Source organism: Argopecten irradians, chromosome 12 (assembly GCF_041381155.1).
Source record: "Argopecten irradians isolate NY chromosome 12, Ai_NY, whole genome shotgun sequence".
NCBI classification, from domain to species: Eukaryota; Metazoa; Mollusca; class Bivalvia; order Pectinida; family Pectinidae; genus Argopecten; species Argopecten irradians.
Window position 1 is genome coordinate 27,367,292 of NC_091145.1, and position 144,179 is coordinate 27,511,470.

The 144,179-nt window shown below is 35.0% G+C and overlaps 5 protein-coding genes and 2 long non-coding RNA genes across 8 annotated transcripts; 2 read left to right on the forward strand and 5 right to left on the reverse strand.

Moving 5' to 3' along the window:
• Window positions 1-2,226: 2,226 nt before the first annotated feature.
• On the forward strand, window positions 2,227-14,695 carry LOC138336734 (uncharacterized). The gene is made up of 10 exons (XM_069286287.1): window positions 2,227-2,392; window positions 4,122-4,158; window positions 7,213-7,323; window positions 7,479-7,570; window positions 8,957-9,038; window positions 9,234-9,403; window positions 9,927-9,974; window positions 10,295-10,430; window positions 11,277-11,396; window positions 12,216-14,695. Exons 1-10 carry the CDS (start codon window positions 2,300-2,302, stop codon window positions 13,082-13,084), a joined length of 1,758 nt encoding a protein of 585 aa, XP_069142388.1. The 5' UTR covers window positions 2,227-2,299; the 3' UTR covers window positions 13,085-14,695.
• Window positions 14,696-15,723: 1,028 nt separating this feature from the next.
• Window positions 15,724-41,151, reverse strand: LOC138336733 (RNA helicase Mov10l1-like). 2 transcript variants are annotated; one of them, XM_069286285.1, is made up of 20 exons: window positions 41,053-41,151; window positions 38,142-38,967; window positions 37,589-37,921; window positions 36,302-36,511; window positions 26,657-26,777; window positions 26,168-26,266; window positions 25,620-25,766; window positions 24,670-24,761; window positions 24,271-24,329; window positions 23,577-23,798; window positions 23,124-23,233; window positions 22,517-22,594; window positions 21,642-21,797; window positions 20,009-20,074; window positions 19,427-19,591; window positions 18,581-18,754; window positions 17,910-18,059; window positions 17,197-17,304; window positions 16,529-16,669; window positions 15,724-16,393 (listed from the first exon to the last, which is right to left on the reverse strand). In XM_069286285.1, exons 2-20 carry the CDS (start codon window positions 38,936-38,938, stop codon window positions 16,238-16,240), a joined length of 3,384 nt encoding a protein of 1,127 aa, XP_069142386.1. In that variant the 5' UTR covers window positions 38,939-38,967; window positions 41,053-41,151; the 3' UTR covers window positions 15,724-16,237. The 2 variants fall into 2 exon arrangements, with proteins under 2 accessions (XP_069142386.1, XP_069142387.1); XM_069286286.1 differs by lacking the exons at window positions 37,589-37,921; window positions 38,142-38,967; window positions 41,053-41,151 and adding an exon at window positions 37,299-37,374.
• LOC138336736 (uncharacterized) lies at window positions 30,120-32,047 on the reverse strand. Its single transcript, XR_011210454.1, has 2 exons — window positions 30,711-32,047; window positions 30,120-30,390 (listed from the first exon to the last, which is right to left on the reverse strand). It is a non-coding gene; the product is annotated as an uncharacterized lncRNA (long non-coding RNA).
• Window positions 41,152-41,188: 37 nt separating the features above from the next.
• LOC138336735 (potential E3 ubiquitin-protein ligase ariadne-2-like) lies at window positions 41,189-57,930 on the forward strand. The gene is made up of 15 exons (XM_069286288.1): window positions 41,189-41,313; window positions 42,957-43,237; window positions 44,117-44,184; window positions 44,826-44,889; window positions 45,330-45,480; window positions 46,151-46,272; window positions 46,606-46,715; window positions 47,088-47,205; window positions 47,663-47,713; window positions 48,089-48,134; window positions 48,515-48,642; window positions 49,271-49,414; window positions 49,941-50,009; window positions 50,173-50,256; window positions 51,401-57,930. The coding sequence occupies exons 2-15, from the start codon at window positions 42,998-43,000 to the stop codon at window positions 51,470-51,472; spliced, it is 1,467 nt and encodes a 488-aa protein (XP_069142389.1). The 5' UTR covers window positions 41,189-41,313; window positions 42,957-42,997; the 3' UTR covers window positions 51,473-57,930.
• A 782-nt stretch (window positions 57,931-58,712) lies between these two features.
• On the reverse strand, window positions 58,713-83,010 carry LOC138305021 (uncharacterized). Its single transcript, XM_069245433.1, has 13 exons — window positions 82,798-83,010; window positions 72,477-72,539; window positions 69,603-69,716; window positions 69,171-69,434; window positions 68,399-68,506; window positions 67,505-67,594; window positions 66,776-66,895; window positions 64,626-65,465; window positions 63,706-63,831; window positions 61,760-61,864; window positions 61,309-61,416; window positions 60,584-60,676; window positions 58,713-60,040 (listed from the first exon to the last, which is right to left on the reverse strand). The coding sequence occupies exons 1-13, from the start codon at window positions 82,913-82,915 to the stop codon at window positions 59,898-59,900; spliced, it is 2,292 nt and encodes a 763-aa protein (XP_069101534.1). The 5' UTR covers window positions 82,916-83,010; the 3' UTR covers window positions 58,713-59,897.
• Window positions 83,011-86,903: 3,893 nt separating this feature from the next.
• LOC138336737 (uncharacterized) lies at window positions 86,904-92,506 on the reverse strand. The gene is made up of 5 exons (XM_069286289.1): window positions 92,318-92,506; window positions 91,344-91,524; window positions 89,805-90,014; window positions 88,990-89,216; window positions 86,904-88,442 (listed from the first exon to the last, which is right to left on the reverse strand). Exons 1-5 carry the CDS (start codon window positions 92,462-92,464, stop codon window positions 87,732-87,734), a joined length of 1,476 nt encoding a protein of 491 aa, XP_069142390.1. The 5' UTR covers window positions 92,465-92,506; the 3' UTR covers window positions 86,904-87,731.
• Window positions 92,507-133,754: 41,248 nt separating this feature from the next.
• LOC138336739 (uncharacterized) lies at window positions 133,755-134,910 on the reverse strand. The gene is made up of 2 exons (XR_011210456.1): window positions 134,352-134,910; window positions 133,755-134,243 (listed from the first exon to the last, which is right to left on the reverse strand). It is a non-coding gene; the product is annotated as an uncharacterized lncRNA (long non-coding RNA).
• Window positions 134,911-144,179: the final 9,269 nt, after the last annotated feature.

Sequence of the window (144,179 nt, forward strand, 5' to 3'; positions counted from 1 at the left end):
TCAAGATGTTGCTATAAATAACAACAATTGACCTAATTTGTGTCTGGTTACGGTGGAGTGTGGAGTCGATGGAAATGAAGATGTCTACACTAGGTCGGTATTTATTTCTTTAAAGGTAGATTTCGCACAATGAAAGATAAAGTTTACGAAAATGAAATTTATCTAGTTCATAGATATAATCTTCAGACCATTTTCGATGCATACAGCGAACAATATGAGTGGTCAGTTGCCTAGCTTGACCAGGAAAATACTCCTCTAAAAATAGAAGTCAAGCTTTACATAGAACATGACGTATTTTTTCCAAAACGAGGCCGCATCAACAAACGGAAGCGTGCAACAAAATGTTAGACAGAAGTGACAGTCTTGCCACGGCATGTTTAGTTAAAAACAACAACAACAAATCGAAGTACGATGGACTGTTTATACCCTACATGTCATATAATCCGCTCGCTAGCTTAGTACACCAAACATATATGTAGTTAGTCTGCCGCTGTATGAACACACCACGTGCAACACGACCCAACAGAATCCGGGCGAGTTCCGCTTGAGATGTGGCTTCTGTTTCTTCTATTGATACATGCCACCTCTGAGTTTCATTCCCAAGAGATTTCTTAGGATGCTACCGATTCCATTCTAATTCCCTACTCTTTGATGCCGGATTCTGATACACGTTTTTTTTCCTCACACGCTTTCGTTCAGCCATTTTGTTTACTTTTAGTGCGTAACAATGCGCATGCGCGAAACTTCGACAACTACAATCCTGTCAGCCTGACGATCGTAATAAATCAATGATTTCCTTCAACTTTGTATTCAAGACACATTTGTTCAATCTCATACGCATTAAGAAATTAAATTGAGGTACTTTTAATATGTTTTTTCACCTTTTCTTCCGTTTATCGGATTTTACAAAATAAATATTTATATGGTTGGGCGAAACCTACCTTTAACCCCTGGATGCGCTAATAGACTGTTCTATTCAGTGAATTTTTGAAAGTCTTTATTTTTTTAGGGGTATATGAGTTAAAGAAAAATGATGGCTCCTGATCCTAGTATATGGCGTATTCTGTAGGAACAAATGGTCTTCACCTACTTTAACGGTATTTCTTATTCTTTCTGAGTATTTGTTCAGGAAATGTTCGTAAAGTTTTAAGACCCATTACCTTTCCGAAACGGTTTTTTTATTTCTAAAATGGGAGTGTAAAAACTATATTGCTAATTTTGTAGAGTCACATTTGTTACATTATTAGCTTAACATTAATACTACACTTATCATCATCTTCTGAACAATATTTTAGATGTCAATTATCAGACACAGGTCGTCATATAATTCACGCTGTTGTCTTAATTACCGCGAGTTAGTTGACTATAACTGCGCCAGACAACATAGCATTAATTACGGAATATGGATTTTTTGCATTTGTTTGGTGTTGTAACTTCATTTTTGGCAATTAATATCGATTTTCTTATGTTATCGTTTTTCGAAGCAACTTTTATTTATGTTTTATTTCGGAAATGTAGTGGGCCTTTAATACTGCCTGCTTTGTATAGTCCGTTACCTGTAGTACCTCGTTGTAACTATTAGAACTTTGTTTATCTAATTGATACAAAAAAAAAAAAAAAAAAAAAACATTTTATTATATAATGTACCAAGCGTACTAAAGCCTTTTGATGGGAAATCCACGCTTAAAATCTCCGTGCTTTAAATATTTCATCCGTAAATTGTTTCCTGCGAAAATTTTAGCTTAAAACCATCCGTATTAAATCCCCCATCTGTAATTTCTTAAAGTCAGTTGAATTATTTTGTTTTCGCTCGTAACTTAGGTTAACACCACCGATGATGCATTTATTGGAACGAACCTACCAAAAGATAAGTTGAGCGGTCGATAGTATTGACCTCTCAGCTCTCACAAGTCAATCTCCAGAAAGATAACCAGCGCGCTGGTACTCGCTCCCATAGGCGGACCGTCTGCACCACTTGTTGACAGCAGGTAGGCAGTTTCTTTACTACATATCTCGATCGCGTGGTAAGTGACAGTGTAATATAATGATACTACTGCATCTCAGGTACGCCAGGCCTTTAACTCTGCAAGAAGAAATAAGTTTGTTACATAACATCTTGATTATTGTTAAAATATAGACAAATCAGCAACAACACTAACATCATTATAATTGATTCCCATTTTAAATTCTTGTTTTTTTTCTTCATTTCAGTCTTCGTTCCAATTGGATCAGTGAATGCATATAAGAAAAGCAACCGAAAATAGGTTAAGAAAACAAAACACGACTCGACAAACAAAGAATGCCTAGAGTGAGATGGACACCGGTTTGGTTGATACAACTTGTAACGACAGTGATGACCAGCTATCCAGGATCCTGGAATTGTTCAAGTGAGGTAGGTGTAGGTTATACTACAGATATATAGTAGTGACGTAATAGCTGATAGCAATGGCATATAGATACCATTAACATGAAACACCAGTCTCAAAGGAAATGTTTATACCATTTCAGTTGACACGAATAGATAACCCAACCTACACTATAGAACTTACGACCTTAATAACAAAGAACTTCCTGTTCTCAACTTGACTCGGTCCTTCTGGTATACCGTATAACACCTATTCATAGAATTATTATTATTTTGATCAGCTTGAAATTTAATAAGTCGACGATGTTAATATAAAAAATGAATTAAACGAAAGAAAAGATATAATATATTTTACTATCATTTGTAGTAGTGTTTACAATTTTACAGAAAGTCATCATTTGGAGTAGACATGCAATGTTTAAAGATACATTTACAGATACAGTAATAAGTATAAACTTCACTTATTTTACATCGATTACGAAACAAGATATATAATTTATGCAAATCACTCTCTATGGCCCGGATGTAAGCGCGCGAGGGATCTTAATGTGGGATAAAACCGGAGTGCCTGGAGAAAACTCACGTAATTGGGCAGGTGACCCCTGACCTTTTCACGTCCGTGCCGGGGATTGAACCCCGGCCGGCTAGGTGAAAGGCGAGTGGCTTAACCACTAAACCACACGATCAACACAGATACAGTTATCTGCCCTATCGGGGTGGTATATATATATTTGGACGTCATGTGTTTGCAAGCGTAACGTACATCACGTTACGATGGTTTATTGGGCTGTGTTTTTGTGACACTGCAATAAGTTTGCATAGTGCTAGTGAACGCTTACCCATTTTATAGTGCTATCTCACTGAAACACACAAACATGACATCCCTCTCGTTTACACGATACTGACAACGGGAAGCTAGTCGACCCTTTACGCAAGATGTTATATAGAAGTAAACATATCATTTTTAAAGACTATATTTTGTATGTTGTGTTTCGCCTAGGAGAATCCAAATTAAGCCTGCCTTAAAATGGCGAACGCACAGCTAAAGGCCAAAAACTAAATTAAATTTAAAATTTAGATTTAATAAAAAGATTCAAGGGAAACAGAAAGAATAGAGAAAGTTTAGAAGAGATCTCAAAAGTCGCCTTTTACACTTATGCAATAATCCTTTAATGCCCCAACCAGCAGGACACGTCATTAAATATGATGACGTCAAGCATGGTATGGTATCTATGTACATAGTAAAATACCCATTAATGCATTATAAATTCACTTCACATATATAATCAGATGATAAAAAAGACGTAACTTACCTAAATGTCATACGATGCTGGGGTAACAAATCGGTTATAAGGTATAAGATATATTTATCAGGATATTGTTTGGACTTCTTTGTCTGGCTCTGAAAATATGCGCATCGCCTCTCCTGGTGATTTTAAAAATGTTATCAAATTATGTCAAAAACGCCCTTTAGAGGTTAATTTTAAAATTTGTCCTATTTATCAGTTCGTAACAGATTGAGTGACAAATCTTTTTACAAAAACAGTAATATCTTCGATATTGAAGCGGGTGAATTATTCTACAGTGGCTCGGTTTTGAAACAAACAAGTGGATATCATTTTTATGTGTTGTTCATTCTGTTTTCTGTTTTAACATCTCCAAATAGCATTGTAAAAGAGTCGCATTATTCATCATTTTATAAACATATTGACAAGATTTTGCATGGCACTAACATTTGTTTCCCTTTTTATTCCAGCCCGAAGTTCCCTGTATAGCCTACGACATAATTGATGGTAAGGGAATATCAAGGTAGCCATTTTGTGAATATATTTTCTTTATTAAGTACAAAAACGTTTTTAATATACTTGCTTTCTTTGGTTTCCAAAAGGTCATGTTGTATCTGTTTTTGAACTAGTACCTCTTTTGACCAGTACCTGTCCTTTGAATTCAAATTTACGACCTAAAATTGGCCAAGTGAAATAAACCAGGCTGAGATTAGGGATGGGTAATCCTGTAAGGCAATATGGCACTTGAAAAGTATTTACAGATGTAGATAAGCTAGGCAATATCTACAAGACATAAATGCCTTCACATCTATGTCAAATTAATTAAAAATACCATCCATCATCAGTGTTATAGATACTTAAGTTCATACTCCAAGCGAATCTTAGACTTATCATATTAGAAACTCACTCTGATGACTATTACCTTGCATCCTTATCAGTATAATTGATATGTTTCCATATTTCTCTTCTTTCCTTTTATCACCATTGTCAACGAAGTTGGGCTCATTCATGCACATACACAACACACAGTTATTGACGCCAATAGGTTACTGGATATCGCTTTAAACTCGCGAGATCGATACTTCGCGGTTTAGTCATATTTCGCGGTTTCATTCATAGGACAAATTTGCAGGTATTACATTTCGCGGTATACCGATTTCTATAGTTCAAGACACATGAAAATATTGGAGTCCAGTTCTTCGTCTTTTTTTTTTTTTTTTTTTTTTAATAATTTCTGACGAATGCTTGCGGAATTTAATTTTTTTTGCGTGGACAATTTTTTGTTACTTCTATTTACAAGTTGTTAAACTACCCAAGGTCGATTCTTCCACTACGCTACGCTACACTTATCACCCGGTGGCAAGTGGAGTGTAGGGTCCGTAGTTTAGTACGGTATATCAGGAACACCAGATATATCGCCTTATCGTTTGAGAAAAACAATTTTTGCAAAGATGAAACGAGTAACAACTTGGTCATTTCAAAAGGTATGGGATTTCTCGAAAGAGTTATCAGGTTCTAATATTATGGGCACGTACGTGCTTTATACTCACATTAATGTCGACCTTGAATCGAGTTAAAGATATCCTAAAGGCATAACAATTCGAATCAAGCCTCAGATTTCAATAACATTTCTAGAATCGACGGTTCAAATCAAGTAAATGGCTTCTACAAAATTCAATTGCATATCAATCTAATTAAAACCAACATTTTTACATCAACAGACAGTGTTCATGACACTCTTTCGTGCTCGATTTAAACTTTGAATTTGTTGGTGATGGTGGATCTATATAGTGGACTTGCGATAATCTGGACTCCAAGAGCTGAGAAAACCCATAAACAGAACGGAAATTACAGGCAACGGATTTGATTATTGACTACTTAGACAGGATTTAGCAGTCCGGACAATTCGCTATCCGGATGGTTTGGGTCTGGGAACGCACGTTTCCGGATTATCGATGGTTTACTATGGGGTTTTTTCACCTTAGCAAGCAATCTTATACGTTTAGCAAGAAATCGATGACTTTCTACAGACTTGTAGTGGTGCTTCATAAATCAACCACTTTGCAGGAATACCATAAAAGACAAGTAACAGGGCATATGGCACACATTGAATTGACCAGCTTTTAACATGATTCAGACGGATAACGTTCGACACAGGTTACATCAATGAAACAAGTTGGAGAGTAGGTGCCTTATCAACACGTTCACAGCTTTGTAGCGTTATGTTTTGTAATCTCAGGAAACCCACTTCCTTGTAGTCCTAGTTTTAGATGGCCTTGTCATGTATATAACTCGTTAATAATAGCAACTCTCAAGTGCATGGACGCGACCCCCGCTGACGCATCGACACCAAGTATGGATAAAAGGATTTCTTTTAAATCTAAATGTTAATGCTGTATCGAAACGTTAATCCGTGCACTCATTTTTTTCTAAAGAAAAGTGATATTTTATTTTTGGTGTGTTATTATCACATTATTCTCCGTCCATGTCTTATCTTTTTAGGAAAAAATAAAATATATAGAATGTTTATGTATAACGGTTTCAGGGAAATGTAGATAAGAAAGTCATTTTATGTATCCATTAATCAAAGTTCATTTTAAATATTAAATGTTAATCAATGCTACAGATTTTAAATTAGTTTACACATGCATCTAAAATCTTTGCTCTAAGTACATAATATAACATTCATTCGTATTATCTACGCTATCGCGCTATCGGTCAATGGACGTCAATTTCATAATCTGTAGAATCGCTGTATATTTTTTCTTTAAAAAGATCTTCATTTAAACTTTGGCTTGGTTAGTATAGTAGAAATGACAAGTGAATGCAAAAGGTTTGCATGTAAACCAAATTAAATCAGGCTGTGGTTTGAATCTCCTAGACGTTGCCTGGTAGGTAAGGAAAATAAAACGGATAAAGTTAATACAAATGTTTATATAACCTCATTGCAACATTTTTACTTTGATTCACTATCAATAATTATAGTTCTAGCTTGTCACAAATACTGTAATGAAGTCTAGTGATAATCAACCACTTGTTATTAGCATTCGTGTCGTATTGTAGTTTATAGACAGGGAGTCCAGTGAAATATTTCCATTTTCCTTGTAATAAGCCTTTCCATTGGCTTAAACATACACGTATGTTTAAATATCATCCCATGACGTAAACAATAACGGCGCCGCTTGTAATGCCGTTTCTGATTGGCTGAAACACCAGCGCAATGATTTCCTAGTGAAAAAAGAGTCCCCAAGAAATTTGAAGTTCACGGTATACATAATTAGATTAGATTATAAGGATCAAGTTGTCCTTTGTGAACACAATATTAATGTTTATGTTATTGAACTATAGCACAAAAATCAGAGAGTACTCTCGTCATATTTTACATTTCTAGAGTACAATAAGATTTTATGTTACATCACCATAATATAAAAAAATATATTTTCAAATGAATCCTTAAATAACATGCACTGGGCTCAGCAAATTTAACAATGCTTTAAACATTTATGTAAATATTTATCTTCAAATATGCAATACATAATCAAAGTAATGTTTATCTTGCAGATTCTAGGCCACCAGAGTCGGACTATTTATGTCTTGACCAGTTCTTTATCAAACACCAACAGAACCACACAGATCAAGGGACCATGGTTAGCTGGACATTCCTATTTAATGGTAAGTTCAACGTATATTAAAGCCTTAAAGTCTTCGATAATATCACGTATATATTATTAGATTGTTCAAATCATAACTCCTACCTTCATGACATTTTAGAATAATGAACAGCTGGTCAGAGTTTGCTATGACTAATAACATATCGTTTCACTCAGACTCACAAATAGATGGATTTTGCGTTGAGACGCCAAACCTTTGGAGAGTGCTCCTGTTACAGGATTTGGATGTAAAAAGTTCCCCATTACAGGTAAATCCTTCTTCTAAATGGAATCACAAATGATCTACTGTCAACACTTTCTATTAAACGAAATCACAAACGATCTACTGTAAACACCATCTCTATTAAACGAAATCACAAATTATCTACTGTAAACATCCTCTATTAAACTAAGTCACAAATTATCTACTGTGAACACATTCTATTAAACAAAATCACAAATTATCTACTGTGAACACCTTCTATTAAACAAAATCACAAATTATCTACTGTGAACACCTTCTATTAAACAAAATCACAAATTATCTACTGTGAACACCTTCTATTAAACTAAATCACAAATTATCTACTGTGAACACCTTCTATTAAACAAAATCACAAATTATCTACTCTAAAAACCTTCTGTTAAAAAAAATCACAAATTATCTACTGTGAACACCTTCTATTAAACAAAATCACAAATTATTTACTGTGAACACCTTGTATTAAACAAAATCACAAATTATCTACTGTCAACACCTTCTATTAAACAAAATCATAAATTATCTCCGGTGAACATTCACGTATTTGGCAGGCGATACGAATTCTCTAAAATACGTGACCACGAAAATAATCAAACACTTATACATTTTATCCGTGAATCATGAAATTAAATTGCCGTGATGATGTTGTTGGACACGAAAATCCGAAATTAAGTCACTACGGAAATAAGTTGGTTTACAGTATTAGATGTTTGATATCTCATAGCGTAGGAACTAAGCAGTCCATCATTTTCAAGCAAATATTTGTATCAAAATGATTCAACATACTTAGTCCGTTGTCCTTGATACCCTAAGTGTTACTGTTACAATCGTTATATTCCCTTCAGGTCTATGTTATACATGGAGCCACATAATGAGAAATTTGGCCCCTGTAAGAATCAAATGACGGTATACCGAGATTGACTATATATGACGTTGAAATTGGGCGTCTCTGCAAAATCTTCAAAGGAAGACTTTGTAGATCTGTGATTGCTTTGTCTTTTCTCGTGAAATGCATTCAGTTTTACTATGACATGGTCAAGGGGTGGATATTACTACGGTAAAAGTAACCCCTGGAATATCGAGGATATGAAGGACGTTTAATGCCATTTATATAAACACATGTTGTTGGTTATGATACCAACATACCATCGGTGAAATATCTTAAATTAAATCTTTTGGAATTATCAACCCGATCTTAACACAAAAACCGATTTGACCTTCAAAGTTGAACAAATCATTTTTTCCAATGATTTTAAGTGATATTCAGTATCGTGACACTACATAAGTACATATAAAGTGTCGTCGAACTCCTGTTTATTAATATGAAGATGGTAGTAATGACAATTTCATGTCCTTATTATAATGTTAACATTTTAAGTCTCCTTTGTTACAGTTGAATCTAAAAACTAGTATTGACGACAATGGCTTGGATGATGGCGATATACAGATACATCCTCTTGTGACACAGCGAAAATGTAAGTCAATGTGTTTGTTAATCAGGATATAACATTTTTAATCATAGTTTTTGCATCGAATTAATTGTTTCTATTTAACCATTATTTTTATTTTGTCACTAAACCTATGAAACCATATAAACAAATGAAATGTCCTTATGGATTGCAATCAGACCTTAAACTTTTTATATTAATATTTATGATGTTTACTTGTAGATTGGGATCACACGACAAAAATGATAAACTTCTACACACATCAGATTTCCACCCAGACACTGACCGTTATCCTTTCATCCGATACAGCAGATCTACATTACGTGGCCGAACGGCTGAGGGATTCGTGCAGCAGTCCCGATACAGTCTCAGACATTGTCAAGATGGTATCCGTAAGCATATTTATTCATTGGCCAATTATGAATCACTTTAATGTCGTGTGAATAAAGGATTTGTTTCAATATAAGTGTATGTCAACAAATCGTTACTTGTGAAACAAACACGGTGTTAGTTGCAAGAAAAATACATCTACTCCAGTAGTACTATTATAATACAGGAGATTAGTGAATGCGCGAGAGAGTTTGTGTTTGCTTAATTTTGTTTCACACCTTTGCCATGCTAGTATATATATATTTAAACCTATATACTAAATGGCTTAATGTAATAAAGAATTTGGCTTTGAACTTGTTATTTATCCACAAGACATCATAGTTTTTGGACGTTTTAATATTATAGACTGAAAAACTATGACATCGCACTAATGTTTACCGATACAATATTATAACAACACGTTGACCAATCTCTTCAAGCAATTTCAATGTGAGCTGTCAAATTGATATTTTCGTTCTTTATTATTAAATCGATAATGCAATTTTCCTAATAGCACCTTTAAAAAACCCAAATTTATTTTGTCAGAATACCGTGACATTTTCCAATATGACTTCTGGAAATTATTGTTTCTTGGTAAGTACAATTTAAGGTTTACAAATAGAAACATACCTTTGAGCTTAAAGTAGGAATCAATTGTGTATACTGTAAAGTTTGGTATTCCGTGAAGGTTAATATTTCGCTACATTAACTATTTTCCAAGTACATGCCAAGAAATCACTTGGAAAAATAAAACTACACGACATTTCCGTTCTCAATCAGATTATAAACATACAAAGTTCTATATGGATGTAAAATACTCATACGCCTTATATATATCCCAAACTAATCCTTATTCGTACAAAACCTATCATCATAATTTGATATACACCGTTTTCATATGGTATTTAATCCAGTTTACACCCCAGGATCCTTACCCAAACGACCCAGCCCGTTGTTTGTGTTACCATGGTACCACCAGGCTCCGTCAGTGTTTTCCGTGCAGCAGAAGTAGCTTTAACTACATCATGGAAGGTACCATGAACGTGAACGGTAAGTTATGTGGTATGTTAACTAAATGTTAAGGTTATTTCTATTGGATCATATTACCATGGCCTAACAAAGTTACATTGCTGTTTGTAACATCGCTTTTGATTGGCTGAGATGGTAGTAAACAGAGATAAAGAAGATAGAAATTAATTATCATTTTATAAGGCTACAAAACAAATGCATTACTATCCGCTTTATCTACAGCCCACTCCAATAATTGTGAAATATTTTTTAACAACTTTACGTCCAAGCTAAATCTTAAATATAATATACACATAAAAACATTTTAGTAATTTAAAGATGCTCCACTGCCGACAAAGAGCATAAGCGATACATTTGAGCAATAATCGGCGTTTAATCACATAAATAAATGTATGTATATTGTGTCTTAATTATCACCAAAAAATATTATATAATTCATTCTGCTTTTTGTGCATGCGCAATCAATACCTTAATCCATAAAAGACATAGTGCCACGGTTTTTTTTCGGGATATAATTAAATATTTTTGGTATCTTACTAATTCGTCTGCTCCTGTTTGTATTTGAGAACAAAAACTATTTGTTAGTGGTGGAGCATCTTTAAGACTCGAGGTGGTACAACAAGGGATAAACTTTAACATTAAAACCCTCAACGATCTACTGACTATCTTAAGTATAACTGTTGTTATAATACTCTTGTTATACACACATGCATTCAAACAAGAGGTACTCAAAAATATACTTAGAAAAGTGATGATAGTGCTTTGTAACCTTGCTATTTTGACTGCTAAAAGTTCTAAAAGAATAAAGTGCATGCGTGTTTATCGGAACCAGGACGGTTTAATTAGTTGTTTGATTTAATTCGCCAGGGACAGCAGCAACAAACAGTTCATTATTTCTTAAGACGGTAACTTTTGGATCATTGGGCGGATGTCTGATTGTCATCGTCTTCGTCGTCGTTTTCATCATACGTCGACGACAAATTCGAAGTACGTAGTGAACAATTATATTAATTAAACTTCCCCTTTCTTCAGCGTTTGCTTGAATTATACATTGAACACCTTTCAGTTCAAGTGGTGTTATCTTAACATGTCAACATCTAACGAATATAAGCATAATATTATATAATATTGTGGTATTGTTGATGAAATGTTATTGTCATACATGGAAAACCAATGTCAATGAAGTTAATTCGAAGTCTATCACATGTCATCCTCGATACTCCAGGGTTTACTATTACATGTACTGACGTTATATCCATCGCTAGACTAGCTAATAGTAAAACTGAAGGCAATTCAAGAGAAAATAAATGACCAATAAAAGGCTTGCAACGTCCAACTTCAAAACCACACAGTCATCAACAGTGTACATGTACTGTGAAACGATTCTTTTGCTGTACATCAAAGCACTAAAATGCCTGTTCTGTTCTTATGTATCCAGTTTTACTATCAGATAGTCCAGGGGTGGATACAGCGACGGTAATAGTAACCCCTGAAGTATCCAGGATGATCACATGTGTATCATAGAATTAAAGCTAAAACTAGAAGCAACGTTTTCGCGGCATCTTAATCACTCGCTTTCAGGCTTTATGCGTTTTCCCAGCGATTTGTCACATATTACGTAGTACTAAAATATTATTCAAGATGTCGTCTAACTCCCAGGAAATATCTGAAAACATACCGCATTCGGAAATTATAATGGTTAATTACTGAACATGGACTGTCCCTGTTTCTGTTAACATTTTCTTGATCAATATTGTCATTTATATCAATCCATAGTATATATGCTGTAATCAAATTTCGTTTCAGATTGTCTGCTGGGAAGCAAGTTGTACCGAAGAAAGGTTCTGATATTGGCTACATACGACAGTGACGCCCATAGACAGGCGGTGAAATGTTTAGGCTCCTGTCTCGAGACGTGTAGATGTAACGTTCAAATCATCAGCAATGATGACCTTGCCACGGGAAACAGTTTCCAAAACGTACAACATGTGACGGCCTCATTCGATATCATAATAATTATAGTTTCTCAACAAATTCTGACATTGCTAGAGGAATTGCAATGCAGTGGTAAAAAGAATATGCGTCTTGAAACTTTGAACATTATTTTGGTAAAGGCATTGCAAGAACTCTTGCAACGGAATGAATCAAATCACAAAATTGTAACCGTGCATTATAGTTCTTCTCAGAATGTTCAACATATGACAAATATCTTATCAGGATCAAACTTTCATTTGATCGACGAGTTTATAAATTTGCTTTTAAAAATCCATTACACAGATCAGACGTTATCTGTCGCTTCACGCGAGTGTTCAGAAATGATGAAACAACTGGAGAACACAAATAAATTCAGTGAGCTCAAATGTCTCACAAGCTCTTTCGGACTGATAGAAACCTCGAACAGTGGAGGGAAAACTCCTACAGCACGACTACAAAGTCTAAATGTTGATTACGGCATTGGGTCCTCCTTTTCTCATGTCAACGGCGACACAAATACGCTTCCATTTGAGACTAATTTGTCTGATGAAGAAGTTAGCAAGTGTTCGGTATGGTCCGACTCCGGGAGGAAACACCACGACAGAACCAGTCTTCAACATAACAGTGACAGTCTGAGTGGTATTGCTGCTTGTGAATGTGATGTGAACAGTCTCACAACTATTGGGGAGTTCAGTGTTTAACATTCATAAAGAATTGGATATGTTATATAAACATAGTGAAATATACATAGAACGATTTTAAAACATATCAACTCCTTTAAGATCAATGATTAAGAATAACAGCATAAACAACAACGAAGCGGAAATCAAATTGAAAGACGAGAAAATATTTTGCAAATGTATGTATATAATTATTTGGAGAAAATGATATAAGTACAAGTGATATAGAACCTGACGTTTCCGCATTATATGAAGTCTACTATCAACATGACATCTTTGTAACAATATCACACGAGGATTGGGTAAAAAAAAAGAAGAAAAAAGTCGAAATTATCATTTTAGAAACCATATAATCTGCTTCCGTCTGTCAAAATGTAGACATTTCCATTTCCAGGTAGACCTAGAGCGAAGCATTAGACAGAGACCGAGTGAAATCTAGAGTCGATTCGACATCTTGTTCAAATTCCTAAATCCATGGACTCCTATGAAGTAACAATTAATCATTTTTATCAGATAATATATATATAATCATTGTACTAATAAACTAATTACTGCGAATGGCAGGTTTTCAAGTGGAGGGGATTGGACATAAATGTATGCCAGAACAAGAGGCCCATGGGCCTTAACGGTCACCCGAGTTAGAATATATAATTAAACAAATAATGAAACAGACATATAAACACTATATGCTGGGTCTTGAAATTGGTCAGTGATTTATAAATTTGACTTTTTAGACTATGAAGAGTATTTGCTTCCATCAAACCTGTGAACTTAGAAGTATTTTTTGAAATTTCAATAATTTTGACCCTGTTTGGTCCTGCCCCTCTGGTCCCCCAGGGGGTCATCGGGGACTAATACGGATGTTAAAATGCTATATCTAAGGCTAATAATTCTTATCAAGTTTGACCAATTTCCTATGAAAATTGGTCAAATAATGTTCACAAATATGTTTTTCCTATATAAACTAAAGTAAACTTGACCCCTCCCCAGGGGATAACGTGAGACCCCAAGGTCATATAATTCACAATTTTTATAAAACACCTTAAGACCTTTCCATATTTCCAGAATTTTAGAAGATTTTTTAAGTTTTAGCCTATTTTACCCTTTTTTAGCCCCACCCCTCTGCCCCCAGGGGGTCGGCCAAGACCAATATGGATACGATGTTAACATGTTAACATGCTATCTCAGGCTAATAATTCTAACCAAGTTTGACTTGTTTCCAATGAAAATTGAGCAAAAAATGCTCATTATGTGTTTTCCTATATAAATTATAGCAAACTTGACCCCCTCCCCAAGGGGAAACGTGAGACCCCAGGGTCATATAATTTACAAATTTTATAAAACACACTTAAAGACCTTTTCATCTATAAAGTGTATTTGATTCTGCCATTTCCAGAATTTTAGAAGAATATTTTTGAAGTTTTAGCCTTCTTGACCTTTTTTGGCCCCGCCCCTCTGCCCCCAGGGGGTCGGCCTGGACCATATGGATATGATGTTAAAATGCTATCTCAGGCTAATAATTCTAACCAAGTTTGACTCGTTTCCAATGAAAATTGAGCAAAAAATGCTCATAAATGTGTTTTCCCTATATAAACTATAGTAAATTTGACCCCCTCCCCAGGGCGAAACGTGAGACCCCAGGGTCATATAATTCAAATTTTTTTTGTAAAGGACCGTAAGACCTTTCTATCTATGTAAAGTATTTGATTCTACCATTTCCAGAATTTCAGAAGAAGATTTTTGAAGTTTTAGCCTTATTTGACCCCTTTTGACCCCGCCCCTAAGGCCCCTGGGGGTCAGTCATAGAAAATTTGTTAATAGGATTAAATGGCCATCTCATACTGATAATTCTGACAACATTTGACTCATTTCCTATCACAAATGACCAAATAATGCTCAAAAATGTGTTTTCCCAATTTAAACTATAGTAAACTTAACCTCCTCCCCAGGGGGAAACTAGAGACCCCAGGGTCATATAATTCACAATTTTTGTAAAGGACCTTGAGACCTTTCTATCTATGAAGAGTATGTGATTCTACCACATCTGTGAGTAGAGAAGAAGATTTTTGAAATTTTACTCAATTTTACCCCTTTTGGCCCCTCCCACAGCCCCCTGGGGGGTGGGGACCATATAATTCACAATTATGATTGGCCTTATGCCTTAGAAGGTTTGTGCAAAATTTCATTGAAATTGCTTCAGCAGTTTTGGAGAAGAAGTCGAAAATGTAAATTGTTTACGGACATACGACGCACAACGCACGACGGACGACGACGGAAAAAAAGGTCACTTGAGACTTCGTCTCAGGTGACCTAAAAAGGAAACATTTATTTGTGTTTCTCCACAATATCGCTACGTTTTAGGTCTACCTGAAAATCGGAAATATCTCTATCAAATATTTCTCCTACAGTTGTTTGGTTCCTTGGGGTTACAGTCACAGAGTGGCTTAAGTGTTCTGACATACCACTAGCCATCTACCTGTAGGCTGGAAGTTCAAAACCAACGTGGGTGAGTTGCCAGGCATTTTTTTCTGGGTACTCCAGCTTTACTCCACCCTCTCATTCTGACACCTCATTAAATGAACCTTTTTAAAAAGGGTGTTTAACAAAATACACACAAACTTGATTATTTAACTTTGATAGTATAAAAAAATAAAATAAAATTGTTTGCTTTCTTAGCATTTTATTTTTAACATAAGTCTAGCATCAGTTGACTTGCAGTTTCACATTTCAAGAATTTTAATATTCAAATAATTAAAAATAAAATACTTTTAAAATGATATAAAATAACTGGCCTACCACTGATGCCGATGATATAGTAACCAATAAGTGGACTCGTGTAATTCTAGCACCTCATTACATTTTTTTCATTACTTATCCCTCTTCACATATAAAATATACAAAGTAAAACAATATGACTAAATATTTGTTGTATTTTAAAACACCTAGGTGAGACCACCATACATTTGTATCATCCCTGGAACGGTAAAATGCGATGAAGTTGAAGTTGGTCTCTAAACAGTGGTGTGTAGCTGGTAGCTAATTAAGTTCTATGAATAGTTACTGTATTCGTAATCACCTTCATATTCGAACCCTAGCTGATCTTTATGGGGTCTGGTTATTGTCCATTCCATGACGATCAGAGATTTTGTCTCAAAGTTCTAATAAAACAGCTTCTCAGGTTACATCTCCCACAATCTGCTGACCTCCTTTTGGTTGATCAGGAACTTCTTGACCATTGGCATCCTCCAGCTTCGAGAGGTCAGGAAGGTCACATCCTGTGTAAGCCTTGTTTTCTATACAGTAATCTATCAATGTCTGCCAATATTTATCCTGTAAATGAAAACTTAATACTAAATTCTTTGAACTTTGAAAATTTTGCATTTTCATTTAAAAATTGTTTACTCTAATATGTAAATAATGAATAGATACATGACATTGTATAGAAATCTGGGTTTGTGTACGTACCTGTGACAGCACAAATGGATTGCCAATGATGATCAGGAGACACTGAGCACGTGAGATGGCCACATTGAACCTTTTAGGGTTGCTCAAGAAACCCAGGGTGTGTTTCATATCAAACCCAATCAAACGCTCATTTGACCGCACCTTTATTTGAAAATAAAACATTCAAATAAAACATTAATTTGTATTTTACAATTATTAATGTTGTTAATATTGAATTATTACAAGCTGCCAATTTAAACTGTGATCATAAAATGTATTTGTCATATCATATCGCTGTTACATTATTCTTTTGATATAAGCTCTCACAACAAATCATTCTATTATTTTAAAACTGTGTAGTTGGACACAATTTATTTTTCTGAGGTAACCTCTGATGGAAACACCATTCATATTCTGTTTTACTGGAATGCTATTGTGCTGAATGTTGAAATATCCAAATATCAAATATTTAACTACATGTACTTTCGTCTTCAATTAAAACAAAGAAACTACTTAATTCTGAATTCTAATGTAATTAATTTGAAGCCAAAACAAACTGTTTTCACATACTTTTAATTGAAGCTGTTTAATCATATCTGTATTAAAACGAAACATAATTAGACTGATCACCTCTGATTCAAGCAAAGACTTGTGTAACATACTGGTACCCTGCCAGGATTTTAGCTTACCGTAGATATAATGATGACTGGTCTTTCTTGACCCTGGAATTCCTCGACTGATCCAACCTTAACCATGTCCATCCCAAGTTTGTCAATAAGTAGTCGTATCTTCTCCACCTAGGATACAGTAAAGGTATTTTTATAAACACGACATTAATCATACAATGAACCATAACCTTCTGGTTATTGTTATGGTACAAAGATCATGTCACAATCACCGAAAGGTGGGACTCGTCCATTGTAAATTGTACTTTACCCACATTATTGTGACGTAATGACTTCCTATTCACTCTCATCATTATCATTTTTAGAGAATCTTTCAAACTATATATAGTTACTATTGCCAAATATGAAAAATATACAAATCGGCAATGATAGGTTGGTATGGTCAAACAAGCATTCTTTTATTTGACACAGTAACTATTACAGTATTTAAATAAAGAAAACTTCAGAAAACAGTTTCTTGTAATTTTAATAGCTTATTTAGCTGAGAGACATAATATTTCTGGGTTTGAGATTTGGACTTGTTTTACATAACATCTTATCAACAGCCAGGGTCATTTAAGATGAACCCTGTTAAGGAGACCATTACCTAGCAACTGATCCATGCAGGTTTCACAACCCAGACCTAGATATAATATATGCAAAGACAGCTAAGTCACCAGCCATGGCCCTTTGTTGCTCATCCTTCACCCCCAGTAGTAAGAGTTTATTTACATTACCTGCTTTCTGTAGGGCGTGATCACCCCTACATCCTCAGTAGCTACTTGATGTGTCTCGTCCCTCATCAGACCCTGAAGGTATCTCACTACCTGAACTGTTTCCGCTGGGTTGAACCAGGAAGGACTGTCCCCTTCTCGAGTATCCTCTCCCTATAAAATTTATTAAGTATCTATATATATATATCATATACAAGATGAACTGTCCACTTCTCGAGAATCTTCTCTCTACAATATTTTAGGTCTTATTATACCAGTATATACATGTACATTGTTTATTTGGGAAAATTCACTCGGACAACTTTCTAGTGTTCACCCTTGCTGGGCTCTTGTGGATATTTCCCCTAGTGTTTTCACCCTCGCTGGGCTCTTCAGGATATTGCCCCTAGAGTTTTAAAATATCATTTCATAATGTTTCAGATCACATCTGACAAAATACTTGTTCAATCTTCTGAAATTATGAAGAATTACATCCCTGAATTACATCACTAGACATAAAGTGTATTTTACTTTCACATTTTGTTTGTTTGCTATATATTTTTTAAAAACAATTTCGTCTTTTTTTTCAAAGAGACTATAATTTTGATTAGAATTTGAAGAAACCTGATAGCTCTACATTGTATTACAGTTGTGATGACAGCGACAGGAATGCTCTATCAGTTTGTGGTGCCTACCCGGATTCCGTGGAAGAGAACAGGAAAACCTTTGCTGGGCAGCATATGCCAGTCACATAGTGAATGTGTGACCTGTCGGTCTGCTCGCTCCCGCAGCTCTGCATGGTAGAACAGTTGTGATGAGAGGGACAGAATAGCCTGATGGGATCGGTAATTGTCTACCAACTTGGTCACCTAAAGCAATTATAGAAAATAGGGAAATTGAAAGAAAAAACAGAGAAGAGTACTACTGGTCATTTAAACTAAAAGAAAAGAGGGAAGTACTATTAGTTTAGTAGTCACCTATTGATATATAATTAAGAATAGAGGTTTTAAAAGTATCTATAAATGATATGATTTTCGACCAACATATGTTTTTTACATGATATAATTTTAGGCACAAATGTTACAGGACATAGCACAGATGCGGAGAAAATGTTTGCTTCTACAGTTCACATTTAAAGTGAACAGTCGGGCAAGGATGGCTAAAGTCGGTAAAGATGGTGTGAATGTATCCAGTATAATTTCTTATGAAATGGAAAAATAAAAATCTCTCGTCAAAATCTGTCTGCGTATGAAGAAATTAATTTAAAGTATGGGAATTCTAAAACGTCCTCCCGGCACACTATGTCCGTGGTTACATTTCCACACAGCCTCGCTTTCAATGCTTTCAACTTTTCTTTATTTTAATGGTCAGAACTGGGAAACTAAGCAGAACTTGACCGTCGTATTAATATGTGAGAATTTTTGGAAGGCCAATGAACGCATTTAGACTGGTTTTCTTTACCCGACTATTCACGTTAAAAGAAATCACAATAATCATATCTAATGCTACGTATAACATGCACAATTAATCAGCTTTAATACCAGAAGTGGGTCATAACATCCATGATCTGCAAACATGCTTTCGTTCCGTTGGTACAGAGGTGTATTAATCAACCTCTCCAAAAAGGAGAGTTCCAGACCGTATTTACGTGAATGTTTAGACCGTAAGACAGGTCCGAGCTGCATGGGGTCTCCTGCCAGAACAATCTAAAGTCATAAACAGAAATATGTTATCATAAATAGCATATATAATCAATATTCAAGCATATAACTTTACCAGAATGCAAATCACAAATGTTATCTATTTCAGGACGTAAATCATAAATGTTATCGATTATTTGAGAGACAGTGCTATAATACTGATAAGCCACCAAACACTTGACAAGTTAAAACCATAAATCATTTATTATTTGATCGAATACAGTAACTTTTGATAAGTCTCTTCAATCAGATTCGTTTACCAGCCAAGGTTAGTTTTGGAGGTGGCGGAAAGTCATAGTATCTGAAGAAACAGATTTGGAACTCACAACCTAGAGGCTAGCGGTATGATGTCATGACACCAATCACTCTGATGAAAGTATTAAAAGTGAGCCATATAACAATAGATATATCTTATATAATGACCTGTCCATCCGATCCAGCTACCATCCCACATGGAATCAAGCACTCTGGTTCTGTTGCCTGACCTGACTGAAAATTACGTCAAAATATGTTAGAATGAATTCCCATAACCAACTAAATATCAAAACTTTAACTAAAAAGATAAACTTCATTTATTACTTGGTAAAAGAGACCCTTTTTTGTAATATATTTTATCTAATCTTTAACTTATTCAATCCTTTGAGATATAGACAATATACATATACAGTCAAACCTGTCTATAACTACCACTGAAGGGGAGACAGAAAAACGGTTACTATAGACAGGTTGCCTTTATAGACATGTTGGGACTTTCGGGCCAACCAGCGAGCCAGTAAATAAAACAGATTTTTTTAAATGCAAAACAGACCTGCTATTGGATATTTGTATATATATTACCATGCAATATTTAACCACTAATTGTATCGATATTTTTCTGTAATTTTGTGTTCATTTTACTTTTAATTATTTGGATGGGGCCTTCAAATGCAATCGGAATTTGGATCATAACAAAATCAACTCGTTTTGATACACACTAGTTGTAGATTTTTTCAGCTATAAACATAACAATTACCTAATTACTGACTTGACATGGCCTGAAATTATCTGTGCAATATTAATTTCGGACAATATATGCAGGTAATATTTTGTACAACACTTTTTCGCTGGCAAGTCGTATGTAATGTTGCCGTGTAACCAGTTTTGATGGATTAATCTCGGGACATGAAAGCTAGACTTGGAGGCGTTTTCACAATATATAGCTTCAAAACTATTAAAATCACAATGCAGGTACTCATATTAACTTTCAGTAGCATTTCTACGAAGTAATGGGATCGTATTTTATTGATAAACACATCGAGAATACCCGGGTTACATCGGGCCATAATCCGACTGACTCTATAATCGTGAAGAAATCGAACGTAAATTTATAGGCCTAATTTGAAAAAGGTTAAGTACAGGTCATTTCATAGTATTATTACAATGCTAAATATCGACAATGAATAACGGAACACATTCAATATATCGGCATGTTTTATTTTGCCTACCGTATCATCCGAGTTATGGCTTCAAAATCACGCTTTATGAGTGATCTTTTTATGCACATGGCGTTCGCGACCAAACATAATTTCAGTCTTTGACAGTCATAAACGGTCGTTAAAACTTCCATCTTCAAGTCGGCAAACATATTTGTACCTCAAATGTTACGACCGCTAGTTTATAAACCATAGTCCTGTATAAACAATTAATAGTTTGGGCTGCCATTTGCTTACTTAGGAAGTTAATTACCAGTAGTAGGTCAAAGGGACGCTACTACACACACACTGTACTCGGTACTCGAAAAGTCGATCTCAGCGACCGGTCGTTAGACAACTTTGACGGGGCTAAAATGACCGGTCGCTAGCCGCATTAGACAGGTGGTCGTTATGCAGAGTGCCGCTATATAGTAAAAATGCACTGGGAGTCTAAAAACCGGTCGTTATAGACAGGCGGTCGTTATATGCAGGCGGTCATTAGAGCAGGTTTGCCTGTATATATGATATAAAGAAATCTCTTCAAATATTTTGCCCAGAATGTCAAATTGAAGTAGAGTTCCCCTCACATATAAAACATGACTTACTTCATCCACGAACACATGTGAGAAGTGTCCTGCTTTGATTCCAAGGGTGTAAAGAATGCCAGCAGAGGCACATGTACAAATGACAATACGGTAATGACTGGCAAGGTCAAGGTTTTCACCATAGCAACAATATGGCTTCACACAGTCTGGGACAGTCTGAAATTGGCAGGCAACACTTATCTATTACCTAATTGTGACAAAGTAATTTTTCATTAAAAAACAATAATTACTAGAACTGTCGCCAGAGTGGACGACTAATACTCCCCTCCCTGTTGCACTTTAGAAATAACTCCATTGATGGGGGACATAGCAGAACTCTATATAGTTTATGCAACTCCACTTTATGTCTTTACTCCACTGTGTACTGTTTAGGAGGACTTCGTCAGACAAAGTTGTGTCTACAGACAGACGGATAAGGATAATCCCATTTCCAGTATACCCACCTACACCCCCCCTCCCCCACCAAAAGTTGGTTTAGTGTGACTATAATTCAAAGATGTCCCCGACCTTGAGGAGGATTTAGGAAATTTGAAAGGCAGTTTGGGCCATGACAAAGAATTTACCAAATGAAACTATAATCAATAGCTGGCTGAAAATGAGCCTCCAACTTGAAGCCCCTTGTGGTGACAGACTGAGTGTATATTTTTAGGAGTGTCAAAAAAGATATTGTTTTGAAATAGCCCTTAAGATATATCTTATTTATTCGTATAAAATTATATTGAAATATATTTCATGCATTGATCAAAAATGTCTTCTTAGATCTACATAATTTCAAAATTGCTTATCCCACATCCAACTACTATATCTTATCTCATAACCAACTACTATATCATATTGAGGTTCCTATTAATAGACCTCAATAGGTACACACTTACATCCTCATTTCTCTGGGCAGCATTCAGTCGTACCATATCTGATGTTTTCACTTGTTCACTTCGGTGTATTCTCTCAGCCTAGCAAAATAATTTTGACTTTTAACATACAGAATTAATCAATGTTTAAACCTGTTACTGAATCGATTGTTAATAAGTAGATTTTATCAATATTTAGTTAACTGAAATTCTGCTTAGCGTCAGTAATCTAGATTTGAAGCTAGTCTTGGAGCAATTAGCCTCTTTGGTCCCTGTAACTCTGTATAATGGTCAATATCATTCATTTGAACAAACATGGTAGCCCTTCATTCAAGAATTGACAAGAATTCATACAAAGATTTTAGTACATTTGATCCCTGTGACCTTAAATGAGGGCCAAGTCATTTATTTGGACAAACTGTGTTAATTCGTGGAGATAGAGAGAATTTACTAGAATTGTGTACTAACGAAAATCAAATGTGATATCATTGCAACACTGACCACTTACATAGTATATGTTGAAATTACTAACCTGTCATCAACTGATTAAATTGTAAAAGAGCAACCCACTGGTAAAAGTTCTATTGTTAAAAAGATCCTAAAACAAATATTTTAAACTACTTAGACATACTATGAGATCTGCTGCACTGTTGGACGGCGTACAGGCCAGGATCCTACTTGATGGCATCTTCTTTAGGATCTGAAGGATTGTCTCCACGACTGTCATAGTCTTTCCTGTTCCTACAAAATGTATTAACATCATACATATAGTTATATCTTAATCATGCATTCACAATGCATAATAAGATTTAAGTTTATATCTCACATCTCTATGTTATCCTTTTTAATATCACATATATACAATTATTCCTTTCAGTTGTTTAGCTACTAAAACACCTAATTATATAATCTTTATTGTACATTACATTAAGCTGTTAATGAATATCTTATGGTTGGCAATGTGACATTGCCTCTAACTAGCTGTTTCAACGTCAAGCCAATGTAATGAATGGATCTGGCTTGACAAATGTGCAAACAACATCTTTAAAATAAATGCATTGTAATTTATTGTAAGTTTACATACCTGGTGGTCCAAATAAAATATATGGTAGAGGGCGACACTGTCCCTGTAAAATCCTGGTCACAGCTGCTTTTTGTTGATCATTGAGATGTCTGTTGTAGAAGGTCATTGTTTGCTTCTTATCAGATGTATGCTTCGCAGAATTCAGAGGAACCACATTGGCTCTGCTCTTCTTAGAGGCAAGTAACCGTGACAACTTGGGTATCAACGTTGTTGGAAACAGTACTTTAAAATCAAATATTTAGTTATGATTTATAGATTTTGGTAAACTAAATGTATCTATCATAAGCTACAGTATTTATCTTTGATTATTTAAATAATTCCAGTATAATGGTTTTCTCAGGACAAATAGACTCCATACATGTCTAGCTAAACCTGTCTATAAAGACCACCCAAGAGAAAAGACAAAGTGGCCTTAATTTATAGCAAAGTGGTGGTTTTTTATACATGTACCGGTCATATTGTAATAAAATTGACCATTTGGGACCCAGAAGAAAGTGGTCTTATTAACAAGTGGTCTTTATACAGAGGTGGTTGCTGTATCAGTAAATAAACAGATGTGAAATGAAATATTCAGCAGCACATTGTATTGAAATATCTGTATGATATCATTGAATTAGGCCTAACAAGCAAGGGCTTGACATGGCCTATGCTCCCCATTACATGGCAGAACAAACAAATCAATTTCATTCCTCACCATTCTCTCCCAAATTAACAGCAAATGTGACAGCCTGATGGCATCGCCTCAGCGGTGACCTAGTAAATTAAAAGACAATATCAATACTGACCTCAAATCTCTAATGATGCGTCTACATCTATCTATATAAGGATACTGATAGTCATTACTTAAAAATTATGTTTATTTTAAATTGTAAATTTAATCAAATAAACAGAATTTATATTTTTGATTTTCCTATTGAAGGTGAAGACAACGTTAAAATCCTTGCCGTTATTTGTTAAGTGGACAATTTAAACAGAATTAATATTTCTAATTTACCTGTTGAAGGTGAAGACGAAGTTTTTAAAATCCTTGCCGTTGTTTGTTAAGTAGACAGTTTATATCAAATATTTGTTTATTTAATAACTTCTAATTTACCTGTTGAAGGTGAAGACGACGTTAAAATCCTTGCCGTTGTTTGTTAAGTGGAAGTCCTGATTAAACCTCAGTAGAACATCTTCACTCATCAACTAAAGAAAAAGTCAAAATTATTGCACAGAAACAGAGGTAGTGTGTAAGTATTTGAATTAGAAATAATAATATACATGAGATATTCATAGACAATCTGTTTTAAAGACAGATCCTTATAACCACTCTGTTCAATAGAGGATCTGACAACATCCCAATAGAGGTCATGTTCGGATGACCTTTATACCACATGTACTCAAATGCATTTTCTTCATCTTACTTTATCAATTGAAGACACCATTTTGTGTGTGAATGTCCCAGTATACATGTTCATTTAGCTTTGTTATGTTCTTTGGGCAAGATGACTACATACACAAAAATAATTCTGACAGCTATCTCAAACTAATTCATCCCCGGTCAAGATTCTGGCAGCAACAATTTGATTGGCCATTTCCGAAGGTCACCAGAATGTGACCCCTAAGGGGATGTTGTCAGATCCTCTTATCCAACGTAGTGATAATAAAGGATCTGCATTTTAATCAGATTGATTCTTAGATGTACTAATTGAAAGAAGATAACACCTATTTCACTCCAATATATAGATTACAATTGTACAATGAATGAAAGTGTTTGAATTAGAAATGTCTTTCTATTGGATGAGTACAATTGTCTGAAGATTTGTTTTTAACAGCAAATTAACAATGGCTACATGTTGAAATTCAATTTGTTAACCAATATCTTAAAAGACTGGTACATTTATTTACATAGACAGGACTATTTTATGATCTTTGGGTGTTAGGAGATACAGCAATGGCTAATTTAAAGATCACTTACAAAAGCTAACATTTTGGACTGATTTTTTTTATATGTTCATGATGAGTAGAAATAACATAAAGAAACAAGAAAATAAATCATCATACTTCATGAACATATCCTTCGTAAGCTGGTCCACTTGAGTCGCCTGGTTCAGTGACAATAATCTTGTCCCCTATTAGGACAGAAGGTCGCCCTTCAGCCAAACCAGGAACTTTTAGCGCCAAAAATTCTCGAATAGGTCTGAAGTTCACCTGTAATATGGATACACAACGAGAATTCTGAGAAAGCAGTTTTTGGTTGTTATTTAGTAAATGATAAATACATTTTTTAAATAAAATCGTTACTAACATCTCTCCTCTGTATACCTTAAATAATAAAATGAGTAAGATTTGACTTGTCAGTTTTTGACATTTAGCTGAAATAGTTTCAATAAATCTGCCACAGAATTTGATTAAACACCTGCAGCTGTCTCATAGACATATACAGTTAGACCTCGTTAATCCCAACTTTGTGACCATAGGAGGACCATGATTACATTTCGAATTATCCGAGAATTTGAGAGAAATTGATTTGTTAATGAATATAAAATGAGATATTTTAATAATTGGATCAACAAAATCCTTTTAACAAAACAGTGATGTATTTTGTATACCCTTTCAAGATCAAACTCCCTGATGTCAATATCCATTTGAATCTCCTCCAGATGCAGCAAGGCTTTGAACCTGGAAGTGTAATTCTTGTTATCCAGGTCCTGTATTGATGTAAATGGAAATTACATGTTAGTAGAACTTACGTATCATTATATTATTCACATATCCCCCCTATCTTACATCTTATTATCCTCAATACTCCAGGAGTTAGTGTCATAACTAAAACCATCCCTGGAATAGATCATAGCCAAAGTGTATTTTATTTATGACAGAGTTATCTGCCCCTGTGGGTAGGACATTGGGTGTGATGTCATGTGTTTGTGAATGTAATATCACAGAACATTATATCCCAATAGATAACTGCCAGCGAAGGGAAGTAACTTTGTAAAATGCAAAGACAAAAGAGTTGTTAAAGGAGTTATTAATGATTTAAGCAACGATGTTCTCTAATATTTAATCAGAGCAAACATATGTCTTCATACTATTATTACCTGTTGTATAACTGGAACCACATCCTCGATATCCTCATCTTCCAATATACAGTCACGCAGTCTTTCTGGTACTGGGAACTGGGGCAGGCGACTCGGTAGATACAGCTTACGCCAACCCACTCTAGTAGAATATATAAATATGTACCATATGTCATTAGCATGGCGTCATTTTGCTTGCTATAACACCATCTACTGAATATATACAATTACTTTTCCTTGAAGACTGCAAGGCAGTAGTCGTCAAGGCACTATGGACAAAGTGGAATTGTTTTACTGATCATTCATTTTTTAATACTTGTTATTAATTTCAAAGACATGCTACATCTTTTCTTTCAAATTCTAACTCAGAGACCATCATGGCTATTGTTTTTCTTCTGGGTTGTGATATCATTGATGAGTTTGATATTACAGTGAATACGAGACGAGGACTCGAAGTGGATGGCAAATGGTTAGAGTGCGAGATTCGGAGAAAACATGACGACACGCCAAGATTAGTAGCTATGGAAACAACCACAATACCAGCGATGTCAGAAATAATTATAGCTGGGGAATCAAAGCAAGAGGAATTATTAAACACTAGATACTACAACTAAGGATGACAGGGAGTTCATCGTAGCAAGGGCGTTAGTAGATCCTTACAACAAAATAATACCAGTGCGGATAGTAAACACTGGCAAGTCGCCAATCAAACTTAAGAAAGGCTATAACTTAGGAGAATTACATGAGGTACAGAGCTTCGGAGAGATGTTTGAAGAAACTCGGGATCCTTGGGACATATACATACAGAGAGCGAAATGCGCCAGGGATGCTAATCAAGTGAGGAATGTTCGAATAACAGTTTAAGATAAAATCAAAGTACCGAAAGTACTAAATGGCTCGGTCTTGATGATAGGAGGAATATATTTCTAAGGTCAATACTACTGTAGTTTTGTACAATAAGAAATAAATTTGGCTGGTATTCCTTCCAGTTTGGACTTTTGAGGATTCCTTGGACACCAAGGTGTAAAATAAGAGACACATACTAAAATCTTTGAAGCCCATTCTAATATTTCCTATGATGTTATATGTCAAATGATTTTATAACACCTTTAGCATTTTCCTTGTTAATTTGATGTTAATGAAAATATCCATTCTTAATAACTATATATAGCTATTGCCATCAAGTTCCTGGGACCACAGTATCAGTTAACAAGTATTGTTTTGCAGCAGAGAAAGACAAGAGGCATACTTTTCTATGCCAAAATGTCTTAAATATAGAATATGTCTGTCCTCTAGAAGACTTATCAATATCATCATGTGATTTTTGAATAAATTGGTCAATTGGTCTACTTTTAACAAGTTTTGTAATTATTCTTTTGTAAAAACAGCAAGTTGATTGATATACATTGTATCCGAACTTCAATTCAAACCGGATAACTTGTTAGCTCACCATAGACCATGAAATTGTTTGTACACTTTCTTAACTTCAGGAACGTTTTACAAAATTACAAATGAATTTTTCTACATTTTTTATTTTCAAATCCCCATACCTCTGATGAGTATAATAAAACTGTCATTACAAGTGAATCAAATATTTTCAGTTTAAGATGAACAGGAAGAGATACAATCCTTTATTTCTTATAAATAGCAAACACCGATTTAATTGTTTGTTCAGCAGGTTTTTCCCCTTTCTTTAAAAATGCTACCATTAACATTATTTTCTGTACCTAGATATGTAAACATTTTTTATAAATCTAATTCTGTATTCCATAACATCAACTGGTGTTGTTGTACCGATTTACGTCTTGAGAATATCACAATTTTTATCTTTCTGATATTAAGTTCTAATTTCCATGTTATGCAATATTGTTAAAATTCATCTAACATTTGTTGTAGACCATCAGATATTTCTGATATCATAACAGTGTTTTTGGCAAATAATATGATAAAAAGTTTGGGATACATTCCAATATCATATACCGTAAAAACTGGTATAATTTGCGCAGGTACTTTTTAGGGCTGAAAATGCTTAAAAAATCTACTATCAATATATTTTGAGCATTAAAAAAATGGGGAAAAACAATGTCCAGGGAGTCCCAAAAACCGATGTATGAAGGCGACAATTTCAATGCAAAATATTCCCCATAAATGCTTGACAACTTGCACAAAAGTGTTGTATCTAGAAGAAATAACATATGAAAACCGCATTGTGTTTGTTTTCTTTTATTGGCGACCGTAACCTGAAACTGAAATATCTAGCAGATGTCCAAAACATGGGCGGTCTGGTTCGCCGTACTCCGTGCACATGTCAATGTTTTGAGATATTACACATGAATAGTAATCAAGAATATTTGAAAAGAGTAGAATATATTTACTTAAATTGGCACAATAAGTAATTAGTGTGTTTGAGATCATTAACAATCAACAGCAATCAGCTAGCGGATACGTAGTTTAGCTTGCAACAATCACAGTGTGCATAATTTGTCAAGATTTGTAAGACAAAATATTCTTTTCCACCACGTAAGATTCTAAGTCATAAAGGTAGATTGAAAATAGGATTGTTTGTTTGATTAATTGATGTCCTACTAACAGCTATGGTCATGTAAGGACGGCCTCCCATGTATGCGGTGTGTTGCGTGTATGTCGTGCGAGGTGCGTGTTTTGAAAGACTGCTATATCACTGAAGCATGCCGCCGAAGGCACCAGGCAACACATCCCACCCGGTCACATTATACTGACAACGAGCAAACCAGTCGTCCCACACCCGTTATGCTGAGCGCTAAGCAGGAGCAGAAACTACCACTTTTATAGAAAATAGGAAGGGAGATAAAATAACCAGATAAATATTTGTAGCGGGATCAAGACTGGGTTGATTATCGGTGATTAGGTAGCTCAGTCGGAAGAACTACATTTTCTTCTCTCCTGTTACAGAATTGGCACCCAACTAAATAACCAACGGTTGTGGCGTTTGAAAGGGTCTTGTATGTCTTCAAAAAAGGAGGGAGGAGTGTAGCGGGACTGGACTGGGTCAATTATCGATGACCATGTAGTTCAGTCGGTAGAGCACTCGGCTAGTGTTCGGAGAGTCCCGGGATCGAATCCCGGTCTGGCCGCTACATTTTCTCCTCTCCTGTTACGGTACCATACTGTGCATGTAGATATTCAAGGTAAATCAAACAACAATGTTCGCTGATCTTGCCGAATTGCCTTGCAGTGTTATAATGAATGCAGTAAATGTATGTCTCATTGGTGTGATTGATTTAAAGGCAGTTCATGTGGTGACCGAAAAAAAGGGTAAAATCATTACTTTCAGAGTGATCAGGGAACATTGATAGTCAAGGCAGGGAAAACATAAGAGGACCTGTGAGATACAAATTAATGTTTAATTGATTTTCATTAAATTGTCTCGAAGGTGATGATTAGTGTGTTATTAACGATAAGCTTAATATGTTTTTGACAAAAAATATAAACAGCTAAAGTCATATTGTGTTTTAAATTAAAATAATCTTTTATTTATTTATTCATTTCATTTCAAGCATGTACATGTCATAGAATATAAACAAATATCAGGTATATGCTTAAATCATATTACAGTTAAATTCACAATAAGGAATTTGAAGATGATTATAGTAATTATTTTCGGATTGAAAATGATTACAATATTAAGCTTCCACATTTGAAAATTATTTCTTTTTGTTCACACAATTCTTCTCCTAGACTGTTTCCAGTTGAAATGATACATGCATGCTGACATTCTATAAAACATAAGGAAACAATAAATGTATTAACAGAGTAATTACTGAAAAGGCTAATATCATATAATTAAACATTTTAATCATAAATAGCAATACCAGCATAGAGGAAATATTAGTGAAGTTTAATTACCGCTGTTCTTCAGTCCTCCTGTTCTTACATGTAAGAGTTTCGTCCTTCATAATGTGCACAAAAAAGTATAAATTTACACACGTATGCATGGGTACAGCGGTCAATTAATAAGTTATACAGAAAATGATGGTGCTGATCATGAAAAGCGTAAAGTCTATTTTGTTGAGTAAAAAGTTAAAAAAAAACTTACATAAGATGTAATCGCAGTAAAAACAGTGATCATGTGGGCTTTTGTGCGAATGCATTTGTAAGACTGTGCCAGGTGGTAGAGATTAGTTCCGCTCGAGTGATCACACAATGCAAGTGAGAGTCGGAAATATGTTTATGTAAGTTTTAATTGCTAATCTCTGATGCTTTTTGGTAAAATATAACTCAGGATAATTGCTAAACAATTAACAGTTTTCTCTACATTTGTTACAGATTGAAACAGCTTTTTAAGTGCCGTTTTACGGAAGAATTATGAAAAAGGAATCGGCATTTTCGTCGATCTAGTAGTCCAAAAATATCACTTCGAGTTATATGAACATTCCATATATGATTTATGTCATTCGGCCAAAAATTTACTTCGTATTACCTAGTTTAATGAATAAGCTGTATGTATATGATCAGAACGGCAAGCTCCTGTGGTGAAAATAACTAAAATGTTTTAAAAGTATGGTTTAGTGGTAATCTCTGTACGTGATTTAGTATATATATAGATATAATCCAATATTTATACATGTGCTTATGAAATTATCGATAATTATGGATATGATAAATATTCATACCTTATTAACTGCTGTTAGTTTTAAGATAACGCCACCTTGGATACTTACAAAATGTTCACCGTCTGTCACGTGCTATTTTATCAGTAGACCAAGTTTGTCCAAAATTTTGTTAGAGTTGTCTTTCTTCAATTGTAGTTTTACGTCCATGTCATCCTGAACACAGCCGTGATAAATGCATCTCCATTTCGCCATGAAATGTATTTGCTCCGAGACAAATTTGATTCAAATTACAAAATTCGTTATGGTATCAATTTTGATGTTCGAGGTGAAGTATCGATATCATTTGTTTCCGTTGCGGGATAACTGTCACTAATAGGGAGTAAACGTCTGGGGGGAACCAGCTTCGGAGCGAAGCATTTTTGGGACGAAACGTCGTCATTCATTGTAAACACAATTTTGGGGACGAAAAGTCTAGATACTTTGTAAACAATTCATGTGAACATTTTCGAACAGAAGATCTTTTGGATAGTGTATATAGTAAGGATATGAAAGCCGTAATATACTATTCCTATTTCAACGTTACAGATACGCTTATTTCAGTAACTTTCATATTCAAAATTTGCTATTTAAAATTCCCGGTAAAATCAAAGTTGTTGAATACACTGCGGCTAGGAGCGCTAGTATCTGCGAGCAATTTCTAAGCCAATCATATTGAGGAAATTGACTGTAAGAGAATTTTGCAACCACGATCACAATGGCGAGGTGACCCTCGCCAAAAATCTCAGGACCTCAAATTCCTGAAGATTGGAGGAAGTCAGAATAGACTAATACTTCATCGGTTATGTCAGAGATACCAGACCATATAAAGGAATTATATGAGAAAAGCTGTGAGAATATTCAAGATGAAAGACATAAAGCTACCCTAGCAGATATACTTGTCAGGAACCAGGATTGCTTTGCAAAGAATAAACTTGAACTTGGGAACTTTTCTTTAATTGAACATAAAATAGCAACGGGTACAGCACCGCCTGTGCGTCAACCTTTGCGTAGGACACCTCGTGGTTTCGAGGCGGAGGAGGAAAAGTATTTAAAGGATTAGATTGAAAACGGCACTATTCGAGAAAGTAAATTAAGTTGGGCATCCAATATTGTTTTAATTCGGAAGAAAGATGGAACCGTAAGATGGTGTTGTGATTACAGGAAAATTAATGATGCTACAATTAAGGATGCATATCCATTACCCAGAATTGATACTTGTCTTGATTGTCTGTCATCAGCATCTATATTTTCTACTATGGATCTACAAAGTGAATATTGGCAGATTAAGATGTCAGAGGAGGATCGACCAAAAACTGCATTTATAACAAAATATGGCTTGCACGAATACACAAAGATGCCTTTTGGACTTTGTAACGCGCCAAGTACTTTTCAACGTTGCATGGAACTAATCTTTCGTGGAATGCAATGGAAGGCCATACTCATTTATTTGGATGATGTCATATTATATTCGGCAAATATGGACGTACACCTGGAAAAGCTTGAGGAAGTACTTAAACGATTCAAGGAGGCAGGATTGAAATTAAAGCCTTCTAAATGCGAATTCCTGAGAGAGGAAGTCTTGTACTTGGGACACATTGTTGGATAAGATGGGATTAAACCTAATCCAAAGATCATTGAGTCATTAAAAAATTGGAAGGAACCAAATTCAGCTAAAGAAGTTCAACAGTTTCTGGGATTATGCAATTACTATCGGCGTTTTGTGGAGAATTTTAGTGAGATCGCTACACCACTGACGGAATTAATGAAGAAGGATGTAGAATTTATCTGGACTAAAAGGTGCGAGGAAACATTTCAGTTGTTGAAGACCAAACTCTGCAATTCAACTGTTCTAGCGATACCAAATAATGAGGATCTTATGATCTTAGACACAGACGCTTCAAATTTTGGGATAGGAGGATTTTTGTCTCAACTGTCAAATGGTGTTGAAAGACCAGTTGCATACACATCTAAGAAACTTGACAAATATCAACAAAGATACAGTGTAACCAGAAGGGAATTATTAGCTGTAGTAACCTTTATCAACCAGTTCAAACATTACCTTTTAGGAAGGAAATTTTTGTTGCGTACCGACCATGGATCTTTAAGATGGTTGTTTGGATTTAAAGACCCACAGGGACAAATAGCCAGATGGTTGGAATGCCTTGGCGAATATGATTTTGAAATTCAACATAGGGAAGGAAAATCACATCAAAATGCAGATGCTCTATCCAGATGCGACGTTGGAGAACTGTGCACTCATCAGAGAGATGAAATTTTTGACGAAAATTGTTCAATTTGTCAACAGTTGAAATCTGAATGGAAGGAGTTTAAGGATGAAGTAGGGGATTTAGTTTATAAACTGAAGCCAAAGCACAAGAAACTAGAGTCACCCTGGGCAGGACCATATCTAATTACGAAAGTATTGAGTCCAGTAGTCTACCAAATAGAAGGCAAACAACATAGAGAAACTATACATTTCAACAAGTTAAAGCGCTGTAGCCTTACTATAAACCCTAAATGGGTAGAAAGTAAAATGAAATCTTTTTAAATTTTCAGAAAACCAAGATTTTTGGATGCACTAAGTGTGATTTTGATGGCCAATCGAAAAAAAACGGCAACTGTACATGTACACTTCCTGGCTAATCACGTCAGTCCAGAAAATATTCCATATTATTGCGAGCTCTGCAAATACGTCGGATTGACTGCCAAACAGTTATTGGGGCACACAAGGGGTTACCTCATCCATAAACAAAGGAGTGAGGGATTATCTCTAAAGGATGAAGACTTTTTCAGGCACAGCGATTCACCTTATAAGGTTACAGTAGGCACAGACATTTTTTATAAGGAGACAAGTAGAGTGAAGACGGAGGAAAAGACAGAGGACAGAGAGGAGACAATGGACGGTGAGGACGTGAGAGAGAAGAATGATGTGAGGAGACAGGAGATGAAAATTGAGACATTGGAGAGGAAGAGACAGGGGAGACAACAAAGAAGAGGAAGGAAGAAATGATGCAAGAGACCGAGGAATTGATGAAAGATGTATTGGAGTTATGTGATGATGAAGAAGAAGTGATGAAACTGAGAGAAGAGAATGTGAGATTGGGTGATTACATTGTTAGATTAGAGAATAAACTAGAAACGAGAAAGAGGAAGAGCGGAAGTTTTGGATTGTATGGGTTTGAGGAGATGTGGGAAAGTGATAATGAATCTGTTAAAAGAATGAAAAGTGTTGTGAGTGTAGTTAGGAAATAGATATTGGGGGTAGGATAAATGCAAAGTTTTTATATATGTCAAAGATAAATATTTGATAATTATGTGTGTATTGTTAAGGACACACCGTGTTATGTAAAAAATAATTAATAAATCTACCGCAACAGTTTGATAGAGGTTGATGGAATATGATGTTTATATTGTTGTTATTGTGAATATTGAACATAAGATGTACATTGTTATTTTGCTTCTTTTTGTATATTTCGGGGACGAAATGTTGTCCAAAAGAGGGAAAGTGTTATGAAACTGTGTTTCATCACAGTAATACTTGTGTAAACGTAGTTATCGATAGTTAATTGTATAAAGGTGATAATCAATTACATGTTTGTATTACCTTGAGCTACTAGACATTGTCATATAGTAGGGAAAAGATGTGTATCTGTTTCCGGCAAAATTTGTCAGTTGTATCTGTGGATATAGTAACGTCAGCTTCCGGTATGTTCTCGGAGGCTATTTTTAGAAACAGTGAGTGTTTAGAGTTGAAACTTTGAGTGTGACGTTTATATTGTAAATGGTAAATAATGATATATGTAACTTCTATAGTTGTAATAAAAATAATATTGTATCTATGTTGTTACCAACGGAGCGCGTGAATAACAAGTTCCGTCATATAAAAGGTGGAGTTTCCGGTATTTTAAAATACTCGGCAGCCGGGACGCAAACAGTCAGCTGAATACGGGACAAGCGAGGTAACTCTTGTTTTGGGTTGGGTTTAAATCGGGGAGTTTTGTATAACCTCTGATATTGCGAAATGCAGTATCAGTTGGAAAATAATTGTGTAAGTTAGGAAACGAAGTAAATATTTTTATAACTTTAATATTACGGAATGTAATATTAGAGAAAATAACTGTGGAAAATATAGATTGATTTATAAAGTTATTTTGTATAACCAAGATATTTACGTAATGCAAATACTTGGAAAATAACTGTTGATAATTGTTTAGTATTTATAAAATATTATTATAATCCTTGTGTGTTGCGAAATGCAATATCGGGGAAAATAGAAGTGGTTAGGGTTCGTTTAAATATATTTTTATAACCTGTGCATGTCTTGAATGAGATGGTCGGGAAAATAAACGACATTGTAAGGACTTATTTATAACTAAGCGTTATTGCATATATGTTCGGGTTGGGATAAAGTTATATGTAGAATGATAGGATTTTTGTAGAATAGGGCTGCTGAGCGTCACATATTTTTGTAATTATATATGGTCATTGTCCTATCTGTAAGATTTATGTATCTTTGACAAATGTGCTTTGTATGAACGTATATGTAGACTCAGTGTATATTAAACGTGTGGAATAGTTCTACTTATGTATTAATAAATGATACATCCAGAAGTTTTTATTGGAGTTAGCATTGTTTCTGGTACCAGTTAGGTATTAACGTGTATCAACACGGAAAACATTACCGCTATAAGCATAGACTAAGTGTCCTTTAGATAGTTACAGTAAAACATGTTAAAAATGAATACGCTTACAGCAAATCCATGTTTGTAACATAGAAATGTTCTTTCCTTGTTACATTTCCTATAATATATCTGCATTATATATATCTGTATAACGAAATATGCTTATGATGAAGAGATTTTGTTGGTCCCCATTATAGGTTCGTTATAACCGTCATTTACTGTACTGAAATAATAATGTCTATAACAACATTATTTGGTAAATGCTCTGTCTCAATATATCAAAGCAGGATGAAACGGAACAGGACAGGGTAGATCTCTACAAGCTACCACTCATTTAGCAAACAGACACATACCTGGATGGTTTCTCCCCTGGGACTGTCCACCCAGTTGGTGTGTTGACCGATGTGCGGTAACGAGACATGGCGTTCCTACTCTGTTGTTGGTATTGTGGGCCGGACGTCACAAGAGAACTGTAATCATCCTGGATGTTAGCTATGATGTATCTACCTATACGGAAATCCTTAAATGTGAAGATCAACAGCTGCTTCTCAAGACCGACAGATCTGAAAAATAACACATTATGTATTTGTTTGAAATAAGCAACATATTTGTTTGAAATAAGCAACATACTGGTACGTGTTATAATCATTAATTATTTAGTATTATCTACATAATGATATTTTTTAATAATATTTCACTTCTGTAGCATAAAGCACAAGGAAAGAGGTCAGCAAACTTAATACCAATTAATACACTTTAAGGTTTATTCTCTCCTGCAGTACTTTTTTCGATCGGCTTTATAATTCCATATATAAATAATGCTTTTATTCTATTCAGCAAAATTTCTATATTTTGAAAACCAGATATTGACAAATTAAACCCTATCCAGAGAATTACACCCAAATAATCATTTGGTTTGGTTTGATTAGTTTAACGTCCTATTAACATTTAAGGACATGCTTGGTTTAGATCATGGAGAAAACCAAGAGTACCATGAGAAAACCACTGACCAATGGTCAGTTTCCCAACATGGCCATTAGGATTTGATCTGACGACCAAAAAGTAGAGGGCTTATGGTAATATGTGATTATATGTCAGGACATATCAAATTAACCACTTGGCCACCGCGGCCCTTAAGAAATCAACATAAATGCCTCTAAAGAATAGATAAATATACGGTAAATGATAATAAAATGAAGAAAGTTTTCTTTGATATGAATTATGTCCTAATTCTGAAAATGGATTTTATTAAGTTAATCACTGATCTTGCACATCATTTTTACAAAAGAAATATTATGCTGTTTAACATACATCTACATTTATACTTCCCCATATCAATGTATTCCATACCTGGCTTCCAGAATGATATTTATGTAGAGAGAGGCTGCTGGATATAGAGTTATGTCCCCTGATATAGTCTGGTTACCCATCGGAAATATTATGCTGTATAATATACATCTACATCTATACTTCCCCATATCAATGTATTCCATACCTGGCTTCCAGAATGATATTTATGTAGAGAGAGGCTGCTGGATATAGAGTTATGTCCCCTGATATAGTCTGGTTACCCATCGGAAATATTATGCTATATAATATACATCTACATCTATACTTCCCCATATCAATGTATTCCATACCTGGCTTCCAGAATGATATTTATATAGAGAGAGGCTGCTGGATATAGAGTTATGTCCCCTGATATAGTCTGGTTACCCATCGTCATCATAGCACCATGTTTCCGTAACAACTTGATACTCTCCACTCGCAATTGTGTTGCCTCTGCAGGAAAGTGACACCGCTGGAACACCTGTGGTAAGTTCCCTTTATTTTCAATCCATATCACCATTTTCTTTGTTTCCCCGATTTTAACATCTCCGTAGTCTTTCTTCATCGAGACAACTATTCCATTCTTGTCTCTCTGCAATTCTTCAAGGAAAGATGACTTAGTAGGACTGACTAGAAATTTTGCACTGAAAAAAATGACAAGAAAAAAGTATTACCTTTTAAATAAAATGCCATATGAAATAAATAACTATGTTTTATAAATAAGTGCCAGTACCAGCATCCTCTGTACTATCAAACTGAGGAAATTTCAGAAAAAGCAAGTGACCTTACAATTTATCATAGCCTCATTTAAAGGTTTTTTATCATTATTTCTATGAGATAAAGACATCTTTATCATTGTCATACCTAGGAGTGTACGATGTTGTAACTGGCTCTACACTAATAGCCCGCCAAGTATTTCTTCCTTGGACACTCTCCATGGCAACAACCCTGACCCTGTCCCATTGTTTCGGTTGCCATCCATCCCTACAAACACAATAGCTGAAAAATATCTCTCCATCGATGTACCCATGGTTCTGTAAAGCTCCCGTCACCTTCCCTTCTCTCTCCTCCACACGTAAAGGTCGGATATTTTGACCTTCAGTTTGACCTTCATCTGTTTTGAAAATGTCTGCTGTGACATAGTCACCATTACAAGGAAAGAAATTATCTTCCCCAATGTCACTTTGATGGAAGGTGAAACGGATAAAATCGTTTATAAAACCTTCTGTTCCCTTGAAATTTGTTATAACTCCCACCACAGCATTAGGCTCTGATTGTTCAATCTCCTCAACATCACCTCCATCTTGGTCCCAAAAATCAGTACATAGAATTACCTGTTCCGCATGCCAGCCTCCATCTGCATGCTGTTGCCTGGCAACTCCTGTCACATGATCACCTACTTTTGGATATTTCTCTCCTTGAACTGCATCAAAAGAAAAGTAAATTTCTTTATCTATCAGGCCGTGTGTGTTATAAAGGTGAGTAACTTTGCCATCAATGCCTTTGCTTTGGGCTGATGTATCGGGCAGACTTTTTGCTGAACCATTTCCAGTTTTTTGAGAATTTAAAACGATGTTAGTGGTTGTGTCTTCATGATCACTACTTTCTTCATCCTCTTCTGTCCAAAAATAGTTTACTACTTTATTCAATGCACTGAACATATCCCATCTGTAGATAAGTTATATACCATCTGAAAATTAAACAGATAATAATCACAATATAAATATTACCAAGAATACCTAAAGATCATGATCTAAGATAATTTATAATCGAATAAATGTTCATTACATGGATCAATTAGCTATAATTATGAGTACATGACCCCAATTTCTCAAGTCAAAACTGAAGTTTTCTTTTTATGTACATGTATTAAACTGTATGAAATTGTTTTACTTATTTTAATCCTTCAAGAAATCAGGGCCTGGTACTACAAGCACATAAATATTTCAGAGGTCATATAGGTCACATTCAATTTATAATTATAGCTGATTTGTATTAACCAATCAATGTTTTCATACACATAGAGTGTATTTATTAATCATAAATTAAGTTCAAATATACAGTAAAACACAGATAAAACAAACATTTGAGGGCCAACAAAATCACTTTGTTATAAGCATAATTTGTTTTATACTACATATATATAAGAAAATCTTGTAGGAACCTTGATAAAGGAATGAAAATCACTTCATAATAACCCAATCTAATTAAACTTTGATCTTTATTATGTTCCTGCAGATCAAGTTTACAGGGTTGTACATAATGAACATGAGAAAGGTTAATACCATGTTGTTAACATGTTTGTTATAACCATTTTACTGCATCAATTAAGAGCCTTTTATGATTGTATACCGTACGCATATGGCCATAAGATCGATGTGACAATTATAAGTTAACTCAAGAGCAAGAGCTAAATTTATATACCGGACAAACTAAGAGCAAAGAAGTGGATACATTATTTCAATACCATATTCGACCCAATAAGTGTTGACCCTGGCTGTTTAATCTTTTTTTTTTAAATATGGAGACACGATCCATAGAACCAAATTTAGACTTGGTTATTTCATAAAACTTATTGCATAAAGCCATAAATTAATTTGCAGAAAAATCAACACAAACACAAACACCTTTCATATTTTCAGTCTGCATTTAATTTGAGGTCAATAAAATTTGGGCCTCATTAAGGGGTATGGACAATTATAGGGTAATCAAAACAGCAACAAGACGTCGCGAAATTTGCCGGTCTGACGGACATGTTTGGCAAAATTGGACTTGGACTGCCTATTTCAAAATCCGTCTGGACCAACTGTCCGGTCTGGACCCAACTGTCCGAATACGCAGGTGTCGAACCTGGCAAAAACGTAAACTGCATAAGATAATCACGAAAACAGCTTCCTGGATACTAATAGCAGGAAGTTATGATTACTTTAAAAATTCATATTAATGTTGATCGGTCCAGCAAAATCTAGTTTAGTCCGGCTTACTCACAGTCCTTGTCGGTCAGAATGTCCGGCTATTTTTTCAACTTTCAAGATGTCTGCAGCAACTACATTAATGTAAAGAATGATCCAGGGGAAGTAATTAATCCATGGGAAAATTTTAACAACAAATATCAAAGTTTAAAGTTTTCAAACTATGAAATATATTGTTATTTTTGTTGTGAATATATTATTGAAGATTTTATCATAGAAAATATTTTTTGTGAAAATTCCTGTGAAATACACCTGACCACATGAATATACTGTTTTACAATAACTGAGTAATGCTTAGGCTAATATTTTTGATCATTTGATGAAAAAGCAACTCTGATCCATGCAGGCCTGTAGGCTGTTATCAAACTTTTTATGTGTTATCAGTGTCCATCTGTCGATTTAGGGGCTGCAGTGGCCGAGTGGTTAAGATGTCCCGACATATTACCACAAGCCCTCCACCTCTGGGATGTGGGTTCGAATCCCATGTGGGGCAGTTGCCAGGTACTGACCGCTGGTCGGTGGTTTTTCTCCGGGTACTCCGGCTCTCCTCCACCAACAAACCTGGCACGTCCTAACATGACCCTATCTGTTAATAGGACGTAAAAATAAATAAACCAAGATCTGTCGATTTGGTGTTAACTTAGGCCTGGGCACAGGGGAAGAGCTAGTTGTCAGAGACGATCTTATATCTAAAGCTTAGGCTTTGTCGTGCGTCGTCGTGATCAAGCACCTGTTGCAAAATTAATCTGACTCAACACACATAGGTTCTCAGTTCGCAGCTAATAAAATAGCGATATGCCTACCTATGCACCTTGTCCAACTTGGCCACCCACATGCAACTTCTTAGAAATATTAGCGACGGAGACACGAGTCTCTTCTGCGTTTCAATTTCGCGGTATCTGTCACAGAGCGTTTTGGTGATAATGCTGGAAATCTCCTATATAGACGTCACTTCCGGTTTGTAAGGAAATCTTTGTCTGTTTGTTATTATTTGACAGTGGGTTAATTGGTTCGGTTTTAGTTAAAATTTGATCATCTTAGTGGAAATCTCCGACACATAAAAGGTAACACAAATATTTAATTCATTAACGTCATAAAAATTACTCCAGTATGTATCAGAATTATGGATGAAAATAATATTTATATTGCCCCTGGGGTCTTCACCAAAAATTACGCATGCAATGTTCACTGATGTTGCTATGAGCAGAATATTTTCTTTCTTTAAATGGACACCAATTGAGTTAGATTTCTCTCTACGTTTTCGTATCACACAAAAGTATAGTTTATGATCAAATCATAACTTTAGCCACGTGTATAAAGAAAGCACGTCTAGAGAGATTCTCTGGCGAAGAATAGTAGTGAAAGGTCACTAAGCTCATTGTCATTTTCAGAGATTCAGTATCGTTTTCTCGTGGAGTTTCAACTCATTTGACCAATGAAGATTAAAATAATATTTTCATGAGAATTCTTCCTTAACTTCCATTAGACCTTTGATTGTTGTGGATAACTGGATATCCTCACTGTTCATGACCTCATTGTTGTTCATAATAGGCCAATTGCAATCCACATGTGATATTGGCATTGTATCACACCTATACCATAGTTTAGTCACATATATCCTTTTCATCAACTTTTTAGTTTGAATTTATAGCTATGTTATGTTAAAGAATATCACAATGTGATCATGACCTTGATTTTTGTAAGGCAGTAAATTCTCATTATATATATGAATGACATCACTCCTAGGTGTCTATAAGTACAAACTAAATGTACCTGCATGGTATGACAGCTACATGTAGCTATATATTTTTAGGACGAGGACATCTTTATACTTTCCTATGGGACAGTTACAATGTAAATTGTCACAAAGACGTAATTGTAGGTTTATGAATGAATCAGATTGACAGATCCAGATAACTACCTTGGGACCTGTTTCCAAAATTCTATGTCATCTTTAGTATGAATGTAAAAACTGAAAAAAGAGGAAAACTAATGCACATGATTTTTAAAGACAAACCCACAGGATAGGAGGGGCATGTTCTATGTCATCTTTAGTATGAATGTAAAAACTGAAAAAGGAGGAAAACTAATGCACATGATTTTTAAAGACAAACCTCAGGATGGGAGGGGCATGTCACAGAGCCATAAAACTCCTCTTGGTCAGCAATTCTACATACATATTTGAATAATTTATCCTACGTACTAGATAAAAAAGTTTTAAGAATTTATATGTATATAGGGAATATAGAGAATCGTTGAATTCATAGTGTTTTCATAGGCAAATCTTTGTTTTTGTCAGTTGGTTGATTCATATAGTGACGAAACACTCAGAATGTAAATATACATGTATAATATATTGCAGTTGTGATTTGAATGATGAATTTAATTTAGTTATTCTGAGCCCTTAAATTGTTGATAAAAATAAATCAAATAATACTAGAATCAGTTACAAAAAATGCAGGCCTTTATGCTACATACTCACATTATATGAAGTTTGAATTAAAAAATAATTAGAAAAAATGAATACTGATACTTAATTCCATATTTGAAATTGGAACAATATTGAAAGCGGCAGAGCAAAAAAAAAGTTGTTTCATGTTGAATAATTTATGTAATGAATTAATTTATATCGGTAAACTCTATTTTTCTTGTTTCATAAATAATTGCTCATCTTGAATATATTTCATGGTATACATATGTATTTCAGTGAAGCTGGTGGTGAGATATACTCCTTAAAGAAAGACAGAAATGTCTGTGGAGATGAAAAGTCAGGACTCGGATAATGATTCTGACTATGATCAGTCAGACCACATGGATGAAGATGATGAGGACTTTTGTGGTTACTATGACAACGACACAGATGACCTTGACATTGACAGACCAAAGAAGACAGATGATCCAGAATATTTTGAATATGAACTGTTGAAAGTGGAAGATGTTGAACGATTGCTCAATGAAGATGTAGAAGTTCTATGTAGCTGTCTCAAGGTATACAAGATGCTTTTATTACCTCATAATAACTGTATATTATCATTACATTGACCATTATTGTTTATCATATTTATATGTACATGATTTGTGCAAGCAAGGAAAATTAGGTTGTAATTATCGACCTAAAGTACCTAAATGTTCTGAAATAAATTATATCAAAATATTTATTTAGGATAACTATATTGACATATTTTGGAAATAAAAGTAAACATGCATCCAAATTTATTTTCAATTTCTTGTCGTCTACACAGCATATATTACTATCAAACAATAAAGATCATCTTCAAGCCCCAATATAGGTGATGGGAATGTGTATTAGTTAAGTTACTTGCCTTTCACTTAGCCAGTTTGGGTGCGATCCCCAGCACAGATATGAAAAATTTAGGAGTCACTTGCTTGATAATGTGGGCACACTGATTTCCTCCCACTCTCAAGACCCCTCACTTGCTTACATCTGGGCCATCAAAAGTGATCTGCATAAGTTGATAACTTTTTTTGCATTCACTGTAAAATGAATAAAGTTTATCATATAAGCCCATGCATTTGCAAAAAACTAAATATATATAAGTCCCAAAATTAAATTCAATGATTACCAGCTAGCATGCAGACTCAGAATAAGCACGATGGAATTTCATTGCTATGATCAATGAAATAAATCTATAGCACCAATATACACTGCCTTCCCCAGAAATATATTAAAAATGGAACCTGCCCCATCAATAATACAAAAAGTAGTACTGTCCCACACTTTAATGTTTATTGATGGTAGGTTTTTTCATTGATTACTACATGAACTATTTTAGGGAACCGGTAATTCAGGTGGGTGAAAGATTTTTACTAGTATTACACAATAATTACTGACACAATTTTCTTTAGGTGGATCCACACCTCGCCAAAATGCTGCTCCAGGTGCATCAATGGAAGAAGGAGTTTATCATGGAAAGGTGAGAGGAAATAGGGCTATGATCTGAGTATTCTGTGTTTTCATATTACAGAGTTATCTGCCCTTGTGGGTAGGTATTGATTGAAATGTCATGTATTTGCGAGTGTAATGTCATACTTTTCAAAGAAAACAACAAAAATAATGCTCACAAAATAATGAAGTCACAATGGATACCTACCCGCATGGGAAATAACTATGTGATATGCAAAGACATAATAGATCTAGATCTATAGACTTTAACTTCTATACTGCAGAATTTTATTTATCATATAAATGCAAATCTTTGTGACCTTTTCATAAGCAAAAATGCACTAATTAATTGACACTGAATTGATAACAAATTATGAATACAGTCTAATATGTATTATAAAGACCACCCATGTTCGACATTAAATATTACATTAAGAAAAAAGTAGTTTGGATTGAAGTTCTAAATCTCGGAAGATCGGAAAGTCATGATCATATTCCATAAGTGAAATATAATTTGTTAATATTCAGCACCCAGCACATTTATATAATGACTATAGACAGTAGAATAACATGAAGTAAAAACTCATTGTGGTAGAAACTGGTATGTTTAAAGCTTATCTCTTTGTCTTTGTGGGCCTGATGTTTCATTCATTAATTGACTTTCTTTTTCAGATATAAAAGGGACCCTGCAAAGTTTTTAGTAGATTCCAAAATTACACCAGCAGTCAAATACAAGGTAACTTGGATACTAATTAGTATCATTATTCTTATGGGTGTAGTGTGTAGTCTTATTTTACTTTATTTTTCTAAACATGTTCAGGGAATACCCACATGTTCAGTACTCATATAGCTACTTTGCTAAAGAAATATTTTCTCATTGAGTTGCTGCAAGGAATAGTTCTTTAGAATTTTATCAGGGATGATTAAGTTAGTTAATATACACTCAGATCTATATTTATTCATGCATTACATGTAGATATATTACTGATGATTTAGATATGAAAGGTAATATGAATTTGCACCACTCTCAAGAATATTAAAAAATATAGATATCATTGCTCTGGGGAGAATATATATAATCTGTACACTTATGTTAGATCATGATAGGTGCTATTCTCATCATGTTAAAATGTTATCTGAGTTATTTTAAAGTTTTGCTTTGTTTTCTCCTGACAGAGTGCACCACTTGGCGTGCAGAACACATGTTCAGTGTGTTGTAGAAAGCTGTCAGCTGACCACTTCTGTCATCTCAGTTGTGGTCATGTATTCTGTAGGGAATGCTGGGACAACTACTTCCAAGTTCAGATACAACAGGGAGTTACATCAGGTGTGTGTAGACTGTCAAATAATATAGGATGGACATTATATGCATCAGCATACCGTTATTATGGAAAAAAGTAACATAACCATCTAGACGTCATGTTTAAAAACTATGGCGGCATATTTCTGCTATTGTGTTATTTTAGATTACTTTATGGTAACTTCACTTTGTCTAGATAATTTTAATGACCAGTTGAGTTATAACACAAATTGTTGACATTATTATCTTGGAAAGTCAAATTATATTACCGTATTGCGACAGGCAATCACGGATCTTGCCGTAATAAGCTAAGTGAACTTTTCAAGGTGTAAGTTTAGCTTGATTTGTCGATGTTAAAATCTGAACTAGTCATCTTACATTTTGATGGGTCGATATATATTTATCTGGGCATAGTCGAGTTACCGTAATATATACAGCCTAAAATAACACGATAGCAAAAATATGCCATCATATACCTAATTATAGTTTGATGTAAAATATGTAACTTTGTAATGTACTTAATATTTGTACAAATTTTATATAATTCATAATACAAAGGCAACTCTCTATTTTTGTAACCTACACATATTTCATCTTTCATGTTTTTCATCAAATTTTCTCTGGGAACTTATCTATTCTGTAATTGTCACCCTTGGATGAAACATTGAGTTTAAATATAAATGTATATTTTCCACAGGTATTGAGTGTATGGAGAACAACTGTCACATCTTGGTGCCTGAAGACTTCCTATGTCGGTCACTTTCTAAACCTGAGCTTCGTGACAAGTACACAAAACTGTCTTTCTTGGATCTTGTCAACGTAAGTGGCCCCTTAAAATATTTCCCCTAATTTGATATGAAGATAAATCCTAAAAGTAACTTGAACTACCATATTTCACATTTAGTTAGTACATATTTATGTCTTTGTAAGTAGCTTTCATTACTATAGAATATAATGTAGTTTCTCCACTTTGGAATTGATTAAAACTTCTCTAGAGTCTGGTTGTAAAGATGGTTGATATCTTGCCCTTTATCTCAAATATTTCTATGCTCTGTCACTTTTTAGTCAGGGAGAGAAAAAAAAACTAGCAAAAGACAGAATAATGTGGCAGTAATCCAGTAACTTACTATTGTCATTGTGAAAATTTTACAGACGCACCCACAGCTGAGGTTCTGCCCTGGGCCAAATTGTTCCAATGTGGTTAGAGCCAAAGATACGAGATCTAAAAAAGTAGACTGTGCCCAATGTAAAACTGTATTTTGGTGAGTACACTTTAAAAGTCTTTGATTCAGATCACTAGTTAAGATTCCTTTAGATTAACAAAACATTATACAGATGGCTATTTTATAAGAATTCTGTGTTTGCATATTACAAAGTTACCTCCCTTGTGGATAGGTAGTGATTGTGACGTCTTGTGTTTTGGAGCTTAACATAATACTTTTTAGAGAAAACAATTCATTCAGGTTTCGCTCACAAAATATTGACATCACAACTGATACCTTCTTGCAAGGGAGGTAACTCTGTATTTTGCAAAGACGGAATAGTTCAAAAGGTAGAAAGGTTTTTCATAACAATCACAATAATGACATATTGCTAGATATACAGATAATTATGTGTATCATACTTTGTTCCAGTTTTGGATGTGGCATTGAATATCACGCCCCGACAGACTGTGCCACCATTAGAAAGTGGCTTACAAAATGTGCTGATGACTCCGAGACAGCCAACTACATCAGTGCTCATACCAAAGATGTAAGTTATGCATTCAACTAACAGTTATAATATGCAGATATATTTCTGGACATTTGTTTTGCAGTTTTGGATCAATATACAATGTACTTATTCTTATGAAAATCTTTTTGAGTTAATTATCAAAATAAAGCTGGCTGGTAATTGTTTTAAATAAAAGATAAAGATACTTTAATTGTTTTCACTGTAGCATAATAACTGAAATAATTAATATAAGACAACATGGTAGGGCATCCCCCAAAAATACGGCTTTACTACACTAAAGCTATGTGTGAAAATTACCTATAAACTGATGTACAATGTATAGTCATGAAATCTTCATGTAAAATCAATGATTCATGTCAATGTCACAATCACTGTTACACATATATAGAGAGGTAAATACCATTTAGATAAAATTTAAAAGTAAAGCTATTAAAGTTAATTGTTAATTAAGATAAAATTCCTGTTTGTTTTTTAGTGTCCAAAATGTCACGTCTGTATTGAGAAGAATGGAGGCTGTAACCATGTGGTAAGCACTAAAAAGTATTCAATAGAAGAGTTTACAAATTATCCATCTTTTGTGTTGAATGATTCATTTAGATTTTTTAAAAATATTTCCTGGAGTTGAAAGCACCCAGGACCTCCTATTCTAACCACCTCAGTTGCAAAGTTAATTAATAAGCATCATATTAACTTTTAAATTTGATGCAAAAAAATGTCACCATTTTGTTTAATGAATGAAATGTAACTGAATATCGATTGGTAAGTTCATCTGAATATAAAGACAATTGAAGTTGAATGGATTCATATTCTGAATACAATTTGAAAAAAATGTTTTGCTTTGTTTTCTTGAGTTGTGGAATTATATTAAATCCATATATGTTTACGTGTTTTAATTTTGCAGCAATGTACGAAATGTAAAAACGACTTCTGCTGGATGTGTTTAGGAGGTTAGTATCAATATACTGTATCTTAGTTTTAACAGATAACTGTAATTTACAGACAATAAAACTCAAAATCAAGGGCAATAACTCTGACAGTCTAAGTCTACCACTACAACTCTTTTGAAAATAAGTTGTTCTCAGAATAAGCCACGCTTGAAAATAAGCCTAAAACTTTTTACTCTGAAGGAAAATAAGTTTTTTAAGTATTTATGGTATACTGGTTTGTATGGATTATTCTTATGACAGATTGTGTTCAGTTGACGTCACAAAGGATACATTAACTATTAGTTTAATGATATGTAATCTCATTAAAATTGTCAAGAGTTGAGCTTTCTAAAATCAAAATTATTTTCTTTATTTAAATTACCTGAATGTGTCCTCAACAGATTGGAGAACCCATGGAAGCGAGTATTACGAGTGTAGTAGGTACAAAGAGAATCCCAATATTGCCAACGAGTCAGTTCATGCTCAAGCCAGGGAGGCCTTAAAGAAGTACCTCTTCTACTTTGAAAGGGTAATAACCTGATGTTGTTTGTTAAATAATGCTTTTACGATCTTATGTTAGATACGGTTTCATTGCTTTGTTCTTATTGAGGCTTGTAAAATTAAAGTCTAACAATTTTTCTTTTGTCAATTTATGTGTGAATATCCTGAAAGTTGAGACGTCGTTATGACATAAATGCTTTTTAGCAGAATAATAATACTCTTCTATTAGTATATCATACAATAAGACTTTTGTTTGCACATCTTATCTTTATATTACAAATGATATTTTTGTTGCTCAGAGTGTAACATAATTTATGGAACACCCTGTATTAAAATTGATGGTTATAAAAACCCGATTTTATAAGATTAATAATGGAATGCTGAATGGAATCAAAAATGAAGATTGTACAAAGTAACGAAATTGGTGAATTGGTGAAAAGTTGGTAAATTTTTCACGAATTTAAAATATTTGTATATAATTACACAAACACAATAAATATTGTGATATTATAAATGAGTCAACTTCAGTCAAGTTCAGTCCTGTACTTAAAACTACTTATGTATGGAACTCATAGAGGTATCTTACAGGAACAAATATAATCTTGCCACCAAAAATGTTCATATAATTAATTCTATATGACTTTTACTATTTGAAGTACGAGAATCATGCCAAGAGTCTAAAGTTAGAGGAACAGACGCTGTCAAAGATAACAACTCGTATCCAGGAGAAAGTAATGAACAACTCGGGTACCTGGATTGACTGGCAGTACCTCCTTGATGCTGCGGTTCTACTGAGAAAGGTAGGCAGGAAGGAAATCATTATCCATGAAACCTAGAACCCAAGCCAGTTATCCCTGTGGTACCTTGTCTGACACCTCGTGATGCAAAAATTTTAAGTAAAAATTACCATTAGACCCTGCTTTCATGGCCTATATTCATACTGAAAATCAAGAGAGCTTTTATCCTTTCACTCCATGTGAGGTATCCATCCTTGAATAAGATTGCATTAGATGATTGGTTATATGTATGTAGATCTAAATAAATCATTTATGTAAATCATTCCTTATTTTCCAAAAGATGCAAGGGAATGATTTTGATGTTTTGGCGAGAGAGCAAAAGAAACAATTCACATCAGTTTTAGCAAGCTCATTAGTTAGTGCAACCAAAATTATAACTCCCAAGAACTTCTTACAGGAATTTGTATATATATTAACATGCAAAGGACTTAAACAATTTAGACTGGTGCTATCATCTGGATATTTACAGTTTAGTATACAGAAATACAGTTAATCTGTGAGTATAAGACTGATGTTTGTGTTTTGACAGTGCCGGTACACTCTCCAGTATACATATCCATACGCATACTACATGGAAAAAACAGCTAGGAAACAACTTGTAAGTATCATCATGAACTAAAATAACATGTGATGTGCATTTATGAAATCAAATTTCATACTGAATTGAGTGCACAATGTACATCTATTATAGATATACTGGAATGCTGATACACAAAATAGATTTTCAATATCACTGTAGATTATACTTATTGTCATTTCAGTTTGAATACCAACAAGCCCAGCTGGAGGCTGAAGTAGAGAATCTGTCATGGAAAATAGAGCGTGCTGAGATCACTGACAGAGGAGTAAGTATCTCCTGTAACTTAGCCTGCATTGATGATTGAAATATTCATTTATGAAGTTCTAGTATGTGCGTATTTTTATTTTTAGCTCATCTGGCCGGAAAGGTCTGTGAGCTTATGTTATGGCATGGCGTCCGTCGTCAATCTGTCAAAATTTCCTTTAAATTGCTATTAGTCATAGAGTTCTACATGGATTGTAACCAAATTTAGCCAGAAACATCCTTCGGGGTGGGGAACAAAGTTTGTATGAATTTTGGCTCTTACCCCCTTTGGGCAGGAGGAGCGGGGCCAAATATGGGAAATAGAAGTATATCCTTTAAATTGCTTCTAGTCATAGAATTCGGAATGGATTGTAGCCAAATTTGGACAGAAACATCCTCTGGGGAAGGGAAACATAGTTCTATTGGCTCTGACCCCTGGATGGCAGGAGGAGCGGGGCCCAATAGGGGAAATAGAGGTAAATTCTTTAAATCGCTACTTGTCATAGAGTTCTGCCTGGATTGTAACCAAATTGGCCAGAAACATCCTCTGGGGAAGGGGAACAGAATCTATATAAATTTTGGCTCTGACCCCTTGGAGCTGAATGTGTGGGACCCAATTGGGAAATTAGAGGTAAATGTTTAAAGTCCTTCAGAAAAGAAACAATGAACCTGTATTCAGAACATTACTTGGCATTACAAACCAGGAGAGTGATACAGGCACTCTGGGCCTTTTGTTTGAATATTTGATTGCTTATTTTCTCTGAAAAAGATAAATGCCTCATATAAATTGTAATCTCGCAATGCTCAGGTAACTCAGAAATGTTTCAACTTTTGAAAGGTAAAGGTTGTAAAAATTGTAGTTCTGACGAATATACTCAGAAAGGACATCAGTTTTAAATGGTGCAAGAATGAAGTCAGATTGAAACTTATGACCTCAAAGAAGACTTAGATAAAATCATTCATAATGATCCATTAATTCAAGCAAAACTTGGGATGTTGCAGAAAAATCCTCTACCCTCATTACAGGACTCCAATATCTATCGTTTTTCATTGTTAACATTTTATCATTGATTTGTCCCTTTACTGTATTTCATTTTTAATGGATATGAAGTATGAATATCAAGTCTTAGACAGTTGCTCATGTAAACATTTTATTTTACTTTTAGGATTTAGAAAACCAAATGGACATAGCAGAGAAAAGACGACAGACACTACTGAAAGATTTCCTAGAAGTTTAATTTAAGTCCACATTGCCATACACAAACTAGAGTTTATGTAAGGTTGGGCTCAGGGAAGTATCACCATACGCCATGTTAGTCCAGCCTTGTACAACACTTTCACAGGTCTGGGTTCAGGGATATTTGGACTCATAATGCATGGCTCTAGATATTTGTCCTCAAGTTATTTGAACTCAGGCTTTTGAGCTCATGGATCATTTTTGAGTCCTTTTTTCTGCTAAAATGAGATGAGGTTCAGGGTTCAATATTTAGAAGACCCTTCAAACTTACAAATAAGCTAGAAACCTTGCCATAATCCACTATTGCTTGCTGTGTTAATAAAGAATTACTGGGTGTTAAGTTGGGATATATTTTAAATTATTATCTGTATGAAATAACAATTATGAAAAAAAAATTAGCATGCAAAACTCATGTATGATGGTGTGTCAAACTGTTTGAATTCATTGAAGGTAAATCATTTTCATTGATTCCTTGTGAGAAAGGCATGAAACCAGGAGTTTATGCATTATAATAAGAATTGATTCAACATACAATCAATATTTCATAAATGGTATGTATGATTGCTATTGACTTAGATGATTGGTTGGCAGAGATCACATGTCTTTGTTAGTGTCCCTGACAACGGTAACCAAGTCATATTGACTTCAATGATTTTAACCTTGGTAGCGTTTACCATGACACCAATTTTTTTGTCAATGTTTTATATTATAAAACTTGGTAAAGTCATTTATAGAAAAAAAAATCAATAGCATTTTTTTTATTTCCTGCATAGGTGTTATATTAACCTTCATGTCTTGATAGCCTTTGTTAACAGGGTCTTTACACATTAACCTCACTACAAGTCAATAGTTGTGAGAGAAATGTTGATGAGATATTCATAGTGTAACTTTGTAAATGTAAAGATGTTATTGCAAATCAAATCTATTAACAACTACAGTGTAAAGGTATTGTAAGAAAAAAAACACGCTAGAATACTGATATTTAAATTGAATTGCCAGTCATCACAGAGTGTGTACTATTTATTTAATGTTAAATAACGCAGATTCTAAATCTGTGGTGTATCTTGTAGTATATTTGTTATACAGTTACATGTTTCTACTGAAGAATTTCCTTAATACATAATTGGGAATTCAGATTAATGATTTCATATATAGAAGATATATAAAGGTCTCCATTGAACTCGTATTAATATTTCATTTTGAAGAGTTATCTGCCCTTGTATGCTTGATATGTCACAATGTTTGTGAGGGTAACATCACGATTTTCAAAAATTTTTGTTCTCATATTAATAAAGTAACAATCAACCCCACATTCAGGCACAAGGGCAAATGACTTGTATATTTTATGCCAAGACAGAATGGATTACTATGGAATCATTTATTTTTGTTGGGCTCAATTTTCGTGGTTTCTAAAATTTTACAATTTCGTTGGCACTGAAATTCGTAGAGAAGACCTTACACATTACCGTTAAAATACACAGTCAACACTGTCATCTGTATTGTTTGATCTCTCAAGCGGAACTAAGCTCTACCACACAACACAGTTACAATCACGATCTAGAATCGGTACTCAGCCAGTGTTTTTACAGATGTGTCAAACAAACGATTTTCGTGTCACATCGATAGAGTCATGATATACTCTATCAATTATTTGTTGGTACAAGTAGATGAAGTCTATGAAATTCTGAAAATGATCTTTGTTTGAACAATATTTTCCAACTTTGAACTTGTCATGCTTGTCCCCGAAATAGACCTGATGTAGTGAGGTAATAATCATCCTACAATGTATGAACGCATAAACTTACATGACATTTGTATAGGTATATATATTTTCGTGGGGATGTGAATTCGTTGATTTTGGTCAAATAACGAAATCCACGAAAATTAAACACCCACGAAAATTAATGATTTCACAGTAATAGTTAATTCGAAAGAAAATTAAAATAGTACAAATCTCTTAACAAAAACAACACTAAACACAGAAAAAAAAGTAGAAAATATTGAATTAAGTTATTTTAACTTGAAAATCAGTGTGACCTATTCATATTGGCGTTTAGTATTCAATTTTGATTTTAAAGATGTCATTGATATGTACTATAAATCTCTGGAGATACATTTATACTCTTAACGATTTTGATTCAAACTCATTGAAGAGATATCTTCATGTTGAAACAAAATACTGATAATAAATTAGTAATAATATTTAGAATATCTTACTTATGCATTAATGAGTTGACATTCCAGAAGTTATTTTGCTGAAGATAGAAAATTATCTATACATGTATATGGATAGTTTTACTAGAGCTATTAATTTTTTGATTAGTTGATGAGTAATTAATTGATCAGAATAATAAGATATAGGTGATATGTTTTACATTATATTGATAATAAAATACTTTAAAAACGAAATGTTTGACTGAAAAATAACTTAAATCTTAGTACATGATTATACTTAATGATCATGATCGGATCTTGTTGGTACTGGAGTTGATAATTATGGTTTTTATTTATATGGACTTCAAATTCAGTAAAACAACATTTCAAAGGCTTTGAAATATGACATAGTAGCAATATGATTTATAGAATATTCAATTGTTTATAATATTTTTTTTTTCAAAGCAATTGGAACCATGTTTTACTGATTTATAACCACACTGTTGTATCATTAATTTCAAATCTTGCTGGACAAGATTATGATGCTCATGTGTTGTTGTAATTTGGGAATGATTCTCAGTATAGTATTATGGGGATAAAAATGGAATTCAGAGGGATTTAACCATCCTAAATTCTGAGGAGAGAAGTCGAAATGGATGTTCAGATGGTTTTTAGAAGCTGGAAAACTCAGCAAAAATGCCAAAGATCATGTCGTTTTATTAGAATATTCACATGTCATTTACTATTATTTTTCCCCTTATTAGTGTGATTTACTTTGAACTTTCACTTAAAACTCTCTAATCACTAAGATGTTCTGCTTCAATTCCCTTTCCTCTTCCCCATAGTTATTCTAGTATGTATATATATTTATTACTTAGAAAATAGAAACTAGGTTAATCTTCAGTCTTTAATAATATATTATATATGTGTTTGATTGATGAACACAAATAAGTCATATTTTATTCACTTATTCACATATTACCTAGTATTCATGGTTTTCTTTAATCATAAACAGAATTGACCTATATACTCGTTTCAAGCTTGGATTTTCAATTTCCGTGTCAATATTCTTTTTACTTGTCAAAAAGAATTTGTTGATCATTATGGAAATAGAAAGAGAGGGGAAAATATTAATATAAAACACTCCATAACCCAAACAAACAACAAATCTAAATTAAATTATGGTATATGAAGTCCATTGTAGTTTGCATTAAAGTCAAGAGTTACTCCCCCTTACTTATAACTCTTTATCATGATGTAAGTAGCAACCAATGGAAATTCAGAATACTCCACAATATAGGCGGGCAACTGTTAAAAAGAAGTGGAATGAACACCATAAGGCTATACAATCAAGCTATCATTTATAGCTGTACAGCTGTATTTATTTATTTATTTATTAAATTAATCAAAGGAGGAAAAGATAATTTTCAAGTATAACAACAGAAACTTCTTGTGTCTGTTTCCACTTTTCAAATGATTTCTTACCACTTTATCTTGAAATTGTTAAGAAATGAAGTCATTTATTATTGTTCCACATCTAAGTTTTTCTCTTTTGTATTGTTTTAGTGCTGTGAACCAGGATTTTGCTGCATTCTATTTGTTGAGTTTTGTTTTATTTATTTATCTATAGCAGATCTCCTTTACTGAAGAGAAGTGACAGAGCATCAGTTCCTTTAAACAATTTTACATGGAAAGAAATTGCATTCATGTGTGATTGATTGTTACATGTAATGATGCAGTGCATTGCTTACCATATTTGACCCAATAAGCGCCTGCAGCCCACACAAAATCTATGTCCCTATAAATGCCCCTTCGCATTTTGAGGCCCTTATTTTGCTCACCTCAAATTAGATGCAGACTGAAACTATGTTTATTTGTTGTTTATTTTATGAATTGATTAATATTTGATTTTCTGCAATAATTTTGTGAAAGGTTAGTCCAAATTTGGTCCTTTTATGCGCCCCCTTATTTTATTTCAATTTTTAAGTGCCTTTGGAACTTATTGGGTCAGATGTGGTGTCAGTTTAAGGCAAATTTCAAAATTTTTAAAGGCTGTCTCACTGTTTTGTTTCGTTTTGTTTTGGGGCTTTTTTTCGTTCCTTTGCCAAGGAGGAAAATTGCTACCTAGCTACAAAGTCCTTTACATGTTTGAGTAGCAAATCAGAACTTGCAATACTGAAGGAATTCAGTTCTTCATATGTTCACTGATGGATTAGCAGTCCAAAGACAGCGCAAAAAGCACTAAAATAAAACTACTAAAATAAGTATATTACAATATTACAGAAGTTAGTTAAGTTCTATCTATGATGATCCAACAAAGATTTCTTCTGGATATGTATTACGTCTGGCATATTACAGAGTTAGCTCCCTTAGTGATAGGTATCCATTGTGAGGTCACTATTTTGTGCGTGCAATTCACGTTGTTTTCTTCGAAAAGTATGACGTTATGCTCCCAAACACATGATGTCACAATCAATACCTACCTGCAAGGGCAGATAACTCTGTAAATATGCAAATACAGAATATGTGGGTATATCACTAAACCAGAATTAGGGATTATGGGTTGTGATTTATTAACTGTAGACAGTTTTGTTAGTTAGGTAGTTATTAGTAGACAATCACCATAATTGTGGTTTTATTAGTTTTTTAGTGGTACCGGTAATTCATTAGTGTACAATGATTTCATTATAGACTTTAACTCAGGTTTAAATTTTCCCAGAAATTTCTTGATTTATTTTCGGTAATGATGAACAAATGACTTTATCATCTTTTAAGCTAATCATAGTTGTGATTGAAATCAAAATTAGATATAAAATAAAAACAAAAAAAGTTGTTAGTCTGAGTTCATGAATCACGAATGACTTTCTGGCAGTTTTCGATACCTGTAATAAAGTCAGAAATTAAGTGTGTAAGTTACTGTAGTCTTATTGTGATTAAAATTGTTTCTGTTACATGTGGTATTATAATTAAATCAGTTGTAAAGCTTTAGTTTAAATTTTACTATGTAAGTATTACCAACACATGATATGTACAGAAGACTGATTCATGCTTTATCAACAGCATGAGAAAAGATATGAATAAGTTTTGGGCATGTTTGTCTTTATAAAATATACTCAGTAATTCTGTCTTAATTCACATGAAGTTTTTATAAATTGTACAGGTATTTCAGATGAAATAATGAATTCTGAATATAGGTTTTATTGATTTGACTTAGATTTAAGAAAATAAAAACCTTTTGTTTTCATTACAATAGCAAGTGTCAGAAAGTTACAGGTGTGACCTCTTCGATATTTGCAATTTTCAGAGTTATCTACCCTTGCCTGTATCTATAAATATCTATATTGTGACTTCATTAGTTTGTAAGTGTAACATATTTGTATCAGAAGAATTGGATTTGCTCTTAAAACATTGTTGTCACAATTATTACCTTCCAACAAGAACAGATAACTCAGTAACAATTTTATACGAAGATGAAATAAATAAAGGCGTGTGTATTAGGGTTAGTATAGTATGTTGTTGGTTATGGTTTATTGAGGAAGATTAGCGATGTACAATAAAACGAATTTGATGAGTATTTAGAATATGTCTTTGCTGAATTATCATTTAAAAAGTTTCATAAGCAGACACCTAGTAAGCACTACTGTCAAAAACATTTCAGATTTCAAATTAAGTAGGTTTGACAGTAGGAGTAAGGATGAATGTTATTTACTCTCCATATTTTTATTTTGCTCTGTCTGCAGTGTAGTAACTTTAATGTTGATATTGCCATAACTATATAAATCTAAACTCTCAGAACCAAAGCTAGATTTTTCCTTTGAAATACATCGTATGTACAACCACACATTAAAGATGCTGGCTCATTTACAGAAATTTTTATCTATAGTTTACCTGACACCTGTTGTTTCAAGCTTAAGTTCTGAAGAGTGATTCCTGGTTACATCTATTGGTATAAAGTGATGTCATATTTGTATAATTTCATCACTTTTTTGTCGACATTCTTTTGTTTTTATTATGTCTCATATCTACTGTAATATCTGTGTTGACATTTACTGTATAACCTTTAACCTTTTGACCTTCTCCTTGGAGAGTTGGTAACTCGTGTTGCCAATATAGTCCTAGATATTGTAGCATCTATTTTCCTTCTCTCTCATCTATGTAATATTTATTTTTTGACTAATTTGTTAATTATAAATTGTGAAGTATAAGATATAAATATCATACTGATCTATCTTAAGTTTTGTTGATGTGCATTAAAAAAATGGAAGATAAAAAAAATGAAGAAAAAATTAAAACAAAAATCATGTATTTTATTTTCTTGTTATCTTTTAGTCGCTTCATGGACTTTGCCGCTGTTGACATTCAAACTCCCATAATTGCCAACTGAATGCAGTTCACTACTTATAAATGAAATGTAACAATCTTGATTCTTGATATGGATTAATAGTTTAAAGGTTATAAGACTCATTCATATGAGGGTACATACTAAGCATAGGGATGTTCTACCCAAAGACGACCTCTCCAGGGGATTTTATCTAATTTAGTTACTTGAGGATGGAAAACCCTTATCCTGCATACCCAGCTACAAGAGAGTCATTTTCTCTTATATCACATCTTTTATGAGAACTTGACTTGCGGAAAATAGTTCATTATATGCTTCCGGGACGATCCTTAAATACGTCATAATGCATGATAAAATACAAGAATGCTTTAAGATCCCTAAACGTTAATGTTAAAATATGATTTACTGATGATAAGTCCCTCCTTCTTGTGATTGCAACATCATATTTTGAAATAATTTTTATGACATAATAATCACCTGAAGGTGGGACGGATCATCCTTTATATTTGGGATCTCGATACACATGTATAGTGACATCGTAATAACCCCGGTGCTTGTGCAATTAACACGCAGTGTGTTTCCTGGACATGTATGTACATGTATCTGACACGGGGAGATATGAGAGAAGAGAATAGCTGTCAAATATCATATGATATTTACAAGATACTTTAGAAGAGTCTTCTGAAATAAATTTGGAATTAATCAAGAGTTAATAAATTCCGGACAAAGAAAACTAGACAAAACACTATCTGGTGCAATATTTTTAATAAGCAAAATAAATAGACTGTTCATATATACATACATCAATTCAATGTTCATAATATGGGTATACAAAAATAAATACCATGATAATAAAATGTAAAGACATGAGGTCACCCACTGCCTGCAATGGTCCAAATCAGCATCAACATTCAATATCACATCTTATAAATTATGAACTGTGTCTCTATGCCTGTAACTGAGTCGATTCCAAATTCCAAAACAACAAAAAGCAGCATGTTGAAGCATTAGCCATAATTTATATACATATTGTATGAATAAGTTACAGCAATACAATGCACTGAGAAAGCTGATGAAAAGTAACAATTATGTAACAAATTATGGTATAACAAAATGGATATCAAAGGTAATAGGGAGGCTGGATCATATAACGATTATGTTATCAAATATTTTGTCTTTTACATATAACAGACAGAATTTATTAAAACTGAAGGTTTAGATGATTAAATAAATATAAAATATCAAACAGGAGTATGTATTAGGGGAACTTGAATAACTTCTGTGATCAAAATCTGGCTGCACCCATTTGGAAAGCTAAATATTACATTTTGTATGTACATTTTTGTATTTTTAGGGAAATTGATTTTATAAATGTAATCCTCAATCATCAGAGTAATTCAATACAATTTAATTAATTGTCTATTATTAATAATAAAAAAAAAAGAGTTGCCTTTGTTTATTTTGTAGTTATATATTTATTTATTTACATAGTAGATATATTGCTTATTTATCTTTTTTTTCTGTTTATTAAGTTTATACCATCCAAATATTAGGAATAGCATTTAGTAAGTAAAGAATTTGGATCAAGAGGCCATGTTCAGATATATTTTACAGAAAATAATTTCTAAAATTAATAATAATTTGTTATCATATACCTATTTATCATACATGTATGTAATGTAGAACATACAGATGTATAATTATATTCATGATGTGCATTTCAAAACACATTTCTTATTTTATTTATTGGTATGAGAGCACAATATAAAGAAAGCACAATTCAAATATGTATACAGTATACTGTATTTCCATTAATCAACTTTCACTTTGATATAATATAATTACATGATTTTACTTTAACAAAAATACAGTGACAAGAACAGCATGTCCTAAACGCTCTACTTCGAAGTTGTCTCCCCTGTTTGTGTCTCCGTTAAATGGACACCTCCTCTGTGATTTTGGTTGTACGGAATCCTGAATATACGTAGGGGCTGGCTCGACTTTTAAATGTGGCTGCACTGGTCTGTCCAAAGGCTGACGGCACTTTGTAAGCATTTGCAGCTGGATTACCTCCCCCTGAATAAAAAAATACCAATTAAATATCTGTAAATTTGTAAATTTACTTCATCTATGATAAAAATGGAAAATGAACAAATTCTTCACTTTAGCTTGAATAAGTCTATGTTATATTTCTTATTCCCATTGTTTTTTTCGTAATGGGTGGAGGGTGTGACCTGCTGCGGTAAATATGTTTCTATAATTAATTTCTCTCAATAACTTAACATACCAAAATATATTTGAAAAGATAGAATAGAACCTTTAACTGTGGCATTATTTTTCATCTAATAAAAAAAAAACCATCAAAACAAAATCTAAGAACATATATTTATTGAATTTATATGTAATACCTGTATTTAATGATAAGTTTTCTAGCCAATGCTCTTTGACCAGTTGACTTCCACCAACTACAACGATCCGTACAGATTATCTCCCCTTAACAATAAAAATGTGACATTATCTTAGCATTCTCTTTTTATCCCTTAGCTCAATGCTGCCACTACAGCAGTAGCTAGCCAGGCTATGGGGCCAAGAAAGTGCCCGTCGCGCATGACTACTTACGCCTGTTACTCTTTGGACGACTGGTCATTGTGTATTTCGGTGTAGAATCAGCGAGAGTTGGAGAATAAGCAGCAGGTCCTGGACTCGTCTTACCTAAAACATGATAAAACCTCTCTGTGATAAGTAATCATTTTATCTGGTGACTACTAGCTCACCAAACTATAGCTGTAATGTTGTAGTTCTAATGACTTTTCAATAGATAGTATTGTTGTGTTGGTACATTTTATTTGTTTTTACACCAACATAGAGTTATTTCAAATGTTGATTGAAACAATGCTTTTACTAATTGCTGAAACATTTTCTTCATAAGTTTTATTTGTCATATTAAATGTAATTACGAGTAGTGCTTTAATTAAGCTTAATTTGATTATTCTCTAAATATTCAAACATTAATGTACAGTCAAACCTGCAATATTTTTAAGGACATCACTAGTATAGATACCTGTCTATAACGGATTCCTCAACCCAATTTGGTGCAATTTACTATAAAATTCACCTCCGTATAAGACACCTGTCTATTAAGGACATTTTTACTACGTCCCTTTGTTTTCCTTTATAGACTGATTTTACTGTAACTAAAATATGTATGTTTGAAAAGTGTTCCAATACTGTCTGGTATCAAAATATTAATCAAGAATTATAACAAGCCATTATCGAGGATGCCCGTCTTCATAAGGTCAACATTTATTTATACAAAGATCGACGAAGAATTAATAACAACTCACTGTCCGGCACTTCAAATCGCTTGCCCATAGAGAAAGATGGAGCCTTTTTGCCACCAGGAACAGTGTCATTCTGCTCTGCCTTGTAAGAATTGGGAGCAGGGTTTTCATCTGTTCATTGAAATAGGGAAATATGTCAGCCATATTTACAGTTCATATTCAATCTCTGTTAAAATTTGGCAATGGCAATATTGAGATATAAAAATAATGACAATACAGTGTACAAAATACAACACATGTGTTTAGTAATCAACGTGTGAAAAAGTCTAAACTTCAAGACAATTGCATTACGAAACATCTTAAAATTATCGACAGATTCTTTTTTTCTTGGTCATCATATTGATTTATCACTATAAATTGAAGAGCTAGAATGTTACTAGGACAACAATGTACAAATGATATAAGTATATAATTATGTACATATGGTATAAGTCGTCCACTGCCCGTGACTTACTTTCAGACTTCCGTATCTTTTGTCTCATAGAATACGCTGGAGAGTCATTTTTCACAAAGTTTTTGGACAAGTTGTAGCTTCCAGGACCAGGTAGCTCTCCTTCTTCTGTAAGAAAATAAAGTAACAGACTTTATTTTTTCAAATCACGGCTTTACATGTACCAGTATATGTATCATAGATTAGTGGTTAACGCATCAGTGATTGGGAGGGGGGAGAGGGGAGAGGGGCAGCATGGCTTTGTATTTCCAAATGTTGAAATTCTTTGATTCAGGTACTCCTCCTAAACTATCAGAGGGGTTTCAATGAAACTTGGTGGATCAACCAATTACTCCTCCTAAACTATCAGAGGGATTTCAATGAAACTTGGTGGATCAACCAATTACTCCTCCTAAACTATCAGAGGGGTTTCAATGAAACTTGGTGGATCAACCAATTACTCCTCCTAAACTATCAGAGGGATTTCAATGAAACTTGGTGGATCAACCAATTACTCCTCCTAAACTATCAGAGGGATTTCAATGAAACTTGGTGGATCAACCAATTACTCCTCCTAAACTATCAGAGGGATTTCAATGAAACTTGGTGGATCAACCAATTACTCCTCCTAAACTATCAGAGGGATTTCAATGAAACTTGGTGGATCAACCAATTACTCCTCCTAAACTATCAGAGGGATTTCAATGAAACTTGGTGGATCAACCAATTACTCCTCCTAAACTTATCAGAGGATTTCAATGAAACTTGGTGGATCAACCAATTACTCCTCCTAAACTGTCAGAGGGGTTTCAATGAAACTTGGTGGATCAACCAATTACTCCTCCTCCTAAACTATCAGAGGGGTTTCAATGAAACTTGTGAACTGATCAACCAATTACTCCTCCTAAACTAGAGGATTTCAATGAAACTTGGTGGATCAACCAATTACTCCTCCTAAACTATCAGAGGGATTTCAATGAAACTTGGTGGATCAACCAATTACTCCTCCTAAACTATCAGAGGGGTTTCAATGAAACTTGGTGGATCAACCAATTACTCCTCCTAAACTATCAGAGGGATTTCAATGAAACTTGATGGATCAACCAATTACTCCTCCTAAACTATCAGAGGGATTTCAATGAAACTTGGTGGATCAACCAATTACTCCTCCTAAACTATCAGAGGGTTTCAATGAAACTTGGTGGATCAACCAATTAACTCCTTAACTCCTCCTAAACTATCACAGAGGGATTTCAATGAAACTTGGTGGATCAACCAATTACTCCTCCTAAACTATCAGAGGGATTTCAATGAAACTTGATGGATCAACCAATTACTCCTCCTAAACTATCAGAGGGATTCCAATGAAACTTGGTGGATCAACCAAATACTCCTCCTAAACTACATTGTATCAGAGGGGTTTCAATTAAACTTGATGGATCAACCAATTACTCCTCCTAAACTATCAGAGGGATTTCAATGAAACTTGGTGGATCAACCAATTACTCCTCCTAAACTATCAGAGGGATTTCAATGAAACTTGGTGGATCAACCAATTACTCCTCCTAAACTATCAGAGGGGTTTCAATGAAACTTGGTGGATCAACCAATTACTCCTCCTAAACTATCAGAGGGGTTCCAATGAAACTTGGTGGATCAACCAAATACTCTCCTAAACTACATTGTATCAGAGGGGTTTCAATTAAACTTGATGGATCAACCAATTACTCCTCCTAAACTATCAGAGGGATTTCCATGAAACTTGGTGGCAATTATTAATCATTAAATACATTATATATGTGCACAACCTTTAACTTAACAAGATACATCCATATTCGTTAAAGAGATGTGCCTCTTTGATACAAAAGGGGATAGTTACGGTTAAAGTTGGCCTCCTGAACAACAGTTCTACATGATAGTGCAGAGGTATATGTTTCAGTTTTTACAAACAGTAGAAATAACAGGATTACCTTTAGATGTGTAGTTGAGAGAGTCTGGGAAGGATGGCTTGTTGCGTTGTCTGTTGGAATATATAGGATTTGTCTTTAGATTTTTCTTTGACAGAGTATAATCAGCTGGTCCAGGAGTTGTAGGCTCTGTAATTAAATAATTAAATAACATATTTATAATTTGTAGGAAAAGATCTGCACATAGAAAAGGGGGAGATTTTAAAAATAAAAGTAATTAAAAAATTAAATAACATATTTATAATTTGTAGGAAAAGATTAGCACATAGAAAACGGGGAGAAAATCATATTTAAACTGTAAATTACTATATGCAATGATTTTAAGTTAGAAGAAAATAGAACAAAAAACATGCATACTTTTTTCAAGTTTTTATCATTGAATCCAGGCATATTAGATCAGTATACATATGAACATATCATTTCAATACATTTACAAATCACTTTACATTATAGTAACTATATATTATAGTTAGAAATACAAGTACTTGTTTCACCACAGCAATTTAACATCTCATGCTGTGTGTATCATGATTCAGTAAAATCCATGCAAGCAGTGTTAAAGAGCAATATCTTCAAATGATTTTTATATTCATGAACAACAAAGTTTGAGATGGGAGATAACTTCTCTCTGTAAACCCTGTAAGCATTTAGAATAGATTAGGAAGAGACATATATGTGATGTTCTGCTAAATTATAGACCAGATTGTGTATGTATGCATTAAGATGGAATATAAAAGAAAGAAAATTAAAAGTAAAACAAAAATGTTAGTGATACAGAAATAAAAATACATCTTCCAAATAGTATCTCCATTTCCTTGGTCAGCTAGTCTTGCCAAACTGTGAGATACATCTGCAATTTGTTCTCAATAAAATCCATGCATATTAATCAGCAAGCTGTTATCAATCCCACAATTCAGTTTTACCTCCAAATAATGAATGGAGTCGTCTGCCCTTGAGTGATACCCCTGGCTGACTAGACTGTTTTAATTTTTCTAATCTCTTGGCATACATTTCTTCCATTTGTGAAGGAATGTAACTCCCTTGACGACTTGGTCGACCTTTGGCAGCATCAGGTCTCCTTGTATGTTGATCATCTAAACGATTTACTTTCACATACATTTCACTAGATATAAAAGGTCTTTGACTTGTTTTAAAAACCTTTGATTTCCCTAGCAACGCTGTTTCTATAGCCCGCCTTCCCCACAGAGGAGCAATGTCATAGGCTCCTGGTCCAGGGTTGGTGTCCACTAACTGTGGTAGTAAGAAAACTGCATTAGTTCCCTTTGCCCCAGTGAAAGTATGTCTTCGATCTCCTTTTAAGGTAAATCCTTCTTTTGGCGGCTTTGGGGGCACAGGTGCATATTTGAAGGCATTTTTTGCCTCCCAAAATCCATGATAATGTGGGTTAACATCAAGAGGATCAACATTTGGTTTGAAGGGATCTACACGGAATCCCTTCAAGCTGACAGCAAACCCTGTCTTTCCAAGCCCTTTGTTGTCCTGTAGGTTATAAGCATTTGGGCCTGGAGTAACATCCAGATCCCTTGGTACCAGAAATGTTGACCCTTTCTTGACTGGGGTATAAGCTTTCTTTCGATCCCCTGTAAGACTGACAGCAATAGATGTGCCCACTGTTGTGTGTATATTGTAAGCATTAGGCCCTGGTGTACTCTCAAACACTCTAGGTTTGGTTCCTCCATAGTAGGCAGACTTAGGGTCAAATGAACGCCCGGTGGATGTCCGATCAATTGACATTGTTGGTAAGTGTCAAAGTTAATCTGAAATTAGATGGGAGATTACAATTTGTGTCAAGTTAGAGACAGGAACGAGAAAATGTGATATACTTATACACTTACCCTCAGGATCAAACCAGCGACAGGCCAGAGTTATTGGCTTCTTACTAAATTTCATAGAGTTTCTTAGGTAATAGGTGGCAGGAGATGGGCCCTTGAAACACTGTAGTATGATGATATGTTAGTAAAGCTCAAAATATAGGTAAGTTAAACCTCAAAATATAGGTCACAGTGACCACCTTTTGATACATCACATAAGTTAAACCTCAAAATAAAGGTCACAGTAACCTCCTTATGCAGCACATATATTAATTCATAATATTTTTGTGTTTGTGACAAGGAGTGTGAAAGATAGAGCCCAGATATCCTTGATGTACATATATACACAAGTTAAATATAGGTTACAGTGACCCATTTTATCACTTTAGTTAACCTGTGACCTTAAGTTTAAGTCCTGTCACAATAAACAACTGTGATTAGAAACTATACAATCTCTCCCTTGTTGGTACCAATGGAGACTTCCTACCAATAGTTTAAATAAGAAAATACTTAGTAAGAAAATACTTAGTACAATTAATGTACATTGACCGTTCGCCAGGTGTAATTTAGCCATGCCTTGTGCTCACAAACGCACGTGTACCTATTCAATATTGCAGCAGACATTCAATTCAATTCAATTCTTTTATCACACTCAGATACACATTGTGTATAACAAGAGGTCATACATATATAATTCAATTTTAAGGCATGACAGGCAAAATTTAATGCATTATTTGTATAAAGATTCAAACTTTTACAAACAAAATTCAGTGTGTCATATGATTTTTTCCAACAATTTGTTTCACCTTTAAAATTGGTAACAAGATATTAATATACATGTATTGAGTATAGTAATAATTGACTTATTCATATGTGTATATATTAATACAGTAGAAAAATACATATATTTTAGATAATTTTGAGCTGTAATTAATACCATAACAAATTGCATTATTTCTGAACAAATAAGCATAAATTTGCCTACATTTTTTTACATAGTAGCATACACAATACAAAATGCAAAGTAACATGCGGTTTGATTGACAGCTGGCAATCCGTAAATTTTCAGCAAAAGGAAAACTAACTGATAGACACAAAAATATATGTATGATTGGAACCATTACCTCTGATTCAATAAATTTTCATCAATACATAAATGAGGTTTAAATTGTGAGCAATTTTTTCCAAGGATCAACTTCGGTCACAATAGAAAAAGGTTGAATGTAGATTCAGAATGCTTCAGATATACACACCTCCAAGGTCAACCTCCTTGGCCTTGCCAGCTATGGTTACTGATGTAGCTTTACCAATGGTGGTCCCAAGGTTGTACGCTCCAGGGCCTGGACTCTCGGTAAATAATGCTGAAGAGGAGGAAAATAATTTTAGATCGCAGATTACCATCAAGTCCCCTTATATGGAACATCTTAAAACCTAATTAAAAGTCATCAAGTCCCCTTACATGATGGAACATTTTAAAACCTAATTAAAAGTCATCAAGTCTCCTTATATGGATTATTTTTAAATCTAATTAAAAGTCATCAAGTCTCCTTATATGAAACATTTTAAAATCTAATTAAAAGTCAACAATTCCCTTAATATGATGGAACATTTTAAAACCTAATTAAAAGTCATCAAGTCTCCTTATATGGAACATTTTAAAACCTAATTAAAAGTCATCAAGTCTCCTTATATGGAACATTTTAAAACCTAATTAAAAGTCATCAAGTCCCCTTATATGGAACATTTTAAAATCTAATTAAAAGTCAACAATTCCCTTAATATGATGGAACATTTTAAAACCGAATTAAAAGTCATCAAGTCTCTTTATATGGAACAATTTTAAAACCTAATTATAAGTTTACAGAAGCATTCATTACTTTCGATAAATAGTTATTAAGTCTTTCATGCAAACCATTTTACTTATCATCAAAATCAGCCACTGAGTGAATAGGAATAAAGATGATTTTTACCTCTCTTGACACTAGGAGTAGGTGGGAGTTTTGTTCCAAAGGAGTATGAAGTACCAGAAGGAGGGTCCTTTATGCAGTAATCGCCTGGGCCTTAAACAATAAAAAACTATTCATGTACATACATGTATTAGGATGACAGCATAATGTTCCACAGTATGTTTTATTAGCTTTACGTCCTATTAACAGCCAGGGTCATATAAAGATGTGCCAGGATTGTTGGAGGAGGAAAGTCTGAGTACCTGGAGAAAAACTACCGACCAACGATCAGTAACTGGCAACTGCCCCACTTGGGATTTGAACCAGCATCCCAGAGGTGGAGGGCTTATGGCAATATGTCGGACATCATAACCCGTCAGCCAACGACAGTATGTAAATATTTTCTTGGTATCTGTATTTGTAAAGATTTTGAAATATAGATTTATGGATTAAATCTGTCATTTTGTTAAATGTTAATTCAAGATCTGTTTTTGAGAGGACCTTAAAAACAATCTGGAATCTTCACTTAACAATTTTCTTAACATTATAATGAATGACCATTTAAACAGTTATGAAAAAGTGTTGTAAAAACATTCACAGTAAAGGGAGATCATTTTCAGTAAAATATGCATCATCACATAAAATACACTTACAAACCAGTGATAACTTAGCTTATGAAAAGCTTGCAATATAATTAATCAAAATTGTGATAGAATAATGTAATTTTGGATGTGATTTTTTTTATTGATTAAAAATCTCTATTGAATGATTGACCAGAAAAATAAAACACATGTTCTAATGAATTCATAAATCGTAAAACCAAATCATATTATAATCGGAAACAACTAATCAGTTAACGGTATCAGTTATATAGATATTATAAACAAAGCATATGTTAGTTGAGATTATAGCCTGTACCTGGGTTTTCTGAGTAGCTGACATTTCTTGCTGATCCAAATGACTTTTCGTGGCCACGTTTCCAATAGCCCGAGTTTGGACGATAGTTCGGGCCAGGTGTTTGGAATCCTGGAAAAGAAACAGTCGAAGGTGATTACAGGTTTAATACCTTTCAGAAAAAAAATGCATTAACACACATACGGTGTGTACATGTATCTTATATTCTGCTTTTGGAAACTGAAGGCAAAAGTTAATTAAACTGATGTTGTCTTTGATGCTTTTGTACAGTTCTGTGAAATAACAGATGTAGCTACTGCTACATTTAACTATTCTCGAAATATAGTCAAACCTGTCTATAAAGGACACAAAATGGACAAAGCAAGAATATTCTTCATAGACAGATGTCCTTTATACAGAGGTCAGTTATGTAATAAATTGCATAAAATGGGGTTGATGTGTCTGTCCTTAATAGACAGGTGTCCTTTATACAGAGGTATCATTTACACAGGTGTCCTTTATACAGAGGTATTATTCATACAGAGGTATTTTTTATATAATGGTGTCTTTTATATAGAGGTATTCTTTATATAGAGGTATTTTTATAGAGAGGTATCGTTTATACAGAGGTATTCTTTATGCAGAGGTATTCTTTATAACTGGTTTCACTGTATACTGATTTAGGGCCTACATTACAATTCTATTAATATTTTAATTTTACCTCCCAGCATATATATATACCTGATCATGATCTATAATACTATACAGATTCAGGGCTAGAGGAGGACAGACATACCGTGTGTATCTGCAGGTTGGACTTTACTGTTTGGAGGTCCTGTATAAATTACGGGAGGTTGTTTGTGGGCGATGCTGTATTTGGGCCCGTCTTTCCCGAGTTTATGCTCTACATTATATTTAGCTGGTCCTATGACAGTACAACTCTTCGCAGCTTCCTCATCAAAATAGCTCTTGCCACGACTTTTGAGTGTGGAGTTTTTCTTCTTCCAGATCAGGTCCCCTGTGGTAGTATAGTCTGAAGGACCAGGGAGGCCTTTACCTACTGTAAAAATATCAGGAGTAATTAAGGTAGCAGTATTGATATACATTACATTGAAGTTCTATAATGGATCTGTTTGGTTTAGAATGGTGAAGACAAGTTACTAAATACACTGTATCATGGATGACTGTTATGTGGATAAGAAAGGTAGAGAAAAGTATAAATACTTACCACTGGTTCGTTCATTGTTTGAGCGGTGCTTGCCTACAATGGAGTACTGTGGAGCTGACTGTCGAGTTAGACCTATATGGGGAGAGTAGTTGGCTGGGCCAGGAGCAGGGTTGCCTGAAAAGTTCAAACAAAAATAGACATACAGGGATTGTAGGGCAAGGTATTGCTACTTATTATAAATTGGGAGAAAATAAATGCACTTACACTGAAGGTCAAAAGGTCACAAATCTATATGTCAATGTATCTTTCATAGTGACTTATTAAATTAAAAAAAAAACACTCATAATATGCCCCTATTGATCCCAACCCACTCCCATCCTACACCTTCTTTCACACTAACAGATATACTTCCTTAATCCTCAGTAAATCACAACTAATTCAATTTCAACTATGCAATAAATCAATTGGCTGAATGAAATACAAAGATTCTTTTTGTAGAATATCATTCCAACTACATGTGTGATGATAATATACATACAACATATTGAGAAGTATTAATCAAGTGGTTTTTACATAACAACAGAAAAGAATACCTACCTTATTATCAAATAGCAAACCAGAAATGTAGTTATAGTGGTCACTTGGGTTTGTATATTAAGGTACTTTGTATATTACTTCATGTACAACATTGTATCATACATATTAAGTAGACAAATGTGTAATTAGATATCTTAAAAACAGACATATGTCATAAATAGTGGGCAAATTTTCAAAGTTTAACCCATAAACATTAGTGTTTCTGACCCCTTTGTGGACTTTTAATGTAACAACAAGGCAATGTATGAAACTAAACACCACAAAATCATGTTGGGTTCAAGGTAGGTAACAGAGAAAAAACATAGGACAGGTGTATTGTTACCTGAGATAACAAATATACAGGTGAGGTAGAATGTACAGGTGAGATAATTAATACACATGTGAGATACAAATTGATCAGCGTAACTGTATGGTCAAGTATAAAATGAAATCTAATCTGATCGAACACCATCAAAATTACCAGTATACTATTACCAGTTGCTTCAGAAACCATTCAAGTGGAAACAGGTATTCATTTTAATTAATAATGATAAGCTATGACACTCCTTGTCTTATTATCCCAATGAATTAACATTTCTCTTCTGCTTGAGAAGAATTCACAAAGGATTTATGTATCTGTATATTTATCAGTGATCTTTTTATTTATTAACAAGAAAACTTTATAGTTTTATTTCAATTATTTTTCATGGTTTAATTGCTATCATCATTTTTCTAAAATATTCATTTAAAGGTATATGTGATTTATATATTGCTAATTGTATATTAAGGTTACTACATTTGTATTATTTTGCATATACATAGTCTATTTTTTATATTTTACACATTTTCTTTTTTTCTGTTAGTGTTCACAAATTAAGTCTCAATATCAGATATAAAACAAGAGGTAAACTGTTCATGTCTCAAATGTTCAATTCAATAATAGATAAGTAGAACTGTAGGTCACCTTCAGCTAATTATATCCCAATCCACCTCAATATATAATCAGCCATGACAATTCATTCCTTAAAACCAAACATTATCACCAATGATCCCTACACAATTCATTTTAAAGTTCAATTTATAGACATCCATATGTTACATCATTTGAATAAGTTTAGGCTAATTAGTTATTATCCATTTCACAATACCACAGGGACTAGGACTTGACATTAATTTCCAATCACATATATGTATTATAGACACTATACCATTGGTTGGAAAATCGTGTCAGGTCCCTGTACACAAAATCAAACTGTGTATAGTAACCTGGTTACCATAATGACCAAAATCAACCAAATGACTTTTTTAAAAGTTATAATCATTGTAATCGTTTGCCATTCTTCAAAACCCCTATATAGCAATTTTCAGATAAATCAATATATATAAATTTGTTTGACCAATCAGACGCGTCCGTTGATAATATTTCCATCGTAAGCAACATCCAAATCATGTGATGTCTCAGGTACTAGATATCCATATGTTACATCAATTAAAACAAATTAACAAAATTGATGAAAAGATTAATGAGTTGGCTGTTTCAAAAGTCATTGTAGTGTAACCTGGTTACCATGGCAACGAGAATTTTGAAGAAAGTAAAGCCTTCTTGCACCCCCCCCCCCCCCCCCCCCCCAACATCAAAACGTTAATATTGCATAAGTTGGGATGAACTTCCGGTAAAGGACATCTTCAATTAAAATTGAAAAATAGTAATAAAATTGCCATTTTTCAACCAAAGTAGACAAATGAGGTATCAAAATGACCATAATAGAACAACAGATAAATATCAGGACCAAATATTCCAATATAAGTAGTGATTTCTATGCAGGAAATGAAAAAATCGTATTATAAGCTCAAAACTGGTAATAATAGCATTTTTTTTCATAATTGGCTTGACACAGCAAAAATGTGGATTAATTATGGTGGTCCCCTGAGGTCCGTAATACCTTGCTTCGGTCTGTTAGTTAGACGATTTCGTTTCTTTATATAAAGCTGTTTTACTGTACTTAGTACATATTGGTAAAATTTCTCTGTATCAGTCTCCTAGAGTCCGTTATATAACCATGTTTTACTGTACTTAGCATAGGGACCTGGCACGAAAATTTTTTAACCAACAGTATACATATATATTATAATATAATATATATATGTATATTGTTAGTCACAAAAAAATCGTGCCATGTCCCTGTGGTACTTAGTCCATATTGGTAATATTTCTCTGTATTAGTCTCCGAGAGTAAGAAACAAAAGATGAGACTTTCATTTTTATCGAACTTATCAGAAATAATACCACAAAATATGCACAACAGAGGACGACGGACAATGACGATTTGAATTCCCTCCACCATATATTGTACTCACCAAGCGATGTAAGCGCCTTTCCTCCAATCGGTACAATGTATTCTCCCATTGCATTGCGAGTTGCTGAAAATGGGAAAAAATCAATTTCATCGCAAAATAATAAAAAATAAAATGGCCTTTTACTGATTATTATTTCATATAAACTGGGAACAAAAGCAAAACACCTGAAGTCAGATGCGGTCGTCGTCATTGTGGTGTACATTAAGTATGCTATATTTTGATACGTTTTGAACACATGGGGCCAACTCAATGTAAATGGATGGGGATGGATGTTGTCATACATTTTTTGTATTTGGTGGAAAGACTGATGAATATATATAACAGTCATGTGATTTTTTTCAGAAAATACGATATTTGAAAAATTATTAAAAAATCGGGATTTTTTACTAGAAAACAGATATATATATGTTTTATGGTGAATATCCCGATTTTTCAATAATTTTTTAAATATTGCATTTTCTGAAAAAAGATCACATGACTTATATTTCTCAGTCCATCCCCCAAATACAAAAAAAAATGTATGACAACATCTATTTACATTGAGTTGGCCCCCTGTGGTTTTGAATCCAAACATTTCGCTACACCTAGCGATATAATTGTTACTTGGATTTAATGGGTTTATAATTATATGAACTGTAACTGATTTTCAAATCCCATGTGTAGTTTACAGTATATACCGGATCGAAATGGCACAGGATTTAGGCTCTATAGGCCATGGGCTAGGAGGGTCCCACATGCACCCCCCCCCCCAAACCTCCGAACCAATATTTTTGAACCCTTATGACCCACTGATCACAAATCCAAATGTTAACATTGCATAAGTTGGGATGAACTTCCGGTTATGACGTCATCAAGATGGCCGCCATCTCGAATTTCACTAAAAATTGAAAAAAAATAGTCATAACATTAACATTTTTCAACCGAAGTAGACAAATGAGGTATCAAAATGACCACAATAGAACAACAAATACATATCAGGACCAAAAAATCCAATATATGTAATGATTTCTACGCAAGAAATGAAAAAATCGGATTTAAAGCTCAAAAATGGTGATTTTTCAGCAAATTTTTCATATTTTGTTTGACGCAGCAAAAATGTTTCCCAACAACAATCTATTATTTCTAATAAGTTTTTGACCACTTATCAATCAGTTTAAACAACAACAACAACAAAAACCAATGTTAACATTGTATAGGTTCCGGTTATGACGTCATCAAGATGGCCACCATCTCGAATTTCACTAAAAATGAAGAATAGTCATAACACTGATATTTTTCAACTAAAGTAGACAAATGTGGTATCAAAATGACCACAATAGAACGACAAATACATATCAGGACCAAATAATGCAATATGTGTAGTGATTTGTACGGAAGAAATAAAAAAATAAGCTTTTAAGCTCAAAAATGGTGATTTTTCAGCAAATTTTTCAAACTTGGCTTGACGCAGCAGAAATGTTTCCCAACAGCAAATTATTACTCGTAATCAGTTATTTAAACTGCTATCAATCAGTAAAACCAAAAATAACAACAAAAACATATATAAATGCAAAAAAGAATTATTGTTATACCCTCAATTTTGTAGATTAGCAGCGTCTCAAAAAATAACACAACACCTACTGATAGCGTAACAAATGTAACCTAAGCTAAGCCTGTGTTTTCGTTAATATCATTAACAGTTCCCAAAGCGTTTTGTGTCTTTGAAAATGAGCACATTCATTTGTTTATTTCCTATGCATAGCATAAGCAAAATGTCAGATGGTTACTACAATGTCACTAATATGTCTTTCACTGGTTCTCAGTGATAACCATTATCATTGTGCGTGCTTTCTCGCCTCACTGACCTATCCACTGAAGAGACTCGGCATATCTGGTAGCTGGTACATGCAGTCCGAATCAGAGTACTCGAGATATCAGTATCCAATTCGTCGAAAGCCTGATCGACGTCTTCGATGTCGATGAGCTCATGTGACACTGCATTACCAGTGCTGTGTTGTTCTAGCCTTTTTATGACCCATCCATGACCAGAGTTCACATCAGGAACAACAGGTTCAGGGATGTGGGATCTCTTTCAGATTCTAACATGCTGTTTCAGACTTCTCCGACATAATGGAAATTACAACCAGATTGCACATTCTTCCAATGGTGGAATTGGTTCTCTTTAGCACATAACTCCATAATTCGTATGAAGTACTATTCATCAATCTTGTGGACCCTCGTGCAACCATGAATGGCACAGGTTATATCATCGAGGTCATTAATGAGGGCATAAATTGTTAAATGTTTATTCTATTGGTCTGAACTTTCACCCACCTCCCTTGAATAGTGCTGGTTGTGTCACATCTGGTGTATGCGCAAAGAGGACCATTTGAAGAATCTCCAAGTAATAAAGCTTATCTAAAGTGCTTTCCAGATCTTGGCAAAGAGTGAAACTTCACTGACAGACCTCATTTATGACCTCAATAGAATCCATCCATGTGCCACCTATTGGTCACTGAGGTTATCACAAGAATGAGGAATTTGGTGCTCTGCATACGAAATTAAGGAGAACCAACTCAAACACCTCCGCAGAATGTTGATCTGTGTGTCTTTTTCCATCATGCCGGATAAGTCTGGAAGACAATCATAACACCGATATGTGAATCTAGGGTGACAACATAGGTTGGAAACAGGAAGAGCTTCCACAATCCCTGAATGCCGATGTTTCTGACCATCTTAACATCTTGACCATGACAGTTGACAAGTTTGAACCACGACGGTTAACCCCTAAAAATGTTAGATGTTCACATCAGGTCACCGAGGTCGACGACACTCTGGCGAGAAAGCACGCACAACGAAAATGATTAGCATTAAGAACTAGTGAAAGAAATATGTGTCACTGTAGTAACCATCTTATATTTCCTTGCGTTATACACAGGAAATAAACAATGGATGTGCTCATTCTAAAAGACACAATATGTTTTCGAAAAGTGTCATGGTTATTTACGGAACTTTAATTTGCTACCCTATAGCTATTTGTTAGCGTTTTGCTGTAACAATTCAATTTGAGAGGCTACTAGTCTACAAAATTTCGAACATGAAAATGGATTATTTTGAAGTCCCACTTAGATATTCAGCCAACTTTAAATTCAAATTTGTTAAGATATAAATCGTCAATAGCCAATGTTATATTCAGGAAATTCCAAGACACCAGGAAACTGTAGTGTTAGCGGTTTTGGAAAAAATAACAATCATATGCCGCATGCCCGGTGATGTTTTGTAAACCAAATGATGGTATAACAATTCTCTTTTGCATTTCTATATATTTTTGTTGTTGTTGTTTTTGTTATAACAGATTGATAAGAGGTCAAATAACTGATGTGAATAATAATTTGTGTTGTTGGGAAAACAATTTTGAAATTCCCACCACCTCTGCGTCAATTTCCGTCCAATCGGTACAATGTATTCTCCCATTGCATTGCGAGTTGCTGAAAAATGGGAAAAAATCAAATTTCATTACGCAAAATAATAAAAAATAAAATGGCCTTTTACTGATTATTATTTCATATAAACTGGGGAACAAAAGCAAAAGCACCTGAAGTTCAGATGCGGTCGTAGTCATTGTGGTGTACATTAAGTATGCTATATTTTTTTTTTTTTTTTTTTGATACGTTTTTTGAACACATGGGGCCAACTCAATGTAAATGGATGGGGATGGATGTTGTCATACATTTTTTTGTATTTGGTGGAAAGACTGATGAATATATATAACAGTCATGTGATTTTTTTCAGAAAATACGATATTTGAAAATAATTATTAAAAAATCGGGATTTTTTACTAGAAAACAGATATATATATGTTTTAATGGTGAATATCCCGATTTTGTTTTATCAATAATTTTTAAATATCGTAATTTTCTGAAAAAAGATCACATGACATTATATTTCTCAGTCCATCCCCACAAATACAAAAAAATGTATGACAACATCTATTTACATTGAGTTTGGCCCCCTGTGGTTTTGAATCCAAACATTTCGCTACACCTAGCGATATAATTGTTACTTGGATTAATGGTTTTATAATGATATGAACTGTAACTGATTTTCAAATCCCTGTGTGGTTTACAGTATATACCGGATCGAAAATGGCACAGGATTTTTTTTGGCTCTACAACATATAGGTAATCTATAGTTTTGTTTGTTTGTTTGATTAATTTAAGATCCTATTAACAGCCAGTGTCATGTAAGGACGGCATCCCTTTTATGCAGAGTAGTGCGAGGTGCGTGAGCCAAAACCGCTGTGGGAAGTGGCACTCTATTTCGATGTCGAAGTATTTTGCATACATTTATTTTATACATTGTAAAATTGCTAACGGATCGAACGTCCGCCCACGTTGAAACAATTAGTGAATTGACAACTCTATGCACATACCCGATAATTGTTCATAGTTTTATTGTCATATACATGACTTTTATTTAGATGCTCCGTGAGCTTGTCTCTGTGAGTATCCGACCCCGGGGGTACTTTTACCGTGATTTTATTTACGTATTAAATAAATTTCGAAATTGTAATGTATCTTTGGAAATTGACTGAATTTGACGGGGATGAACACATTCGCATGGTTATTTCATGTCAATAAACGCCATTTTTCGTTGATTACCCTGGACCATTCTTGTAAAAAATGGATTGGTTAGACCTAAAACGTAAAATCTTGGTCAATTCGATAATTTTTATCGAATTGGAGCACGATTATGGAAATAATCATATTTCTCAAACGTTTAAAAGAGAAGGACAAATAGCAACACATTTTGCGTACCCTTCTGAATGTTTCTGAAATAGGCTGAAATAGATAATCAGTTATTAACTTGCCACATGTTTGCAAACAATTTACTAGCCGTAATATTGTAAAGCTCGAATTGAGTATTTGACAGATATTGATACAGTACATATATGTCGTATATATTATATATCGTAGCAATTTGTACGAGATTGTTTTATCTAAGCAAATACTGTACCTCGCCGAGTTCTTTTATAAATTAGTGCAGAATACAGTGTACAATTTTTTTCTGGGTCCATTCTAGAATCGTTCAGAACACTGTAAATGTTGTAATATTGTGTCAGACTGGATATTTTAATACTTGTAGTTGGAGTCAGTATTGAGCATAGTTCCGTGTATATATTCCATGAAAGAAATCCGGCAATGAGCGTACGAATTTGACCTTTTATGTCCTGAATAAGTTTACGATAAGGATACATGCATTTATTTGAAAAAGGGAATGCATCACATTGTGGCGGTCACAACTTGAAAACGAAGGATTCCAGGGGCGTAAGCTTGCTCTTTAAAAAAAAAGGCCCGGGCTTGCACACATAAAAAAATACCTAGTAAGGGTTACATCCATTGTCCTTGTACAGTTAAAACACTAAGTAGATACCGTCCAAAGTTCTGAGAATGTAAATTAAAATCAAAGTAAATAATAACCTAAACGTTATACGTAGATGATTTTATTATCTAAAATTAATAATACTGAAAAATACGTTATGGCGTATAATATGAACCTTCTAAAAGACACCAAGCTTGGCTATGTTCAATATTAAAACGAACAAGACATCGCAAAGGTCAAAGGACGACAGTAAGAAAAGTATCGAAAGTGACACCTCAGCAAATTATTAGGATGGACACAGAGATTAGATTGCTACTTAGATAGGTCGCTAAAACCAGCTTATAAGTATGTAGTGGCTTTTTTTATTTTATTTTTGGCCAAAATATCAAGTCTAATGATATTAGACAAAAAAACTTAATAATATAAGTCAGGGCTTAAGCGGAAAAAGAATTCTATTAAGGATAAATGCACAATCTACTGACTACATACTTCATGTAGGAGCGATACTATAGTTACTAGGAGAAATTAAAACATCCCGGTCAAGAAAGACCTATTATGAAGGACAAAATACTATTTTTTCAATCAGTGCGACATTTTAATGCCTTACAATAAGAGAGCGCTGTTTTTTATAATTCATATCATTTTTTTCACAGTATATGTATATATCGAATTTTACACAAATAAAAATTCGATAAACGTAAGAAAGTTCCGTCAATCAAGTCAATCAAATCGGCCTTTAGAGTCCCTCAAGCATACATTCATAGATACTTAACATGGAGATTTTCAATATACTTTTATTTATTTAAGTACGAAACATTAACACCATAATTAATCATGTACAGGTAGAAAACAGGTCCTATACCTTTTTATTTTAATAAATATAAGTTTAGCAAATACCAAAGCATTATCAAATATCATTTTCGGAAGCTTAAACTTGCCCCTGTAAAACGATTTTCCGTCGGGGGGCTTCGCCCGCCCGGAACCCCACTAACCAGGGCGCTGGCCCAGGAGACCGAGCTGGGGGCCTAGGCGGGGCCCCCAGAACGCACCCCTCCGCGCTGGCTTTGCACATGTAAAAGACTCTAGCTACGCGCCCCTGGAAGTCTTTATATTGGTAGGGCTAGGGTCACACTTGAAAACGGGTGGAGTCTGTATATATTATATGAGGGTCACAATTGAAACAAGAGAGGAGTATCTGGATAAATTGTGTGGGGTCACAATTGAAGAACGAGAGGAGTCTATATATTACAAATGTGTCACATATTGAAAACACGAAGGTGAATCTGGATATTGTGGAGAGGTCTCATTTGAAAACGGGAGGATTCTATATATTACTAGGGTCACATTTGAAAACGGGAGGAGTCTGTATATTGCGGGGGTCACACTTGAAAACGGTTGGAGTCTGAATATTGTGGAGGTCACACTTGAAAACGGGAGAAATCTGTATATTGCGGGGGTCACTCTTGAAAACGGGAGGAGTCTGTATCTTGTAAGGTGTCACACTTGAAAACGAGAGGAGTCTATATATTGTGGAGGGTCACATATTGGAAAACTGGGAGTCTAAGTCTATATATTGTGAGGGTCAACACTTGAAAACGGGAGTAGTCTATATATACGGGGGGGGTAAGGTCAGCATCTTGAAAACGGGAGTAGTCTGTATATTGTTGAGGGTCACACTTTGAAAACGGGAGTAGGTCTGTTATATATAACTAGGGTCACAACTTGAAAACGGTTGGAGTCTGGTATATTAGAGGGGGTCACACGTTTGAAAACGGGAGTTGGAAGTCTGAAATATTGTACTGGGGGGTCACAGATTGAAAACGAGAGGAAGTCTAATATATTAACGACCGATCTGAACATATGAAACACATGGAGTAGTCCTGTTTAATTTTGGGTGTTCACACTTGACAATGCTAGGAGGAACTCTATAATATGTACATTGGTCCACACTTGAAAACGGTTGGAGTCTGTAATATATTGTGGGGTCACAACTGGAAAACAGAGAGATACTAGTATATTACAAGGGACACATTTGAAAACAAGGTGAATCTGAATAATTGTAGAGGTCTCATTTGAAAACGGGAGGATTTCTATATATTACTTAGGGTCCACATTTGAAAACGGGATTGGAGTCTGTATATTGCGGTGGGTCCACACTTGAGAAAATGAAAACTGGGGGAGATCCTGAGTCCATATCTTGTGATAGGTCACACATGAAAACGGTTGGAGGTCTGTATATTGCGGGGGTCACTCTTGAAAACGTGAGGATTCTGTATATTGTATGTGGTCACAGCTTGAAAACGAGAGGAGTTCTAATATAACAGGTCACATTTGAAAACGGGAGTAGTCTATATATTGTGATGGTCACACTTGAAAACGGGAGTATCTGTATATTGTGAGGGTCAAACACTGAAAACGGATGGAGTCTGGTATAGGACGGTCACATTTGAAACGTGAGAGTCTGTATATTGTAGGGGTCACACTTAGAAAACGAGAGGAGGTCTATGATATTGTGAGGGTCACATTTGAGAAAACGGGGGTAGGGTATTTTGTAGTCTAAATATGTTGGTGCAAGGATTTATTAACGTCATATAACACTATGAGAAACGGCCTCCCGAGTTTAGTCTGATGCGTATATGTGTGGGGTCACACATTGTGTAACGAGTGGACTGTTCTGTAAATGATGCATGCCGCCGAAGGCAACACACACCACACATTATATTGAAAACTGTTATTCGACTCCTGTATGTCAGGAGCTGTATATTGTCGGCAGGGTCACATTCCTGAAAACGAGTGAGGAGTCTATATAGTTACTAGAAAAGGTCACATTTGAAAACGGGAGTAGTCTGTATATTGTGAGGTCACACTTTGAAAACGGAAGGAGTCTGTATATTGTGGGGGTCACACACATTTGAAAAACGAGAGAGGAGTCTATATATTACTAGGGTCACACTTGAAAACGGGTGGAGATCTGTGTATTACTAGGGGTCACATTTGAAAACGAGAGGCGTCTGTATATTGTGTGGGTCACAATTAAAAACGGCGAGGAGTTCTATAATGTTATTAGGAAGTCACATTTGAAAAAACGGGAGGAGTCTGTATATTGTTGAGGTCACACTTGAAAACGGGTGAAGTCTGTATATTGTGAGGGTCACATTTCAAAAAGGGGGTAGTCTGTATATTGTGGAGGTCACATTTGAAAACGGGTGGAGTCTGTATATTGTAGAGGCCACACTTGAAAATGAGAGGGTCACATATCTCAATATTTCTTCTGGGTATTTCAATCAATGATCCTCCAATTTGTATCATAAACGGCACTCCGATGTGGTATCATTATCACATTCTATTATACTGCACGAGTGTAGGCCTATACGCCTAGTATTAAAGTTTTATAGGTTATTCCTTACATTTTTTTTAGGAAACATAAGTCTTACATCATTTAAACACCATGTATTATTACATATATTGACTAGAATGTCAACATTTCCCTACTGGCGTTGTGGTAATACCCAATTTCGTCTGCTAGAGCTTTGCCGGTCCATGTATAACTTCAAACTATGCCACATTATTTTTGCCTCGCAATATTGCACATGCGCAATACGTCACACCAGGTCACACTTGAAAACGGTCACAAATGAAAATGGCCACACAGGCCGATCATTTAGGCGGCAGTTCTTTTTTCCAGTAAATAATAAAATTAAAAGCTCTTGACATGTTTGCTTGTTGGTCATAACGTAACACCATAAAAATTGTCGTTTGAATTGTATAACAATGGTACAATTTAACAATGGATACTATATAACATGTTTTATAGAGCTATTCTGACGAGGGTACGTAGTCTTAAAAATGATAACAATACCAAATTTAATAGTTTACATAAGTCAAACTCATGATTTTATTACGTCTATGAAGTGTATTTTGAATATCTAGTTGGACACACCCTTTATTACCATGAATGTAATAATATGTACTAAGTAATGCATTAACGGGTGACCTGAGATAGTTCTAGTTTTAAAAACATTACAGTACAGCTGTACAACTTCAGTCATCATATCATACAGAAATAAACTTGTACATGATAATTATATATATAACTACATATTAAATTGGTTTTGAAGAGTCAAGTTATAGAGCAATTTCACAGTTTAAAAAATACACTTATATAACACATCAGGGCTCAGTTTCAAGAAAATTCCTTTATTTAAATCTCTTCATAGGAAAGTATCACAGAAATTAAGGGAATTTCTTTATAATCAATGAATGTCGCGAAACTGGCTCCAGTAATACTATTTGATTATATCATGCATTGTTAGTCTACAATGTTGTCAAAGAAAAAGTTACAGAAACCAATAGACTTATCATATAATTGTTGAAACAAATTTGTTGAATAAAATTGATGTATTTAGGTAAGACAGTTTGAAATAAAGATAAACGGATTTAAGAACTCAGAACTGTTTATGCATTTCGAAAAGTTAATTTTGCTTACTTACAATAGTTATCGATACTATTAATATTTGTTTTTAAGCATCAATACGTAGACATGGTAGACTGAATAGATCGATATGTCTACTATTTAGTTTTTGTTATATCTATCATCATCTAACTACTGATGCAAAACGATTCTCGTTCCGGGACCATATTGCACATAGAGTTTACAGTGTTTTCTGGACATAGAACGCAGTCATCATGAATTTTGTATAATTCTCCTACATTTTCAATCGATAAACAGTTCAAGCATATATACCCGTTTAACTGGATATAACAAATTTTTTATGAAAGATTTTGGTATAAGGACGACTTTTGGTGACTCTATGAACGGTAAAGAACTAACATCAATAAGTAGAATTACAAACATAGTAGACCTGTATACCAAAACATACAATGTACATTATTTACATGTACTTATTAACGGTTATATATTGACAATCTAGCATTAATTCGATAAAATAGAATTACTTACATTTACGAATATTTTTCGTTTTCCCTTCATTTTCAGTTTTGTTATCCAAAATCCATTGGCGATCTTCAATAATCGTAACATCAAATTTAGCCTTCCGACTTTTTTGACTTTTCACCATTGTTTTCTTTGAATTCGTGTGAGCCTACATTTTTTACTGCCTTTCTAGCTGATGAACACGGTAGGCTGTAACTAAGCGCGCTCTCTGTGACGTCATAAATAATAGATAATAGCGCTAACTTCCGGTCCGGTTGAGCGAATTTGTGCCGCAATTATTTATAAACAACGAATATGAAACAGATTAAATTGATTGAAAACATAAGGGAAGATCATTAATCACCCGATATATTTGCAAATCTAATTCATTGTATAAGTAGCCGCAAAGGTTGACCGGTAATATCGATTAGGTGTTAACATAAATCTAATTTACAAAGCAGAGATCGTAATTGGTTTTCGTTACCACTTGATAGAAGCAGAATATATAAGGATACTAAATGTTATCTGTATTCAGCAGTCATTTATTTTTACACTCGTAAATTGATCATTTGGTGCTTTGGGCAGTTAGCCTACATACGGACGTAGCGAGTTCCCGCCAAAACATGGGCGCTTACATTTAGTTCAAGGTGACGCTGAACAGCATGCTTGTGTGGCAGTATCGATTTTTATATTGTTTTATTAAGCGTAGTCTTCCAATTGTCCATTTCTTTATGATATTGTCACGTCTTTATTTTCTCTCAAACTTGGAAACTAAAAGAATGCATCATGTAATGCATCGACGATTTACTCTAGATGATCTCGACGTCTGTAAAACCCTTACATCATCTACATTCTCATTATTTTAACCCAGAAATGCCTTCTTCCTTGGCTTTACGAATGTGTGACGCGCATCTGAAATGGGGTTAATTCGATTCCTTATAAACAATCCTTTGTCCGCTAAGCTTGCCTGTATACCCTGAACGCATTGATGAAGAAAGTGTCAAAATTACTTTCTTAGAATTAGCGGTAACTAACTTCAACTATCAAAATCCAAGATGGCGGCCAGTCGGCCATCTTGTTGACCGGTCAGTCCCAAAATGCAATATGCACATCTTTGGTCCTAAGGGAACCTACATATGAAATCTGAGAAAGATCCATTCACTACTTTCTGAGAAATAGCGGTAACAAAATTAAACTATCAAAATCCAAGATGGCGGCTGGTCGGTCAAATCTTGTTGGATCATCCCTGGTCGGCAATCTTTGTCCATAAGGAACCTACATATGAAAACTTGAAAAAAGTCCCCAGTAAATGCAATATGCAACATCTTTGACCCTAATGGTCGGGGTCAACGATTTTTGTTGACATCCAGATGAAACCTGCAAAAAAGATCCTAGCCCTCGATACTCAGTACGATCACTTACGATATCGTCTGCAGACAACACACCTGGAAATAGTGAAATTGAAGGCAGCTCAGCCTGAAAAACTTGACCAAACAGGCCCATCAAAGATTTCCTTTGAAATCAGAGAAAGATGGCCTAAACATCAACAAAGCCACAACAGTCAACCACAGTGTACCGTTTAAACGGTGTCTTTTGATGTACACAAAATGACGATTAACCTGTGTATATTCTGATGCCCTCCATTTTTTACTATGAAAGTCCAGTGGGTGCAGAATAAGTAATTTCACCCCGTAAACCTGGAATATCGAGGATGGGGGTCCTAGGGGAACCTACATGTAAATATGAAATTTGAGATCCATTTACTACTTTCTGAGAAATAGCAGTAACAAACTTAAACTATTAAATCCAAGATGGCTGCATGTCGGCAATCTTGTTGACCGATTGGTCTCAAGATGCATTATGCATAACTAGGGTCCTAGGGGAACCTACATGTGAAATTTGAAAAAGAACCCTTTAGTACTTTCTGAGTAGCAGTAACAAGAATTGTTTACGGACAGACGGACGGACGGACGAACTGACGGACGTGGGACCACGGACGAAAGGCGATTTGAATTGCCCATCATCTGATGATGTTGGGCTAAAAAGCCTGATGTTAGAGAACTAAACAATCCCCAGAACCAACTAGAAAATACATGTACATACATGTATGCACCGTATATGTCGTGTACCGTTCATAAAATTTTGAACCAATTTGTTTGTTTGTTTGTTTGTGTTTCACGGCCCTCGACAACTATCATTTAGGGCCAAACTAGACGTCATGTAATATGTACTAATTTCGGTTTGTACAGTGTTGCCTTAGGCAAGTTATCACATAAATGTAAACATGGATTACTTAATTGTTCCTATCAGGTCATTAACCCTAACGTTTAGGTACAATGATACTTCTTCTGTATGAATATGCTTCATGGCAAGGTACAAATGGTGAATTTTCCACATCTTCACAAATGTATTTGTTCACATTAATTTTTAAAAAAAATTCAGCATTCAAAGAGATTTTCTATTTTCTATGCAAAATAAATGTTCAGCCTATTATTTGACTTTCTGCACAATTTCTCTCAGTGGAATTAATTGCATTTGTAAAATCAAATCTGGGTAACAGTAAGAATTTAATTGTGTTTTCATATTGTGACCAGGTACTTCTTTAAATTTGTCCTTAGCTGGAATGGTCAGCCATTATTCGGTAACCGATTGACTGATTTTCATTTATTCTGTATTTATTCTGTATTCAATTATCAGATAGCTATACTGAATTTGCTCTCATTGCAAAGAAATTTTGGATTGGAGTTGCTCTTTAATTATAATAAAGTTGACCATTAAAATCAATAGCAATAAAACAACATTATAATAATGAATAACAGTTAAAAGATAATGTTCCAGTGAATACTTTACTTTCAAAGATGTCAATTTTCTCAGAATTTTAATGACAAACGATAACATAAAAGGAACAATATATTGAAGTTGGAATGCAATCTGTACTTCATTCAACATTTCATACACAATATGTATTTCATTTAACATTTCATACACAATCTGTACTTCATTCAGCATTTCATACACAATCTGTACTTTCTTTATTCGACAATCATACACAATCTGTACTTCATTCAACATTTCATACACAATCTGTACTTCATTCAACAATCATACACAATCTGTACTTCATTCAACATTTCATACACAATCTGTATTTCATTCAACATTTCATACACAATCTGTACTTCATTCAACAATCATACACAATCTGTCAACTTCACCGGAACACAATCTGTAATTTCATTCAACATTTCATACACAATCTGTACTTACATTCAACAATTTCATAATCACAATCTGTACTATCATTCAACAATCAAATACACAATCTGTGTACTTCATTCAACATAGTTCATACACAATCTGTACTTCATTCAACAATCATACACAATCTGTACTTCATTCAACATTTCATACACAATCTGTATTTCATTCAACATTTCATACACAATCTGTACTTCATTCAACAATCATACACAATCTGTACTTCATTCAACAATCATACACAATCATACACAATCTGTACTTCATTCAACATTTCATACACAATCTGTACTTCATTCAACATTTCATACACAATCTGTACTTCATTCAACAATCATACACAATCTGTACTTCATTCAACATTTCATACACAATCTGTACTTCATTCAACATTTCATACACAATCTGTACTTCATTCAACATTTCATACACAATCTGTACTTCATTCACACAATCATACACAATCTGTACTTCATTCAACATTCATACACAATCTGTACTTCATTCAACAATTTCATACACAATCTGTACTTCATTCAACATTTCATACACAATCTGTACTTCATTCAACATTTCATAACACAATCTGTACTTCATTCAACATTTCATACACAATCTGTACTTTCATTCAACATTTCATACACAATCTGTACTTCATTCAACATTTCATACACAATCTGTACTTCATTCAACATTTCATACACAATCTGTACTTCATTCAACATTTCATACACAATCTGTACTTCATTCAACATTTCATACACAATCTGTACTTCATTCAACATTTCATACACAATCTGTACTTCATTCAACATTTCATACACAATCTGTCAACTTACTTCATTCATTCATACACAATCTGTACTTCATTCAACATTTCATACACAATCTGTACTTCATTCAACATTTCATACACAATCTGTACTTCATTCAACATTTCATACACAATCTGTACTTCATTCAACATTTCATACACAATCTGTACTTCATTCAACATTCCACACACAATCTGTACTTCATTCAACAATCATACACAATCTGAACTTCATTCAACATTTCATTCACAATCTGTACTTCATTCAACATTTCATACACAATCTGTACTTCATTCAACATTTCATACACATTATAGTTTTGGAATGTCACTTGTTAAGTAATGTAGTAGAAGTATCACAATTAGCTTGAATGCAGCAGTTGAGGAATTCTATACTATAACATTGAGTCTTTAAACAATTTGATATGATGAAATATCAAATGAAAGTAAAAAAAAAAATTATAGAATATTATTTATATATACATTTCCTTTCTCAATATTCCAGGGGTTACTATCACTGTCATTATATCCATCCCTGGAATATGACATAGCAAAGCTAAAGGCATTTCAGGAGAACACACTAGCCAATAACAGGCCCGCAGAGACTTCTTTTGAAGATGATATTATAGAGAGCGACATCAAAGGACCGAAGAACCTGTTACTTCTCTTGTCGCACACAGAGCTTTAATTCAGTTTTGCTATGACATAGTCCAGGGGTTGTTTATACAAAAGAGAATGTAACCCATGTGATAATGAGGATAATACATTTAAAAAATCCACTAAAATGGTCATCTATCTTCATATTGTATAAGTTATTAGAGAATTTCATTTTCACTACAAATAAATGTAGGTATCTGAAATTAAAATGAGATTGAAATCCAAACACACATCATGAAGATTCTATTAGCTCTAATTTTGCTACAACCATCAAATGGTCAGAAGGGAAATATTCCTCGTCCATTATGGAATACACAGTATCAAGAATTTGGCTAAAGTTCCACCAACCCACTGTCATCAGTGATATGAGACTTATCATAGACACAAAAAACAAGATGTACGGAGGAAGTCTGAATGGTGGCCATTTTCTCAGTCCACGAAATATCCTAAATTTGCGACTATTAAAATTTACAAATTTAAAATTATCCGGGTTACACAGACAGCAGTTGCACCCCAAGATTGCATAAACGGCTTCGCCTTTAAAGTCTGTTCCACTTATAAGCAGACATACAACAGAGTAGAATAGATGAATTACTGTAAAGGTGTTCAGGATTACAAATATAACAATGTATGTAAAAAGATGGTGAGAACATTCCTCACAGTCAGGAAGGTGACATGTTTTACCAATGGAGTTGTCTCCCCTGACACACACCCCACAGCGACAGTAACCACGGGGACCACAGTCTTGATAACAGGAGTACCCAGCTACACCGTACCATGAAAGGTATGCCGAATGGAGAACAGTTCGGAGTCTCTCAGTCACTATCCTCTGATGGTACACAGATTTGTAAATAGTACCATTGCCTAGAAGGTGAACACCATGAGTTATGAAATTTGATGTTGCTAGAATACGGTCTGGTCTACTCTCGTATCCAGGGGTGGGCTGGAAAATAGAAATGTGGAGGAAATTACACGAAAACTCTTTCCCATAAAAAAGTAGATTAAAATCATACATTTATTTGTCATGTTCATCACAAATACTGTTATATCTATTGAATACATTGATACTGTGTTTTGATGCAAATGATGCTCAGTGCGATAATTTTAATTTTAGTTTTAAACATTTTTAAAACAAACAATTGATTTACTGTCAAAGTGAATGTCAACCTCGATACTCCAGGGATTACTATAGCTGACGTTATATCACCAAACAGAACTGGTTATTTAAAATTAGTTCTTTGATGTACATCAAAAGAGCCGTATAAGTACACTGTGTTTGACTGTGTGGCTTTTAAGTTCTGCGCCGATCTCTCTGCAGTCTTCAAAGGAAATCTTTGCAGGCCTGTGACGTCATGCGAGTGTAATGTCGTACTTTCCGGAGAAAACAACATGAAGGGAGCTAACTCAGTAATATGCATAGATACACAGTGAAAACAAAATCACAGTGTGAACTTATAGTGAAAATATCCACATGTACAGTGATAAGTTACCATATTGCTGAAGGTGCGTCCACTATTAGGATGTCCAACCATCTCCCAGACATCACTCCACGGCGCCTTTCCTTTCACCCCCAAAAACTTAATGTCCCCTATTTGGCATTCTGTGAGTGTTTGCTGATCAGGCGAAGTAAAAAGTTTCACAGGCCATTCAAAGTTGTTGTAGGTGTTAAAATCACCAAGGATAATGCTCCGTAACTGCTCAGAAGACCTTTCCTGATCTAGTTGGAAGATCATCAAGAACAACTTGTAAACTGTATTCTACTGGACAAGTTATAACTAAAACATTTAATCATGTCAAAATTAAAGTTTGCAAAGAGTTCATCAACGTTTTTTTATATCTTTACTACGACAATAATAATACAATGTACAATCAAACCTGCCTATGTGACCACCTCTGTATAAAGACCACTTTCCACTTTTTCAGAATCCCAAATACTGGTAGTCAATTTTGATCAACGCAATTTGGTTATGTACAGTTTTAGTTATAATTTTAAAAGACCACTTGGCTATACTGAACTTTTGTCTTGGTCCCCAGGTTTGACTGCAACTTTGACCCTAACCCTATAAGTGCCCTTTCCCAATTTTTCATACCTCAATTTCACTTACATTGACAGAATACAGACAGAAACCATGAAAACCGTGTAGGTTTGTCTATTTGATTTCTTTTTTAAATTGATTAATGGCTTACTCTGTGTAATAATAACCCATGTCTGATCCTATAACGCATCCTTTCATTTTATAACTGCCCTGGGAGCTTATTAGATTGAATATGGTACCAATACATTCCTGCTAACATACACACCTACCTCGTACCAGCTCAATAACCGCCCTGGTATTTCCACATTGTTGTCGGCGATCGTATGAGAGGTGTAGAGCGCCAACCTGGACAGATTTCAGTGGACTTATGAAGATTTTGGCTAGTATAAGAACTCGCTTATTGGTGTCTGGGCCAGGTACATGGGGCAGTATGTGGGTGGAGAAGAGTGTAATCGGTCTCCTGCTCAGAATCCCTATTCCTGGAGTAAAATAGTACCAATACATTTCAGATTTCTTACATTATCAGACTTAATTTTGAGAGCTTTTTATTTTTTTTATTTTTATGACTTTTATGATACATTGATAAAAAATTGAACTTTTTTTTTCTAAAAAATATATTTAACTTTTGTTATCTACCTATTTGTGATATAGTAACACTAACAATTATATTTTTCAACAAGAGATCCCAGAGGAATCTTGGCGCCCACAGCAGAATGATCTATGTCTGACAATGGAAAGAGGGATCTTTTCCCTGCATTTCAAACTTTTTCAAACACAATAAATATAAAATTTGAGATCGCTATAGTACTTTCTAAGAAATAGTGGTAACAAACTTCAACAATGTAATCCAAGATGGCAGCCGTGCAGCTATCATGTTGACCTATCAGTTACAAAATGCAATATGCACAACTAGGGCCCTTGGGGAACTTCCATATAAAATTTGAGAGAGATCCCTTCAGTACTTTTTTAGAAATAGCAATAACAAACTTTAACTACAAAAATGTATCAAAATCCAAGATGACCGCCTGTCATATCACATGCACACCTAGAGTCCTAGGGGAACCTATATATGAAATTTGAGAAAGATCCCTTCAGCAATTTCTGAGAAATAGCGGTAACAAACTTTAACTATCAAAATCCAAGATGGCCACCTGTCGGCCATCTTGTTGACCGATCAGTCCCAACTTGCAATATGCACAACTGGGGTCCTAGAGGAACCTACATATGAAATTTGAGAAAATTCCCTTCAGTACTTTCTGTGAAATAGCGGTAACAAACTTTAACTATCAAAATCCAAGATGGCCACCTGTCAGCCATCTTGCCGACCGATCGGTCCCAAAATGCAATATGCACAACTAGGCCCCTGGGGGAACCTACACATGAAATTTCAAAAAGATCCCTTCAGTACTTTCTGAGAAATAGCGGTAACAAGAATTGTTAATGGACGGATGGAAGGACGGCCGGACGGACGGCCGGAAGGACGGCCGGAAGGACGACGGAACACGGACGAAAGGCGATTTGAATAGCCCACCATCTGATGACGGTGGGCTAAAAATACAATTTTATCATTTTGACTTATACATGTATTTTCAGATTTCTTTTCCAGAAGAAATTCTCAAATTGATTAAAGGATTCTGGAATTACAGTTTTTCAAACATAGTAAGGCACAGAGTTAAAGCTGAGAAAACAACTGAAAAACTTGTATTTTCATATGAAACAAAAATTTACACCTGATGATCCTAGCAATGTTATTTTGATTTTTCAATTTATTGTTCTCTGCATTACAGGAGAAATGTGATGTTAATAACCTTCTTTCTCCCAGCCAGGCCAGTTAGCTCCCTTGGGTTTTTGTACTTTGTTTGCCTCTCGAAACAGTCTCCATTTGTAGTCTGGTAGTAGTTCCTGGAGTTCAATCACCTGATTGCCACCCCCATCAGTATTGAATCTTACCTCCTGGAAAGCTACCACGTCTGGTTTAGCTTCGTTAATCTGATTAAACAAAAATAACATACATGTAGATATCAAATACATGAAATGTCTTTCTTTTATTTCTTTGTATTAAAATTGACCTACACTTTTAATGATGGGCACAGTCGTTAGAGAAAACAAATCAGTTATAGTAAATCTAGTCAACATGAATTTCTACTTTGGTAAAATAGAGAATCAGAAATAGTTCTAATACTTTATAATTTTATGCTTGGTATGTCAAAAGTTTACAACTGTAAGATTATCCCAGTAAACTGATTTATCCCAATAAAACTGATATTTTAATATTTTTTGCGTTAATTAGCACCAAAGGCGAAATAAATTATGTGTTTTAATTATATTTATTTGTGTTAATTAGACAAAAATAATTAAAATAATTTATATCGCCTTTACGCAATCAGATTTAATCTTACACCATAATAATGGAAAAGTATTGTTCAATTATTGATGATGAATATTATTTATGCTTTGTCGGCGGTGGAGCATCTTAAAGCTGATTCAGAAAGGTAGGCCTAGTGGGCCTTTAATGAACCGACCAAAGAAAGAAAACTCTTGGTATCTTACCATTTTTAAATTCCCATATGTGTCTTTACTGTTTTTCATTAAAAAGTCATCTACAATTCTATTTAATATCATTTAAGTGTAATATTAAAACTACATTTCAAAGATATAGTTACTGCTAGTACAGATTAATTCCTTAATCGACAAAAGATAGGCGAAAACTAGTGCAACTGTGAGAAGGGGAGACAATCTCGAAAATGAAACCGATTGATCTACAAGACAAAATCAATCATACCATTTGCGCTATCCTGTACTTTCGGACATCCCAGTTGAACATAACATTCCATAGATTACACGTCGCTACTGTTATATCATATGACAACACCACATTTGCGCATACACATGCTATAATAATGGAAAAGCAATAAGTTTGTTTCCCCATTTTCTGTTGTGAGTGGGCGCTTTCTTTAAAGTTACAGTAACGTACCAAACGTTAAAAGGCACAATATTACATTAAAACATTTAAAATTCCAATGTGACGAAATTAAACTAATCAATTATTGTTATTTTATTTATTTGTAGACAACAAAAGAACTGTTTTAAATATACAGCGTATGAAAATTACTGACAAGTTTGCATATTTCGAATTTACCTCACAAAAGAAAGCGTACCGATTTCAATCCTTGTCACCAGTATGTTTGCATTTCACGCAGAACGACATTCGTATTTTAAACATTTTTTCAACTTCGATGAAAACAAAATAAATCGCATGAAAGATGGATCTCAAAAGTTTAAAAGCAGAAATCGAACGTAAAAAGCGACAGTTGGAGAAAAACAAAGATATAATGGTATGTATTATCTTATCTTTATCAAGGATTTACGTGTGAAATGAGTCTTTCCAGTCAAATAAGGCAGGAAATCCGTGGCATTGGACGTGTGTCCACTTACCACTGGCACTGAGTAAATTTATTTAAGATAAGATAAGTTTATTTCTTGTTCAGGACTTATATGTAAAGTCCTCTATACCAGACTCAGACAAAAATATAAAGTGTACAGTTACTACATTTTTATCCGGTAATAACAAGGATTTATAAGTGAGAAGGATTCGTGTCTGTCTCTTTACATTACTAAACACCACGCGAGACGCCTATGAACCGGGAATAAAAACCGTTTTTTCTCAACAAACACTTGTCTTATCGAGTCAAACGAAACACCATTGTAAAGTTTATTAAATTTCACGACGTTTATTACTTGCTTTAAAGACGGAATACTTAGAGGATATGTCTTAAATTTTCATTAAAAATAAGGATAGCTCATAAAATGACGGCCCCACTTCAGAAAGTAAGACGGTAACCCTCGCACCCGCAAGCTACATCAAAGGCTGCGCCGGCGGATATCAAAGGAAAATCAGTCGTCGCCCAACGTCACGGTCAGTGCACAAACACAAAAGCGCCTGCCTTGGACTTCCCCAAAACCCAGTGTGACTTATCCTTCTCATATACGTCCTTGGGTAATAATAATAAATGAATGATGTATATGGGTAACACTTGCCCATTTGGTTACAGTTACCTGTTTGCAGTAATTAATAAGTTACCCAATTGAGTAATTATGTGATAAGAAAACGTATACTGTGGTTTTAAAAATTATTATCAAAAAAGGGCGTCATAATTTTTAGAATGCCTTACAACTGATGAACGGCTTAAATAATGAACATCAAATTTGACTTATATTTAGATTACTGTAAAATCTTGTGTGCAAAATTGGAAATTAAAGCTCAGATATGTCACTGTCTGATGCACGTTCATGTCTTCTTATCAGTTCTGCCACAACTAAACGTTGTTAAAATAACCTAAATTTAGTTTGCATCTATGTCATAAAAATTTCTTATCATTAGTTTACAATAAAATTCTTTACAGGAAATGAAAATTATATCAAAATAAGGTTGCGCACAACCGTCTACATTTCTGTGATTCTATCAGCAACTTTATCAAAACAGATTATTTATTGAAGCATTTTAAGTAATGAGATGCTGTGGAAATGTCAAACAATATTCATGATGATCTTGATATTAAGGGGATAAAAAAGGGGTACGTTACATTATAGATTAAAGATTCGTATTTTTTTCCCTTTCAAACTTTATTATTAGTTGCTTTACAAAATACATTGTGTACAGAAAAATATTTACATTCAATAAATCCAACATAGATAGAGGACAAATGATATAACTTTTAAAACAAAACTTTGATAATTTACATAAATCTCTTAAAGAGTAGAGTTCATAAGCTGTGAAAATTTAATCAAATTTGGTCTTGTGCAGTAGTACACTTTGAAATATAGTTATATAATTTTCTATGGTGAAAAACGGACACTTTAATAAATACATATTTAGTGACATTGGTATCACAATAAGTACAAATAATGCATATTAATCCATCAATCTGTTTCCTCAATGAAGTATTGTTACTTGTGCTAAATTTGCACATCAAAGTTCTCTCCCTGCCAAGTTTTGACACGTTCCCGTGGACGTCCCTTTGATGATGAGTGTGGATTCAGGTATAATTGACGGGCATGCGACACTAGATTTCTCCGCATTCAAAACATCATTGGCAATCGTCATCTAAGTCCCATGAGTACATGCATATGAGTCAGTTTCACAAGATATGTTGTAAAATTATCTAGATTTTTTTTTTATCCCGATTAGTGTGTTGATCTGATACGATTTTGATACTGTTTAATGCAGTATTACAGCGGTTTATGGTACATACTTGTAATTGTTTTTTGATTATATACTTCACTAATGTCATTTCAAAGCTCTATTATTTGTTCTGATTATGGAAATAAAATGCAAATTTGCATGATAAAAAACTCTGTTTGTAAAATAATTTACGAGTGTTCTGTAGATTTTATCGAGGAGAATTTTGTTGCCGATTGAAATCGATAACACATATTGAATTTACATTAATGCCATTCGTTGATGCAAAGAAAGTCGCTAATATGCCATGAAAACATAAATAAATAAAGACATGTTCAGTAAAACCACTAAAAAGTTCGTACTGAAAATTTTTATATCTATGTACCGAAAAATCTTGCGCATGTACCGAAACGACTGCAAGACTTTTCGGTACTCCCGAAACAATAGTTACACTGGGGTTTTTAAAGCGAAACTTAAAATTAATTCACCACATATAAAAGAACAGGCATGCATACAAATTATTTAAGTCCGACCCACACTGGAATACTGCTCTTCCACATATGGGATCCCCACAAAACAAACCAATTTCAACAGATAGAAAATACACAACGCAGAGCAGGTGGCAGGTATGTGTAACAGGAGATTAAATGTAGCAGCCAGACCAGAGATCAAACCCAAGACATCTGAATACTAGTTGTATACATCACATATAATAGTAAATACACTCGCAATCAGGACTGATGATCATGAGCTCAGCTACAAATTGTACCTCACATCACCGATGATCGAAAATTTCTTCCTCTTTTCCAAGTTTTTGCTCCCAAAGACACAACCATACCCACAATGCAAGTTCACATGCACATCATCCTATTTATTGTAAGTGAGTGGACTACAGACTGGGGTAAAAACTCGGATACTGAATCCAGGACCTCTGAACAAATGCAAAAAATACCCACTGAGCTAATTAAGCTACAGGTTACCTGAATAATCAATCCAGTTCAATTTCATGAACCATATAATTGTTCAGCAACATGTTAAGTCACATGCTTATATAGAAGGAAAAGAATGCATAGCCATTCAGACCTTCAGAGTTTCAACCTATACATATGTACATGTGCGTACATGTATATTATATCAATACAGATCTAGATCGAAATATACAGGGTTTTTCTGCTGGAAAAGATATTGTACTTACTTCTGAGTTCTGATGACTTAAATGTCAGCTAGAATTATTAATTTGTACACAAAGGTGTTAAAAGTGTACAATACCCCGTTTCCGGAATACAACGTTCAGTCAGTTTAGTCATGTGACTTTCATCACCACTTGACTTTATTTAGGACACATTTGAAACAAACTTGCGGCATATGTAATGATTGTCCACGGGTGGAAAATAACATATTATGACAAAACACTTAAGATTAATTATCAAAACACATTGTACTTAATATAATCAAAACATGCATGAAAAATTAGTTTAGACACTTCACAAGGAAATGACAGGTAAGTTATGGCATCAAATAAATATGTCATTTAACAGTTGGAAATCAATGGCATCTGACATCTGACTCACAAATATTTCATAACTTACCTAGGTACTTTCTTCCAAAAATTAATAACATGTAAGAAACACAAAACATAACAGTTTATCTAAGTTCCATTATCGGGCAAGTGTTACCGACCATGACCTTTACTTGGACACTGGTATTCTCCGCCTATGGTATTCTCCACCTATATATAAGTGTCGCCGCCATGACAGAAATATGTGCCCTAAAAATTTTCCTGGTCACATGACCAAATCATCGTTTTCGATTTCCTTCCCAGCAGATTTCTTTGTATCCTGGAATCGGCATATTACAAGTGGCATGTCTTTGAAGAAAATGAAAGTTGAAGATTAAAGTGAATTAAAAAATAAGTCAGGCAAAGAAAACCAGTCTAAATGCGTTCATTGGCCTTCCAAAAGTTCTCACATATTAATACGACGGTCAAGTTCTGTTTAGTTTCCCAGTTCTGACCATTAAAGTAAAGAAAAGTTGAAAGCATTGAAAGTGAGGCTGCGTGGGAATGTAACCACGGACATAGTGAGCCGGGAGGACATTTTAGAATTTCCATACTTTAAATCAATTTCTTCGTACGCAGACAGATTTTGACGAGAGATTTTATTTTTCCATTTCATAAGAAGTTATACTGGATACATTCACACCATTTTTACCGACTTTAGCCATCCTTGCCCGACTGTTCACTTTAAAGAATAGTAAGATTGAGAAAATATGAGATTTTATGGACTATATACTTTAACTTCTCCCTCTGTAACAGTCTAGTAGCAGAACTTAATCATGACTATATATTTTTTAACTAATACAAAACCTTGATGTTTTTATGCATTTTGGTTCAACCATTTTAAAAATGTACCAGTAATTATATCAAGTAAATCTAGACTTTAAAAAGACCTTAGATGAGGGTTTTAACAAATAAAATCATGAATTTCACCAACAAGGTCCAATAAGGCCTTAATTATAAAATAAACAAAAGAAAACTGATTGGTGATAGTCACCAGATGCATGCATGCACTCTTTCTTTATTAATATATGAATCAGAATGACATTCATTTTCTTCCTTCAAGGTCAAATTAAAGATTATATCATTATAAAGCTAAAACTGATTGCAAGAGGTTCAGAGAACTTATACTCTGAGTCTGTGTTAAGGATCTTATTTCCATTTTCTACAGAGTCAGAATTGCATAATATCGCTCAAAGAGACAAAGGTCTCATTTTGGACTTGTAATAAGCTTAAAGATGCTCCACTGCCGACAAATTGTATTTTTTCACTACAAAAACAGGAGCAGACGATTTAGCAATTTTCTTCAGTTACAGAAGTTACTTAATTTACACCATTACCAACATTGAAAAGGTTGAGATTCTAATGTTATTTCAAGTTTAAAATATGAAAAATAATTAATTGCATCCCGAAAAAATTACGTGGCACTATATTCTATATTGAATGAAGTACTGATTGCGCAAGCACCAAACGCAAAATAAATTATTTTATATTATTTTTTGTGTTAATCATACATATATCTACACGATACAACACCAATTATTGTTCAAATAATGAATATCATTTATGCTCTGTCGGCGGTGGAGCATCTTTAATTGTATGTGAAATGGCTACAGAGGAACTACGTTTTCCTGCTATCAAGGTTATTCTAATCATCACAGATTCACAGTCAAATAGGCTGAAATATTTAAGTGATTTCTAAACTTGTTGCAACTGAAAATAACTTTCTGTTTCCTTTTGACAGAACAGGTGAGATGAGTTTCTTGAATAACAAAAACTTTTTTATTAGTTCCCCCAATGGAATGGACCAGGAACAAAGAGGGCCGCCACGGCATGCATATGCGATTGGTCAAAATTGAACGAAAAGGAACAGGGTTGAGAACACAAATCTTATACAATTATAAATCCATTGCTGTGCCTAATATATTAACTTTAAATGATGTGAATTTTTCAAAAACCATTTTTCTTCTGCGCAATAGAATTTATTTAACAGTAATTAAAACAATTCACAATTTCATCATTCAGGGGAGGTCACTCTTGTCACATTTGGCTCTGTTGAGATTTGGGGAACTTTATGTGACGACACCCGTCACAATTAGAACTTGTTAATTTTTTTATTAAAAAAATCCTATTACCACCATATATTTACTAACATGTGAAATTACTACTTCAGGCACCAAACAAAAAGTACTTTAAACGTGGGGACCTTGCAGCCAAACAAGAGGATGAATATTGGAAAAAACATCGCCAGCTTAAAGAGGATCAACAGTCATCATCACAGGTATTACTCAGGTTGTTTACATGATGGCTGGATTAAGTCATTGTGTAAATGACATTTAACAATTACAATTGACATTTGAAGATAATATTGTTTTGATAAATGGAATATATATATAAGTATGCCAAGTGTTAATCACTCCCTTAGAACATATACATGTATGTATCGAAGATTAATATACCTGGTATTTAAAGGGACAATTCAATGAGGCTAATTCTGTTACATAACCATGAAGCAAAATATGACATAACTGTATTGTTCTATATTCTTTATGAAAAATAAAACAAAAATATATTGAAAAATTATGTTATTGAATGAATGGTTTCTTTATCATGTTGCCAGTGAGTTGTGTACATAATGTACATAGTAATTTTGTAGACTTTATTTTTGGTATGTGGTGCTGTTCACTTTTAATATGTGATATGCTAATGTATGTAATGTACTTTCAGGCTAATATTAATGACTTTTGACACTTTGTTTTTCAGTTGATATGACCTTGTATCTAATTATAACATGCAAAAATGGAAACTATAGAAGTGAAATGTATTATGAAAATATTGTGATTTTAACATATAGTTAACACTGACAATAACACTACTATAACCTACACTAAGACTTATAAACTTCAAAAAGATGTTATAGGTCTTACACAGAAAGAAAATTATTATTATAAATGAGTAATTAATGTTCGCAAAAGTAAAAACTTCTAAGACTCGTTTTGTAAAATCTCATGTAAAATTAACACAAATTTATAATACTTAGCTTTTTATCACATAAATACAACCACCTATACATTTTGAAGAATCCTACGTCAAAACATATTGCTAAAATCTAGTGGTGGCTGCCATTTTGTCACGCTGTTCTCGAAATCCTGATGTCATGCCATTTTTCCTCACATCATTTTAGTGTTTCTGTCTTGACGTCACAATGGGTTTCCAGCCATTGAAAATCTCTCCAGGTTATATATTAACACTTAATGACATATGCAAAAAGTAATACATGGGTGAAATCACTGGATAGGCAGATTATGTGATAAAATAATTTGATGTGGACTGTGTGTTCAGTGTTAGTGTGAAACACTCTATAATATTATTGAAGCATGTGATCTAACATACATAAGGTAGTCTTGATCAATAATCACTCATTGAGAAATATTTCAACATTATTATTCAGATTAGATTGTATCTAAAAAGGAAGAAAACAAAACAAAAGACGAAGATGAAAAAGTACCCCAGCTTCCCAGAAAAGAGGTAAATTTAAATTTTCAGGTCATCATACTTGAATGGTTAAGATAATATTAAGTCATTATGCTCTGTGTGTTGTTGTCCTAGGTCTGATATAAACAGCAGAGCTTTTTCTCACTGCTTTGGGAAGCCAGGGGCCTGTGGATTTCAATTTGGGAAAATGGGCAACTCAAAAAAGATTTGGGAAAAAATTATAAAAATATGAAATAAAGTTTAACAAATAAGTTTTAAGGTCACCTGAGACGAAGGTGACCTTTTCTAATTGCCTTTTGTTCGTCGTTGTGCGTCGTGTGTGTCCGTAAACAATTTACATTTTCAAAAATCTTCTCAAAAACCTCTGAAGTAATTTTAATGAAATTTTGCACAAACTTTCTAAGGCACATAAGGCCAATCAAAATTGGAAATTATATGACCCCCACCCCCAGGGGACTGTAGGAGGGGCCAAAAGGGGTAAAAATTGCTAGAATTTCAAAAATCTTCTTCTCCACTCACAGATGTGGTAGAATCAAATACTCATCATAGATAGAAAGGTCTCAAGGCCCTTTACAAAAATTGTGAATTATAGGACCCTGGGGTCTCAGGTTTCCCCTGGGGAGGGGGTTAAGTTTACTATAGTTTATATAGGAAAAACACAATTTTGAGAAGTATTTGGTCATTAAAATAATGGGAAATTAGTCATATGTTGTCAAAAATATCCCTATGAGATGGAACATTGAATCCTATTAACAAATTTTCCATGACTGACCCCCCAGGGGCCTAAGGGGTCAAATAGGCTAAAACTTGAAAATCTTCTGAAATTCTGGAACTGGTAGAATCAAATACTCTTCATAGATTGGAAGGTCTTAAGGCCCTTTACAAAAAATTTGTGAATTTCATGGGACCTGGGATCTCAGATTTTCCCCTGGGGAGGAGGTCAAATTTACTATATAGTTTATATAGGAAAAACAAATTTTTGAACATCATTTACTTAGTTTTCATAGGAAATTAGCTAATCTGGGTTAGAATTATTTGCCTGAGATACCATTTTAATGTCATATCCATATTGGTCCTGGCCAACCCCAGGGGCCAGAGGGGGGTATAGTTTGTAGGGCCAGAAGGGGGGGGGGGCACCTAAAGGGAAATTATCAAAATTGGCTAGATTTTCAAAAACCATTTTTTCTGAATTCACAGATTCGATGGAACCAAATACTCTTCATAGATTGAAAGGTCTTAAGGCCCTTTACAAAATGTGTGAATTTAATGTACCCTTTCATGTCCCTTGGATCTATAGTTTGTATAGGAAAAACGATTTCATTATTTATGAACATTATTTGCTTAGTTTTAATAGGAAATGAGTCAAAAGGGGTTTGAATTATTAGCCTGAAATAGCATTTTAACACCATATCCATATTGGTCCTGGCTGACCCTCAGGGACCAGAGGGGTGGGGCCGCAAAATGGGTCAAAATGGCTAAAATTTCAAAAATCTTCTTCTGAATTCACAGGTTAGAATAATCTTCATAGATTAAAAAGTGAAATGTACTAAATCACTGACACTAACTTCTAGTTTGGTTTTATTGTTTAACGTTGGCAAAGCCAATTGGAATTTTAGCATAACGAAGGTTTGGTAACATAACACACTAACTATCAAAATGAAAACAAAAAAATAAAATTTCTAATACGAAGGTTCAAACTTTAATGTTTATTCTAATATCGTACATACCTTTATTTTACAGATTTGAACAACTTTATCAATGCTCTTTCTGTATCAGCATTCAGGTGACCATCAAGGTCTCTTGGGCTTCTTGTTTATTCCCAGTGTAGTTTATGTACTTTTCTAAAGCCAATTCACATTATTTAAAGCCTTAACCAACTAGGTTCATGCAATATTTTGGGATAGTTTTATAAGAAACTTTGATTTGGGGAAATTTAAGGCTTAGATTGGGAAAAAAATTTAGAGGCTTTGCCATGGAGAATTGGGGCACGAAAATCAGCTCCAAATCCTGCTGAAAAAAGTCCTGCACAGTGTGTAAACCTTTTATTTAATCAGCTTTTGACTCATATACAAAAGATTTAGAGATTTTAAATCAAGGTCTGTAGCATTCTGAGATAACGGGATTACCCAAGTTTTTTTTTTGTTAAAATGAATGACCTTGAACTTCATCTTAGTTTACTGGGATCAAATAGGCTTTGTTTTGTTAAAAACAACCTATGAACAATGCAAGTTGTCGAATAACTAAATTAATTAGAGGCACTTAGGCCTACAGACATTAATATTGGGAGTGTAATATGCTGAAATGAGTGGCTAAAAAGTTTGTTTAAATGAATGACATTCGCCTTCATTCAAGATCATGGGAGTCTTGTATACCAACAACTTATTAAGAAATTATTAGCGCAAGCGTCCTCTCTCACTATTGTTTTCCTTGTTGGGTGTGTACATTCGCTGTGCGCTGATTCCAACTGTGAATGCAATATATCAGAAGTCACTGTCTTATACCATCTCATTTATGTTTTTGGTTTAATAGATAGATTTCACCGATTTAATGACACCAACCTTAAAAACATAACAGATACCTGTCAGCGATGTTCTACTATGAATTAACAACAGTGACATTAGACAGTGCTAAACACAAACGTCAAGCAGTGTAGCATACAAAATCTTGCATCTTCAGTTTCAATTTAACACATTAGAATTACAGTAAAAACAAATTGAGTAACATAACTCTGTTTGCTTTCACATTTAAACTGTATAAATGGACTTACAGCACCATGACAAAAGTATTCGCGATTTTCCAAGATGGCGGACGTCATTTCATTATCATTATATAAACAACATTAAAATAATTGCACTTACCTAGTATTTTGTGAGGTGACCTTTGGACTTGATATATAACTGCCAACAAACGGCGAGGTATTGAATTATATAAAGATCTGACGTATTGCAGAGTGAATGAAACCCATATATCGGAAATCGCTAGAAACAGCTGGTCTGCAGATCCGATGTTCCGGGCGTTGTTTTGCAAAGTCCTTTTGATTCTAAGCCACAAATTTTCAATAATATTAATTTCTGGTGATTGTGCAGGCCAGATAATGGTTGGTATATTATTTTGTAGCTTAAATTCGTTTGTAACATGTGCCCGATGTACGGGGGCATTGTCGTCTTGGAATCTATATATTTTGTCGGCGAAATGCTGAGCGATAACAGGCCAAAGATTATCATCTAGTATATTTATGTATTTCTGGGCATTTATATTTCCGTCAACTTTACAAAGAGTTCCTACACCATAATATGTGATGCATCCCCACACCATAACAGATATCCGGCGCTGACGGGGAGGGCACATGCACTCTAGAAAAGATTCACGGGCTGTTCTCCACACATATACACGGTGATTATCACCTATTACAACCTGACTTTCATAGAAAAGATTCACTAAGTCGGCTTAAACGTTTTTTATGATTTACTTCCCTGACACAAATCCTTTTTATGAAGAAATCTTTGAACACTATTTACTGTATTTTGTACATCCAATCTTTCATTTAATTCATTAGTTAATTTCCGTCAATATTTGCCTCTGGTTGGTTTTTTTGTGTAACGAAAAAGCCATGTTTTGTCTACCTGTTCTTGCTTTGTTTTCCAGAGTTCCACTTTCCAAATACCTTTTCCATATTGATCTAATCGTAGATTCTGGTATTCCTGTTGCCTTCACCAACTCTGAAGTTTTATGTCCGTATGACTTTATTTCTATTATAACTTTTTTTCATTATCAGACGAAACTTCCGCCGATTTCCTCCCAATCTTTACGTGGCTTTGTTTACGTTTGGTATTTTAGTAAGCTGACGTCTGTCGTTGACAAATGACGTCAGTTACGTCATCTGCGACGTCATATAAAAAAAATTAGCCAAAAATATACATTTCTGTACGAGTTATACCCCTTTAATCGCCCGAAGCGCACAGCGCCGAAGCCGCCATTTTAAAAAATAGCGAATACTTTTGTCATGGTGCTGTATCTATTTTAAGGTCATCTGACCCGAAGGATCAGGATGAACTATTGCCATCATGCACCATCGGTTGTCGTGTGTAAACTTTTCATTCAAATGACTTCTTCTCAATAACCGAAAGGCCTAGGGTACTGATATTTGGCCTGTAGCATGCTAGGATGAAGGGCTACCAAGTTTGTTCAAATGACCCTTGACTTTCATTCAAGGTCACAGGGGTCAAATAGGCTAAAACCTTCAAACAACTTCTTGTGAATAACTAAGAGGCCTAGAGACCTGATATTGGGCCTGTGGCATACTGGATGAAGAGTTAACAAGTTTATTCAATTGAAGGACCTTGCCCTTTTTTCAAGTTCAGGGGGTGAAAAGGATAAAATCTTTAAACAATTTCTTCTCAAGAACCATAAGGCCTGGGGGTACTAATATTGGGCTTATGGCATGCTGGATAAAGGGCTACCAAGTTTGTTCAAAAGAATGACCTTGAATGACGTCACAGGGGTCAAATAGGCTAGAATCTTAAACGACTTCTTGTGAATAACTAATAGGCCTAGAGACTTGACATTTAGCCTGTGACATGCTGTGATGACTGGCCACCAAGTTTGTTCAAAAGAATAACCTTGACCTTCATTCATGGTAACAGGGTTTAAACAACTTTTTGTGAACAGGAAGAGGCCTAGAGACCTCAGATATTGGGCTTGTGACATGCTTGGAAGAATGACTACCAAGTTTTGTTAAAATGAATGACCTTGACCTGCATTCAAGGTCACAGGGGTCAAGTAGGCTAATATCTTTAAACAACTTCTTATGAATAACTAATAGGCCTAGAGACCTGACATTTGGCTTGTGACATGTTGTGATGAAGGGCTACCAAGTTTGTTCAAATGAATAACCTTGACCTTCATTCATGTCTACGCAGGAATTGAAAAAATCGGATTTAAAGCTCAAAAATAGTGATTTTTTCAGCAAATTATTTTCATATTTTGTTTGAACGTCAGCAAAAATTTTCCCTACAGCAATCTATTATTTCTAATAAGATTTTTTTGACCACTTTGTCAATCAGTTTTAAGCAACAAAAACAACCAAAACCAATGTTTTAACATCGTATAAGTTCCGGTTTATGGACGTCATCAAGATGCCACCATCTCGAATTTCACTGAAAAAATGAAAAATAGTCATAACATTGACATTTTTCAACTGAAGTAGACAAATGAGGTATCAAAATGACCACAATAGAACAACAAATACATGTCGTGACCAAATAAGCAATATATGTAGTGATTTGAACGCAGGAAATGAAAAAAAATAATTATTTTAAGCTCAAAAATGGTAATTTTTCAGCATTTTTTCATATTTGCTTGAACGCAGCAAAATTGTTTCCCAACAACAAATTGTTATTCACAATCAGTTATTTGACCTCTTATCAGTCTGTTAAAACAACAACAACAAAAATATATAGAAATGCAAAAAAAGAATTATTGTTATACCCTCAATTTTGTAGATTAGCAGCGTCTCAAAAATAACACAACACCTACTGATAGCGTAACAAATGTAACCTAAGCTAAGGCTGTGTTTCCGTTAATATCATTAACAGTTCCCAAAGCGTTTGTGTCTTTGAAAATGAGCACATTCATTGTTTATTTCTTATCCATAGCATAAGCAAAATGTCATATGGTTACTACAATGTCACTAATATGTCTTTCAACCCTTTCATGGTGTTTTGCTCAATGATCACCATTATCATTGTGCGTTGCTTTCTCGCCTCACTGACCTATCCATTGTGAAGAGAATCTCGCCATATTGGTTCACTGAAGTACATGCAGTCCGAATCAGAGTACTCGAGATATCAGTATCCAATTCGTCAAAAGCCAGATCGACGTCTTCGATGTCGATGAGCTCATGTGACACTGCATTACCAGTGTTGTTCTAGCCTTTTATGACCCATCCATGACCAGAGTTCATATCAGGAACAACAGGTTCAGGGATGTGGGATCTCTTTCAGATTCTAACATATCGTACGTATATGCTGTTTCAGACTTCTCCGGCATAATGGAAATTACACCAGATGCACATTCTTCCAATGGTGGAATTGGTTCTCTTAAGCACATAACTCCATAATTCGTATGAAGTACTATTCATGCAATCTTGTGGACCCTCGTGCAGACCATAAATGGCACAGGTAGATATTCATACAGAGGTCATTAAGAGGGCATAAAGTGTTAATGTATTTCATTGGCATATGACTTTATCCCCACCGGACTACCCGATTGAAGGTGCTGTGTTGTGTGATCACTAGACTGGTGTATTCCGCAAAGAGAACCATCTGAAGACTCTCCAGTAAAAAGTTCTCTAAAGTGCTATACTCCAGACTTTGGCCAAAGAGTGAAACATTTCACTGCAGACCTCAATTTATGACCTCAAAGAATCCACCTGTGCCACCCTATGGTCACTGAAGTTCAACAAGAATTCAGGAATGTGCTTCATAACGAATTAAGGAGAGCACCCAACTCACAACCCTCCGCAGAAATGTTGATCTGGTGTCTTTTCCTTTTCCATCATGGCCGGGGAAGTCTGGTACATCATATACGATAATGTGAATCTAGGTGAAACTAGGCTTGGAAACAGGAAAAGCTCCCACATCCCTTAAGCCGATGTTTCTGATCTTAACTCTGACCATGGGACAGTTTGGATACAAGTATAGAACCACTGATGCGGTAACCCGGTAATGTGAATGTCACATCAGGTCACCCGAGGTCGAAGACGACACTCTGGCGAGAAGCACGCAAAAACGAAAATGATTAGCATTAAGAACTAGTGAAAGAAATATGTGTGACACCTGTAGTAACCATCTTATAATCTTGCTATGCAATACACGGGAAATAAAACAATGGATGTGCTCATTCTAAAAGACAACAATATGTTTCGAAAAGTGTCATGGTATTTACGGAACTTTAATTTGATACCTATAGCTATGAGAGGCAATACAGTTTTGAGAAGCTGACTGAGTCTACAAAATTTCGAGCATGCAAAAATCGGATTATTTTGTAAGTACCCCACTTAGATATTCAGCCAACATTATATTAAATTCAAATTTGTTAGGGGGGGTTAATGATATTAAATTCTAGTCTCAATAGCCAATGTTATATTCAGGAAATTCCAAGACACCAGGAAACTGTTAGTGTTTAGCGGTTTGGAAAAAATAACAATCATATGCCCGCATCAGGTGATGTTTTTGTAAACCAAATGATGGGTATATGACAAATCTCTTTTGCATTTCTATAAATATATTTTTGTTGTTGTATGTTTTAACAGAGATTGATAAGAGGAGTCAAATAACTGATTGTTGAAAACAAATTTGTATGTTTCGGGAGAACAAATTTTTGCTGGCTGTCAAGCCAAATATGAAAAAAATGCTGAAAAATTGAACCATTTTGAGCTTAAAATATTTTTTTTTTCATTCCCCTCCTGCGTCAAATCACTACATATATTCTTGTCTTAATTGGTCCACCGACATGTATTTTGTTTGTTTCTAGTTGTGGTCATTTTGATAACCTCCTTGTGTCTAAACTTCAGTTTGAAAAAAATGTCAATGATAAGACTATTTTTCATTTTTAGCATGTGAAAATTCGAGATGGTGGGCCATCTTGATGAGACGTCCGATAACCGGAATTTATAACGATGTTAACTATTTGTCTTTGGTTGTTTTTCGATGCTTAAACTGATGTGACAAGTGGTCCAAAAAACTTATTAGAAATAATAGAGTGCTCTGTTGGGAAACATTTTTTGCTGCGTCAAACAAAAAATGAAAAATGTGAATTCTGCTGAAAAACATCGACCATTATTTGGGCTTTAATTCCGATTTTTTTGTCAATTTCCTACGGCTAGACATCACTAACATATAACTAGGCATTTTTTTGGATTCCAGATATGTATTATTACGTTTTGTTCTCTCTTGTAGGTCATATTGTTGATACCGTCATGTTGTGTATCTATTCGGTTGCAAAAATGATACTGTTGCATGACCCACTTTTCCACAAAAAAAATATTGAAAATTCTAGAATTGTCGGGGCCATCTAGTACGAACGTACATTAACCGGAAGATTCATCCCCAATCTGTATAGCAAATGTTAACAATTGGATTTGTGATCATTGGGTCAAACAGTGTTCAGAGAAAATATTGGTTCGTGAGGATATGGTGGGGGGGTATGGCATATGGGACCCTCCTAGCCCAAGCCAACGATGGAAAGATCATGACAATCAATGAAGCAATGTCCTCAACTCCTAGAACACTAGCTAAAGTCAAAGCCAAAGTAGTGCAGGTGTGTAATAAAGTTTGTCGTATTTTCCAAAATAATTTGTTCATAATAAATACATATAAATATTGGGGTAACATTGAGCGATATTCTTTATCAATCTGAAAAAAAACTGTGTCATTGTAGTTTCCTTCATGTCTCATAGCATCATTATGAATAAAAATTTTTGAAATTATCATTAACTTAGGCATTTGTTTGTATATTTGACACAGGTTTCTCCCCAGTCCACAAGAACATACCAGGGATCAGAAGTTCCATTCCAAGAAATTGTTGTGAAAGATAACACAGACAAGTGTAAAATGGCTGTCTGGAGCGATATGGTGGGCACTTTTCAGCCAGGCAACATGGTGCGGTTTGAGAATTGCCGAGAGTTCGACTATTCAAAGGCGAAAAAAGACTTTCTACTGTACAAGGAGCTGGCTGTGAGGTATGTATTGATATACTTACCTATATATATTTTTAATGAAAGGATGTAAAATACATATGCCATGAAGGAAATAGCAACATTTAACTTTAAATGGAGGTTCTTCTTGATTTAACGCCTTTATTTGTATTTCTGGGTAAACATTCAATTTCTTTGACGTTTGTTTATTTTCAGATACTCAGCAATGACGATGATCTTCAAAATGTTTCAGAGGATGAGGATGAGCCCGCTGCAAACAACAATCAACATTCTGGAAAGATAACAGCAATATACGAAGTTGATCCATACCTGGCATGTGGAAATGGACCCTGTAACAACAAGAAGCTTCAAACAATCTTACAGGACGACACATACGTCATGAAATGTCCAACGTGCAAGACTGAATACAGAGGACACAATTGTAACATTTATATTAGAGCAATTGTCCTCTTTGAAGTCTCCCCGGAATCTAGGAAAAAGGTCACCATTTTCGAACCAGAGCTGATAAAATTACTGGAAGCAAACAACTTATCCACCGAAATATTGGTAGACCGAACGAAAATGATGACAAAGCTTCTTGATATACTATCATTTGAGTTCAGGTGCGTTATCGAACAAAACGTTATGAAAAACATAGCTACAAAAAGGCGCATGTAGCTGGACACATATGAAAGAAAAACATGTCAGAAAAAAAATAAACCAACATATGAATGTATATCTGCATGCAACAAGTTATGATTTCTTTCACTAGATAATCTTTAAAATATGTTTTTTCTATAATATTATTTACGTTGTATCCACATAACCGTATTATTATATCAATTTCTTATAGGGTCTCTTTAAATGCTTCGAACCATTTACTGGATTACATGTGCATTTTTGTCTTCCTACCATAAAAGCAATATAACCTAAAATATAATGCATGTATGCAGTTTGCAATTCTTTCTTTAAAAATCCCTGCCAGTCTGCTAGTTGATGTGTTACAGAATTATAACATTTGCCTTAAAAACATCCAATAAATATAGTTTAGCGACTACTATTAGCTATAGCACCTCATTCAAGATGGTTTCACCATCACATAATTTATCTTTCAGTATATTTTAATTTAATAAAACTATGAAGATGAAAGTGTTATCATTCTATTAATGCAAATATATATACCTCTTTTGAAGCTATTATGTTTTATTTATTTTCTAACTACAAACAAAGTTATCTTGACCAACCCATTAACTAATGTATGCCAACAGCACAATAATATCTGTTCTTACCAAAGACATTTTAAAATCATTTAGTACTATTCAGTATTTTTTGAAGTATATCTTTGGAAATATTTACCCTATATAAAGTCATACTTTCCATTACATTAGCATAAACCTCTAGTTCAAAATTGTTTTGTTAAATATGAGGGAAAGTAGCTTTATAGTATTTAGTGTATTGTTTGTCCATTTTGTATGTACTTGAACTAGTATTATTTCTATATTGTTTGTCTTAAGTATAGCTTCATAACATTGCCATTAACCATGTATATTATACACTCTGTATGTATTCTAGTCAATCATTTGTTTAAAAGTTTTATAATACAATGTTAAAATATCAACTCCATCTTCAACCTGTTACAAAAGTGGAAGCTTTTGAAGCATATCCATATGAATCATTTAATGTGGCTTGATTATTATCCTAAAGTTTTATATTTTTGTACTAAGGGTCATGTAAATACCAGGTAGGGCGTTAGAATTGTACCTGCTGCCCCTATTGCATGATCGTAAAAGGCGACTAAATTTAGGATCTTATCTTTTCACTTCTTCCTAACTGACTTTATCTTTCCTAATGCCTACCTTGGCACCGCCTCACTTTTGGCCTTGAGTTGAGCGTTCGCCCCTGTGAGGAAGGCTCTGGGTTCTGTCCCCTGGCCGAGACACACCAAAGTGGTAGTTTCTGCTCCTGCTTAGCGCTCAGCATACAGGGAGTGGGACGACTGGTTCGCCCGTTGTCAGTATAATGTGACCGGGTGGGGTGTGTTGCTTGGTGTTTTCGGCGGCATGCTTCATTGATATAGCACTATAAAAAGGGCAAACAGTTCCACTATACAAGAAGACACAACACGAACATACCGCAGTCTCCCAGTCCACTCACCTCGCACAACATACACGCAACACACCGCATACATGGGGGCCGCCCTTACATGACCATGGCTGTTGGTAGGACGTTAATAAATCAAACAAAACATGTAAATAGCAGAGATTTCAACAGGTGAATTTAATACCCCTGTATTTGCACAAAAATTAGTCATGACTTACAAAAAATATTTATCTGGACATATATTTTCTCAGGTCCCCCAATAATTTGATGTAGAAGCTAACAGTTCTCTCTCTGTAGAGTTACAATGTAATCAAATGTACAGGAAAAATTACCATAAATTATCAAAAACCTGAAAAACAATCATGCTGCTGCGATGTCACAAGTCTTTATAGATTCAGGGGAATTGTTTAACCAGAATTGGTTTTATATTCAGTTTTAAAACACTGTAACCATTGCATTCTATATCATTTACAGCTGCCATTTGGTATGTGTGTTAAGATCAAAACCTAAATATGTGTTTATACTGAAATAAAAAAAAAAAAAAAAATCAATTGTGATCAAACAACTGCTCCGAGTCTGCTATCGGGAACATAACAGCATGATTGTATTTTTTCATATAGTTTGATTAATCTTATGTAGTTATGCTTGCTACATTTGACCCACAAATTACATGTAAAGGAGAAAATGTGGTGTGCATCGAACAGCAAATTATTGGGAATACCGACAAACTACATGTCCAGACCAATATTTTGGTACTTCATATGACTATTTATATCCAAATATGGGTATAACCTATTCCCTTAAGAAATTCAGGCATCAACCTGCTATTTACTTGACTTCCTAAATTTCTACTTTTTTATTTAATGTTAGAAAGATTTACTTTAAAATTTCTGGTAGAAATATTACATGCAAGTTTTATACAAGTTTTATATTACTGTTATATAAGTTTTATACAATGCAGTTCACAAATAAAATGTAAATTTTCCAATAAATTTGCATCTGTGATATATATTTGAAATTTGAATCGGAGATGAAAATCAAAAGCTGATTAGCTGATTTCAGTCTTTTCATTTTCAAAAGATAAACATTGTAGCTACCTGTTACATTGTAATTCCATACATATACTTTCTATGTAAGGTAAATTTAAGCCTTTGTCAAGATTTCCCATTTTCATCTCTGTTTATACTGGAATATACTTGCTAGCGCCCAGGTATTGTTGTCCTTTTTTGGAAGGACAGCAACTTGTTTCCATAATTCTTTACTTGCGTGTAGTCCATTTCGACCACACGTACGGTGTTTGTGATGCTCGTGCTGTTTCTCTGTACAGTGTAACTCGGGCATGACTTTGGTCTCTTTTTGTCAGATTTTACTGGACAGGCAAAACGACATCGGTGATATCGGACTGCATTTTCCACGTTCATAGTGAAATAAAGGTATGTGAAATATATTATTTCGTGTTTGAATTGTGTTTTCCATGTCGAAAAATTATTTAAGAGTATATTGATATTAAATATGTACATATTTATCCATGTTCGACGAAATACGGGCGACTTTTGTAGAGGAAGGTGTACCTCTTCCAAGCGCGAGCCGTTGGTTTCCCTTGTGTCCTTTTATATAGTATATAGTACACATGTATTACACAGCAGACTTTCTCACACCCTACGTTACAAGTCCCTGTGGCTGCATGCTGCTGAGCATGGAGTAAAATAATGGAAACAATTTTTGTTTTATAGAGATTTATCTGAACTTAATTTGATCTGACTATCGGCAGGTTGAATACAGGTAGCGATAACTAATCTTCGTGTCGGATTTGATATGTGTGATACACCAGTGTGTGTCTAATTTTATAAACATGTTGTGTTGTTGTCGATTTGCGTAGGACTTTTCGACCCAGCGTTCGCATTCATTTTAAAGTTTTGTATTTAACTTTTTTCAGTGAACGATATGACATGTTGGTGTGTGGTACAGTCATCTTAAGGAGTGAATATATCACATCAGTATCAGGTGCACTCTGACGTAAGCGTTTAGTTAATATGCTTAAGTTTTATTGTATGACAATCCGTTATATTTACAGTTTGTAGTACTATGTACAGCGATATTATATGATTGATCAATACGTTGATGGTAAGTTGTGTTGGTTCGCCATTATCAATACATACTATCTACTACTCTTACTAGTATCAAAAGTAATGACAAGCTATGCTAACCGATTTATTATAAGCAATTTAATGTTGCATCATATTTGGATATAGTTTCAAACAACGTGAAGGTGTGTTTAATTAGTTCTATAATCCGAAATTAATGTTACACAGTTGCTTACGCGGATCCAATAAAGTTGTGCAATACGAGTTGGGGCCTTGTTATCTGTCCGTCCGGGTTGAGCCAATACATGGGGCGGAACACTAAAAAGTCAGAAACAGACCTGTCCAGTAGTCCAAGTTAAGGTGTCATTGTTCATCGTTTGTTTATTTGAGTGGCCATTACTCATACCATGTCGGGAAACCAGATCAATGTCCCTAACTGGAGATAAACGAAGCTGCAGCAGCCGCAGGAGTGCGACCAGGAAATGGTCACAGCCACACCCGAGCGCCAAGGGCGGTGAGTTCGAAACCTCACTCCTATGGCACCTGGAAGCCTACACAATGCATGCCTATACAAAGAAAGCACCAAGATCTCATTAAGTTCCACTTTGCAGAATGTTCATTGAGCTAATATATACTATGAACACTATATGAAGAACAACCAAAACAGCCAAGTGTAAACAGAATGCTAGACAACATTTTATATATCTTGCATATGGAAATTACAGAAAACAGAGACCCAGAACACTAGTAGTAAGCTATCTCTACATTCAAATTATCACGGACGATAGCCATTCTAGTTATATCTATACTTGCATTTAACTCGAAGGAAGATGATTTTTATGACACAACAGTGAAAGGCGTCCTAGCACAACTTGATGACCAAGCGAATAGCAATTGGCCTGAACGATCTACTCGTTTCCTCACACTCTGGTAGCAGTAACTCTCAGGCGATCGTCGAAGTCAGACCACTGGCTCTGAGAGCGATAAGGAGCAAAGGCAGCCAGAGAATTTTCTCAAAGGGAGGCCATTCGGAAAAAAAACAAGCCGAGCTAAAAGACAAGAAAGCCTAGCTTGAGCCAGGACTCAGCGTATGTAAACAAGAAACTTGAAGTTGACCTTGACCTCATTAAAGAAGAGAAGGTATGTGCTGAGGCAGAGGCTGAGGCTGGAGTTTTATGAGGAGTTATCTGCCTCTAAGTCGGGAGAATGTCAGATTATTTTCCTGACCCAAAACAAGTTCAAAGTGCTCATAATGACCGGACAGGAGGAATATGTAAACACCAAACATATAAAGTAATGATGGGTCCTGATACGCACTGATGAGTTGCAGTGCAAGCCCCCTTCACACCTCAGGAATTTGTAACCAAATCAACCCGAGGATGCCTTCTCACCATATCACCAGTACCAAAGATGATGGTCTACCTGCCTATTGTGAAACTTTCTCATGCGAAAGGAACTTTGCTTCGTGCGCGCGACCTAACTGCCTTTAACGATCGGCCATATTCCTATTTATGCTGGATGACCACTGTTTCCAGTCAGTCTGAAAGAAGCATCTGTCACTCCAGGAGAAGAACTTGACCTCTTGGTCAAGTGGCTAGGGCCAAATTTCGTCCAACAGTTATGCTTCAAGTATTAGGAGTAGCAATGGTAACGACCCTGTCCTTGGGAGAATCATCTGAGAGATGCTGTCCAATCCACCCAGAGAGCAGCACTCATTCCCTCGAGGATTGTAGAGAATTCCTCAAAAGGACCCTATCGGACCGGAGGCAGTTCTTGAAAGACAAATCCATTTGAGATAAATGTTAGGCTCCAGCGACAAGCATATCAGAAAAAGATTGTAATGTACAAGTGAAATGCTCTGTAGGAATGTGGTAGCCGTAAATACATCACAGCCTTACATCAAACCCCCAGAACAACAGTGAGAGAAATAGACGTTTCCGACCATAAAGCGAAACAGCTGTATGGCGGGGAGGGTCAGGATTGACGTCAATCGGTAAATGTACCGCGTGGTCTGTGGTGAAGGGTTTCTTGGACGTTCATGTGCTCTAAATATGCTTATGGTGCTTGTGTACTCGCATAAAATGTTTTTTAGAACCGAAGAAGAGTCAGATGTCCTGCTTACGCTCTTCATGATGAACATAGTTAAAGGATCTCGTTGTGTGCAACAAGTGAGAGACTTTGTCAGATATGTGTGGAGATCTCACTAGAGATGCGATGAGAGGATTATGAGATCATTGTCATCCTGCTCAGGAAACGTCAAGTGTTGTTCTGTGTAGTCGAAATGTTGAATAGGGCTTTTAGTCCAGACAAGCAGTATGGATCAGACTCGGTTTCCGTGAGCCTACCTCAAATTTATTGAGTGGTAACAGCCTTCCTTCCTAGAATGTGTGTACGAAGAAACCCACAAAAAAACCCGGAAGAATAGTTTAGTCGCTTCAGTCCACCTTGACCGCTTCGCCCTCATGCCCTTCCGGAGTAACCGAGTCGTGTGACCTGTTCAATTGTGTATTATTGATTGAGAAAAGATGTACCTGAAGCATACACCATATTCTCACAAAAAAAATTAAACTGGCCCCCGTGGGTCCTACCTTCTCGCCCAGAAGAGACCAGAGTTATGATTGGGATAATTTGTTGGTGAGAAGTTTGGCTCCAACAAAGATTACACCCACTCTGACTGAAGCCAGTAAGGGATAAGTTTCCTATGTGCAGAGACGTTATGAAATGGGCATTAGATTCTCTGTTTACGCCATGTAAATAACAAGACAACCCTTCAGGTCTACAGGAAGTAGCATCATCATATGACCTGTGTGTGATTTGCGAAGACTAATGTTGACGAGATACCTGCCGTGGACAGTAAGAAGACCGTGAGTTCGTGGACGTCATGTGAATCGTGAAATTGTGTTCAGGAAAACTAGGTTTTGGACCGCACCAATAACCTACTTCGTAAAGGAATGAAGACTGGGAGCCTCAAACAACAGATCTGTAGCCTTGAAACGAGCTATAATTTTATGATACCAGCCTGAAGAAGGACTTAGTCAAAACGTCAACACTTCATTTCCTTTATGGAAAGGTTATCAGCTCCGGGGCTGCTGCTGAAGGTGGCGGTTCAACACAATAACTATAAAGGAGAGTGTGGTTATGTCTTCCTGAGATCTTTGGCATTTATAACAACAAAAAAACCTGGAAGAAATCCGGTGGAGTTGCTTGACTCTTCGGCTTAGTTCAAGGGTGTTTCCTTAAACAACAACACTTGCTGTCAGGCCCCAAACTCTTCACAAACAGTCTTCTCGCGATCCTACTGCTCGCTTTCGTCGAGACAAATACGCTAGCTGTACTGCAGTATAATAGTACAAATGTGTTCTATTACGTTTTCCATAGTGCAGGAATAACATGGAGGAAATTACTTGCTTTTCCTAGTGGGTACCGCAACTAACAAAACCTCTGATCTTGTCTTGAATTGATATACAGGATGCCGCGCTCGACGGCATTTGGAGTAGAGATAGCCCCTTCTCCTGTCTATTGTCAGAACCTTTTGTACTTCGTATGAGCAGTCCGAGGGAGTGCAGACGATGGATGTAGAGATGGAGCTAGATCGATTACAAAGACAACATGTGAGTTATGTGGGAATGATGCCCTGACACATCAGGGACCAGACAGCAAAATGTGTGTCAGATCTCATACAGTGTGAGGACACAGTAAGAGTACTGAGTAGCAAAAAGAGTAACATTCGCCTACGACAAGTTGCAATCAAACAGTGTTGAGATTGTAGATAAATCTAGTTTCCATCGGAGGACATGGGGAGGGGGAAATCGAGTTAGAGGTCGTTAGGACGTGCCAAGTTAGACATGCTTACCTACTCAGAGCAGTTATTGGAGTATCGTGGAATATGGCCAAGGGACACATTTTCTCAGTTTGATTGTACTATCTTTAGTCTATCACCAAATCATAATCACGCAGGGATATTGTGGACCCTGATATGAGATAGGGCGTTTAGAGATTGTACAGCAGAGAATCTGCCCGCTATTGTGCAATGATCTCGTAAAAGGCGACTAAATTTAGGATCTTATCTTTTCTCTTCTTCCTAACCGACTTAATCTTTTCCTAATGCGCCTACCTTGGGCGACCTGCCTCACTTTGGCCTTGAGTTGAGCGTTCGCCCCCTGTGAGAGGAAGGCTCTGGGTTTCTGTCCCCTGGCCGAGACACACCAAAGGTCCTAGTAAAAGTGGTAGTTTCTGCCTCCTGCTTAGCGCTCAGCAAACGGGGAGTGGGACGACTGGTTCGCCCGTTGTCAGTATAATGTGACCGGGTGGGGTGTGTTGCTCGGTGTCTTCGGCGGCATGCTTCAGTGTTTTATAGCACTATTAAAAAGGGCAATAGTTCCACTATACAAGAAAGACACAAACATGAATATACCGCAGTCTCCCAAAACACGCACCTCGCACAACATACACGCTCAACACACCACATACATGGGAGGCCGTCCTTACATGACCATAGCTGTTAATAGGACGTTAATTAAAGAGAACCAAACCAAACCAAACGCAGGGATATGTTGTCAACCTTAAACAGCATCTTTGACCCCATAGGCTTTCTGACCCCTTTTCACCATCTAAGGCCGGATTTTGTTAAGGGAGCTGACATCAGGGACGGATTGGGATACGCCTCAACCTGGCGAGCACCAAAGGAAATGGGACGACTCGGAAGACGGGTGCGCATTATAAATGAAGTTGAAACGCAAGGACGTCCACTGAGTCCAAGGATGTAACCAACACCCCTTAGTGTCGACATCAAGCACAGCCAAACCGACCGATACTGTGTCACGAACTCACGTTTATTATAGCGACCAGAATCCTGATTCCTGAGCTGTCAGGCAGCAAGATTGAAATTACTATTTAATAGATTTCTAAAGATGACGGCACTTCACATTTGTCGAAGGCAAAGATGTTTAGCACACTCAATTCCTAGGTGATGGAGTTGTGTGCACGCCGTCTTGGCATTATCGAAGGTTGGACGGAGATTTGTGTGTCGGACATTGAGTATACTAAGATGTAGAGATATCATGTAGTGACCTGCAGCCGTGTAGTTCGTTAGAGTTGATATCAAACAAACAGAACACAGAAGGTTTAATACGTAGTCGTGTGCTAATAGGGTTGGACGTGAGACCATATCATTACCTATGCTCATCCCCATCCCTTCCCAGTGGAAATCCCCCCCCCCTCCGCCTTCTCCTACATATCGCGAGACCATTGATTACGGGCAGAATTCAGGGCGACCCACGATCTTCGGCGCTAGTGTTGATTGGTTTCGAGGTCTAGCATAGTGGTCTTCGAGGGCCACAGATAACAGCTACACAAGAAAGTTACTGAATTAGGCTTTCTTCTGATGTGTCTATGGGTGCTTCGTTGAACCTAAGGACGACAAGGAAATCCGATCCTGAAGGTGGCAGTTGGGACATGCAAAAAATGTTGTTGGAGACTTTCTGTGACCGGATGTGTGGAGAGCAGGTTTTCTAAGTGGCGACGTCTTGGAAACGTAGTGTCAGATCAAACAACTGGTTCACCGATTCAGAAAGAATAAGAGGATCACAGTGCAGACACAGCTGTGGAAACACCTCTCACCAGAGTCGACTCTGAAGTTACAATCATCAGACAAGCTAAAAATCTTACTTTCGAGGAAGAAATCTCGGATCTTTGCGCTGGCAAGCAAGTGTCGAAGACTAGTTCAATCAAGGGGCTTGATCCTTATTTGGACGACGCCGGCTTGTTGCGGGTAGGTGGTCGACTCAAAAACCAGTAATCTGCCCATCAAGGAGACTAAACCCGCTAATTTTATCAAGGAAGCATCACGTGGCACATCTGATTGTACAAACATTACCATGAATGCGTCCATCACCAGGGTCGCGTGCTTATTGATGGGACGCACTGAGAAACAATGGTTATTGGATCGTTGGCGCCTAAGACTTGGATTTTTTTTTGGGGGATTGGGCAGGGTTATCAGACAAAATTTGCGTCTCGTGCAGAAAACTACCCGGGTGTAAACAATTGTGAAATACATAGAAGATGGCAGATTGTAGTAGTGAATTTTTGTGTAATTTGATATTTAGACAAGTAGAGAGCAAGCAAGAGAGTAGTAGAAAGTTGAATGCAGTAGGTTAATTATTCTGTAGTGTGATAAAGGGCAGGCGTAAGGACCAGTGACAAGGAGTAGAGTGGGGGGTCACAGGTGGTCCAATGGCTTAGCGGGACAGAGAGAACAGATGTGTTTTTGTAAGATATTTAAATGCTTAATTATGGTTAAGATGTATGATAGCCTAGAATTGTGTATGAAATGTCCTTAGATTATTCAATTGGGTATAGATACAGTTTAGGTTTAAATTAGTATTTATGGTTTTTGTGTCTCAGATAAAAAAACATCATGATACTTTTCATGTATTTGATGATTTAAACTTAATTAAACTTCAATCTAACAGTAAAGCACATGCTTAGAGTCTTGTATAAAACTTGACAGTTGATAGAGTAGAACATTCTATATAGTTTGTGGTGTGCGCATCTAAATATTATGATTGGACTTTATTATATAGATTGTAAGAATTGATATGAGTCCCATACCTGTTTAACAGGGAAAGTTACAGAGTGTATGTATGGGGTGGTCATCTTTGGTGGTATTTCTTCAGGATCGCCTCGGCTACGTATTGCAGAGAGATAATGTGACAAGGAAGGTTGTGAGGTGGTAGATGTGTAGATTTTGGATTTCATTCGCGGAACATTTTGAAACACTACGCAGTATATTAATGGTGCCATGAAATCAAACTAACTCAGTCGTCAAGCGTTATTATTAGTTGTTGGTGGAGAATTCCTGTTACTACCAGGTACATGATATTACGCAACAAAAGGTAACTTTTGAACATTTGGATTTAACAGTAAAAAATGGCTAACAGACAAACAATATAGAATTGAACTTCTTCTACAAAACCCTTCAGTGTAGAGGCATTTTGCAGCAGACGACGCTAAACGCCTGTGGAGCGCTAAGGATTCCTATCTTTTTGTGAAGACAAAGGGATTCATTCATATCACACAAAGCACCTAATACTGTGCATGCCATTGTTCCCTTAAAGATGCGGCGTCATTGTATGATGTGTACATGAGTTTACCTGATACTCATCACGGTGGACTACGAGAACACGGCCTCCATCTCAGAATGACTTTTTGCGTAAGTGTGATATGGTCTCGTGCTTAAATTAACGACCGAAATGGCATAAGAAACTGCACTTACTGTTTAACCAGACCATAAACATAAACTTCTGGAACTGTCTGTTGAGTTGAAGGACTTTTTCACCATGCGTAACTGGGTAAAGTGTCGCATGATGCTGGGATTATCAAGAATGAACCAAAATCAACTTATGATTGATTTCTATGGAGTTTTATGGACATTACGCCAACCTCAGTAAATACCGCCAGTGAGTAATTGCAGATACATACTACAACAAAATTACCTCAAGCTAACTCTACAAATAGCATAAGAAATACGGTCTACTTCAAGTCAACTGGCATACAACAAAAAACAATTATGTTTGTAATCACGGAAAATTTTGATTCCAAACCGTTCGATATAATTTCGACCTAAGCAGTTTGGGCCTACAACAAATCCCTCAAAATACCAAAGGAAGACAATCTGCATGACTTACAGTGTAATTGGGGCCAGGGCCATACTACCTATCTGATTTAGGAGCCCAAATTCACGCACTCTATAGGAATTCGACATAGTGCTGGAACAAATAAGGTTAATGTGAGAGCCTTGATACATGCAAACCGACTAAAGGCAATTCCTATGAGGCCATAAACATATCGAAGAGGAGCTGTTACCACTGGAAGTCAGACTTGTTCCAAAAGAAAGCATTCCGGATTAGCTCAGCAGGCGAGGATACTTCCGTCTAACTTTCCAACCTTGGGAAAAACGTCCACAAACGGCACTCACCCAGGGGAGGGTACAAATTCCCAATTACTGCCAATTAACTGGATTGTGGAATTAGTTGACCAAAACCATCTTGCATCAAGTAGACATAGAGGACGCGCAAAGTTTACACAAGTATTATGGATAAAGATTCCAACCACAAAACAAAAATGGGGAACCCTTGGGAAATATTTACCTGAATTTCTTGTTCGGGAATATCCATTATATATAACAAAAACAACCAGAATGGACAAGATGTCCGAAGGTATCAGAGACAGAAAGTAACCAGTGTCATAACATTTAACTACAAAAATTAAAACTGGTTCATGAAGAATAATGTTTATTGTCCATAGTTTTATTGTCGGTCTTTCCTTTTTCTTCTGTACTTATCATGCTGCAACAGTGAACATTACACAATCAAAACTGAACTTGAAACTCCATTCCAAATAAAAGGATCTATAAAGTGGAAAACAGGAACAGTCTGTGACATTCTAAGCAGGATACTGTATGATTACAGTAAAAATTTGAGTATAGTTTGACTTAAACGCTAGTGACAGGTGTTTTCCATGGATGGAATATTATACCGTGCCTGTAAATAGAATAGTGACTATAATTCGCTGGATTATCTATTGTGTGTATAACTGATTCAAGTGGATCAAACTTAATCGATTATGAAACTTATTAAACATTGGAATAAAGTGACAAAATGCTATCTTACAATTCATGTTAATGTTAAACTAAATATAATTTGGAGACCAAATTTTTGTTGAGCGGATGGGAAATGTGTAGTAGTGAATTTTTGTGTAATTTGATGTTTAGACAAGATAGAGAGCAAGCAAGAGAGGAGAGACAGTTTGATGCAGTAGGTTAATTATAGTTGTAGTGATAAAGGGCAGGCATTTGAGGACAAAGTGATAAGTGATGATAAAGGGGCAGGCGTAAGGACCAGTGACAAGGAGTAGAGTGGGGGGGTCACAGGGTGGTTCCAGTGGGCTTAGCGGGACAGAGAACAGGTGTGTTTTTGTAAGAATTTAAATGCTTAATTATGGTTTAGATTGTAGATAGCCTAGAATTGTGTATGAAATTGTCCTGTAGATTATTCAACTGGTATAGTTTTGCATGATACAAGTAGATAAAAGTTACAGTTTAGGATAAATTAGTTATTTATGGTTTTTGTGTATTGTTTGATTTATTAACGTCCTATTAACAGCTATGGTCATGTAAGGACGGCCTCCCATGTATGCGGTGTGTTGCGTGTATGTTGTGCGAGGTGAGTGTATGGGAGACTGCGGTATGTTCGTGTTGTGTCTTTTTGTATAGTGGAACTGTTGCCCTTTTATATAGTGCTATATCACTGAAGCATGCCGCCGAAGACACCAAGCAACACACCCCACCCGGTCACATTATACTGACAACGGGCGAACCAGTCGTCCCACTCCCTGTATGCTGAACGCTAAGCAGGAGCAGAAACTACCATTTTTATAGACTTTGGTGTGTCTCGGCCAGGGGACAGAACCCAGAGCCTTCCTCACAGGGGCGAACGCTCAACTCAAGGCCAAAAGTGAGGCGGTGCCAAGGGAGGCATTAGGAAAGATAAAGTCAGTTAGGAAGAGAGAAAAGATAAGATCCTAAATTTAGTCGCCTTTTACGATCATGCAATAGGGGCAGCAGGTACAATTCTAACGCCCTACCTGCAGGGGCCATTTGGGTGTGCGTAAATATATGATTGACTTTATAATTAGATTGTAGAATGGAATGAGTTCCATACCAGTTTAACAGGAAAGTGGAGGAAAGTTACAGAGTGAATGTTTGGAGGGTCATCCTAGGGGATGTCTTCGGCGCAATTCGAGTGAGAGAGATAAAAAGTGACAAGGGAGGTGTGAGGGGTAGATTTAGATTTCGGATTTCATTCGGAACATTTGAACACTACAGTAATAAAGGACAAGAAATCAACAACCAGTCTTCAGCGTTATAATACCGACCTCCCTCAGGATCGACTTACTCCAGGTCCGCCCTTCAGTGCGGTAAAGAATCGATGCTTTTGGACCTTGGTCTGTTGTAACGAGGGAAATTGAGGAGGCTCAGTTAATTCAAAGAGATGGGCCATACAATTTACATGTTTGACTACTCGGGCAATACATGTCGAGGTTGTAGAGTCAATGTCAAGTGCTTGCTTTATTAATGCACTTCGACGATCTGTAGCTCTGCGTGGGAATGTAAAGGGAGATCAGGTCCGATTGTGGCACCAATTTCGTCGGCGCTGTTAATGAACTTGGCCTCACCAGTGTCAACGTGGGTGATGAATCAATTTCGGGGTACCTAGATCATTCAGGCATTGTTTGGAAGTTTAACATGGGAGGGGTGTGGGAAAGAATGATCGGACTCGTGCGAAGGATCCTAGATTCTATGATGTCAAGTGTCTCAGCCAGAAACATAACGCATGACGTGCTCACCACTCTTATGGCAGTAAATTTGCACTATCGTGGTAATGTTATGTAAGTATTTTATGAAAAAATGAGATTGATTTCATATACATGTAGGGTAAACTTCATGTTAAGTTTAATTTTAAGTGTTGCATGCAAAGCAATTGCGACTTAAAGGGTATTTCATAATTAAACGAGTAGGGGAAAAAACTCAAAGATCCTTTTTGGTGATCAAGAATCAATTCTTTATTAGGTAATGTTCTTTTTCGAAAATTTTTCCAGGTCCTAAAAAATAAAATCAAGGCCTTGATTTCAAAGGTTATATGATCACTTATAACCTCGATTTCGCTGGAACATATCATAGCAAAACTGAAGGCAGTTCAAGAGAAAAAAAACTGACCAATCACAGGCCTGCAGCAGATCTAGAGATTTAGTGATGCTGAACTTCAAAGCCATGCAATGTACAGTTAGTTGAGTCTTTTGATGTATATCAAAGGACCAAAACTATCATCTCATCTGATGTCATACACAGAGCCTTCAGTTTCGCTATGACATATTTCCCAGGGTGAAAAAAATTATAAGTGATCGTAACCCCTTGAAATCTAGGACGGTCCAAGCATTACTAGGCTCTTATACCTATACTCTCCAAACACTGGAAATTCTTGGTTTATATATTTCTGGTGGGTTATCATGACATATATTGTGACATTTGACATACATGATACAACTAAGAATAGTCTAACATATCTACAGTAGGACTTTAGTTAATGGTGAGGGGAGATGTGGAATGGTAGATCTCATTCAAAGAAATTCTTGTTGACTGTTAAATCAAAATGGGAAAGCTTTTGTTTCCCTTAGTTGAATAAAACAATTTTTAAATGAGCTTATTATAATAAAGTGTTTGATTGGTTAATAATAGCGGAAATTTCAATTATGTCTGCATCCAATGATGTAAAGTGGCCTTGCCTTCACATTATATTAACTCTTGTTTACTCTTTCTGAATGTTTGCATATATTTATACATATATATGCATGCTTTAATATTACCATTTTTCTTTCAGTAAACTCCAACAAGAATCACCAGAAACAACATTATCCTGTGCAAATCGTCCACATTGTGAAGAGATATATTCATCAGCTGCAATCGTCAGATTACATCGCCACATTCAGTGTCGTATGATGGATTAATTGATGTGAAAAATGCTAAAAGGACATGGATAGTAAAGCTTTTGAAAATTACTGCATCAAACACTGACTAATTTATTATCAAATATATACATGTATCTTGAATGATGTATTCAACTATCAATAATATTATGTTGATTAATTTTGTGACTTGCAATTGATCAGATTTGTTTTGTTTAAAAAGCAATTCTTAAAAATTACAATAAACTTTTTAAATGTTTTCTATTTCATCATATTTCTATGTCATGAATTGTTGAGAGCTCATGTGAAAAACATGGGGCATGTTTTAGGTAAGCTTTCAGGTATTGTTATAGGTACTTTGCATGTTTTGGGTATGTTTTAGGTAGCTTTTGGGTATGTTTTATGTAGCTTTCGGTATGTTTTAGGTAGCTTTCGGGTATGTTTTAGGTAGCTGGCATGTTTGGGTATGTTTTATGTAGCTTTCGAGTATGTTTAAGAGGTAGCTTTCGGGTATGTGTTAGGTAGCTTTCGGGTACATTTTTAGGTAGCTTTTGGGGTATGTTTTTAGGTAGTTTTCGGGATGAATGTTTTAGGTAGCTTCGGGGCACATTTTAGGTAGCTTTCGGGTTATGTTTCGGGTTATCTTTTTAGGTAAATATTTCTCTGGGTATGTTTTAGGTAGCTTTCGGGTTATGTTTTAGGTACTTTGTATGTTTCGGGTATCCTTTTAGGTAGTTCTCTGGGGTATAATCATAGGCAGCTTTCAGGTACTTTTTATGCACATCATGCCACTAGGAAACATATTAGGTATACCTTGTTTTGATTTATTACTACGTCCTATTAACAGCTATGGTCATGTAAGGACGGCCTCCCATGTATGCGTCGTGCATGTTTGTTGCGTGTATGTTGTGCGACGGTGAGTGTACTGGGAGAGACTGCGGTTATGTTCGTGTTGTGTCTTCTTGTTTAGTGGAACTGTTGCCCTTTTTATAGTGCTATATCACTGAAGCATGCCGCCCGAAGGACCACCAAGCAGATACACACCCCACCCGGTCACATTTATTACTGACAACGGGGCGAACCAGTCGTCCCACTCCCCTGTTTGTCTGAACGCCTAAGCAGGAGCAGAAACAACCACTTTTATAGACTTTAGGTTGTGTCTCGGCCAGGGGACAGAACCCAAAGCCTTCCTCACAGGGGCGAACGCTCAACCCAAGGCCAAAAGTGAGGCGGTGCTAAGGTAGGCATTAGGAAAGATAAAGTCAGTTAGGAAGAAGAGAAAAGATAAGATCCTAAATTTAGTCGCCTTTTACGATTCATGCAATAGGGGGACAGCAGGTTACAATTCTTTCGGTACCTATACTGCAGGGCCCGGACTCCTCAAATGTTACGTTGTGTTTAGCATGAACAGACTTGCCGTTGTTATTTGTTGAGTCCGTCTTGTATAGTGGAAACTCTTGCCTGCTTTCAATTGTGCGTACATGTTAATGATAGTCTCACAGGAACTTGCTCGCTGATGACACCCAAGAGATCCCAACACATGGTCAACATTAAACTAGACATATGGGTCAGACAGTTCGTTCAGAGAACTGCCAGTATTATGCAGCTCAACTGGAGCATAAAATACCACTTTCATACAGCTTGCCCAGATGTAGAAAGTATAAAACCATGATTGGAATTTAAAACATGTACATACATTAGTCTCGCATCATTTTTATTCGATATATCATTATGCATTGTTCATATATTTATTCCCATACAATATTTTCAAGATCTTTAGAGCATTTATTTTTTAACAAACCTTATAAGATTAAACATTTCCATGATTTAACCAATTTGCAAATATTTGATCCACATTATCCTATAATAAACACAGTCATTTCTGCGAAAGCACGGAATTTTCAATCTGTTATTTCAATCCATATTGATTGAAATTAACCTGAACATGTACTCTTTACGATCAATCTTTAATATTTCAATATATCATTACCCTGTCTAGAATCTGAGCTACGCCTCCTTCAGTACTTTGATTATCATTTTCACACGTGTTGAAATTATCAGGTCTAATCTCACTGTCTGCACGTTGATATCAATATAACAAAACGGTTCGTTGTAACGTCAGTATTTTTTCTTTTTGATATAGCCATCAATTAATCTACAAAAAAAATGTACTTCATCTTCTGTATTTTTTGACAAATGAACAGATGTCCGATTTGGATACTTTCACCTTACACTTTATTTCATTGTCATCATAAGATCAAATGTTATGTCGGTGACCTTCATTTGAAATGCATGCATTTTGTTCACCAGAAAACCATTTACTCCCCCCGACTGGCGCAGAGGAAAAATACACTGTTGGTGTAGTTTTCGGAATTAGTATTAATGAAATTCAAAAACGGTTCAAAAGATTTCAAACATTGACATTTTATATACGAGAGGAACGAATTCCCTGTCATGATTACCACAAAGTTAATGAAAAGTTGTTTGTTGTCCCCTTGGTTGTTGATTAGAAGTACTTTTGTTTATTTGACCGTGAGCTTAAATCAGGTCAAGGTTATTCAGGTCCAATGTCAGGGTCTCTTGGGCCTTTGTTAAGAAGTTGTTTATATGGAAAAGGTGTTGGGCCGGCGGACGCACACCGCGCCACGACATAAGCTCACCTGCCGGTGAACTTTAAAAATGGTTGTCTGTTGTCAATTTTGTTTTCGAGGGGTCAGTCTCAAAATAGATCATACACAACTTGGGAAATCTGAGGAGGATCCATCTAAGAACTTTCCTGAGAAATAGCAATAACATGATATTGTTTAAGGACGGAGAGTATATGTCCTAGAGTTCTGCATGGAATATTTAACCAATTTAACCACATAACATCCTTAGGGAAAGGGGAACAGGAGCTTGTATAAGTTTTGGACTCCTGACTGACCCACCGGGGGCAGGAGGGACAGGGTCCCAATAGGGGAAATAGAGGTAAATCCTATAAATCGCTACTTGTCTTAGAGTTCTGCATGGATAGTAACTCAAGATTTGGGCCAGAAACATCCTTTGGGTGAATGGTTAATATATTTTGTATAAATTGTTGCCTCGTACTCCCGGGGGGCAGGGAGGGTGGCAGGGTCCAATATGGGCAAATAGCACCCCAGTTCCCCCGTAATCCTATAAAATCGCTAACTAGTCATAGAGTTCTGGGTTGGGATCTTTAAATCCAAAAATTTGGTCCTGAAAAATCCTTTGGGGTTGACAGATTTCGTTTATAACATTTTTGGCTCCTGACCCATGGATGCAAGAAAGAGTGGTGGCCCAACCCAATGAGGGGAAGGTAGTAGGTAATGATTCATAGAAAAGGAAACAGTGAACCTGTAATCAGTAATATATACTAATCATTACAAACCAGGTTATCGATAACAGGCTCAGAGTGGCCTCACTATAATATTGTCATTTTTGGTTTGATCTTTGTGTTAAAACAAAACAACCGTTCATACATGTTACATAATTTTCGATAGTGAATATATATTGTAAGTGGACGTGATATTCCTAATCGAGATTACAATTACACATGAGACAACGTCGTTCCCAATGTAACTGATGGGCCTGATGATTGTCATGACACCACAACGCTAATATAAGACAATCACCGAGTGATTCATACACATGTGAAAAACTTAACATAAAAGCACAAACACTCAATACGCATAATAATATTAATTTCCTAAATTATCTTAATTTGGACAAAATTGGGTAGATTTAGGGGCCAAAAGAGAGCCTTTTACGATATGCTATGACTGGGTTCGCCTTCCCTTAGTTCTCTACTCTCCGCCAGGCTGCGCTCACCGCTCACTAGGAACCGGTAGAGGATAACATTGATGATTTTTATTGATTGGTCAATCTACATATCCGGTTCGTAACCCCTGTCATCACGTTATTTTTGGGCGGGGGAAACCCCTTTAACGCACGAAGCCACAGCGACGGATCTTAACGTAAAGAAAAAAATAAATAATTTGAATCGATACTATAAACAAAAGTAAAATAAGATCTAAGGTTTTGAACATCAGTTCCGTGCTAACAGTGTTTTAGAGTGTTTCAGAAGGATCGACTTTTAATGACGTTTATTTTCTCTTAACGGAAGTAGCCGTCCTCCATGATTGGACATATCATGCGCTGAATATGAGTTGTGGCGTGCACTACTCTTGGTGTATGGTAATTCCCTACTTCATGATGTGCTCCACTCTTCCGGTTCCACAGTGAAGCTTACGAGCAAGGGTCTGGTAACTGAGAGGCGGGAAAACCAGTCTATTACGAAATTCTAAGAATCCTGTAGCTTTATTGACTCCTCGAAAGAAGAATTCCGGGTTAGTATTGTGGTGTAACGTCCCTTGCGTTGAGGAGGGATGGTTTTGTTTGGGGGGAATGGTCCCATTTTTATCAACAGCCTCAATGGGCCCACTCGTCGCCATTGTACATGGAATGATAGGCAAGGGTATTTAATGCATCATCATTTCTCTGCGGGGCGAGTGCGTTTAGTTGTCTAACCGATTCCTAATCGGGACAAACCACCAGGTAACGTCCGTCTTACAAAGATAGGCGCTTTAATTAGAGAGGCGACCTAGTGGGCAGTAACTCTATACATGTAAACTCGACTTGTTCACATTTAAAGGTCGCCACACCCACTTAAAGGTCATAATACACGATGATTACTACATCTTCTTTCTCCCCCCATTTGAGAAATTATGCATAAATATTCAGGGAAAATACTTATTTCATAATTCCAATCGATTTTAAACACTATTTTTTTCTTGTCCATTAGAATTAATGTCCATTATTCAACCTGGAAAATTCGAAAAACATTCAATTATCCACATTTTAGCTTCTGAACCTTTATCCGTTATTATGGTAAAGTTGTTTCATCAACCCATTGAAAATAGAAACTTTTAAAATCAATTCCTGATTTGGAAATATTTCAACACATTTCAAACCACTGCACATGGTGGATCATTGTCTAGAGAGTTCCGAAACACTATTAACTATATGTTTTTTTTTTAAAACTTCGGAAACACAAAATTAACTTTTCGGAACGAATATAAATGTACAAATACTTTACCACTAATTTTTTTTCAAAGACGGGTCCATATTGGTTAAATATTGAAACGTTTCGGAGAGTTCACTTGCGGTGCCGCGTGATAGGTCTTGATCGCGGAATAGTCGGGTACAGTCTCGTGAGTGCTACCCCCTCACTCGACTTACTCGACATGACCGTCAGTAAGTACTTCCTTTATGACATATTGTGAATTACATTACTATTGATTATACATAAATGCTTAACCATGTTAAAAAAGCAGGTTGAACATATACACAAAATTGTATATTACATGAGAAAATATTTTCTATATTATATTATATATTATCAGTGTAATATATTATACTAATATGATACATATGTGTGGATATTTTAAAAGAGTGGTATACAGATTATTAAATATGAAAGTTTATTCCAGAATCAACTTAGTACATATAATAATTCATAGTTTATATGCATATGGTCACTTAAAATCAAAATATGCACGTATTGAATTATTATATCTCAAAGATAATATATCATCACAATGATATTACTATTTGCTCATATCCTAATTTTGATAAGAATAAAATTATCTTGATATATTATCTGGCAAGGTAATATTACTAAAGTGCTAAAAAGATTTTTTCTATTAATTATTAGAATTCAACATATGGTACAACTCTATAAAAAGAGAAATGAAATTGAATAACCTACCTCTGATTCAATTGTTTTATTTAAGTGTATGTGTGCATACAATTTTATACATGAAAGTATATGAAGACATCCGGCTATGTGTATGTAAACATACTAGTGTGGTCGGCAGGTGTATATATGTATATATATGTGACTATGAGACTGTATGTCTGCTGTTTAGATATGTATGTACGATTATATTTTTTATAAATTTTATCTGCAATACATAAATGAATAGTATACGTAAGAATGGATACATTCATGGCTAGATCTTTTTCGAGTGTGTATATACATGTAGGTGTAATATACATAATACTTACCAAAATATTTTTACTCCTTTCTACAAAACATGGTGGCAGAAACAACATTTTTTGACTGCTAACACACTTGGTTTAAGGTGATAAACAAAAACGAGAGAGATTCTAATACATTGGGCTAAATATCAAAAAGGTAACATAAATCCTGGCACAAGAAACACATTTTACAGCAACTAATGCCCCATTCGTACAATCAGAATGGAATGGTGAAGTATTACATAATTTTGGCAACCAGCCAGAGCTGTGGGGTAGCTATCTTTCTAACAAAAAACTTAGAGTATGAGATAATTGATGTACACAGAGACAACGATGGCAGGCTTTTGCTAGTTAATTTGAAAATAAATGACAATGTTTACACAATAATAAATATTTATGCCCCTAATGATAAAAAACAGGAGAAATATTTTTTTTTAAAAAATTTGAAAACATTTACACAAGAACACAGTTTAGGCCTAATTATCATAGGTGGAGATTGGAATGAAATTCAAGACACCAAATCTGACAGAAAATCTAGAGTAAAACCCCCAAAAACCTGTAAAATCTTTAAAGTCACTGATAAACGAATTGTCGTTTAATAGACTGTTGGAGAATAAAACACCCAACCACAAAACAGTTTTTACATGGAAGCGGAAAAATGTAAATAATGTGGCTAGTAGAAATTGACTATTATCCTTATACAAAATGAACTTATTCATAAAATTTCATCAACTGATATAAGACCAGTATTAATTAAATACACTGATCATCAAGCTGTATCACTTTATCTAAATGTTGAAAAAACAATACGTGGACCAGGGTATTGGAAGTTAAACAATAGTCTGCTAAATGATTATATGTACCAAAAAATAATAATTGAAGTACTTAATGAATTTAAAAAATTAAAGAAGATAAAAGCATGTCAAGTCGAATGATATGGGATCTATGTAAAACTGAAATTCGCGAAAGATCAATTGAATATGGAAAAAAGAAATCAAAATTAAGAAAGAATATTATTTCTGTATTAGAAAATAAACTTAAAAAGCTTAACGAAGAAAATACAGACACAGCAGAAGAAATAGATCAAGTCACAGAACAGATAGAAGAACAATACACTCAAATAGCTCTCGGTTCGCAAATAAGATCGACGCGCTAAGTGGTTTGAACATGGTGAAAAGAACACTAAAATATTTTCTTTCTTTAGAAAAAGGAAGACAAATTAAAAAATCCATTACTAAACTAAAAAAATGAAAAGGAAGAATTACTGACAAAACAAGAAGACATAATCAAATATGAGAAACAGTTCTATGAAAAAATGTATACATCAAAAAACCCAAATGTAGATGACATAAAGCAGTATTTAGGTTCAATAAATTTTGAAAAGATACTATCTGAGGAAGATAGCAATAAATGTGAAGGTTTATTAATTGAAAATGAATGCTATATAGCTATAAATAAGATGAAATTAAACAAAGCTCCAGGCTCAGATGGATTAACAATAGAATTTTACAAAATATTTTGGCCACATTTAAAAGAAATGTTAATAGATTGTCTAAATGAAGGCTATTTACAAAATCAACTAGCATATTCACAGAGAGTAGGAATATTATCATTAATGTTTAAAAAAAATGATCCATTAGACTTAAATAATTGGCGACCATTGACACTTCTAAATATAGATTATAAGATATTAGCTCATTGTCTATCTGAAAGAATAAAACCCATCCTACCTAAAATAATAAATACTGATCAGAATGGCTTTATCAAAGGGCGCGACATAAGATATAGCATTAGACTTATTCAGGATATAATAGAATATGCCGAGAAATTTAATATTACTGGATCTATACTATTTTTAGATTTTGCCAAGGCATTTGATTCAATAGAATGGGAATTTATGTTTCATACTTTGAAAAAATTTGGATTTAAAGAAAGTTTTATGAAATGGGTTTCAGTCCTATACAGTGATATATATTGCATAATAACAAACAATGGATGGCTATCAGAACCAGTAAAGATTATGCGCGGAATCCGTCAAGGATGTCCGTTATCAGCTCTACTACTTTTTGTAATAACAGTCGAGACATTATCAATGAAAATGAGACAAGATATCAATATTCATGGAATCCAAATTAAAAATTCACAAGAAAGACATTTTAAAATCTCACAACTAGCAGATGACACCACCCTCTTCTTGAAACATAAAAAAGACATAACTGCAGCCCTAAATGCTATAGAGATATTTGGTAGTCTTTCAGGATTAATCCTAAATAGAAAAAAATCACTAGGTCTAAAATTAGGAATTAATAAAATAAACATAGAAAGATGACTTTGAAAAGATTGATTGGTCACAAAGTGAAATAAAAGCACTAGGAGTATACTTTGGGCTTAATGCTATTAAAACATCTCAAATCAACTGGGAAAGTAAGATTGAAAAAATAAATAAATTAGTCAATACATGGAAAAGGAGGAAATTATCAATGATAGGGAAAATACAAATTGTTAAATCATTACTTATTCCTCAATTATCTTATCTTATATCTGTACTGACTATACCAAAACATATTGTAACAGAAGTAGAAAAAATTATTTACAATTTCATTTGGGAGGGTAAAAGTGAGAAGGTAAAGCGAAAAACTCTATGCAGATCATATAGCGAAGGAGGTCTTAACACACTTGATCTCAACTCCTATATTACAACTATACAATTAGGATGGATAAAAAAATTAAAAAGCAATGAAGAAAATCAATGGAAAATCATACCAAGATTATTTTTAAATCAATTTGGAGAGAAGATTTGTTAATTTTTTCAATGAATATAAAACACACAAAACAACTAGAAGATTTCTCTAACATTCCACAATTCTATCAAAATATCATTAATGCTTGGGGTAGACATAAATGGAAGAAATGTGAAACCCCCAAAAAACATAACAGATATTGGAAAACAAATAATATGGGGAAATCAATTCATAACATATAATAATAGATCATTGATCTTTAAAAATTGGATAAAAAGTAATATCATCACTATAAAAGATCTGTTAGATGTTGAAGGATACATAAATGAAAATGTAATATTGAACATATTACAAGATAAACACAATTGGATATCACAAATATCAATACTTTAAAAACGCAATACCTAAAATATGGCAGGAAAAATTAAAAAAATCAGATATATCAAAATACAACATAAATGAGAAATATTATGAACTGTCAGTTGTTATGACACCCTCACTAAAAACAATACCTATAATTAAAATTACAAACAAAATCATATACAACAACCTGATTGAGAAAATATCAGTTAGACCGATTGCATATATATCATGGGAAAACACATTTATACATTTTAAAAAATCCGAGATAGAACACAAATTAAGAAAATCCCTTCAGTGCACCTTTAAACATTTTGAAGACAATAGAATGAAAATATTTAAATGGAAACTGATTAACAGAGTTCTGGCAAATAATTACCTACTTTATAAATGGAAAATAAAAGATAGTCCACTATGTAATACATGCGGAGTTGAAGAAAATTACAAACACTTTTTTGTAGAATGTAAATATATTAAATCATTTATTGCACATGTCAGCGATATGTTCAGTAAACTAGGTTATTGCAAAAAAATGGTGACATTGGAAAATATAGTGTTAGGTTATAAAATTGATTATGAAAAATATGAAGGAGTTAACTTTCTACTTACTTATATAGGCTACGTCATTTACAAGGCCTACTACACAAGCAATTGTAAACAAAAAGCAATAAACCTAGAACATTCACTCAGACGAGAATTACACTCAGTCATGAGAACTAAAAAGTACAACAAATCACCTCTCCCAACATTCATAAAATCAGCTTGTGAAACCCTCGGAATAAATCTTGACTCCGATATTCTGTGAAACTTTGATAGTAAATCCAGCTGGTTTTCAGTAAAATGACATCAAGATTCACACTCAAATCTTCCTAATCCTTCACCATAATTTTCACTGTCCTTGATAACTTTCCATGTAGCTGTCCTTTACAGTACACTTCATCTGAAAAAGATTAACAGAACGACACGTGTCATAATATATTGGAAATAATTATTTTTGTGCAATATTAAGTAAAAATACACTATTTATACTGACGTACATAATACTCACCTGAAATAGTTATCTGTTCAAACCATTGTTTTCTCCACATACATACAAATACTTCGCACAGGTACTTCTCCAACGAAAAAACCACGTGTATGTTGTCTTCGTTATGATTTCCGGTTATGAGAGTTATCTTCTTCCGGTTTACACTAGTCATCGACTCAATATTTTTTTTTTCATTTCGATTTGCTTTATTATGGTCATCGACAAATTCGTTATAAAACTACTGTAAAAGTCAAAATATATGATGTATTATTTATATGTTGCAAAATAGTAATTTATCCATTGCATAGTTCATTCGCATTTTGTCTGAGTTATGTCCCTTGAAAATCTTTGATTTAATATCCAAAAATCACATTTTTTAATGTCATGGTATTGCAAATGAGACAAACTTTTAATTTATATATTCAAATACATTAACTTTATTACAATATGTTTAATAAGCAATAATCTTTGAAGGGAATTAATGGTGACAAATTGATAAAAATATTATTGTTAAACAAAATTTGTATTTATATACCATTTTATATACATGTTGTACATTTTGTGTGTCTGAAATAAAAATTCTCCTGCATACAAAAAAAAAAAAAAAAAAAAATAATGGAATATTCCGGCAGGTTGTGTGTTCAATATATAATAATGGGATTATGCCCGGAAACATACTCATCCGTATTGTGTAACTCTTCCATAAGTTACCTTTTATTGCCTTATAAGAGACTGTCTTATATTAGAGTCACATATAAGACAGTAAAATGTAACATATAGGACAGTTACCGGTAATCGTCCGATAATACAGGAGTTAAAGTACAGAAACAACAATAGATGTCATCACAACTATGTTTTATTGAAAGATATACTCTTGGTAGAAGAAAATACATGAGGCCCGCAGGGCCTGTATCGCTCATCTTTTTTTTTTTAGTAATTATCACAAAGAATCTTACAATTAGAAAATTTAGCAAAATTGATCAAACAATTTGTTAAATTTTGAATCCCAACCATATAATGATGCTATAGACACCATGCGGATATGCTATACAATAATAGTTTTAGAGAGGAAGTAATTTATATGAAAATAGTAGCCTAATTGGCCCTTTTGGCCCTGCGCCTAAGGTCCCGGGGGTCAGCCCCATCATTTGTACAATTTTGAATCCTCACCCTATAAGGATGCGACCATTGCATTATGAGTGTTACCCCATACTTAATTGCAGAGAAGAAGTCGTTTGTATGGTTAAAGCATGGTTAAGACATGTTTATCTCCACAAATGAATTGTAGGCGTGTGATAGTGTCAAGTTGCACAACACGCAGTGAGATATAAAATGCATTTATAATGTTTGATATGACAATTGTTTTATCTTTTCATTTTCTTAATTTCAATCTATAAATCATACCTTTATTTATTCCGTAAAATGAGTCTGAGATATCCGCCCAAGTTCTCATTTCGTTAAAAGGTGTTTTCTAGTATTACTCCCTAATTTTATACCTGTCTAACTTATGATTATTACAACATGTACGTATACAATGACAGACGTTCAAAAATCCAAGATGGCGACCTACTAAATCAAGGTTGTCAAGCGCGCTGTCTGCAAATAAGACTTCCAAGTGTTTCTTCAAAATAAGGTGAATGTTGATAGTGATATGTCTACCATTCCTGAATTATCACGAATAGCAATTCTGACATTTCATTCAAAGATTTCCTTTATTTTGAAAATGATTTGTTTGCGAGATGCAGAGTTTTGTCTACCTGATTTCGGTGCATTTATGATGGATTCTACACCAGACCTAATTTCTTTACCCCCCCCCCCCCCCCCCCATGCCAATCTATGTCATAAGACACGCAAAATGGTTCAGCAGCTGTCTAACTTATGATTATTACAACATGTACGTATACAATGACAGACGTTCAAAAATCTAAGATGGCGACCCACTAAATCAAGGTTGTCAAGCGCGCTGTCTGCAAATAAGACCCCCCTAGCTTTATTTCTTGTCTGGGTAGGAGGGTCTTATTTGCGCTAGGATACGATAAATGTATGCTTTTATCTCCTCTGAGGACTGTTTTGCAAAGGCATGAAATGCCTGATATTATGTATTTATGGTATCCCTGGATATGTGGCAAGTAGACCCCTTCTGTCCAACTATTGGATATTTAAGTTACGGAGATAAGCCAAAAACTGTACAATATGTGGGAGAGACAACTGTATCGAGGCCCGTCAGAACCGAGATCTGTTCTCTCTCCCCCATATTGTACAGTTTGAGGCTTTATCTCTAACTTAATGTTCACTTTTATTTCTAATATAAGCCTATTTTTTGTTCTGCCTTTGTATATGAACTCAGGTAAGTCTACCAATATGCATTCAACCATGACAAATCCAATATTGACAATGGCAGCATAGAATTACCTTTGCCTATGTCCTATGTGATGAATAGCATTCATGAACGGAATGCATGAAGCATATTTTGGGTTGGACAACTATCTGGAAACTCACTTTCACCATGTCCACCGACAGTGATTGAGGGATATTACTTTCTCAATTTCAATTTAAGCGATAAAGAAAGGACATTTCTTTCCAATGTCTGATGTGGTAAAAAATGACATGAAACTAGACTTACAATTTAGACGTTTGTTTGAAAGTGTCTTGCTGAAATGCTCGCATATAACAGTGATTTCCAGGCCAATTCAAAACAGTCGGCGCCCCCGGAACTTTAATTGAATTCGGAGGATTTAAAAATTCAATCTCAATCTTGGATTTATTGGGAAAATACTAAACATTCTTATGCACACATGTATCTTCATATCATATGCAATTTCATTCAAAACAGCGAAGGAATTTAGGTGAAATTCTAAAACATTGTTGAAACACTATCAAAATAAGCGTTGATGATTTGGAAATTTAAAGTCAAAAGTGGTGTACGAAAACAACAAGGTATCAGACAGCGGGCTTTGGAGTTAATGTTGTAGATAAATGTTAAATGGCGAATTCATTATTAAGAAGAAGAACTCGATCTGTGATACATACAGAAATTCTGTTGATGTGTTTAATTCAGTATGAATAGAGGATTAAATTCTCTTCATATTCATTGTGTGGGATTTTTTCGTAATTTAGATTATAAAATAATTGAATATCTCGGCAGGTTGTGTGTTCATTAGAATTATGGGATTATGTCCGGAGATATACTCAACCGTATTGTTACCTCTCCCGGTCAGCCCCATCATTTGTATAATTTTGAATTTCCACCATAACAGAATGTTACCATTTCTTTCTAAGTGCTCTACCATGCTTAGTCACAGAGAAGAAGTCCATTAAATGGAAATTGCAAAATCGAAAGAAAATATTTCCGGGAATATATAGGATGCCAATTCTCTTGCCTGAAGCAGTCCATGTACAGTATTTGATCACGTGGCCTCTCCAGGAGATACCAGGTGTAAAAGGTGAGGGAAGCCGAGAAGTATTCGGAGAAAAAAAACTCGACCTACAGTCATTGACAAAAGTTTGAAACAAATTGGTTTCGAACTCGCAAAACAAAGTTGAATGATAAGCCATAGTGTGTCATTGCAGTCGCCATAATTTTGAAAGTTATAACTGTTGTACTGGATATTGTAGTTTGAGGACTCAAATAGTTCACGATGACCGTTACAGACATCATTAAACTACAGATGTACTAGTATAAACCTGATAGTAGCTCTCTGGCATCAAGGAAAGGAAAATGGACTTTTTATTCTCATTTAACCGTAACTTTGACCTTTTCGTTGGGAACAACGAAGGTTTTATATCTAATCTTCTTCTCTGGTGAAAGAATCGCAATAAAAGTGCCTGTGGAAAAGGGTAAATTCATCACCTGTAAGTACTACAAAGACGAAGTACTGAAGAAACTGAAAAGGTATTACCAAAGTATAAGAAACGAAGCCATGTCACTGAACATTTTACAATGATTGGGCGTTTGCTGTGTTTAGCGGCCCCGACCGTATTGCTAACTTTTCTGACTGGCTAAAATAATAGACCCAGGTTTTATCACCTATGACAACATTGACAAAGTGCTTTTTGTCATATTTTGGAAGCATTTGAAGCAGTTGTTTTTGCCACTTAAACCCGTTGCCTCATTTGCTCGTCAGTCAACAGATGTGGCACCCATCTAGAAAATTCTTTCGGACTTCCAAGTGCTTCTTCAAAATAAGGTGAACGTTGATAGTGATATTTCTACCATTCCTGAATTATCACGAATAGTAATTCTGACATCTCATTAAAAAATTTCCTTTATTTTCTAAATGATTTGTTTGTGAAATGCAGACTTTGGCTACCTTATTTCGGTGCATTTATGGTGGACTCTACACCAGATTCCAATTTCTTTTCCCCCTCCAACCTTTGTCAAAAGACACACAAATTGGTTCAGCAGCAGTAGAAATTTCAGACATCAGCTTCAACAAAACACAACCAAGTTTTGAACGAGCTTAGATGTAAGCCTGTATTTCATCTTCTCTGTCGACCCGTCTACCAACTTTTTTTACTGCAGTGTTCAATAACTGAGAATATTCAAACGGCCAATTTTATGTCTTACACTTAGTCTAACATGTACATTTAACTCTATACAGGTAGGTACTGGATTTTTATCGTGTGCCACGTGCATATCGAGTTAGAAGACAATAAGCAATTCTTTTCGATCATACCTCGTATAGTTTAGTTGTACAATATTGGCAAAAGACGCTAATTTTTGTATCATTTTGAAACCTATCTATCTGCTTATGACGTCTTTTCTCTGTTATATTAGGTAATGCTTTGCTATGATATCAAACAAAGAACTGGCTTTACGTAGAACAATGACAATTTTAAGAATAGCAGCACATTAAAAAATATAACAATGGAAATAATAAACAGTATCTCCCATCAGATAAGCATAATTAATATATAACAATGATATTACATTGCGTTTGACAACTGTTATCCCAACAATTATTATCAACAATTACGTAAAACATAACGCTATTTTTTCAATGAGAGGTTGTTCTCACACAGTCAGGCTATAGCTGTGGTTTCTTCGGTTTTTTTTTGTTTTTTTTTGTTTTGCACATGTTTTTTATTTGTAAATTCCTTTAAATGACTGTGTTTGTTCTTTCACTTTACTACCCCCTTCCGCAGAATCCCCCCACACACACTTCACAAAAAATACACGTTTTCATCGTATCCCCCCCTGTACTATTCCATTGAAACTATTTTATGTTGGGGACAATACAGTTAAACCAGACAGTGTCCGAAATGGTCAATTGGTCACTATTTTACCTGTCTATTGAGACTATCACTTGGCCATTAATATCATTTCCCTTTGTACTTTAAATGGTCTTTATAGAATGCATGTTTGTTTGATTTCTGAGCATATATTGCATACAATAATGCAACTGTCATGGATGGGTGTTTAAAGGCCTGCACATTACGGGTAAACTGTAATTTTATCTCTCTATGTGTATAACTTAAGTATTTTACATTGATATAGATGGGAGCGTCGCCCTCAGTTCACACATTCAACTCTATGTACTTATAAATTGCCGAACATTTTGACATGTAATTATGCCTTCAATAATCTATTTAGCACCATAATGTTTGCTAAACAAGTTGTGAAAACCATTCAAATGGATAGACAAGCATTTATAATGCGTTTTAAACATTGGTTACAACAAAAAATTGATGCAGTGTAAAATCCCTGATTTTATATCTTATGTATGCTCACAGGGCTTGTAACGAGAATTGGTTGTGTGTTTGTCTGCTGTAGGTATATTACACCAGCCCCTGTACATGTGTATATGCTCAGATGAAAACATACCTGAAGAAATCACTTTTTAATTACTAATAACTTTGGGAAAATTTAATTGAAATTTATACGTCAACTTGGCTTCATGGTTTGATTGTAGGTACCTATTTCATTGCACTGTAGACGTAAACATAATACATGTATAAAGTCCTCGCCACTTTTGTCTTTCTTAACCCTCACTAAAATACAATTTATACTTGAAGACACTGACCATGTATTCTCTATAAAACAGGCTGTGATAAGCTGACATATTGTTGGTGCAGTCGGTGGAATTTTTGGTGGTGGCATGTTTGATTTTGGTCTGGTTTATCAGATTAATGTCCTATCAAAAGCTAGATTCGTTTAAGGATCGCCCTCCCATGTATGCATAAAGAAATATATATATGTATATCAATATGTCAGATATCGATATCTAAAAAAATGCCAATGCCTAAATCTAATATCAGGGGAGGGGGTGGTATTTCGCTTCCAATATAGTGTTGCGAGTGTCTGAATGTTTGTTTTTGGAGGCTGTGGTATATTTGTGTTGTGTCTCCTTGTGATAGTGTGTTATGGGAGCTGATGTTTATTTGTGTTGTGTTTCCTTGTGCTGGTGTATTTTGGGAGATTGTGGTACATTTGTGTTGTGTTTTCTTGTGATAATGTGTTTTGGAAACATTTGGTATATTTATGTAGTGTCTCCTTGTGATAGTGTGTTTTGGGAGCTGTGGTATATTTTGTTTGTCTCCTTGTGATAGTGTGTTTTGGGAGCTGTGATATATTTGTGTTGTGTCTCCTTATGCTGGTGTGTTTTGGGAGACTGTGTCGTATTTTATATAGTGTCTCCTTGTGATATTGTGTTTTGGAAGCTGTAGTTTATTTATGTTGTGTCTTCTTGTTATAGCGTGTTTTGGGAGCTGTGATATATTAGTGTTGTGTCTCCTTGTGAAAGTGTGTTTTTGGAGGCTTTAGTATATTTGTGTTGTGTTTCCTTGTGATAGTGTGTTTTGGGAAACTGTGCTGTATTTTCATGTAGTGTCTCCTTGTGATAGTGTGTTTTGGGAGCTGTGGTATATTTGTGTTGTGTCTCCTTGTGATAGTGTGTTTTTGGAGCTGTGATATATTTGTGTTGTGTCTCCTTATGCTGGTGTGTTTTGGGAGACTGTGGTGTATTTTATATATTGTCTCCTTGTGATATTGTGTCTTGGAAGCTGTGTTTTATTTATGTTGTGTCTTCATGTTATAGTGTGTTTTGGGAGCTGTGATATATTAGTGTTGTGTCTCCTTGTGATAGTGTGTTTTTGTAGGCTGTAGTATATTTGTGTTGTGTCTCCTTGTGATAGTGTGTTTTGGGAGACAGTGTTGTATTTTATGTAGTGTCTCCTTGTGATATTGTGTTTTGGGAACTGTAGATTATTTGTGTTGTGTCTTCTAGTGATATTGTGTTTTGGGAGCTGTGGTATATTAGTGTTGTGTCTCCTTGTGATAGTGTGTTTTGGGAGCTGTGATATATTTGTGTTGTGTCTCCTTATGCTGGTGTGTTTTGGGAGACTGTGTCGTATTTTATATAGTGTCTCCTTGTGATATTGTGTTATGGAAGCTTTAGTTTATTTATGTTGTGTCTTCTTGTTATAGCGTGTTTTGGGAGCTGTGATATATTAGTTTTGTGTCTCCTTGTGATAGTGTGTTTTTGGAGGCTTTAGTATATTTATGTTGTGTTTCCTTGTGATAGTGTGTTTTGGGAAACTGTGCTGTATTTTCATGTAGTGTCTCCTTGTGATAGTGTGTTTTGGGAGCTGTGGTATTTGTGTTGTGTCTCCTTGTGATAGTGTGTTTTTGGGAGCTGTGATATATTTGTGTTGTGTCTCCTTATGCTGGTGTGTTTTGGGAGACTGTGGTGTATTTTATATATTGTCTCCTTGTGATATTGTGTCTTGGAAGCTGTGTTTTATTTATGTTGTGTCTTCATGTTATAGTGTGTGTTTTGGGAGCTGTGATATATTAGTGTTGTGTCTCCTTGTGATAGTGTGTTTTTGTAGGCTGTAGTATATTTGTGTTGTGTCTCCTTGTGATAGTGTGTTTTGGGAGACAGTGGTGTATTTTATGTAGTGTCTCCTTGTGATATTGTGTTTTGGGAACTGTAGATTATTTGTGTTGTGTCTTCTAGTGATATTGTGTTTTGGGAGCTGTGGTATATTAGTGTTGTGTCTCCTTGTGATAGTAGTGTGTTTTGGGAGCTGTGATATATTTGTGTTGTGTCTCCTTATGCTGGTGTGTTTTGGGAGACTGTGGTGTATTTTATATATTGTCTCCTTGTGATATTGTGTCTTGGAAGCTGTGTTTTTATTTATGTTGTGTCTTCATGTTATAGTGTGTTTTGGGAGCTGTGATATATATTAGTGTTGTGTCTCCTTGTGATAGTGTGTTTTTGTAGGCTGTAGTATATTTGTGTTGTATCTCCTTATGCTTGTGAAACCTTGTCCTTTTATTGCACTGAAGCATGCCACAGATGGCACAGAACAAGTAAAAACCTTACCTGGTCACATTATACTGACAACGGGAGAACTAGTGGTCCCTCTATATACTGACAACGGGAGAACCAGTGGTCCCTCTATATACTGACAACAGGATAACCAGTTTGCCCCACTATATACTGACATCAGGAGAACCAGTTTCCCTCTATATACTGACAACGGGAGAACCAGTCGTCCCTCTATATACTGACAACGGGAGAACCAGTCTTCCCTCTATATACTGACAAAGGGAGAACCAGTCATCCCTCTATATACTGACAACAGGAGAACCAGTCGTCCCTCTATATACTGACAACAGGAGAACCAGTCGTCCCTCTATATACTGACAAAGGGAGAACCAGTCATCCCTCTATATACTGACAACAGGAGAACCAGTCGTCCCTCTATATACTGACAGCGGGAGAACCAGTCATTCCTCTATATACTGACAACGGGAGAGCCAGTCGTCCCTTAATATACTGACAACGGGAAAACCAATCGTCCCTCTATATACTGACAACAGGAGAACCAGTCGTCCCTCTATATACTGACATCAGGAGAACCAGTCGTCCCTCTATATACTGACAATGGGAGAACCAGTCGTCCCTCTATATACTGACAACTGGAGAACCAGTCGTCCCTCTATATACTGACAACGGGAGAACCAGACGTCCCTCTTTATACTGACTACGGGAGAACCAGTCGTCCCTCTCCCTTTATTTTGAGTGCTAAGTAGGAGCAGAAACAATCAGTTTTGTAGACAGAGATGTGTAAGAACTCAGAGCCGGCCAAAAGTGAAATGATGTCAAGGGACACATTATATATAAGAAAGTCAGTTAGGGACAGAAAATATCCTTAATTTGGTTGTCTTCATGCAAAAGGAGCAGCAGGTACAATTTAAACATCCTACCTGGTGTTAAAAATCCTGCTGGCTTCTCCCTAGTCTGCAGATATATCAATGGGATTTTTTTTCTTAGATTTGCATGAAAAGATTTCTTCTGTGAATAGGACGTCTTTCTTATACATATCACCATACTGTTTATCTATCTGACTAATTAAGCATAGTCATGTCTGAAGACCAGTCTTTCCATGTAATTTAAGTTTCAATGTAAAGGTATGCCCACATTGCAGCAAGGGATGTTTTTTTCAATTGTCGTCTAATCAAAGTTTACATTCCATGGTTGACTGTAACTTCCTTGTTGCCAACACTTGAAATAGCACAAGTTAAAGAATGTTTCTATGTAAAAGCAGGTCCGTCTCATGTGTCTATGATGTAATACCAATGTGGATATTGTCCTTTAAAAAAATTAAAACACTGTAACTTAACTTAAACAAACCTGGTGTCAATAGTTTGAAACTACAGTGTAGTTGTATTACTCATATTAAAATCTTTACTTTGCATGTATAGGTAATTATAAATACCAGTCTTCAAATACCAGTTTTACTGTCATGTAAGGAGAGAAAAAAATATAAATATCTTAAGTGCATGAAAGGTATGTGGCTATTTTTAATGATTTTCCTGACAATGGTAGACATTTTTTTCTC

Coding starts and splice junctions, on each gene's coding strand:
- LOC138336733 (XM_069286285.1), bottom strand. CDS start 38,938: ATGTTCAGTGCATTGAATAAAGTAGTAAACTATTTTTGGACAGAAGAG. Junction 23,799..24,270: donor TGTTAATTTGGGAGAGAATG/GTGAGGAATGAA, acceptor TTGATTTTAAAG/TACTGTTTCCAACAACGTTG. Junction 17,305..17,909: donor TCACGCCCTACAGAAAGCAG/GTAATGTAAATA, acceptor ACTGTATCCTAG/GTGGAGAAGATACGACTACT.
- LOC138336734 (XM_069286287.1), top strand. CDS start 2,300: ATGCCTAGAGTGAGATGGACACCGGTTTGGTTGATACAACTTGTAACG. Junction 4,159..7,212: donor AGCCTACGACATAATTGATG/GTAAGGGAATAT, acceptor TTTATCTTGCAG/ATTCTAGGCCACCAGAGTCG. Junction 10,431..11,276: donor AGGTACCATGAACGTGAACG/GTAAGTTATGTG, acceptor TTAATTCGCCAG/GGACAGCAGCAACAAACAGT.
- LOC138336735 (XM_069286288.1), top strand. CDS start 42,998: ATGTCTGTGGAGATGAAAAGTCAGGACTCGGATAATGATTCTGACTAT. Junction 44,185..44,825: donor AAGGAGTTTATCATGGAAAG/GTGAGAGGAAAT, acceptor TTTCTTTTTCAG/ATATAAAAGGGACCCTGCAA. Junction 46,273..46,605: donor CTTTCTTGGATCTTGTCAAC/GTAAGTGGCCCC, acceptor AAAATTTTACAG/ACGCACCCACAGCTGAGGTT.
- LOC138336737 (XM_069286289.1), bottom strand. CDS start 92,464: ATGGGGAAACAAACTTATTGCTTTTCCATTATTATAGCATGTGTATGC. Junction 90,015..91,343: donor GCCTGGCTGGGAGAAAGAAG/GTTATTAACATC, acceptor ATTTTACTCCAG/GAATAGGGATTCTGAGCAGG. Junction 89,217..89,804: donor GGTTATTGAGCTGGTACGAG/GTAGGTGTGTAT, acceptor TCTTCCAACTAG/ATCAGGAAAGGTCTTCTGAG.
- LOC138305021 (XM_069245433.1), bottom strand. CDS start 82,915: ATGGTGAAAAGTCAAAAAAGTCGGAAGGCTAAATTTGATGTTACGATT. Junction 72,540..82,797: donor AACGAAAAATATTCGTAAAT/GTAAGTAATTCT, acceptor TCCCATTTTCAG/CAACTCGCAATGCAATGGGA. Junction 69,435..69,602: donor AAACAATGAACGAACCAGTG/GTAAGTATTTAT, acceptor ATATTTTTACAG/TAGGTAAAGGCCTCCCTGGT.